We start from the raw sequence: 114367 nt of genomic DNA on the forward strand, positions 1-114367 counted from the left end.
AAAAAGAGTATGATATCCTGAACTCCAAGATCAGTGTTCAAGGAAGGAGTGATGAACTATCAACTACTAGTGATAGGTCAAGTAAGATAAAAACAGAGAATTGACAATTTACTTGGCAATATGGTTAAGGGACTGTATTTTCCAAAAATAGTCAGCAATATTTCAGGCTGTCACTCCCCAACAAGAGGCAGAGCCTCTTTACCCTCCCCCTTGAACCTGAGTATGCCTTTCTGACTACTTATATGAATAGAATACAATGAAAGTGATGTCACATGACTACCAAGACTAAGTCATAAAAGGCTTACATCTGTCTCTCTCTCTCAGAATACTCACACTTGCAACCCAGCCATGCTATAAGGAAGCCCAAACTAGCACAAATAAAGGGACCATTTGGAGAAGCCCACACTGAAACACTGTGGTTCCCAGCCAAAAACTAGCATCAACCATCAGACACGCATGTGAACAAATTTTCTGATGATTCAGCCCCCAGGCTTTGAGTCTTCTAGATAAGAACCCAGACATTGTGGAGCAGAGACAAGCTGTCCCTGCTATGTCCTGTCTGAACTCCTGATGCAAGAATCACTGAGCACAATAAATGGTTGTTTTACATCTCTGTTAATGAATGCAAGTCTGTGTGCCAGACACACAGTGAGGCCAAACAATACCCAAACGTCAGAGTTCGGAGCAGAGAAAGGTTTATTACGGGGCCATGCAAGGAGACTGGTGGCTCATCCTTAAAAACCCGGAACTCCCTGAAAAGTTTCAGCAAAGCCCTTTTATAGGAAAGGTGAGGGATGGGCATGGTTAGTTGTTGCAAACTTTTTCAAGTCAGGTCCTTTGTTCTTGAGGTCAGGCCATGGTCAGGTCACGATGTTCCCATAAACCTCCAACAAAACAAATGTTATTCTCTGTTCTGGCAAGAGAGGGCAAGGTCCCAAGGCTCAACTTTCACCCTCCAGGGTCCAGGCCCTGGCTAAGAGAAGGGGGTTATCCTGCCCCCCTGTGTGGGGGCGTGTATCCTGCCCAGGAGCAGGCCAGTTATCCTGTCCAGGAGCGTCCATCCTGCACCCAGTCTGGGCCCTCCCGCCAGTGCCCAGGCCTGGCTGAAAAGACAGATCTCAGCTGGCGGCGCCCTCAGAGCCAGGTCCCCAGACCCTGCCCAGCCATCGTCACCGAGGGAGCAAGGCGCCCAGGACCCAACCTGCCCTCAGGCTCCTCAGGCCATCCAAACCAGGTTCCTCGGACCGTGACCCATGGAGACTGCCACCACCATTAGGTCGAGGAGGTAGGGATAGAGCAGAGGTTCACTGCTGCTTCAAGGCCTGGGCCTGGCCAGTGGGTGGCCAGGGCGAGGGCTCTGGAGCTCAATGGGACACAGCCCTTAGCCTGTCCCTGGGCCCCCCAGCTCACCCACCAGCCTGAGGCCCGAGGGTCTGGGGAGAAGCCCACAGTCCGCCTGATACTGCACTCTCTGCCGCGAGGACCACTGCAAGACTGACCATTGCTGGAGCAGGACCTCTAACCGCCATGCTAATAGTCGTGCCCCAATGGCTGCACACCTGCCCCACTCCTATTACATAAGTTTTGGAGTAACTTGTCACACAATTTCATTAAAGTAAATAACAAAAATGGAGGTCATTGTTAACCTTCATAAAAGTAGTTTCAGGAGAATGGTGGAAGTGAAAGCCTGACTGAAGTAGACTCAAGAGAGAATAGAAGGTAAAAAGAATTGGACATATCCAGTATATAAAACATTTTCAAGAATTTTTTTCTCTAAAGGGAAGAAGTGAGGTACCAGCTGTAGTGAGATATGGGTTGGAGTTTTTTGCTTTCTTTTTTAAGTTAGGAGGAAATACAGTATCTTTATATGATACAGTAAGAGAAGCAAACATTGCTGATGCTGAAGAGAAAGGAGAGGAAAGAGAAGAATTAGATCTAATACACGAGTAGAGGGGTTGGCTTAAGATAGATATACATACAGTTCATCTATTTTAATGGGAAGGTAGGCAGAATATTAGGGGCACAGATACAGACAGGTAGGTGAATAAATGTGTTGGTAAGAGCTTGTGCAAGTTCTACTTGGATTGCTTCTCTTTTATTAATGAAATGGTAACTAAAGTCATCAGCTATAAATGAAGATGGGGAAAAAGCATTGGAGATTTAAGAACAAAAAAAATGTATAAAATAGATATATAAGAGAGTGGAAGAGGGTAAAACAGTAGGATTACTAGATAACATTAAACGCCCACTTGAGATTAGTAGTCATGAATTTAAAGTGAAAGTAGAACATAGTTGTGTGTTTTCCTCTATAGTGTAACAGCATAGGTGAAGACAGAGACAAAGTGAAAGAATGACAAAGTCTCTCAGGTATGACCAGAGGAGTGAGTAGCTAAGATAAGATGGAGAATATAACCACTGGAGAAAAGGAGGTCAAGAAAAAGAGAGGCCAGGTTATTTGAAAGATCATCTATATGGATATTAAAATCACCAAGAATCACAGTATTGCAGGAGAGGGACAGTATTACAACAGTATTGCAGGAGAGGAGCTAAAAATCAAGGAATGAAGGAGCTTGACATAATCCTGCTAGATAACTGCTGCAAGGAGAAATGATCGGTGGTACAGTCTGATGGCATAAGGTTCAATGTTGGGTAACTTTAAGGAGGTGGACAGAGCAATAAAAAACAATGAGGATGTCTATCCCACAACACCAAATGCAAACCAGAATAACCCACCCCCCCAAAATACTTCTTTCATATGAAACTTAAATTTTATATTGCTTAATATATGACTTATCAACAGAGAGCTTTTAAAAACGTAAATAGATATGTCATAGATTGGAGGACTCCATTTTGTAAAGATGTAAATTCCTCCCAAGTTGATCTATTCAATCTTATTTCAAAATTCTAAGAGTTTTTGTGTGTTTTTGTGGCACTTGACAAACTAATTCTAATTCATATGGACGTACAAATGACCAAGAACAGCCAAGACACTCATGAAGATTAAGATGGGAAGACTTGCCTTACCACGTGTTAAACTTATTTAAAAACTATACTAATTATGATAGTGTTCAATCAGCACATAGACAGGCAATTGAACAATGGAACACAATACAAAGCCTTTCTAGAGTCACACATTTACAAACCTATGATATACACTGCTTTTTTTTTTCAGGTATATTTTGGCCCAAACACACCTCCCTCATTCTTTTTAACAAATGCATAGTATTTGTGGGGAAAAATAAGCCTAAATATATGTCTCAATCTTTATACTACTCCTCCATCCCTCAAAAAATCCAAACCATAAAAAAGAACAGGGAGAAAACATTTTTTTGATCTTGGATTAGGAAAGGCCTTTCTAGACAAAACTAAGTAAAATCACTGTATAAAATTTTTAAAATTCCAAATGGACAAAAATATCATTAAAAAGTTAAAATTTAAAACCCCAAAACTTAAGAAATTTGTATATGCTTGGCACCCAAGACCTAATTTCCTTAATGAATAATGAATGCCCACAAATTAATAAGAAAAAACCAACAACCAATCATAAAAGAAAAAAAAGAAAACTAAAAAAGTGATCACTATAAAAGTCAGGCTATTAATTATTGGGTTGGCCAAAAAGTTCCTTTGGTTTTTAAGTAAAAAAAAAGACACATTTTTCACTTTTACCAAGAACTTTATTGAACAACATATTCACCCTTTTGTTCCACTACCTTCTGCCATTTTTCAGGCAACTTCATAATTCCATCTTCCCAAAACTTTTTACCTTTTTGAGCAAAGAACTGTTCTAGGTGCCTTTACAGTCTTCCAGGGAACTGAAATTTTCTCCATTAAGAGAATTTTGTAAAGACCGAAATAAATGGAAATTTGAAGGTGCAATGTCTGGTGAATATGGCAGATGAATCTGAACTTCCCAGCCAAGCTGTAACAGTTTTTGCCTGGTCATCAAAGAAACATACAGTCTTGTGTTATCCTGATGGAAGGTTATGCATTTTCTGTTGACTAATTCCGGACACTTTTTGTTGAGTGCTGCTTTCAGTTGGTCTAATTGGGAGCAGTACTTGCTGGAATTAATTGTTTGGTTTTCCGGAAGGAGCTCATCATAGAGGACTCCCTTCCAATCCCACCAAATACACATCAGCTTCTCTGGATGAAGACCAGCCTTTGGTGTGGTTGGTGGTGGTTCATTTAGCTTGCCCCACCATCTCTTCCGTTCCACATTTTGTACAGTATCCACTTTTCATCACCTGTCACAATTTGTTTTAAAAACAGAACGTTTTCATTATGTGTAAGTAGGGAATCACATGGGGAAATACGGTCAAGAAGGTTTTTTTCGTTTAACTTATGTGGAACCCAAACATTAAAGCAATTAACATAACCAAGCTGGTGCAAATTATTTTCAGCGCTTGATTTGGATATTTTGAGTATGTCATCTATCTCCTGCGTGGTATGATGTTGATTGTTCTCAATGTCTCAATTTGATTGCTATCAACTTCAACTGGTCTACCCGACTATGAAACATCGTCCAGCGAGAAATCTCCAGCATGAAACTTTACAAACCACTTTTGACATGTTCAATCAGTCACATCACCTTCTCCATAAACTGCACAAATCTTTTTCTGTGTTTCAGTTGCGTTTTTACCTTTCTTGAAATAATAAAGCATGATATGCAAAAATGTTGCTTTTTTTCTTCCATCTTCAATATTAAAATGGCTACACAAAAATTCACCAATTTTGTTAAGCTTTTTTTTAAATGCACGTAGATATGACAGCTGTCACAATACAATCTAACAAAATTGTTTCAAAAGACAACTAAGCACTATAGGGCCATCGTAGGGAAAAAAACCAAACAAATCTTTTGGCCAACCCAATACTTTTGGAGGGAGGGAGAAAGGAGATAAAAGGAGATGGGGAGCTCTGACTCGGATGGGTCAAGTGGAGAGACTTCCGAAGTGATTATCAAAATTTTATTTCTTAATCTGCATGGTGATAAAGGTGTTCGCCTTATAACAATTTATAAACTTTATATTTATTTTGTGTGGGGCTTTTCATATCTGTATGGTATTTGCAATAAAAAGGCAAACAATAAAAACAATCTAATAGAAATGAGTAAAGAACACAAATGCGGAATTAAAAAAATTATCTTTTGAATATAGAAAAATGCACTTATCCTTACTCATAAGTCATAAAAATGCAAATTAAACAAAAGTTATTTTTCATTCAGATTAGCAATAATGAAAAAATTAATAAAAAACAATATTGGCAAGAGTGTAGAACAAAAGGCATGCACTGTTTGTAGACCAATCCCTTTGTAGGATAATTAGCAATATCCATCAAAATTTTAAATGCATTTATCTTTTGACCCAGAAATTCTACTCCTAGGAATAATCCTACAGATAGATACATTTGCATAAGTCTACACAGGTATGCTTACTGCAACATTATCTATAAAAAAACTTTATGGGAGTGAACTCTTCAATCAGACTGTCTTGGATTAAATTCTGGCTTCAATACTTACAAGCTGTATGACCTTGGACAAGTCACTTAAACTATCTGTGCCTTGGTTTCCTTATCTGTAAAATGAAGATAATATTACTCTATAGGATTGTTATGACAATTAAATGAGTTAATATACGTAAAGCTCTTAGAACTGTGCCTAGCATATAAAAAACTATATCGGTATTGGCTATTAACATTAATATTAATGTTAATAGCCAATACTGAATGTCAACTAGTAGAAAGCTGGTTAAATAACTTACGCCATATCCAAAAATGTTTACACTAAACATCTTCCTTGCTACACACAAAAGATATAGTTAAGTTCACAAAGCCATAAACAGTCATTAACAATTTTTGACTTTTATGCTTAAAAATATTCTAACATTATATAAATATTTGTTTTAAATATACCTTAATTTAGAAATTAAGTGCAAATTGAACTTTCCCTACTTTGTAGAATACTAACCAATAAAATACATTATCAGCATGCAAAATGTGAAAGTCTGTGTGTGTGTATGTATGTGTATATAGATATTCAACAAGTTAGCTGAATGTGCAGCTCAATGTAGCATTAGAATACAAATAAATAAAATCGCTTAAGGGTTTAAATTTATCCTTTCCCCACAATTTGTATCCTTAAATCTACCTTTCTGTAAACACAACAAGTCAATCTTTTGAGATCCTCAGTTGGTACTACAATTTTGAATCATTTACTAAAGAACAATAGTGCTATATTTAGGGATACTATGGCATACAAACTTAAAAGATCTAATGCCAAGACCTAATACTAATTAAAGAACCTCATACTATCATTGGAAAAAGAGTAATACACATGAAATCAAGTAACAGAAAATACCCATGTAATTCTAAGCTGTATTCATTTATCCAACACATCATCTTAATGTGTGCTGTTTGTCAGACACTATGGCTCTAGCTGTGTAGGTGAAAAAGTCTCTGTCCTCATGGAGCATACATTTTCACTGAAAAGAGACAATATAAACAAATGGACAACTAAATACCTGATACGATTTCAGGTAGTTAGAAGTGCTATGATGTGGTAAATTATACAACAAAGACTGCAAGTGCTTTCAGAATTCACAATAGAAGAGATCAAAGAAATCTACCTGTAAGAACGAATGGCTTAGTACAGTGCTCAGTACACAGTACTAACTCCCTAGAATGATAATGATTAAGGCTAGATTTGCTGTGGAGATGCTCTCAAGGCATTAGAAACAAGATTGGAGGCAAGTATGAGCATGTAAAATTTGTGAGACACAAAAGAAACTGGTCTGATTAGAGCAGAAGACAAAGAAGAAACAAGACTTGCAAGGTAGGACGTGTCAAATAATGGGAACCTTTAAAATTTAGGTAAAAAAACTTTAAGAAGTATTTCCTATGGGCAGTTACTTCCCTGTATCTGGGATCCACCTCAAAGCAAAAGTAAAGAAGAGACTTATCTGGTTTGAAATAGGCAACCAGAAGGCTTTCAGTAGGCTTTTGGAAGCAGTGTTTTAAGGAGGGTATCTGACAAGTTACATTTATTGGATAAAACAGAAGAGATTAAGGTTGTAAATTTTACACATAGATCAACGAAACAGAATAAAGAGACTTGAAATAAGCCCACACATATATGGTCAAATAATTTATGACAAATGAGCCAAGAATATATGATGGGAAAAAGACAGTCTCCTCAATAAATGGTGTTGGGAAAACTGGACAGAATGAAACTGGATCACTGTCTTACACCATACACAAAAATTAACTCCAAATGGTTAAAAGACTTGAATGTAAGACTTAAAACCGCAAGACTTCTAGAAGAAAACATAAGTGGTAAGCTCCTTGACATTGGTCTTGGTAATGATTTTGGGGGTATGGCAAGAAAAGCAAAAATAAACAAGTAGGACTATATCAAACTATAAAGCCTCTGCACAGCAAAGGAAACTATTAAGAAAATGAAAAGGCAACCTATGAATGTGAGAAAATATTTGCAAATCATATATCTGATAGGAGGTTACTACCCAAAATGCATAAAGAACTCATACAACTCAATACCAAAAAGCAATCTTATTTAAAACTGAAAAGATCTAAACAGACATTGTTGCAAAGAAGACATACAGATGGCCAACAGTTATGTGAAAAGGTACTCAAAACCATCAAGTAAATGCAAATCAAAACCACAATGAAATATCACCTCACACCTGTTAGAACGGCAATTATCAAAGATAAGAAAAAACAAGTGTTGGCCAGGATGTGGAAAAAAAGAGGATCCCCTGTTCACTGCTGGTGAAAATGTAAATTGGTGTGGCCACTATGGGAAATTAATGAAGGTTCTTCAAAAAGGTAAAAATAGAACTACCATATGATCCAGCAGTTCCACTTCTGGGTGTTTATCCAAAGAAAACAAAAACACTAATTCAAAAAGAAACATGCAGTCCCATGTTCATTGCAGCATTATTTACAATAGCCAAGATATGGAAACAACCTAAGCGTCCATCAACTGATGAATAAAGAAAGTGTAATACAGACAGATAACAAATGGATAGGTAAATTTTATCCAGCCATAAAAAGGAATGAAATCTTGTCACTTGCAACAATATGGATGGACCTTGGGGGTGTTATGCTAGGTGAAATAAGTCAGACAGAGAAAGACGTACCACATGATCTCACTTATATGGGGGACCTAAAAAAAAAAAAAAAAGCCAAGCTCAGAGATACAGAGAACAGATTGGTGGTTGCCAAAGATGGCAGGGGTGGGGGCGAATGGGTGAAGAGGGTTGAAAGGTACGAACGTAAAATAAGTAAGTCATGGGAATATAATATACAGCATGGTGACTACAGTTAATAATACTGTATTGCATATTTACAAGTTGCTAAGAGAGGAGACATAAAAATTTCTCACCACAGGGGGAAAAAACAATTCTGTAACTATGTATAGTAATGGATGTTAACCAGACTAACTGTGGTGATCGTTTCGCAATATATACAAATATTGAATCATTATGCTGTACACCTAAAACTAATATAACATATGCCAATTATACCTCAATTTTTTTTTTTTTCTTTTATGGTACGCGGGCCTCTCACTGTTGTGGCCTCTTCCGTTGCGGAGCACAGGCTCCAGACGCGCAGGCTCAGCGGCCATGGCTCACGGGCCCAGCCGCTCCGCGGCATGTGGGATCTTCCCGGACCGGGGCACGAACCCGTGTCCCCTGCATTGGCAGGCGGACTCTCAACCACTGGGCCACCAGGGAAGCCCCTCAATTTTTTTTAATGGTAAATTTTGTGATTTTACCACAATAAAAAATTTTTTTTTTGTTTTTTTTAAAGAAGAGAGTTTAAGTCCAGAAAGCCATTAAGAGATGGAAACCTAGACCAGAATGAAGGCAGAAGGGTGAATGGTCCTGCCTGGGCCACTTAGGTTACCAGCCATGACTGGTTTTCTGCCCCATCCCTCCCCACCCCCTACGCCCCACGCCCCACAGTAACAAGCGCTCACTACCTTCTTCTGAGACTGTGTGAAAGAAACAAGAAGCTCAGGAAAAAAGACATGTTTGGAGCACCTGAAGGGAAGCCCGCAAATAAACCAATTCTTTCAATTCCCCACCCCTGTGTCTCTTTGTCCTAACAGGTGGGATTCTAGAGCCGGAAAAGAACGGGACTCAAGGCCTGGCTAGACGTTAGGTATTCAGTTCCTCGGAGGTAAGGGTCCCACCACTGGGGCTGCAGCTCCATATCCTGGGAGTTGCCAACCCCGGAGCAAGTTTCAACTGTTATGGCGCTCTCCCCGGCGCATCGCTTACCACCACGCAGAGACCCGGACTTCAGGTCCTCTCAGCCTACCGGAGACGCGGCTCTGCGACCGAGCACTCGCGCGCGCTGATTTCTGATTGGTTCTGCTCCCAGCCAATCCCGGAACTTGCTCTGCCGCTGACAAACAGGCCGCGCCGCTGCTTCGGGATTGGTAGCAGAGCTTGTGGGTGTCGCGCCTTTTCTGACGATTCGGACAACATGGCGGCCGAAGGTGGTAGCGAGTCACAGTTGAGAAGGAGAAGGCGCCGGGACACGGAGGAACCTGAAAAAAGGAAACTCGACGAGGGAGAGCTGGTAGTGGCTGTGGCCCAAGAGAACGAAGAAGAAAATGAAGAGCGCTGGGTTGGGCCCTTACCTGTAGAGGCAGCGCTGGTCAAGAAGAGGAAAGGTAGCTACAGAGATAGACACAGGGCAGGTTGGAATGCTGTGTCCCCCGAGTAGGAGAGTTCAAGCCAGACCCCAAAACGGAGGATTTGTGCCCTCGGAACAGAGGGTCGTCTTCTCACTTCTGGCCGTTCTTTACTCCCGAAATAGTTATTTGGTTTGAGTAAAGCGTCTTTTTGATAATATCTAACACAATTAATCTCTGATTTGTTACAATGGATGCTAAAGCTAATTTATGCCGGTACTTACGTGTTTGGCGCCTCTCATTTAATCCGTACAGCAGCCGTATGAGGTTGGAATTTTTAACCGCGTTTAGCAGATGTGGATAAGAATACTGGTTCTATTTAAGGTTTTCAGTTCAAGAGTGGTGTAGTGTGTTGGGCCGCCGGGGCAGGCGGTGCCTATTTAGAGTGGTAAAGAATAGGTAAAGATAATTTCAATCCTGACTCTTCCACTAATGAGTTTTCTGATATAGTTACATAAATTTCCTGGATCACAAATCTTTCATCTAAAAACCAAGGTCTGTGGTTTTCAAACCATACTCGTGAGAAACCATGGCCTGAAGCATTTTTCCACTAACGTGGATTAGTGACAAAATTTTATCAACTAAAAAGGGTGGTCCAAAAAAGGGCGGGGGGGCGGTGGTGAAAGGGACAGATTAAATTTACTTATTTCTTAAGTTTTTGAAATTTTTTCCTTAAACGTATAAGACAATTAAAATGTTGTCTTTCTGAAAGTTCAAATCTTTATTACTCTCCCTACTTAAAAATTTTAAGTGATTTCTCATTATTTTCAAAACAAAGTCCAAACTCCCTAACATAGCATACAAGGTCCTTCTTAATATGATTTCTCCTTACCTCCCTCAGCGCATTTCCATTACTTCCCTCTACCAAACCCTTGTAGTTCCTTCTTACTCTGTGATCCAGCCATACTAAAACACTTGAGAATTGGGCATGCCCTTTTTCTCCTGTGAATGCCTGTGTGGCTGTCATGGTGTCTCTACCTGGAATAATTTCGCTCACCCATTTCACTTAACCTACTATTGTTCAACCTTTAACACTCAGCTCAGCTATCACCTCCTCTGGGAAACCTGTGACTTCTTCCAGTCTGGGCTAGGTTTCTAAAGTACATTGATCATAAATCTGAGGTGTGTTTATCACACTGAATTTATAGGTAGCCTTCAAATTTTATGTATCCGAATTTTGAAGAAGCTATTTTTTTGAACATTGTACATTAACACCCTTAAAGTGCATTACCTTTTTTTTACTACTAAGTCTTTCTGTTAAATGTTTCTGTAGCAATTGTTTCCTCATTACACTTGCTACATTTTTAATTGTATATTTATTCATGTGATTGTCTGATTAATGTTTCTCTTCACTGTTAAGACTGTAAACATATAAGAGCAAAGAACATGCCTGTTTTGCTCCAGTGCTTGGTACAGTGCTTTGCATATAGCAGATACTCAATAAGTATTGAATGATTGAATATTATAATGTTTATGCTCGTAATTATTTTCTTGCACTAGATTTCATGTCCTTTTTTTGTGGAAATGAGTGGAGGGAATGGAAAAATCCAAAAATATCAAAGTGCTGATATTAGCATTAGGAGACAAAAAGCTTATGAACTCGATACAATTGAGACAATTAGATGTTCATTCTATTTAAGCCAGTCAGTAGTGTGTTCAGTTTGAAGAAAAAGTTGAAATTTAAAAACATGTATGAAATGTTAGAAAAATATCATTGAAGATTTTATCTAAAAGGACAGGGGTTTAAAACTTTCTAGAAATGGAACCATCCCCTTTAACATGTTCTTTGGACATGGGATTTTTGTACACATTTTCAGAAAGACACTATAAATGATATGGCATTACCTTTAATTAAACTGATGGTTTCTCAAGGACAGGAACTATGTGTTAATTCTTCTTTAGGTCCATGTCTCTTGGAACCTAGTTTGTTTTCAATAAATATCTGTTCAACAAGTGAACTAACAAACAGCAAAATGAATATGCATCAGATGGGATTAAATTTAGCTGCATATTACAGAAAACTTCAATATGACAGTAACGTTAAAAAGATAAAAGTCCTAAAGTAGACAATCTAGGATTGGTGTGGAGGCTCCAAGGGGACCTAGGTGCTTTCCAACTTCATGCCCAAACATCACTAGGGTATGGACCTCATCTTTGTCCTTAGTGTTTGTTAGAATTAACAGTGCTTATCTCCCAGTTCCCAGCTGTAGGACTGAATAAGGGAAGAAGGGCACAACTCTTCAAAGAGACTTCTTGACTGTTGCACAACACTTTCACTTTTATCTCATTGGCATTTGGTCACACCTAATTGCAGAGATGGTGAGAAAGATCTTGTGGCTGGATGTCAATACTCCCATATAAAAACAGGGGTTCTGTTACTAAAAATGAAGGGAAAAGTAATTTGTTGGACACAACTTTGAGTCTGCTATATAGTAGTTACGAAAAACCATGCTTAATTTAGGAACAGTCATGCTTAATTTAGGAACTTTTTATAGGCATGTTTGGCCATCATTGATTGTTTTGTTGGTTACAAGTATAATGGCATTTTTTACTAGTAAATTTTTCATAGCTCCTATAATGAAATATTTCCTCAGATTACCACTCTTAAAAATGTTTCGCCCTTGGGAAAGGTTTGAGAAGCACTCAACTGGATATTCTCTAGGATTTTCTCAGCTCCAGAAATCTAAGCATTTATCGTGTTTACCTGTTTCAAACCTAGTATCAGTGACTTCAAAGAGGATCATTGCCTTCAAGATAAACTGAGACATTCTAGATTGTCACTGGCCTCTTATTACTTATTTAAATGAGCACTAATGATTGGATCTACATGGTTAGAAATATGGTTGTGATATTTTCATGAAACTTTAAGATTTTTGGTTTTTAATGGAACCTTTATATTAAGCCAGAACCACTCAATTCTTAAGTTCTGGGAACAGTTAAACGTCTATATAGTACTTGAAAACCTGTTATGACCGACTAAATAATGGTGCTATTCAGTACTGTGAAATAAGTTACAACTGACATAACTGACACTGGATTTTTCTTTCATTATACGTGAATTGAGAGAAATTAAAATCTAGAAGAAAATACAAAATAGCATTCCAGTTGTTAAAAAATATTTTTCTTTCCTTGTTTTCCCTTAGTTCTAGAGTTTGAAAGAGTCTATCTTGATAATCTCCCCAGTGCATCCATGTATGAGCGCAGTTACATGCATAGAGATGTTATCACCCATGTGGTGTGCACCAAGTAAGTCTATCACATCTTAATTTTTTTCTAAGAAGTGTATCCTTTTTTAAAATGCTTCAGTTTTGAGATGGATTTGTAGAAGTAGCTTTAGGATATTAAGGATTTCTATTTCATTCCATAGGTTTTGTAATAGTTTATGTTAAATAAAGACCTACATGGTCTTTCCTATATCATACAAGGAATGCATTCTCTAAGACAAAATTCCCTAGTTTGTGTACATGTCTTTTGGAGATAAATGCCCAAAGGGGATGATCCAGGTAGAATCTGAGCTTCCATGAAGAAGAATCTATTAGTTAAGATGGGAGTAATTGGTAGCTGGCCTCTTCAGTACTAATGGGGAAAATGATGAGATCTAAGACATTCTGGAACTGTCACAGGACCTTCAAAATAGCTGAATAGGGATTTGTAGAAGGATAATAATAATAATAGTAATATTCTGCTCTTTGTTGAGTGCATATTATGTCCAGGTACAGTGCCAAGGCTTTTTCATAAATTGTTTCATTTATCTTAACAATCTTATAAGGTAGTATCATCTACATTTTACAGAAAAGGAAGCAGGTTTAGAGGCGTTAAATGGCAGATGAGGCTGGAGGAAAAAGGCAAGGACTAAACCCTAGAGGGTTTTCTATTTCTTATATGGAATTTGAACCTGATTGGGAGAGTAACACCATATATATGTGTGTATGTATGTATGTATATGTGTGTATGTATGTGTGTGTGTATATATATATATATATATATATATTTATTTATTTATTTATTTATTTTAAGATCACTCTGGCTGTGGTGAGATGAATGGATTCAAATAGAGCAAGAATGGATACAGAGAAAGCAGTTAGGAAGCCAATAGAGAAACCTAGATGAGATATGATGGTGGCTGGGATGATATTGGCAGTGAGCATGGAAAGAAGAAGATGAGTTGTTGCTCTTTGGATCAGTCTATTCTTGATCTCTTGGAGACAGTTAAAGATTTAAATTAAATATCTTTATATTTCATTTATGGGATAATTTTAACCAAATATTAACTCTTTTTTCCTAGTCCAAAGTTGTCAGTGTATAAAGCTGCATATAGGACTAGCATTCTATCACTCCAAGTTTCTTTGTTTAACCTAAGTAGCAGGATGTAATAGAAAGATTTTTGAAGATTTTATAGAAACCCAGATTTTGAAGTTAGGCAGACCCAATATTGAATGCTGCTCTCCAGCTATGGACCTGTGACAAATACATTTAACATTGTAAAACTATTTCCTAATTTTTAAAAAGGTGGTAAAAAATATTCACCCTAACAGAGTTGCTGTAAAGGTAGTTGTAACTAAGATAATGTATGTAGAGTACTTGACATACACTAGGTTTCAACAAATGGTTTCTATTTTTATATACCTGACAGAGGAGGCTATACTGTATAAGATTTTGATACTTAAACAACCAAAATACCTTGGATAGTATCTGAAACAAACTTACATTGAATTTTGCTGTATATGTAAGTAGTATGTTGGAATTTAATTATTTATCAACTTCTGAAAGATAGTACATTTTCCCTGTGAAAAGACTGCCTATAGGGTAATTTTAGCATTAAAGGACCCTAAGATCTAGTGATTCCTGGTGAGATTTTTCTTTTTCTTTTTTTTTTTTAATGTCAAGTTCTAGCTCAGTTCTGATCCTAGTTCTTGGATTTAAAATTAGTGCAGCAGAAGCTGTTATGATATCCAAAAAAGAGCATCAAATTTTGCAATGTTCTGTCTACCCTAGTATAGTGATATAGTGGTCTGCATAAAGGAAGGTTTTTTTTTTTAACCTGTTATTTAAGAGTTCAAGATTCTCAGTGAATGATTACTTTGGGAGTACTAAGTGATTCATAGATCTGTTTTAGAAATTAACTTCTACAATTTTATATATGCAGGACAGACTTTATTATTACTGCCAGTCATGATGGACATGTTAAATTCTGGAAAAAAGTAGAAGAGGGGATTGAATTTGTTAAACATTTTCGCAGTCACCTAGGTAAGAATTTCACTTTTTTTTTTTTTTTGGCTCTCTTTTAAACTGTACTGATTAAAGTTCCTTTTAAAATATTTTTTTCTTTCAATTATGTCCATTTCATTGGTGTTTACTAGAATGTTTTAATTTGATTTATTTAAATAGGAGTTATTGAGAGTATTGCAATTAGCTCTGAGGGAGCATTGTTCTGTTCCGTGGGTGATGATAAAGCAATGAAGGTGTTTGATGTAGTGAACTTTGACATGATCAATATGCTGAAGCTTGGGTGAGTCTGTTTTAAAGTATATATATTTTTTAACTTAGTGGAAGAATTCTTGAACTAAACTTCCCTGTTCCATAGGTATTTCTAAACAGAATATATTATCATTCCATTAAAAAATGTGACTTTTGATTTTACTTGGGAAAATTAAATATTATGAATCCTTGTTATGATGCTGTTTGGGGGCTCCTGCTGTGGTTTTTGTCATTAATTACAGCAGAAATGTCGCAACAGCGCCACAACAAGGATTCATTATATCCATTTGACACTACTTAATAAATTAATGAGTATCCATCGTGTCTAATTTACCTGTACGTAGAATTAACTTCCTTGTTATGCTTATTCCACTAATATGGCATTGTGTTTCTATAAGGCTTATGCACAATTTTGGAGTTGTTGGTTATTTTAACTTTGAAGTATATTGACATCCAAACTATGTGTTTAGACTGTACAGTAATGAGATTAAACAAAAGACCATACCCTGGGTAGCTTAAGCAACAGAAATTTATTTTCTCACAGTTTCGGATCCTGGAAAGTCCAAAATCAAGGTTCCAGCAGGATGTGGTTTTGATGAGGACTCTCTTCCAGGTTTCACACTTTGTCCTCATTAGGGACAGGGGAAAGAGTGGGGAATATTTCACTCTTCCACTTCTTAGAAGGCCACAGGCCTGTGGGATTAGGGCCCCACCTTTATGACCTCATTTAACCTTAATTACCTCTTTAAAACCCTTTCTCCAGATACAGTCACTTTGGAGATGTGGGCTTCACCATATGAATTGGAGGAGTAGGGGATTGGAATTACACAATTCAGTATGTAGCAGGAATTCTTTGGAATTTCCTTCAAAATCAGTTTATGAGACACTGAAGGAAATCAGTCTAATTATTTGTGGTCAGAACTTATTTTTTGACTACAAATAGAAATACCTATTGATCATGTGTCTTATTCCCCAGCTTTGTTTCCCTCAGACTTTAGCTATTTTAAAAAATCAAATCTGGGGCTTCCCTGGTGGTGCAGTGGTGGAGAGTCCGCCTGCCGATGCAGGGGACACGGGTTCGTGCCCCGGTCCGGGAAGATCCCACATGCCGCAGAGTGGCTGGGCCCGTGAGCCGTGGCCACTGGGCCTGTGCGTCTGGAGCCTGTGCTCTGCAACGGGAGAGGCCACAGCAGTGAGAGGCCTGCGTACCGCAAAAAAAAACAAAAAAAAAATCAAATCTATTCATAAATGTTGAACATTTGCCCCCTTTGAGGATATTGAAAGAGAACCAGGCATATCTTGTTTTATTGTGCTTCACAGATACTGTGGGATTTTGGGCAAATAGAAGTTTGTGGCAACCCTGCATGAACAAGTCTATACTCACCATTTTCCCAAAAGCATTTGCTCAGTTTGTGTCATTATTTCACATTTTGGAAATTCTCATATAATATTTCAACTTTTTCATTATTTTTGTATTTGTTACGGTGGTCAGTGATCTCTGATGTTACTATTACAAAACTTGCTGAAGGCTCAGATGACAATTAGCATTATTTTTAGCAATAAAATATTTTATTTTGAATTTTTATTTTTTTATACAGCAGGTTCTTATTAGTTATCCATTTTATACATATTAGTGTATCTATGTCAATCCCAATCTCCCAATTCATCACACCACCACCCTCTCCCCTCCCCCCCACCACTTTCCCCCCTTAGTGTCTATACGTTTGTTCTCTACATCTGTGTCTCAATTTCTGCCCTGCGAACTGGTTCATCTGTACCATTTTTCTAGGTTCCACATATATGCATTAATATACGATATTTGTTTTTCTCTTTCTGCCTTACTTCACTCTGTATGACAGTCTCTAGATCCATCCACATCTCTGCAAATGACCCAATTTCGTTCCTTTTTATGGCTGAATAATATTCCATTGTATATATATACGACATCTTCTTTATCCATTCATCTGTTGATGGACACTTAGGTTGCTTCCATGACCTAGCTATTGTAAATAGCACTGCAGTGAACATTGGAGTGCATGTGTCTTTTTGAATTATGGTTTTCTCTGGGTATATGCCCAGTAGTGGGATTGCTGGGTAATATGGTAATTCTATTTTTAGTTTTTTAAGGAACCTCCATACTGTTCTCCATAGTGGCTGTATCAATTTACATTCCCACCAACAGTGCAAGAGGGTTCCCTTTTCTCCACACCCTCTGCAGCATTTGTTGTTTGTAGATTTTCTGATGATGCCCATTCTAACTGGTGTGAGGTGATACCTCATTGTAGTTTTGATTTGCATTTTTCTAATAATTAGTGATGTTGAGCAGCTTTTCATGTACTTCTTGGCCATCTGTATGTCTTCTTTGGATTTTTGGATTGGGTTGTTTGCTTTTTTAATATTGAGCTGCATGAGCTGTTTATATATTTGGGGAATTAATCCTTTGTCCGTTGATTCATTTGCAAATATTTTACCCCATTCTTAGGGTTGCCTTTTCGTCTTGTTTGTAGTTTCCTTTGCTGTGCAAAAGCTTTTAAATTTCATTAGGTCCCATTTGTTTATTTTTGTTTTTATTTACATTTCTCTAGGAGGTGAGTCAAAAAAGGTCTTGCTGTGATTTATGTCAAAGAGTGTTCTTCCTGTGTTTTCCTCTAAGAGTTTTATAATGTCCAGTCTTACATTTAGGTCTCTAATCCATTTTGAGTTTATTTTTGTGTATGGTGCTAGGGAGTGTTCTAATTTCATTCCTTTAGATGTAGCTGTCCAGTTTTCCCAGCACTACTTATTGAAGACACTGTCTTTTCTCCATTGTATATCCTTGCCTACTTTGTCGTAGATTAGTTGACCATAGGTGCGTGGGTTTATCTCTGGGCTTTCTATCCTGTTCCATTGATCTATATTTCTGTTTTTGTGCCAGTACGATACTATCTTGATAACTGTAGCTTTGTAGTATAGTCTGAAGTCCGGGAGTCTGATTCCTCCAGCTCCGTTTTGTTCCCTCAAGACTGCTCTGGCTATTTGGGGTCTTTTGTGTCTCCATACACATTTTAAGATTTTTTTGTTCTAGCTCTGTAAAAAATGCCATTGGTAATTTGATAGGGATTGCATTGAATCTGTAGATTGCTTTGGGTAGTATAGTAATTTTCACAATATTGATTCTTGCAATCCAAGGACATGGTATATCTCTGCATCTGTTTATATCATCTTTAATTTCTTTCATCAGTGTCTTATAGTTTTCTGCATACAGGTCTTTTGTCTCCCTAGCTAGGTTTATTCCTAGGTATTTATTGTTTTTTTTGTACTGGTAAAATGGGAGTGTTTCCTTAACTTCTCCTTCAGATTTTTCATCATTGGTGTATAGGAATGCAAGAGATTTCTGTGCATTAATTTTGTATCCTGCAACTTTACCAAATTCATTGATTAGGTCTAGTAGTTTTCTGGTGGTATCTTTAGGATTCTCTGTGTATAGTATGTCATCTGCAAACAGTGACAGTTTTACTTCTTTATTCCAATTTTTATTCCTTTTATTTCTTTTTCTTCTCTGATTGCCATGGCTAGGACTTCCAAAACTCTGTTGAATAATAGTGGTGAGAGTGGACATCCTTGCCTTGTTCCTGATCTTAGAGGAAATGCTTTCAGTTTTTCACCATTGACAATGATGTTTGCTGTAGGTTTGTCATATATGGGCTTTATTATGCTGAGGTAGATTCCCTCTGTGCCCACTTTCTGGAGAGTTTTTATCATAAATGGGTGTTGAATTTTGTCCAAAGCTTTTTCTGCATCTATTGAGATGATCATATGGTTTTTATTCTTCAGTTTGTCAATATGGTGTATCACATGGATTGATCTGCGTATATTAAAGAATCCTTGCATCCCTGGGATAAATCCCACTTGATCATGGTGTATCATCCTTTTAATGTGTTGTTGGATTGTGTTTGCTAGTATTTTGTTGAGGATTTTTGCATCTGTATTCATCAGTGATATTGGTCTGTAATTTTCTTTTTTTGTAGTATCTTTGTCTGGTTTTGGTATTAGAGTGATGGTGGCCTCATAGAGTGAGTTTGGGAGCGTTCCTTCCTCAGCAATTTTTTGGAACAGTTTGAGAAGGATGGGTGTTAGCTCTTCTCTCAATGTTTGATAGAATTCACCTGTGAATCCATCTGGTCCTGGACTTTTATTTGTTGGAAGATTTTTAATCACAGTTTCAATTTCATTATTGTGATTGGTCTGTTGATATTTTCTATTTCTTCCTGTTTCAGTCTTGAAAGGTAATACCTTTCTAAGAATTTATCCGTTCCTTCCAGGTTGTCCATTTTATTGGCATAGAGTTGCTTGTAGTAGTCTCTTATGATGCTTTGTATTTCTGCGGTGTCTGTTGTAACTTCTCCTTTTTCTTTTCTAATTTTATTGATTTGAGTCCTCTCTCTCTTGATGAGTCTGGCTAATGGTTTATCAATTTTGTTTATCTTCTCAAAGAACCAGATTTTAGTTTTGTTGATCTTTGCTATTGTTTTGTTTCTATTTCATTTATTTCTGCTCTGATCTTCTACTAACTTTGGATTTTGTTCTTCTTTCTATAGTTCCTTTAGGTGAAAGGTTAGATTGTTTATTTGAGATTTTTCTTGTTCCTTGAGGTAGGCTTGTATTGCTATAAACTTCCCTCTTAGAACTGCTTTTGTTGCATCCCATAGATTTTGGATTGTCATGTTTTTGTTGTCATTTGTCTCTAGGTATTTTTTTGATTTCCTCTTTGATTTCTTCAGTGATCTCCTGGATGTTTCATAGCATATTGTTTACCCTCCACATTTTGTGTTTTTTATGTTTTTTCCCTGTAATTGATTTCTAATCTCATAGTGTTGTGGTCAGAAAAGATGCTTGATATGATTTCAGTTTTCTTAAATTTACTGAGGCTTGATTTGTGACCCAAGATGTGATCTATCCTGGAGAATGTTCCATGCGCAATTGAGAAGAACGTGTAATCTGCTGTCTTTGGATGGAATGTCCTGTAAATTAAATCTGTCTGCTCTATTGTGTCATTTAAAGCTTGTGTCTCCTTATTAATTTTCTGTTTGGATGATCTGTCCACTGGTGTAAGTGAGGTGTTAAAGTCCCCCACTATTATTGTGTTACTGTCAATTTCCTCTTTTATAGCTGCTAGCAGTTTTGCCTTATGTATTAAGGTGCTCCTATGTTGGGTGCATATATATTTATAATTGTCATATCTTCTTCTTGGATTGATCCCTTGATCATTATGTAGTGTCCTTCCTTGTCTCTTGTAACATTCATTACTTTTAAACTCTATTTTATCTGATATGAGTATTGCTACTTCAGCTTTCTTTTGATTTACATTTGCATGGAATATCTTTTTCCATCTCCTCACTTTCAGTCTGTATGTGTCCCTAGGTCTGAAGTGGGTCTCTTGTAGACAGCATATATATGGGTCTTGTTTTCGTATCCATTCAGCGAGCCTGTGTCTTTTGGTTGGAGCATTTAATCCATTCATGTTTAAGGTAATTATCAATATGTATGTTCCTATTCCCGTTTTCTTAATTGTTATGGGTTTGTTTTTGTAGGTTCTTTTCTTCTCTTGTGTTTCCCACTTAGAGAAGTTCCTTGAGCATTTGTTGTAGAGCTGGTTTGGTGGTGCTGAATTCTCTTAGCTTTTGATTTCTCCATTGAATCTGAATGAGATCCTTGCTGGGTAGAGTAATCTTGGTTGTAGGTTCTTCCCTTTCATCACTTTAAAATGTCATGCCACTCCCTTCTGGCTTGTAGAGTTTCTGCTGGGAAATCAGCTGTTAACGTTATGGGAACTCACTTGTATGTTATTGGTCATTTTTCCCTTGTTGTATTCAATAATTTTTCTTTGTCTTTAATTTTTGCCAATTTGATTACTATGTGTCTCGGCATGTTTCTCCTTGGGTTTATCCTGCCTGGCACTCTCTGCGCTTCCTGGACTTAGGTGGCTATTTCATTTCCCATGTTAGGGAAGTTTTCAACTATAATCTCTTCAAATATTTTCTCAGGTCCTTTCTCTCTCACTTCTCCTTCTGGGACCCCTATAATATAAATGTTACGTTTAATGTTGTCCCAGAGGTTTCTCAGGCTGTCTTCATTTCTTTTCATCTTTTTTCTTTATTCTGTTGCAGCAGTGAATTCCACCACTCTGTTCCAGGTCACTTATCCGTTCTTCTGCCTCAGTTATTCTGCTATTGATTCCTTCTAGTGTATTTTTCATTTCAGTTATTGTATTGTTCATCTCTGTTTGTTTGTTCTTTAATTCTTCTAGGTGTTTGTTCTTTAATTCTTCTAGGTCTTTGTTAAACATTTCTTGCACCTTCTTGATCTTTGCTTCCATTCTTTTTCCGAGGTCCTGGATCATCTTCACTATCATTATTCTGAATTCTTCTTCTGGAAGGTTGCCTATCTCCACTTCCTTTAGTTGTTTTTCTGCGATTTTATCTTGTTCCTTCATCTGGTACATAGCCTTCTGCCTTTTCATCTTGTCTATCTTTCTGTGAATGTGGTTTTTGTTTCACAGGCTGCAGGGTTGTAGTTCTTCTTGCTTCTGCTGTCTGCCCTCTGGTGGATGAGGCTATCTAAGAGGCTTGTACAAGTTTCCTGATGGGAGGGACTGGTGGTGGGCAGAGCTCAGCAAAACTTTAATCTGTTTTTTCTGCTGATGGGTGGGGCTGGGTTCCCTCCCTGTTGCTTGTTTGGCCTGAGGAGACCCAACACTGGAGCCTACCGGGGCTCTTTGGTGAGGCTAATGGCAGACTCTGGGAGGGCTTGTGCCAATGAGTACTTCCCAGAACTTCTGCGGCCTGTGTCCTTGTCCTCACGGTGAGACACAGCCATCTCCCGCCTCTGCAGGACACCCTCCAACACTAGTAGGTAGGTCTGGTTCAGTCTCCTATGGGGTCACTGCTCCTTCCCCTGGGTCCGCATGCGCACACTACTTTGTGTGTGCCCTTCAAGAGTGCAGTCTGTTTACCCCAGTCCTGTCGAAGTCCTGCAGTCAAATCCCACTAGCCTTCAAAGTCTGATTCTCCAGGAATTCCTCCTCCTGTTGCCGGATCCCCAGGTTGGGAAGCCTGACGTGGGGCTCAGAACCTTCACTCCAGTGGGTGGACTTCTGTGGTATAAGTGTTCTCCAGTTTGTGAGTCACCCATCCAGCATTTATGGGATTTGATTTTATTGTGATTGCGCCCCCTCCTACCATTTCATTGTGGCTTCTCCTTTGTCTTTGGATGTGGGGTATCTTTTTTGGTGAGTTCCAGTGTCTTCCTGTCGTTGATTTTTCAGCAGGTAGTTGTGATTCTGGTGCTCTCGCAAGAGGGAGTCAATAAAATATTTTTTAATTAAGGTACGTATATATATATATATATATATATATATATATATATATATTTATATTTTTAGACCTAGTGCGATTGCACACTTAATAGACTACAGGTAGTGTAAACATAAACTTTTATATGCCCTGGGAAACCAAAATATCCATGTGACTTGCTTTATTGCAGTTTTCACTTTATTGCAGTGGTCTGGAACCAAACCTGCAATATCTCCAAGGTATGCCTATATTTTTTAAGCTTTGATAGAAATTCTAAGAGTCCTTAAAAGGTTTTGAGCACTATCTCAATCATTGGAATAACTGTGTAACTTCTCAGACTGACTATTTTGAAGGAGACAACACACAATTGAATATATAAGTTTTGTATGTTGATGAAATATGTCCAGTTGTTTTACACTTTATCAGGTAGCATGTTCAAAGCTCATAGTTGTAAGATCAAGCTACTGATCACGAGAGTGTGATATCAGAATGTTTTTCTGTTGAGCATAGTCATAACTAAAATTTTTTTATCTTAAATATTTGAAGAATGGATTTATGAAGTATACTGTTACATGCTAACCTTTAAAAGTAAGTTATACATAGATGGAGAGGAGACACAGACAAAGATCCAAAAAACAATGCCCTGGAGTATTTTAAGGCCCACGTCTGTTCAGGTTTCCTTGTAAATAATCTGCTGTATGCAGTTCTCTTCTTGTGGTTTGATAAATCCTCAGAAGTTATTATCATTGCATTGATGAAGTCAGAAAGAGAAAAATCAGTAGCTATTCTTATTCTTCCCCATTCTGTGTCTCTGTTTGCTACTTCTGAGCAAAGAATCCAAAACAAGTAAATCACTGGCCAGGACATTGTTTGGTGATGAGAATGAGGAAGGATGCTTACTTCTTGTATTGACCTCTTTTCTTTCCCCTCAATTCTTTACTATTTTAGCTATTTTCCTGGACAGTGTGAGTGGATCTATTGCCCAGGGGATGCCATATCTTCAGTTGCTGCTTCTGAGAAGAGTACAGGAAAAATTTTCATTTATGACGGTCGAGGAGATAACCAGCCGCTACATATTTTTGACAAACTCCATACATCACCTCTTACTCAGATACGGCTAAACCCAGTTTACAAAGCAATAGTGTCTTCTGACAAATCTGGAATGATTGAATACTGGACCGGTCCTCTTCATGAATATAAATTCCCCAAAAATGTGAACTGGGAATATAAAACTGACACAGATTTATATGAATTTGCCAAGTGCAAGGCTTATCCAACCAGCATATGTTTTTCACCTGATGGGAAGAAAATAGCTACTATTGGTTCTGATAGAAAGGTTAGAATTTTCAGATTTTTAACTGGAAAACTCATGAGAGTCTTCGATGAATCACTAAGTGTAAGTGCCATATAAATTTAATCAGATTTTACTTTTGTGAAAATGTCTTTATTTTGTGCTATTTCTTAAAAGGTATTTTTTTCTGGATATGGACATTTAGATTGATGATCATTTTCTCTTAGCACATTAAAGATATTATTCAACTGTCTGCTGTCTTGCATTGTTGCTCTTCAAAACTGCCTTCCCTAGGTTTATGATTTGATAAATTCTGAGCCAGTTTTTCTTATACTTATGTGTCTTTTTTTTCAGTTTTGTTTTGTTTGCAAGTTCCTTCTTTTGAGATCCTCAAAACCCATGCTAGGCCCCCTTCTCTTCTCACTCTACACTCCTGTCTGTCTGTATGACTACTTCCAAATTTATTTTTCCAGCTTTCTATTATAAACAGACCTGGTCCTATCCTTTTATTTCATTTATTTATTTTTGCTGTCTTCATGAATGGCACAAATATCCATCTGCTTGCACAAGCCAGAATCTGAGTCATCTTTACCTGTTTTTCCTTACTGCTCTATTTAATTCATCATGAGTCCTGTTAATTTTACTTTCTGCATATACTTTACATACACTTCTTTTAGCACAGCTGTCACTACCCTAGCTCATGATCTTTTGCCTGGCCTATTGCCTGGCCTACTCCCTGCATCTATTCTGGCTTCCTCCTAATCTGTTATCCATGCTACACCCAAAGGGATGTTTTCAAAGCACATATCTGATCTTGTCATACTTTGAATCTCTTAGTGACTACCTGTTGTTCTTAGGATCAAGACCAAATCGTGGCCTGCCATATTGTGCCTTCAACCTACCTCTACTACCTCTTACTCTAGCCAGTCAAGCCTTCTTTCAGTTCTTGACTATGGCCTCCACCACAGGGCCTTTGCATATGCTGTCCCTCATGTATGGAGTGACCCCTCTCCCCATTCCTCCTATTACCTATTGAACTCATCCTTCAAATCTTGAAGAGTCATTTTCCCTGGTAATCTTCCACTGTGCTTAGAGTCTCAGACAACTTTTTTTTTTTATGTGGTTCTTGTATCACTGTTTATTTTCTTTTAGAATATTTGGTCTTATTATATGATTAATTTGTATCAGCCCCCAGTAAACTAAACTGTGTGTGATTTATGGTCCTGTATCTGTTTTGCTTATGATTGTATTTCCAGCATTAAGAACAATACTTGACACATAATTACTGCTAACAAGAATTTATTGGGACTTCCCTGGCGGTCCAGTGGTTAAGACACCGCACTTCCACTGCAGGCGGCGTGGGTTCGATCCCTGGTTGGGGAACTAAGATCCTGCATGCTGCGCAGTGTGGCCAATAAAACAGAAAAAAAAAAAAAGAATTTATTAGAGCATGTAGTTGTAGAATAAGCGTTTTTATCCATGCTAAGGTAATTGCTTTTTGTGGATATTTGAGTCTCATCACGTGTTTCCATCATGTGGTTCTCTAACTGCTAATGGTATGTTGAATCCTCTTGAAAGGCTGTGGGTTGAACCTTTGTAGTGCTAATGTTCACTGTATGACAGTGTCAATTCTACAATCTTGGTAGTCACCAGTTTACATTAGATTCCCTGAATTAAGTGCTTCAAAAATGTTATGACCCTTATTAGTGATACTCTTGTTTGGTGGCAAGTAGTAATAAGTTGGGTTGATCATCTGCCTGAAGGAATATGAATCCAGACAAAAGGGAAGATTTGTTTGCTAATCAAATCATCCTCATAACTCATTTTCTTATTGGAAGAATATAGCTTTCCATTATGCTTTTAGGAGAAGGAGAAACCTTTCCTTGCGATATTTTCTTCTTTGATGGTGGCTGGTGACTACATATTGGTTTCAACTTAAATATAATTTTAAAACTCTTTACAACTTACGGCTCTTCCCAGATTCCTTAAGAAAAGAAATACTTAAAATCTATTCTCTGGATATAAATCTCTTAACACATATACTCTGAGATGTTCAATCCACTATTTCTTCACTGTTGTCTTTAACATTTGTTGAAATTATAGGACTGAGGTAATATGAGAAGGTCAGTAGCAAAGTGTATGATAGAAGTTGAAATTCAGAATAAGAGAGTTTGGAAAAAAAAAAGGCAAATGCCAATTAAATTATGTACAATGCTAATGACTGATTAATGACTAGAATCTCATAGTCCCATGTTAAGGGAGGGAGCTTCTAACTAGTTAGAGCCCTGGTTTAATAGACAAATTTAATTAGATGGTATGAAGTTGTATCTTCTGGTATTTTATTAATCAGGAGCACTGCATATGGCCATGCAGTTGTGTATTACAGAGGTCCAATTATTAAAGCTAGAATACTATAAAAAAAAAGATACTGATGTGCTTAAAAGGTTGGATTAAATTTATTAAATACATATATATGGACAGATGGCCATGTACAGACTTTAAGTCTTGAAAATGAATCTTCTCTCTAGCAAAAATAATCAAGGGTCCCACACTACAAAAATGTAGTCTGGCATCTAGGCTATTTCTGGCAAATGAGTAAAGCAATATATCAGTCTCGGAGACTGGAGACAAGAAACCCTAATGACCAAGCTTTTTAGCTATTCTTTAAGAACTTGGCCTCATCTTGTTCCCTAACACATACCTCCTTTACATTTTTGGAGTTATGTATGTTGTTCTTTCCATATCAGAAAAACTGGATATTTCATTAATGCAAGCATGAAAAAAAGAAGTAGATGGGACATAAGCCTGACTTCTTTTCATCTGCAATAGAGAGCTACTTTTGATTTCTGCAGTTTGATGCCCTAAATATCTAGAAAACTGTAAAGATCACATCTTTGGGGAGGCTGGTAGTGTGATAGTACATAGTAATTGAGATGTGACCTCCATCTTGAAAGCTGTGTATTAAATATCTAAAGAAAAGTAAACCAAATGTCCAAAATAAAGGGCACTCATAAAAATATTCGTCTATCCTAAACCACATATTCCTAATGATAATTAACTGTAATGGTGCTCCAAAATAACTTGAAACATTTTCTGAACTATGAAATTGTTATAAATTAGTGAAATCATAAAAGAGTTCATTCATTCAACAAAAATGGAGTGCTTGTTATATGGCAGGCCCATGATCCTTGTACAAGGACCTCACAGTCCATAGCTGCACTGTCCAGTTTAATAGCCACTAACCACATATGGCTGTTGAACACTTGGTATGTGACTGGTCCAAATTGAGCTGGACTGAGTATAAAATACACACTGGACTTCAAAGACAATATAAGAAAAAAAGAATATATCTCAATTTTTAAATACTGCTTAATGTTTTAATATCTTTATTTTGCTTTTTTATATTTTTTGTTACTTAAATTTAAATCATCTGATAATATTTTAGATATATTGGGTTGAATAAAACATTAAGATTAATTTTATCTGTTTATTTTTACTTTGTTTAATGTAGCTACTAAAAAATTTTAAATTATATATGTGGTTTGCATTATATTTCTATTGGAAAGTGTTAGTCTGTGGCTTATAAAATGCAGCAGATATATTGTTTCTGCAGAGAAAGCAGTAGTTATGTTTACTCTTTTATTTTTTTCATTAGAAGAACCAGTTAGTATAAATACTATTTTTTATGATTGAACTTACTAACATCTTTTGATTTCCTGCTTCAAGTGTTTAGAATACTCCTTAAGAAGATACGTAAGTACATAAACTGTTAGTGGCTCTTAATGTATACTCTGCTTTTATTTAAATTCTCTTTCCCTTTATCATGTAACATTTTTTGTTAATAAATGGTTTGTTTCCTAGATGTTTACTGAACTGCAGCAGATGAGGCAACAGCTACCAGACATGGAATTTGGCCGACGCATGGCTGTAGAACGTGAATTGGAGAAGGTGGATGCAGTAAGATTAATTAATATAGTTTTTGATGAAACTGGACACTTTGTACTCTATGGAACAATGCTGGGCATTAAAGTTATAAATGTAGAAACAAACCGGTAAGCTTTAATATAATTTATGCTTTTTAAAAATGTACTTTTAAGGGACCATTTCCTCCTTTTGGGAAACAATGGGAGTTTTGTTTGTTCTAAGACAAGTGGAATGGTCCCAAATGTCTAAGCTTAACCAAATGTTTTGACTGGATTTTTCTGTGGTCTTTTGGTTGTTTATAATCTTATGTAAAAAGTTTCCACTCATGTTTGTAAAAGAAATGGAAGGAAGATATGCATAGTTTCAATTTTTTTTTTTAACAAGTTTCAGTCTGTCTTTTGCTTATTGATTTAAATTAGCCTGGTTCATGTTAAATGTTGCCAAATATTTTAACCACAGAATTCAGCATTACATCCTGCTAGACATAAAATCAGAAGTTAAAATGTATGAAACCACAAAAAGCCTTTTGTGCAAACAGCCCATTTGGTCTTAGAACAAAATTGCTATAATCAGATACTATCACAGAATGTAAATGAAAAGAACTTAAAGTATATTTAAAGGAAAAAAATCTTGTGCTATACATTCTCACATATAAACAAATTTATATTGTAGTTCTTGGCAATACAAAATCTTTGAAGACTTGCAGAAAGATTAAAATGATAGGGATAGGTTAAAACTGTATGACTGAATGATTGTTATTGTTTTAATCTGAAAATTATAGATAGCTACCAATTTAAAATAACTTTTTTGGGGGAGAAGGAGAGGTAGAAAAACACTTTAAAAACCTTTCACTAGTTATTTTGTACAAAGATAAAGAATATAGTTGATTCCTAGCTTTTATCTGTAAAGTTGTTATAACTGGAGTTAATCCTGATAATTTTGTTGAATAAAATATTGTTGTATTTTCCAGGTGTGTGCGGATCTTAGGCAAGCAAGAAAATATTAGAGTGATGCAATTGGCGTTGTTCCAGGGAATAGCCAAAAAACATCGTGCTGCAACTACTATAGAAATGAAAGCTTCTGAAAACCCTGTTCTTCAGAATATTCAAGCTGACCCAACAATAGTCTGTACATCTTTCAAAAAGAATAGATTTTATATGGTATGTGGAAGTACTAGGAGATAGACTTTAATGTTTCTTCCAGTTTAGTTGGAGTTTTATTTTTTTAGCTTGTGCTTTCAACTGAAGAAAATGTTGGCAATAATAGCAGACTTTCTAAACAACCAGAATACCATCTTATAACATTAATATTGCAGAATTTTTAACTAGGGTTTGATTTTAAGTATTTCTGTACTGTTTTACATCCTGTTTTGAACATTTTTCAACCTGGCTTCTACAACGATTTGTGCTAAGATGATAGTAAGTGGCTATGATAGTTTTTGCTGTGGAGTTTTTAAAATTCTTGTTTTAGTATTTTTCACCTTTTACTCTTGAACATAACTTGCACACCTCCTTCTCTACATACATATTTTTACCTTTTGATTCCATTGTAATGATGCTACCTTGGAATTGTACATTCCTGAGGGATTTTTTTTTTTCTGGAGAACTAAAAGTACTTTGCAGTGTTAACTAAGATTGGACTCAAAATCAAACTACTAAGCTATCTAGGAGTAGCACCGTTCTGATTGTTCAAACAGAAAAATCTGAAGTGTAGACACTTCTGTGCTTGCATTCTATTCTTCACAATCAGAGACTTTCTAAGACCCAAATGTGATTATTTCTCTGCCTGAAATCCTTTAATAACTCCCCAGCTATCTATATCAGCTGCCCTCCTAGTTTATCTTTCTTCATTTTTAGTTCATTTGCTATACTGACCATACTGAACTTGATCCCATTTACAAGATTTGAGTGTTCTTTTTACTGGTAGGTGTTTGCACAGGTTATTCCTTCTACCAGCCACACACCTCTCCCCAGTTCCTACTCATACTTCTGGTCTCAGCTTGGAAGCCTTCTCTTGACATTAAGTCTGGATTAGGTGTGCCTGCTTGTGTAATGTGTCACACTTTTTGGAATAATTTGCTGATTTTTGGTGGAGGGGGGGTGTCTCTGACACTATCCTCTCTTCCTCAAGATAATATAAAATCCATAATTACAGGGCACTATGTTTTCTTCACATATCAAACTCCACAGAGTTTGGTAAAGTATCTGGCCCATTATAGTATACTCATTCGTTCATCTGACACATTAGAAGCAGCTGTGATGCTATGAAGGATACCAGCATTTGGTAAATGTAGGAATAGCAGTTTATCTCCTCCAACCAAGCTTTTAGCCTAAAATGGGTATATTCTTTTAAGATGAGAATTTTGCTTATAACTTTCAAAGTCATTGTTAAAGATTTCTTAATATATGTTAAAGGAAAATAATTTTTCTTGTTTTTACCTGTAATTTAACTGTTTTGAAGGTAAAAATAAATCAAAAGATAATTCTTGATATACATTAAAAACACATATACTAATTTTCCATCCACTTTATTTAAAAACTTTAACAAATTTTCTTTCTTAATCTTTCCTCAGAGTTCATGCTTATGTTGATTAAACAATACATGTTCCTTGGAAACTTTGAAGAAATAGAAAAACAAAATGTTAAGTCACTCACTGTGTATTTATACTGCTAACATTTTAATGAATTTTTTATTAGATGTACATATTCTTAAGCAAACCTAAAATGGTAAACATATACACAAATTTCGTATCCCTTTTTTCAAATCCACTATCATGAAATAAAAGTAAAATTTTACAGAATTTGAACTTTAATAGTTCCACATGTTAACTAAATCAAGATAACTTTTTAAATTCACATAATTAAATAGTACAACAGACATGCCATTCCTTTGGTAACTGGAGAATAATATGTTAAGGCAGTAACATCCTAGCTTAGTTGTTCCTTTATTTGGAATTGATCCAAGTAGATCAAGGAATGACATTAGGCAAGACAGGGCCTGGGCACTAGCTTTACCTTCCTGGAACTTAGTTGACATCCAGTAGAACTTTCTTGGGGGAAAAGATTTCTGCTTATTGAGAGTCAAATAAAAGAAACAGGCCTTGAGAAGTCCAGAATTTCAACAACTGAAAGATTTTTCTCAATTCTCCGTAGACCCCGAGGATCCTGAGATTTCTACAACTTGACTCAAAATGTAATCCTTTCTTCCAAGCTTCAGAGTTTAGATAGATCAGATGGGCTCTGACCAAAAAAAAAAAAAAGATCACGATCCATTACTGATTCATCTTTGAATCCTCATCCTACCAGCACAAGGTCCTACTCATAGAAATAACAATCATTAATATGTATATAGTGCCTTCTATATGTTAGGCACTGTTTTCTAAGCACCTTACATCCCTTCATTTAATCTTCATATCAGGTGCCATTTTGAGGTAGTTTTTATTATTATCCCCATTTATGAATGAGGAAATGAAAGTAATCAATTTACTTCCCCAAAGTCACATAACTAGTTAAGTGGCAGAGCTGGAATTCAAACTCAGGCAATCTAAATAGAGAAAAGTAAGCAATAAATTGCAGGTTAGGTAGGACATACTAGAAGGCAGAAGCAGAGAGCTACCTCAAATAAAACTGCATCTTGTTAAATGGGTACCCATAAAAATTTCCACCAAAAAAATTAAATTCCATTTGAAATCATACATCTTTGTCATATTAATTTTCATATTAGACAAGTGTAGAAATAATTTAGCTGCCTTACACATCCTATGATAGGAAGTGATTCCTGAAATAAGCATTTATTCTGATGTGAATTCTTAGTTTCCTCAAATACTTCATTAGAAATGAAATTTTCTTGTTCGTAAATTTTAACCAGATGAAAAATTCAATTCATTTACTCACTTTTTATTTTCCTCCTTGAGTTTACTAAACGAGAACCAGAAGATACAAAAAGTGCAGATTCTGACCGAGATGTTTTTAATGAGAAACCTTCTAAAGAAGAAGTCATGGCAGCTACTCAAGCTGAGGGACCTAAACGAGTGTCAGATAGTGCCATTATCCACACGAGCATGGGAGACATTCACATCAAACTTTTTCCTGTTGAGTATGTACTGTTTTTGTTGTCGTAAATAAACACCAGTGTAAATGTGTATATTTGAAGAAACTATGCAACTTAAAATTCTTGCTATTTTGACTTAAGGAATTTAGAAGAATTGAAATGTTAGAGCATCTTTCCTGAGCTTTCTGATAACTGTTAAGCTAGGAAATGGGAAAATTTTATAAATATATACACATACTTCAATATACATACTTCACGGGTTTATTATTATAAGGACAGAATATCGTAGCTATGACAGTGCTGAATGTAACTGTAAAGTGATAAATATATATTACCACCATCAACTACACATTCCAACTATAGGTTTTGTGGGTCACTTGTTATAACTGGCTTTCCTCTCAAAGCACATCTTTAAGGGGAGGATAATTATTTTTCCTTCCTGATGTTTGAAAAGTTTGCAGAATTAACATACAATACTAAATACGATACAGTATGGCTGGCTACTCTTGATCCAAAAGATGACATCTTTTACAATTCCTTGACTTAAAAGTACATAGTTATTTTGGATATGAATGTTTTATGTCCAGTGTTTTACCATATCATGGCATTCAACAAAAAACTAGGCAGTTCTAGACTCCTGGACCATCTCATTTTAAGCATTCAGAACCCATGCATCCATTAAGCCTATTCCCTGATGTGCTTGGTACAGATTCTCCTGACTCCCTCTGCCATTCCCAGCTTTAGGAGCTATTACATGATAAAGTACTGTATTAAATTGTCTCATGAGATTAGTGAATATTATTTAGGAAGTGTATCTGAATGTGTGATTGTCATTTAAAGTTTATTAAATTTAGTAGCTGTCATATCAGTGAATTAGTCATTGGTCAGGAAATATCACCATACTATATCTTTTTTTTTTTTTTTTTTTTTTTTTTTTTTTTTTTTTTGGCGGTACACGGGCCTCTCACTGCTGTGGCCTCTCCCGTTGTGGAGCACAGCCTCCAGACACGCAGGCTCAGCAGCTATGGCTCACGGGCCCAGCCGCTCCGCGACATGTGGGATCCTCCCAGACCGGGGCACGAACCCGTGTCCCCTGCATCGGCAGGCGGACTCTCAACCACTGCACCACCAGGGAAGCCCTATATCATTTTTTTAATAAGAAAATTACCTTTTCCAGGAACTTAACCCACTATGTGCAGTGGGTTAAGGTGTTATGGTTGTTTTTTTTAAAACTCCTCAATGACTTTGGAATCTAAATACTGTCAAACTCAAATATAATAAGCAGGCATGATCTAAAGATAGTATATTAAACTGTAAGAATAGGCTACTGCTTATATGCCCTGTCAACTCTTGCTTGTCCTGAGATCAGAAGAAATTATGAAAAGAAGACTGTCCTTCTGAAACAGAAGATTCTGAAAACACCATTAGGAAGCTGAACTACAAAGACAACTGTCATAAGGTGCTCCAATTAATTTTCATGTTTTTAATATATGTCTTACTAGGTGCCCTAAGACAGTGGAAAACTTCTGTGTTCACAGCAGAAATGGTTATTATAATGGACATACATTTCATCGCATAATTAAGGTCAGTTATGCAAATTTTATGTGATTTAAGGAATAGTATGTTATTGCATAACAAGAGGTTTAAAACCTAAGGAATCTTGTTCTCTCACACTTAGCAGTTTATTAGGAATAGGAAAAATGGACTATGGAAGTCAAAAGAAGAATGGATGGTCATGAATCAGATCTAGAATCAAGGATAAGAATAATAGCATGGTTACCTTTTTAGAAACACTGCAGCAATTAAAGCAGTTAAAGCAAAGGGTCAGATAATGAATAAAGGATGTTGCTGAGATAAGACCAACAGCCAAGGTAACCAGTTCCTAGTGGCTAGATAAGGTCTGGATTTAGAAGATAAGATTAAATAATAGAAGAGCCATGTTGCCACTTTATCTGTGAAAACTACCATTAATACCTGACGAGCAGAATGAACTCAGCCCAGGATTTTGTTGAGCAGCATTCCATAAAATGGATGGAGCAGTGATGTAGTTCTTGATTACTGGCAGGTCAGAAATGTCAGGAGAGGTCTTCCCTGGTGGCGCAGTGGTTAAGAATCTGCCTGCCAATGCAGGGGACACGGGTTCAAGCCCTGCTCTGGGAAGATCTCACATGCTGCAGAGCAACTAAGCCTGTGCACCACAACTACTGAGCCTGCACTCTAGAGCCCACGAGCCACAGTTACTGAGTCCAAGTGCCACAACTACTGAAGCCCGCGTGCCTAGAGCCTGTGCTCCACAACAAGAGAAGCCACCCAGTGAGAAGCCCGCAAACCGCAACGAAGAGTAGCCCCCGCTCGCCGCAACTAGAGAAAAAGCCCAGGTGCAGCAACAAAGACCCAAGGCAGCCAAAAATAAAAATAAATAAATAAATTTAAAGAAAAAAATTTAAAAAGAAAGAAATGGCAGGAGAAACGCCAGAAGGAAAAATCAGATTTCAGGGTTCTGAAGGAATTAGTGAAGTGACTCACCAGAAAATCCAGTGTTTAGGGAAAGGGAAGAGAGAAGAATGGGGCAATTATGTTAAGACCTAACACATTATGTAAGATCCTAAAACTTATCTAAATTATTAATTGGCTTTAGATTACTGAGCAAGATAGTACCTATCTATAAATGGAAAGACCTTTACATTTTTGTTTCCATCATTGAAATAAGGTAGCAGTTAAGCAATGGAAATATATCATCCAAATTAAAGTATAACTAAGAGTTTAATAAAATTACTTTATAGAATGACTGTTAATAAAGTTAAGATTTTATTGACTACAAAGCACTCTTGACAAACATAAGACTCCAAAGCATACATTATATGTAACACGTGTAATGTGATTTTATCTCCTTTCTGTTAAGGGCTTCATGATTCAGACAGGAGATCCAACAGGTACTGGTATGGGAGGAGAAAGCATATGGGGAGGAGAATTTGAAGATGAATTTCATTCAACATTACGACATGACAGACCATATACACTCAGCATGGCCAACGCTGGCTCGAATACTAATGGATCCCAGTTTTTCATAACAGTAGTACCAACGGTAAGTAGAACAGCATTGTCTATAAGCCAAAGATTCATAGGTTTTGATCTAAGAGAGTGAATTTAGTAGAAAAGAGAGCTTTATTATTCTCTACATTATTTATATATGCCAGGATATAAAAATGAAAACAATTTAGAGAAGAAAATGTAAAATTACCTAACAAATCAGATTTTACTTTGTAAAACAGTACTTTTGTAATTCAGGACACTGCAGTTTAAGTCAACTCTGCCACTATTAATTGGACAATCCAAAACAAATTATTTTACCTCTGGACTTGTTTCCTCATCTTTAGAATGAGAGGATTAGAGTGTAAGAATTCCCAATTTTAAGATATTTTTTTCCACATTTTTATGTCTCTGAAATCAGAATGCAGCCCTTAATCAATGACATTGTAGATTTAATGAAATACAGTGTAAGAATATCTAGCTCTATTGCTATGCAGTTCCACAAAATTATAAAAATTACACATTTTATTTTTTAGACGTAGGCACCGAGCAGTAAAGGAAAAATACTTATAACTATTGTCTGCCAGGCACATAATCTCATGTAATATTCACAATACTTCTACTATCACTATACCCAGTTTTAAAAAAATGGATGAGGAAACAGACCTGATTAACTTGACAAACGTCAAGTAAGTAGCAGAGCCAGAGTTTGAGCTCCTATCTCTCTGATGCCAAAGCACATGCTGCCTAAACTATTCCAAACTGCCTCTTGTGCAGGGTAAGATTCGTGCAGAAAACTTTTAAAGCCTTAGCCATAATTCTTTAAGCCATGCAAAGAACTTAGCTTCAGCAAACATCTTCAAGTGCTGTTTGGTCTGAAAGATGCAGATATTTAATTAAACATTAGATTATGCTTTTATATTTTTTAATATAACATGGAAATTACTCTTAAAAGCTGCTAAGTGAAAGTATTTTTTAATTATATTTTTAAATGAAGCTGAAGTTTAAATTCTCTTTAATTTGCTCACCCAGAGGGTGTGATTTAAGAATTTGGAGTTCACCAAGATTTTCTATTTGTCCTCCAACATAGCCTTGGCTTGATAATAAGCACACAGTGTTTGGACGAGTGACTAAAGGAATGGAAGTTGTACAGAGGATCTCCAACGTCAAAGTCAATCCCAAAACAGATAAGCCCTATGAGGATGTCAGCATCATAAATATTACTGTCAAGTAAAGTAAGATTTGTCTCATTGTCTTTGTAAATAAAAATACACATATTAAACACAGGATTATTTTACATAAGGAAGCTCTTAAGATTTATTTTTATATTTTTCATTAAAGGCCATTTTTTAAAAACTCTGCCTTTGAGTTTTCTTGCAGTATTTCTCATCCTGAGGTGATAAACTGAAATGGACCAAAATTCAGGCAAATAGCACTCCTTATACATAATTTCTCATGAGACTTAAAACCATATTAAACAATGAGAATGGTATGCATTTGTTCCTTAGTTTTTTAAAAATATGCCAGATAGTCTGCCCTCAAATGTTTCTTTAGATCCAATAAGAAAGGGTCAGGATGTGACAGTGATATACCATTTCCTTTTACAAAAGGTTTGTGTTACATGCCAAATAGTTTTGTCCTTTGATCACTGTTAAGTAGTAAGTAGTGGTAAGTAAAACTTCAATAAATAAATAGGAAGTGCCTTTGGTCAAAAGTGTTTTCATTCCTTAATCATTAGGAAATATTCTTCAAATATAAAAATCAGAATAAATGAACACCTGAGTCCTTGGTTTTATATACTGATTCATTTACTATTTTCACATCGTTTTTCTAATGTAGCTAAACAGTTTTTGTCTTCAGTTTATGTAGTATATCTTTTCTTACCTTACTAAATATACCATCAAGAAAGTATATATTGAGTAAAAATGTTAATATCTAACAATGAAGAGATTAGTAGAAATTGGAGCAATAAAACAATATGAGTCCAAGTCTTATGAGTCCTATTCATTTATTCTTCATTTACCCTCATAAATTACTTCAGAATCACTGCTTCTACTTTCCAGACAGACTCTTAAGAACTTATAAGAGGAACATATTCAACAGACGTGTTTAGGGAATTCACATTCTTATGCTTTATATCTAAGCTTACATTTTTCCTTCTACTGATCAGCAGGATTATTTCCTTTACCTATTTTTGTACCATAAACTGTGATGGAAGAACATGCCAAACTGTGCTAACTTTAAATTAATATTGTGTCCTCCTTTTAAAAAGAACTAAATTAAGGACAGAAAATGCCTCTTCACTATGATATTTACCTTTTCTCCCTAATTTTAGGTGTTCAGACTTATACCTACCTGAATCAATTCATTCGTAAAAGCTTAATCCTAAATTTTTGGTAATACTGCCACCAAGTGGTGGTAGTGATGCCTCATTCTTCCCAAAATAAAATTATTTTGCTTTGAGTGAAAATCATATTTGATTAATGAATTTTTCCATTCCATGTCAAAAATTTAATATAATCAGTAGACCTAAAAACCTACACTGCCAGATGTCTTTTTTTAAAGCATGTTTTAAATTATTAGCAAGATACCATCTGATACTTATTAGTCCTTTTCATTCATTATTCTTTTAGGGAAAAGTACAGATATCTTCTTCCTTATTACCACTTTGCAAATTGAGAAGTATCTCAGTGTCACATAAGTGTTTTAGGGGCTTCTGTGGTGACGCAGTGTCACATAAGTGTTTGTTTTAGGAGCTTTCCTGGTTGAGAGTCCGCCTGTTGATGCAGGGGACACGGGTTCATGCCCCGGTCCGGGAAGATCCCACATGCCGCGGAGCGGCTGGGCCCGTGAACCATGGCCGCTGAGCCTGTGCGTCCGGAGGTTGTGCTCCGCAACGGGAGAAGCCACAACAGTGAGAGGCCCGCGTGCCAAAAAAAAAAAAAAAAAAAAAAAGTGTTTTAGGGCTTCCCTGGTGGCGCAGTGGTTGAGAGTCCGCCTGCCGATGCAGGGGACACGGGTTCGTGCCCCGGCCCGGGAGGATCCCACATGCCGCGGAGCGGCTGGGTCCGTGAGCCATGGCCGCTGAGCCTGCGTGCGTCCGGAGCCTGTGCTCCGCAACGGGAGAAGCCACAACAGTGAAAGGCCCTCGTACCGCAAAAAAAAACAAAAAAACAAAAAAAAAGTGTTTTAGCAACATTAGCTCATAGGATATAGCTAAGTTTTCCAAGCCCTCTTATAAAAAGTTATTTAAAATGCTATGTTCTTGTGTGAAACAAGGTTAAATTTAAAAAGCAATAATTTCACTTTGTTCAATGCAAAATTTTAGCTCTCCTTTAAAAACACTACAGTTATAATACTTACTTAAATTTGACAAATTGCAAATACAGAATGACAGAATGGTATTTCTAAATTTTTAATAAAGTATATCTCAAATTTGTCATACAAGTCAATCCCTATCCCATTTTGTTTTCTCTTAACCACAGCACAAATATAACTTTAATTGGTTACTAGCAATACTACTGTATAGATGGTTCAAGAAACAGAATTTTTAGAATAATAATAGGACTTCTTTAAAATGATTTTAACATTTTATTGCTGTCTATACTGATCATATGTGTAATGCAAATAATGGCTTCTAGTAATTATAAAGCATTCCAGAATTACAGACCAAGACTATACACTTGAAAAACCTGCTTTACATAAACCATACAATAATATTTAGGCTTGATACAGAAATTCAGTGCCAGGAGGCAAATCCAAATAGACTGTATTTAAAACCTCTCTGAAGTTTGACATTTCCCAGAGGGAACTAGCAAGCACAATCTTAACTAATAATTAGTGAAAGAATACAACCACAAATAGTAATAAGAGCCTGAGAAAAGTAATTCTTAAAAAAATAGTAACAAACAGTACTATCATGTATGTTATAATCAAGTCTAAACACAATTTTTAAATTGTGTTTTAGAAATATGCTAGGAATGTGAATTTAAAAGTTAAGCAAAACTGGTAAAATAAACTTAATTTACAAGGAAAATGCAAGTTTACATGTTAGTGTTAGACTTCTTTTTTCCAATTACCTAGTAGAGAAAACAGTTCAAGGGCTCACAGGCAAATGTAACACCTTTTTTATTTTTCACAGTTATTGCAATCAGTCAAATGTTAATTTAATTCAGAAGTATTAACTTATATGCACAAACTACACTTGTAACAGCATGACCTTTTACTTGAAAAACAAAGGATGTAATATTACTTATTTACACACTGCCCATAATACTGACAGACTTTTTTTTTAATGCTTTGTTTTCTAAAAGTTTTGTTGTTTTTAAACAAAAGTACATTTGAAGAGACTGAACCAAAACAGTGCCACCCAGGAGTCACATCTTACCATCAGACATCAATGTCCTCATAGCGTTTCAAATAATAAGATTTAGGATTTAACCTCATCCTAAAGTATAAAGAGCATTTAAAAAGAAAAACAAAAACCATAAAATTCAATCTAGGTATGTTTAAATATAAATCGTACTGCCATAATAAGGGAGTTTCCTTAAAAAATGAAAAACAGTAAAGAGCACAAACTTTTTAAACTTCTACTCAACACTGCATAATAAATGTGATGTAAACTTTTTGAACATTTCTTTTCCTTAGACATGTTGTTTCTCAAACAACTTTTCAAGGCCTTGTCATGAAAAGCCTTGATCACATTTATTGTTAACATAAATACACTTATTTGGGGAAAACATTTTAAAGTAATTGTAATAAGCATTTTCCACTGCATAAATAACTTCTCTGTGGTAGAGGTAGTTTTCTACTTATATCTCTACCTTTTATGTAAAACCAACCCTCGTTTTTGTGTGTAACTTACTACATTTTACCTATAGTCATTCTCACTGAAGATGCAATATTATTTTTAAAAGACACAATGCTAAGTACTTTAAATATACTGAAAAACAGAAGGACGAATTTAGAGCTCTGACCTGGGAAATAATACTTCCAGGTTCAGCCCTGCAAATGGGTCTTTCATAAGTGAAGATCAACTAGAATATAACTGACTTTCACAATTTTATTATTAATTGTTCTTCAGTGTAGCACTAATCGAACATCAGGCCTAGTTAGATTACATTTCATTCTGACTCACTGGGTTTTATACAAAAGGCTTTAGGAGAGCTTTAATAAAACACTATAAAATATTAATTTTCTATAGCTTATAGTTCTTAGCATTAAACGTGTTCTGTTATACTGAACGTTAAAGTAATCCTATTACTCAAAGATACAGTTTGAATTGTATTTCATTAAGTCACTGCCAGTTTTGCTACTAAATACTGCCAAAATCCAGTGAAAAGCCAAGTTGAAGAAGCCATGCTTCACTTGCTTCATACAGAGGTTCCATTAGGCATTCAGTTGGCTATCCTTTTTCCTTTGAAAGAATAAACTTTCACCTACTCTTTGTGACTACTTCTTTCCCAATATATGGGTCACATATAATCTGAAAAACTATTGTACGTTGAAAAAAAATGTATACCCAGTAAGTCCCTGTTTAATCCAATTTAATCTGCTCCATCAGATATTTAAATTTTACTACAGTTTTTTAAAAGTGATATTGTACTGAATTCCCAAACTAAAATTCCTTTTATGTATACATCGTAAATTAACTACCTTTGAGATGTATAATTTCTTACATCATATTACGTGCAAAATAACTCTTAACCACAAAACTTTAAACAACTGCTACATTTAAAATCAGGCAACATCCAATACTCCAGCAGCCACAAGTTGCCGTGAGAGCCAGTCCAACCCTTCATACAGTCCCATACCACTTCGAGCATCACAGCCCTGAATATACCAGCTTCGGCCACAGCACAATTTATGGAGACTAAGAAGTTCAGTGATTTCTTCTACTGACAGAGCTCCAGCAACGTCCTGAAAGATATATACACATCAGAATTTTAATCAGTCCATCAAAATTATCATATTTGTAATTATTGTTATTTATTTACAGTTCTGTTGGTACCATTCCAACAGAAGCCTATACTAAAGTTAAAACCTAAATTCAACTTTCAGTAATTATTTTGAGATTAATGAGAAAAAATTTGAGTTTTGGTTATAATATAGATAGTCTGTAAGAAGTCTTGCAATGAAATCAATAAAGGCTATGCCCCCTGAGTGAAAAAACTGCCGAGGTCATTATAAGGCATCAATTAAAAAAAAATTAATGTACATTGTAAGAAATGGCTTTTACATAGGGTTTATATAGTAAAGAGTTTATTAAACTCTCCACGGAATTCCCTGGTGGTCCAGTGGTTAGGACTCAGCACTCTCGCTCCCAGGGGCCCGGGTTCAATCCCTTAGTCAGGACACTAAGATCCTGGCGCAGGACACTAAGATGTGGCGCAGCCAAAAAATAAAAATAAAAACCTCTCCAAATACCTCTGAATACCCCTTCTTCCCAGAAGCAACTATCAGCAAAAAAAAAAAAAGCTCTCCAAATACCCCTTCTTCCCAGAAGCAATCATCAGTAACAATTTCTTTCATTATTTTTCAGAAAACTTCCACGCACACGCACGCAAATAAACAGGAACATACTCTCTTTTTTTTGTTTTTTACTTAACACATATCTTGAAAATAAAGATATCTTTCCATTATCAGGACAAGCAGATTTTCCATATTATTTTTAACATCTGTATTGCATTCCACTGTAGGTGCAACATAATTTTCTTAACCAGTCCTATACTGAATATTTAGATTGAAGATGTGTGCTTATGTGCTATTACATATGCATACACATTCATATAAACATGTATTTTTACATACATACATTTACAAAATTATCTCTAAGATAACCTTAGGATATCTCTTTGCAGAATACATTACTAGAGATAGAATTACAGGGTAAAAGGGTATATGCACCTAAAACCTTGACAAAGTACTGCCATATTGCCCTCCAAGAAAATGTCTCCTTTTAATAACCACACCAGCAGTGTATGCAGGTCTGAGGATTATCAAACATTTTCATCTTTAACAATATGATAAGTGGAAAATGGTATTTCACTCTGTCTTATTTGCATATCTTTAATCATAAATAAAGTGAAGTATATCAGCTCTTAATGGTTTGCTTTTTTTTTTATTAAAGGGAGATTCCCTGTCCATCCTACTCTTCCTTCTTATGACATCTAAGCCCCCCTATTGCACTAAAGAAAAGCATTCTCATCCTCCCAGAAGCTTAGTCCCAAAATCTAAGAACCTTCAGCTACTCCCCGTCCTTCATCCTCTCCATTCGGTCACCAAATTCTAACTATTCTATGTCCATAAAGTTTCTTCAGTCTGCTTCTACCCTTCCATTCCTTTAATTCAGGATCTTGTTAACTGTCACTTGAATTACTGCAGCAACTTACTGCATCTGCCTGTCTCTATTCCCTTGCCCCTGATTAATTCTACATCCTACCCCCAAAATTACAATCCTAAAACACTAATATGATCTTATCACCAACTTTTAATGGTTCTCCTTTACTCATAGAATATAACCTAAATTTCTCAGCCTGGCCCTGTCAGGCCTTTATCACACAACCTCCGCTGTTACTCTAGAATTTCTTCATCTTCTACCTACCCCTCACATACAGATCTCCTTGGTGCTCCCTAAAAATACTTTTTCCTGCCTGCAGTGTTCTTTCCTTCACAAATTAACTCAAAGTCTTATCCATAATTTCAACTCTTATAGTTTCAATTCAAATCCTACTTTTTACAAATCTTACAAAATACCACCTCTAGAACTACTCTCCAATTTTCCTTAACACTGTTAATATTACTGAAGTCACTTGGCAATTTTCTTTGTATTAAAAATATACACAACATGCTTACCTAAATACATAGGAGTTTCTAGTGAGCATCAACTACTTTATTTCCTTCTGTATATTCCAAGGTACCAAGTACAGCACCTTCCATATAGATTGTACTCAAAATACAGAGTAGAAATTTTATATCTACTGAATTATTTCCCTTGAAATCTTAACAGCTACTTATAATGTGGAATGCTAAAATAAATATTCTGAAATAAAAATGTGTTACCTGTTTGTTAGCAAAAATCAGTAGCAAAGCATCTCGGAGTTCTTTTTCTGTTAACAACTTTGCAAGTTCACTGTGTGCTTCACTAACTCTGTCTCTATGACTGCTATCAACAACAAATACAACAGCTACCAAAAAAAGAGAAAAATATTCATTTAGTCACTTGTTAAATTTCAGTAAATGGACTAAATATTTTAATGTTCTCCTTAATATATTATGGTTAGTCTACCATCATTATTTTCACAGAAAGGCTGCTTATTACAGGAACACCTAGCAATAATTAATGATATAATCTCAAACAGTTCGCCTAACTTTTCAGCTGTTGTTTCCCCATCTGTAACAGGATTTACAATGCTTGCCTACCAAACACAGGTTGTTGTGCACATGATTTAATATATTTCTCTTAATGAATGAAAATGTAGCTCTTATGATCTACCTACTGATGTTATTTCTTCGATTACTACTTGCTTTACCAAAAGATAGTGTTTTAAAAATAAATAAATCACCATCTTTATCTCTCCCAAGTATTCTCTCTAGGTGCCCGGCACAGCACTTTCCACAGATTGTACTCAAAATACACAGCAGAAACTTCATAAATATCTACTGAATTAATTCTCTTTTGAAATCTTTCCAGCTACCTTATGGTAGCTAAACATCCCAGACTTTCAACCATTCCTCATGTTCAAAATTCCATTTTGTCCCCTAAATCACTGTCTCATACTAAACTTAATATCAAGAATCCCAAAGTAAAAATTATCTAGTCTTTCTTCTAGGTGGAAAATAGGATGACATATGCAACAGGTAGCATGAACATAATAAGCTTTATGTTGGGGTACAAGAGGCAAAGTGTAGAATGGGGCCCAAGTGTGAATAAATGCTAAGTGGAATATATGTGATATAACACAGTTTGGTCAAAAGCAAACCACTGTAGTTTCTTCTGCAGATAATAACTAATTGTGAATAGAAATGAAGGAGTGGAGCTATTGAGAGATTATAATGGGATAACTGTTGAGTTGAATTTAATTGAATAGAGCAAGAGAACTATATACCACAAATTCAACCCTATAACACAATATTGCCAGTGATCATGCTCATGTGAACACTAATAATATACTTTAACTGTTAAGAGCAGCAAGAGGAAAGTACCCTTAATTACCTACATATATAAGATAAATTTGGTCTTTATGCTAAATTATGGTTTTTCATGAAATAAACCAGAGTACATAACCCAGTCTATCCACCTTAATTTTCTTAATAATGTGGAGCTTGCTACCAATATTTAAAGGTATAGTCATGTTTTTAATCAATGCTAAAATATCAGTTTTATTAGCTAAATCAATGAATTGAAAACTGAACTGGCATCCTAAAAATTTGAAAAATTAAGATGTAATTTTTACACTCTTACCTTGGGTATTGAGGTAATAATGTTTCCACAATGGTCTTAATTTATGTTTTCCACCTACATCCCAAATGGTGAACTTTAGATTTTTATATTCTACAGTTTCCACATTAAAACCTGTTTTTAAAAAAACTTACTTTAATACTGAACTTACATTTACACACCAAACACAGGCAACCCTGTTTATAACTGTGACTTACAAATTATCTGCATACAGCACTATCTACTGCTCTGCAACCAACTCCACTCGTGACAAACATGCGTGGGGAAATGTATACCTTTAACCAGGGTTAGCCCTCTAATCCACCAGAGTCCTTAAGACCTTTACACCCAAGTACCAGATCTGCATCACTACCCTAATCCTCAGCAGGGTTATCAATCCTTTTTTCCTTCCAACTGTCCCACCAATATTCTGTTCCTTCTTGCTATCCTCCCCATCCACATTTCAATCCCACAGCCACTGAATCTTGCATTTTTTCTCTGAAATGCTGGTGTCTTAGAGCCAATCTCCAAACCAGACTGACATAAAATAAGTCCCAAAGAACTCAGCTGTAAGCTAGGGTTTGTCTGTAAAATGTCCATTAAGGTAAAAGCAATACTTATACTTACCAATTGTTGGAATAGGCTGCATGAACTCATCCTGTTTTAATTTAAACAAAATAGTAGTTTTTCCAGCACCATCTAATCCTAACGTAACAACTCGAATTTCCATTTTGGGTCCAATGTGAACTCTATTGTCCTATAATTTTTTAAAAAATTAATCTTTTTATTTTGATATGGAGTTAGAAGTATTAGTACTTACACTTTTATTTATAAAATACCTTTGTTAATTATTGTGTCTCCTACTCATTCCTTAATCCATTAAAATCAAAGTTATAGTCCCCTATTAAAATACCCTTATTCTGATCTTTAGAAAGAGGAAATCAATCCTCATTGCTTTGCTAAATCTTAGCTTAGTAAAACTTACTACTTACTTTGTTTTTATATAAGTTAAAAGAAATACACATACCCACTTATTTTTCCCAGATTTTCTAACTCAACTGAATCTTCTTTAAATAAGATTTTTCATTCTGTGTTAAATATATTAATTAAAAATGAAAAGTGATACTCACTTCCCATAAATATCCACTGTTAACAATTTCACATATATCCCTCAAGATATCTTCCTGTGCAGACATTGGTTGACATACACAAAGCAGATATACTTAAAAAAAAAAAAAATACACACTGCAACTACTTTTTGCACTCAATAGTACATTATGGAATCCTTTCATTTCAAAACATATAGACCTACCTTTTCCTTTTAATTGCTTTATTATATTCCACGTACCACTATTTAACCAATCACCAACTGAGAGATATTAGGTCATCTCTGATTTTTTGATATTACAAATAATGCTGCAGTGAACATACTTGTATATATTGCTAGCTGCATGACCTCTCTGCCTGACTTCTCCCATCTGTAAAATGGGGATTAAAAATTGTACCAAACTTACATAGGATTTTTGCAAGGATTAGTTTTTTAAAAGACATGTAATCTGAACTAATGGAGTTAGAGGAGGAAAAAGAAAAAAGAATGAAGAAAAGTGAAAAGACCCTAAGAGACATATGGGAATGGGAGTCCCAGAAGGAGGATACAGAAATAAAGGGGCAAAGAGATCTTACTTGAAGATACAATGGCTGAAAACTTCCCAATCTGAGGAAAGAAATGGACATAAAAATTCTAGAAGCTCAGTTCCAACTCAGATAAGTCCAAAGAGACCCACACTGAGACACATTATAATCCAACTGTCAAAAGTCAAAAACAGGATAATCTTGAAAGCAGCAAGAGAAAAGTGACTCATCACATAAATTTGATTATTAACAAATTTCTCAGCAGAAACACTGCAGGCCAGAAAGAGTGGGATGATACATTCAAAGTGCTGAAAGAAAAAAACTGTCAACCAAGAATGCTATATATGGCAAAACTGTCCTTCGAAATGAAGGAAAAATCAAGACTTTCCCAGAAAAACAAAATCTGAGGGAGTCATTACCACTAGATCTGCTCTATAAGAAATGCTAAAGGAGTCCTTCAAGTTGAAATGAAAGGACGCTAGACAGCAACATGAAGCCATATGAAAATCTAAAATGATAACAATAACTACATGGAAAAATAGTAACCTGTATTATAATTTGGGTGCATAAATTTAATTCTTCACAGAATTGAAATAACAAACACATGAAAAAAAACTATAAGCCTGTGCTAATAGGTGTACAATAAAGATGTAATTTGTGACATCAATAACATAAAGTACAGGGGGATGGAGCTGTGAAAGAATAGGGTTTTCGTATGCAATTGAAGTTAAACTGCTGTCAGTTTAAAATAGAATGTTATAACTAAGATGTTTTATGTAATCGCAATGGTAACCACACACACACAAAAAATCCACAGAATATACACCAAAGGAAAAGAGAAGGGAATCAAATATGACACTATAAAAAAATCAATAAAACACAAAAGAAGGCAATGAAAGAGGAAAGGTGAAACAAAAAAAACTATCAAGTTATGCAGAAAACAATGAACAAAAATGACAACAGTATTTACCTATCAATAATTACTTTAAACAGACTTAACTCTCCACTCAAAAGACACAGCTTGACTAAATGCGTGAAAAACCAAGATCCGAAAATATGCTATCTACAAGAGACTCACTTTATAGCTAAGAAAATACATAGTCTGAAAGTGAAAGGATGGAAAAAGATGCAAATCTTTGAGATGCAAATCATACCCAAAAGAGAGCAGGGGTGGCTATCCTAATATCAGACAAAATAGATTTTAAGTCAGAAACTGTTATAAGAGACAAAGAAGTTCATTAGATAATGATAAAAGGGCAAATACAGAAAGAATATATAACAATTATAAATACTTGGATTATAAATAAATGAATTAAAGCCCTAAACATAAGAACCAAAGCTATAAAACTCCTAGAAGAAAACACAGAAGAAAGGCTCCATAACATTGGATTTGGCAATGATTTCCTGGATATGACATCAAAAGCACAATCAACAAGAGCAAAAATAAACAAATGGGACTAGATCAACCTTAAAAATTTTTGTGAATAAAAGGACACAATCAGTAGAGTGAAGAAGCAAACTACAGAATGGGAGAAGATACTTGCAAATCATGTATCTGATAATAGATTCATATCCAGAATATAAAAAGAACTCCTACAACTCAACAACAAAAAAATCAAATAACTCAATAGAAAAACAGGCAAAGGACTTGTACAAAATTCTCCAAAGAACTGGCCAAGAGGCATATGAAAATGATACTCAACATCACTATCATCAGAGAAATGCAAATCAAAACCACAATGAGATATCACCTTACACCAATTAAGATGGCTACTAGTGTAAGCCATCCTGTTTTACTATCAAAAAAAACCCCCCAGAACAAACAGAAAATAACAAGTGTTGGTGAAAATGTGGAGAAATTGGAACCCTCATGAACTTTTGGTGGGATTTACATAATATGATGCAACCACTATGGAAAACAGTATAGCATTTCCTCAGAAAATTAAAAATAGAACTACCATATGATCCAGTAGTCCCACTTCTGGGAATTTATCCAAAAGAATTGAAAGCAAAGCCTCAAAGAGATATCTGTACACCCATGTTCATAGCAGCACTATTCACAATAGCCAAGAGGTGAAGTAACCCAAATAACCATCGATAGATGAATGGATACAAAATGTGGTATATACAAACAATGGAATATTATTTAGACAAAATAGAAGGAAATTGTGTCACATGCTACAACATGGGTGAACTTTGGGGACATAATGCTAAGTGAAATAAGCCAGTCACAAAAAGACAAATACTATATGATTCCACTTGCATGATAAATTTAGAGTAGTCAAATACAAAGAAATAGAAAGTAGAGTGGTGGTTACCAGGAGCTAATGAGAAGGGGGGAATAGGGGAGTCATTGTTTATAAGGTATAGTTTCAGTTTTTCAAGATGAAAAATTTCTGGAAATGTTTCACACAATGTGAACATACTTAACAATACTGAACTAAACACTTAAAAAATGGTTAAGATGGTAAATTTTATATTATGTGTTTTTCACCATAATAAAAAAATGTACATCCTCACAATAAAGTACCTTGCAGCTGTAAAAGGGAACAGAAAATGTCGCTATATACTGCTATGGACTGACCTCCAGGATGTACACTTCAGTGAAAAGTACAAGCTGGAGAAGTAGGTACAGTATTCTACCTTTAAACATGGGGAGTGTGGGGCTTCCCTGGTGGCGCAGTGGTTGAGAGTCCGCCTGCCGATGCAGGGCACACGGGTTCATGCCCCGGTCCGGGAGGATCCCACATGCCACGGAGCAGCTAGGCCCGTGAGCCATGGCCGCTGAGCCTGCGCGTCTGGAGCCTGTGCTCCGCAATGGGAGAGGCCACAGCAGTGAGAGGCCCGCGAACCGCAAAAAAAAAAAAAAAAAAAAAAAAAAGTGGGGAGTGTGCATGCAAATATATTTCTCTATTTTTTTTTAAATGACGAATAAAACTAAGAAAAATTCTTAATTGTTTTCTATGGAGAAGGGAAGAAAAGGGTGGCAGGGTCAGGAATATAAGTTAGACTTCTCTGAATGAACCTTGCTTTGTAGATTTGATTCTGGACCGTGTGAATGTTTCACATAATTATAAAACGAGATTAAAAAAGTTTTAAAAGCCACTCCCTAGGACTTCCCTGGTGGGGCAGTGGTTAGGAATCCTCCTGCCAATGCAGGGGACACGGGTTAGAGCCCTGGTCCGGGAAGATCCCACATGCCGTGGAGCAACTAAGCCTGGGCGCCACAACCACTGAACCTGCGCTCTAGAGCCCGCGAGCCACAACTACTGAAGCCCACGCCCCTAGAGCCCGTGCTCCGAAACAAGAGAAGACACTGCAGTGAAAAGCCCGCGCACCACAACGAAGAGTAGTCCCCGCTTGCTGCAACTAGAAAAAGCCTGCACACAGTAACCAAGACCCAACGCAGCCAAACATAAATAAATTAAAAAAAAAAAAAAGCCACTCTAAAAATAGAGAGCAAAATGGAACACATGTACCTTTTTAAATTAGGGGGAATCCACTTGAAAAGAGACCAAAACATATTAACCAAATGCCAAATACACACCTTGCTGGATTTTGTCTCAAACCTAAAAAAAAATTTTTTAACAATCTGGGAAATCTAATAGATATTATTAGAGAGTATGATTTAGGAAATGATCCATTTCTAATTTTGTTGTGTTTTGAAAAAGAGAACAGAACCCGTGTTTTAGAAACATGTGAAAATATTACATAGATGAAATGATGTATTAGGATGAAATATGTTGGGATTTGTTTCAAAATAACCTGGGAGACTGTAGGTAGAAAGAGACTAGGGGAAAGGGTAGATGAAATAAAAAGTTTTTAATTGTTCAAGTAGGTGATAATACAGGGAGACTCATTATACCACCTTCTATTTTCCACTGATACAGTAATTTTTTTTTCCCTAATTCTGTGGTTCATTAATTTCTTAGTTGTCTCTTAGTTGATTATCATGGAATGTAAAACAATTACGATTTATTCAAAAACACACCTAAAAACAAAGTATAGAATATATTACCTTTGTAAAAGTGACAGGGATGCTGGCATCTAACTGAATGTGATCTGCAACCTCTGTAAACTGCTGCTGCTGCTTTTGCAATGTTTCCAGTAACCTTGTAATTTCTTGTTTTGCTAAGACAACTCTACAATCATCCTAGAAAAGAGAAGATGATATTTCTTATAAACTTTTTAAAGAAACAACGAAAACAGAGATATCACTAAAACTCAAGAAAAGCTCATTTAACATTACAGTATTGAAAGTTAACTTAGGTATAAATTTGACTAAGTTAACAATAATCAGGCATTAATAAATAATTTAAGAGCCCATCAATAGAAGAATAGATAAATAAAGTATGGTATATTCACAAATGCAACACAACCAAAATGCATGGTTGAATGAACTACAGGTTCATTCAGGTAAGAATGAACTACAATTACATGTGATGATATGAATTTCACAAACATACGGTAAGGGAAGAAATGACATGAAGAGTTTGTACTGCATGATTCCCACTTTTATTAATTACCAAAACAGGCCAAAACAAGGTATATATTAGAAATCAGGATAATGGTTTATCCTTAGGAGGAAAGGCGCGTAGTTACTAGAAGAGAGTCTGAGGGGCTTCTGGGGTTGGTAATGTTCTGTTACTTGATCTGGATGCTCGTTACACAGTAATGTCCAGTCTGAAAATTCAGCAAGCTGAACACTTATGCACATACTTCTGTATATATATATTGTTCTCCTATAAAAAGTTTTTTAAATAATTTAAGATATACATGTATTGGTTTAAAAAAAAAAGACTAAAGGTCAAACTGTGATGTCTCCCTCTCACTTTAGATTCCCAGGCCCTCTCCTCAAAGCTAAGCACTTTTCAGTTTCTCAAATATTATTCCAGAGATATTCTATACATATACCAATGTATTCTTCATAAGACAGAGATCTCCCAACAATATTTAAGCTCCATGAGAGAAGCAGTGTTGTCAGTTTTTGCTCACAGTTGCATATTCAAATTAGGTGATAGCAATTTGGTTGTTCCAATTGCCAGAACAAAAACTTTGAGTCATCCTTGCCTTCTCCTCCCTTATTCCCACATACAATTTGTCAACAAATCCTACTGGATATCCAAAATTTGGGTACCTCTAGCCCTCACGATCCAAGCTACTATCCTCTCTCACTTGGAATTCTACAACAGTCTTCTAACCATTGAGCTCCTTCCTTCCATCTTTGCCCTCCTTCAATCTGTTTTTTACACATCAGCCAGATCCTTTTAAGTAAGATCAAATCATTCTTGCGCTCAAAACCCCACAATGGTTTCCCCAATTCAATCAGTAAAAACTGAAGTCCTTCCAATGGCCCACAAGGCCCTCCTTACATATAATTCCCTATTATCTCTAATTTCAGCTATTACTCTCTCCATCGCTTACTCTATTCCAGCAACAGTGCCCTCTTTTGCTGTTCCTCAAATACACCAGGCATGTCACCCTAGGGTTTTTGCTCTAACCAGTTCCTCACCTGAAATCTTCTTCATTAAGGTGTGAGCTAGTTCCCTTCACCTTCTTCCCCTTTGAGTCTCTGTTCAAATCTCACCTTCTCTCAGTGATGCTTACCCTATTTAAAAATACAATCTGCTGTACCCTCATACTTTTTCTTTTTCCCTTAGCTCTTATCACTTTTTAACATACTATATAATTTACTTATTAGATATGGTTATGGCTTATTGTCTGCCTTCTCCTTGTTAGGATGCTAATTCCACAAGATTATGGCTTTTTGCTTGCTTTGTTTACTGACATATTCCATGTACCTAGAATATACATGGCACATAGTAGGCACACAACAAATATTTGCCTAATAAACAAATCCTAACCATTCAGTATTATGCCTTGAACTTAGATGATGCATCAATTTTTTCTGGAGGGGAGGGATGATTTTGTTCTCAAAATTGGTAATATATATGTGATGTTCCATCCATTCCTCTGTTCAGTTATCTCTGTGGCAGGGACTTTTAAGAATATTGATTGAGATTAGGGTTCTCTGTCTATAAATCAGAACAAAACTAATAGGTCCATATGAAGAATGAATCTAAGACCCCAATTTCATCTGCGTTAACACAGTGAGATAATACCATGTCATTAACAATTATCAGTCACTTTGACAAAATGCTTCAGAAACTCTAAAATACTTCTAAATACTTCAGTTACCTATGAGCTTTCTTTTTAATAAAATAAATATAAAAATACTTTGAAGTATTCACTTAAGTATGATTTAGGACATGATCCATTTCTAATTTTGCTGTGTAGCTTCAGCTGAACAAGTATTTATTAGGCTCTTTGTATCTCTAAATTCTTTGTATCTGGATAGATACATCCAGAAGGACAAATGTGCATATTGTATCATTAGGTTCAAATCAGGAGATAAAAACCACAATAGTCATATGAATAGAAAAAAGTTAATATGAAGAACTGTTAACTAGGTGTAGTTATTAAGTAGGCAACTGAAAGGGTAAAAAGAACTCTGAGGTATCATGGAGCAAACAACTGTAGGAAACAGCTACCACCCTCAGGGCTGGGAGAATAAAGGAGAGATGCTAGAATTATTAAAACTTAAAAACTTATAGGAGGGATCTCATGGAGCTGAAATTCAGATCTCTAAGGAAAGTGGTCTTGTAGTATGAGCAGTGTCATTCACAGGAACCCCAAGCAAATGGGAATGCACAGGAAACCACCTCCACCTTTCAGCTTCCTTCTACTGTACCCTATTGGCAGAGCCTAAAATCGCATGGAGGCAGCTGGCAGAGCTGGTATGTGGTTTGCAGAGTTCCAGTATCAGCATCACAAAGCAGAGGACAGAACAGGACTGGAGCTCAAAGACAACTTAATAAATGGCATAAACATCAATTATTACAATTCAATGTGATAAGAACTAAAGGACTCAAGACTGATGTGGTTACAGACTGGCCACATTCATTTAAGTCTAATCAGATATTTAAGAGAAAAAGCTCTACAACAGTAAAAAGTTTAGCTCTATGATGATTTGATATCAACACAATCATTAGCAATATAGCAAAAGATGAGAGTGACTGAAGCTTATCAGGAATTCCTATGGCAATAATTAGCCTTAAATTGCACATTCATGAAGGCAGATCCAAAACAGTAATGAGTAAGACTGGCATTTTTGTTAGAATAACCTTAAATCTATTTTAAAAGCACATTATCTGCAAACTGGGCAACAAATTGCTTATGATACGTCAACCATGAAAAAACACGGGTTTTCTGTGACATCAAAGTTAAGAACCAATAAATTAGAGCAGAGATAGGGAGTACATGCTAGAGAGGCACCCCACCTCCACCACCAAAAACAAAAACAAAAAGAGCAAGGAAGGGTAAGTAGCTTCAAAGAACAGCAAACATTTGAAGAAGGATTTCCAATATCAGAAAAGGGAGACATAAGCCCATCAAGCAGAAAGAATAGTATATGCTTGGCAAAGAAGGGTTAAAGGGCTTGGGATGACTGAAGAATGACAGGAAGTTAGAGACGTTCTAGAACCTATGGTTTTATGGTGGGGAAGACACATGAAAGAGAGGACATTGATGTGGTTGAGTGGAGCAATTTGAGGTTAGAGACCATGTCCTAAGCACAATGTTAATGCCCACAGTAACACAGAGTAATAATATAAAAATATTTATTAAATTAATAAAATAGACTAGTGTGTACCTCTGGTAATGATATACTTAAGCTTACAAATTCTCCTTCTTAAACTATGTCCTAATCATGTTTAAACCACATACCTGTTGCAAAGTCTTTTCACAATGGAGACAGGCTGTTGAAACCTGGGATAACAAAATAGTCATATCTTCTTGCTGCTGTCTGAGCCAAATCAGTTTTTCTCGAACATGAGCATCAACAACACTTAGAGCCATTTCTTCTTGACGACACAGAGTTTCATGTAGATCAGAAAAATAAGCTCGGACACATGACCGGGCATTCTCCGCAGTACCTGGTACCTAAGGCAATAAAAATAAGTTTTAAACAACTGTAACCTTAATGAAGGTTTTATATGTGAAATAATGAAAATTTAAATACAATCTATATCCTTAAAATCCCAAAATGTTTATCTCCACACTAAATTTTTCCCCTTAACCACAGCCTTTGGATATCCAACGGTTTAAATGACATTTCAAGCAACAAGGAATACCTAATCTCCAGTCTCTCACAACCCTGAACCTAGTTTCCTCCATCTCAATAAATGGCAACTCCATCTTCCAGGTTATTCAAGTTAAAAAAATTGGAGTCACCCTTAACACTTCTCTTTCCTATCTCACAACTAGTTTCTCAACAAATTCTGCTGACTTCAAAATATATCTAGAATCTGATCATGCCTCACCACCTTCACCTCTGCCAACCTGATTGAAGCCATTATCATCTTTCACCTGATTATTATAATAGCCTCCTAATTGGACTCAATAAATTTACCTCTGCTGCCTATAATGTATTCTCCACCCAGAAGCCAGACTGATCCTTTTTAAATGTTAAGTCAGAATGATAATTATTCTTTTGCTCAAAACTCTCCAGTGGCTTCCCACTCAGAGTAAATGCCAAAGTCCTTTATAGGGGATGTTCAACGACAGACTCCCTGGGAAAGAGACATCTGAGCTAAGACCTGAAAGAGGTAAGAGAGGGAACCATGTGAATATCTTCAAGGGCATTCCTGGAAGAAAGTAAAGCAAGTGCCTTTAAGGACCTTTCTGACCTCAACTCCTGCTATGCTCCCCATCAATCATTCTAATTTATCTAACTCAACCTCCTCAAAGTTTCTTAAGCACACGAGGCACACTCCAACTTCAGGGCCTCTGTACTTGCTCTTCTCTCTGCCTAGAATGCTCTTCCCCCAAATATTAGCATGGTTCCCTTTCTCATCTCCTTTAGGTCTCTGCTTAATGCCCCTTCTCAGGGAGCCTGTCCTCAAACACCCCATATAAAAGTGCATTCCCCCTTTCCCTTATTTTTCTCCAAAGTATCTAATAACATACTTCTGTATTTTACTTATGTACTGTCTCTCTCCCCACATTAGAATGTAAACTTTGCAAAAGCAGGTATTTTTGACTTCAACAGTGTCTAGCACTTTGGATGTGTTCAATAAATATTTGCTGAGGGAATAAATAAAATATTTCCACTGTAGCACAAAAATGTCCAATAGAATTTTATGTGATGATAGACATATTCTATATCTGTGCTGACTAATATGGTAGCCACCAGCTACATGCATGTAAAATGTACTTGAAATGTAGCTAGTAAGACTGAGGAAGTAAATTCTGTATTTTCTTGAACTGTTAAATAATTTAAACTTAAATAGCCCCATGAGGCTAATGGCTACTATATTTGACAGAGAGCAGTTCTAGCATTACTCCCCAATGACTTAGCTTAACTTTGTTTCTTTACAAAAGAAAAACACTACATTGTGTCTGTCCCTGTACTTTATATTCCCATCTGAAAATATCCCTTTCTCCTCTATAATTCAATTTTAAAATGCAATTACCACTACCACCTAAGTTCCTTCCTTCTCTCCACAGCCAAACTTCTTAAAAGTTAGACACACTTCCTAACACCCACTGACTCGTCATTTTACCGAAGGGTATCTCCTTTTATCTCACAGAAATAACAAATTCAACATCCAAATTAAACTTATCACCTTGGTCCCATTATCCCCTCCCAAATTCTTCTTCCTTCCCCATTAGAGCACAATATCACCATCCACCAGGTTGGGCAAGGTAGAAATCTAGGCATTATGCCTGACCCTGCAAAGTACCTATCCAATCAATATTATCAATGAATCACTAATATTATCAGTAAATCACTATTCTACTTCTTTAAAATCTCAAATCCATGTACTCCTCTCCACTCTCACTACTCCAGTATTATGGGCCATAAACATTTCTCAAGTAGATAATTTCAGCAACCTCACAATAGGTCTCCTTGCTTCCAATCTTGTTGCTCTTCCAATTCATTTTTTATATTAAAGAGCAACCTTTCTTAATGCAAACCTGATTATGTTATTCCTATGCCAATTCTTCAACAGCTCATCACTGCCTGTAAGATAAAGTCCAAACTCTTTAACATGTCTAACAAGATGCTGCAGGATTTGGCCCTTAACTCTCCAACATCTTTTCTTGCCACGCCCCACCCCAATACTCAAAGCTTCAACCATAGTGAACTTAGTTAAATTTCTACAATATGTCCAATTCTCACTTCCATGTATTTTAACATATGCTTCCCTCTCTGGAACAACTCACTCCCCACCCCACTCTTCTCCCTGACTAAATTCCTTCAAATCTCAGTTTAAACATCACATCTTCTAGAAAGCCTTCTACGAGTTACCCAAATTATTGCTGTTTTTATGCACACTGCCAGGGCATCCTGTACTTCCCCCACAAAGTAACAGTTACCACAGTTGAAACTGGCTCTCTTCCATGATGGATTATAAATTTCCATAAAGACAAAGACTTTTTAAAAAACTTATTTCCAGTGACCAGTGCAGTACTGGCACAATATAATTGCTCAATAAATCCTACAAGGTGAAAAAGTGACAAGGAAAAGGGTGAGGAAGAAAAAAACCCATACATGTTCTGTGTGGGCCATTCCAATTCCATCTTCCACTATTTGTTCTCCTCCTTCAATGTGCTGAACGATTCCAACTAATTTTCTGGAATAATCTGAGATTTCCTCAGTGAAGGTCCGTATGCAATGAGCCATATCTAAAATTGATGCTCGGATCTGGTTAGCTTCTGGTTCCAATACTGAATGCTATAAAATGCAACATAATTATAGAAAAGAACTCACAGTATTGACTAACGATATAAAATGCTACTTAAATGGCTCCTATTAATAAAAAACCATCAGCCGCAAGAGGCTTTTATAACACATTTACAAAAAACACAGCATAAAAAATACTAATTTGCCTTCGCCCCAAAACTATTTACCTTTCAAAGAAATAATTTAAAATTAGGAAGTCAATTTATTGCTAAACAAAAATCCAAGAAACCCTCTCTAAAATTTTACCACAAGCATTAGTTCATCAACAGACATAATTATTATCAAAATAATCCAGTGCATTACAAAAACAGGCACACATAGAAAAGAACTTTTGTTTCATGCTGGAAAGCCATTTTTCAATGAAGAAAGAATCATGAGGACTCTGAAATTTTTGTTATAATATTCAGAAAATAAATCTCTCATTTCTTTTCATGCTACCAAGCTCAACTCATTCATCATTTAGCTCTTCTTTGATCTCTACTCTTAGCATAAAAAACCAAGTCAGTGGTTGGGCTGATGAACTAGGTAGAGTCATCCAGTTTAACTATATTCATACCTTGTGACCTTGGTGTTTTCCATATTCTTTGCAGACACAGCACATGAGTGGGCTAGTTTGACAGCCATCTTCCAAGCAAACAAACTCAATGGCATGCACCTGATGCTGAGAGCACATGGTTTTCTCATGAGGTTTATCAGCTAGAGGCACTCTCCTGTGCTTTGCTAATGTCTTTGTTGAATGGGTAACTTGGGAACACTCTGAGCACAAGTGAGTTGCACATACAGTGCAATATACAGATGCAACGTGAGCTTCATCTTCATCACAACGAATGATGCTCTGATGAACAAAAAAGTAACGTATTAAAACTGAACTCCTTTACCAAACAGAAAATGACTCACAGACATAGAAAACAAACTTATGGTTACCAAAGGGGATAGATAGCAAAGGAGGGGGAGGAGAAATAAATTAGGAGTTTGGGATTAACAAATACACACTACTATATATAAAACAGGTAAACAACAAGGACCTACTGTACAGCACAGGGAACTGTACTCAATATCTTGTAATACCTATAAAGGAAAAGAATCTGAAAAAGAATATATGTATCATGTATATGAATATATGCATCATGGTTCAGGTGTACAGCAACCGAATCATGTTGCTGTACACTGGAAACTAACATAGCACTGTAAATTAACTATACTTCAATTTAAAAAATTTTTAAAAACTCAACCCCAGTCATCATAACATGCCAAATTTTGAGAGATTGGTTCAAGATGGTGGAGTAGAAGGACATGCGCTCACTCCCTCCTGTGAGAGCACCGGAATCACAACTAACTGCTGAACAGTCATCGACAGGAAGACACTGGAACTCACCAGAGAACATACCCCACACCCAAAGACAAAGGAGAAACTGCAGTGAGACAGTAGGAGGGTGCAATCACAATAAAATCAAATCCCATAACCGCTAGGTGAGAAAATCACAAACTGGAAAACACTTATACCACAGAAGTCCACCCAATGGAGTGAAGGTTCTCAGCCCCACGTCAGGCTTCCCAGCCTGGGGGGCTGGAAATAGGAAAAGTAATCCCCAGAGAACTGGACTTTGAAGGACAGCAGGATTTGACTGCAAGACTTAGACAGGACTGGGGGAAACAGAGGCTCCACTCTTGGAGGGCACACACAAAGTAGTCTGTGCACCAGGATCCAGGGGGAAGGAGCAGTGACCCCACAGGAGACTGAACCAGACCTACCTGCTAGTGTTGGAGGGTCTCCTGCAGAGTCGGGGGCAGCTAAGGCTCACCTTCAGGACAAGGACACTGGCAGCAGAAGTTCTGGGAAGTACTCACTGGCACAAGCCCTCCCAGAATCCGTCATTAGCCCCACCAAAGAGCCTGCAGGCTCCAGTGCTGGGTCGCCTCAGGCCAAACAACCAACAGGGAGGGAACACAGACCCACCCAGCAGCAGACAAGCAGATTAAAGTTTTACTGAGCTCTGCCCACCAGAGCAACACCGAGCTCTACCCACCACCAGTACCTCCCATCAGGAAGCTTGCACAAGCCTCTTAGATAGCCTCATCTACCAGAGGGCAGACAGCAGAAGCAAGAAGAACTATAATCCTGCAGCCTGTGGAACAAAAACCACATTCACAGAAAGACAGACAAGATGAAAAGGCAGAGGGCTATGTAGCAGATGAAGGAACAAGATAAAACCCCAGAAAAACAACTAAATGAAGGGGAGATAGGCAACCTTCCAGAAAAAGAATTCAGAATAATGATAGTGAAGAAGATCCAGGACCTCAGAAAAAAAAAATGGAGGCAAAGATCGAGAAGATGCAAGAAATGTTTAACAAAGACCTAGAAGAATTAAAGAACAAACAAACAGAGATGAACAATACAATAACTGAAATGAAAAATACACTAGAAGGAATCAACAGCAGAATAACTGAGGCAGAAGAACAGTTAAGTAACCTGGAAGAGAAAATGGTGGAAATCACTGCTGCAGAACAGAATAAAGAAAAAAGAATGAAAAGAAATGAAGACAGCCTAAGAGACCGCTGGAACAACATTAAATGCACCAACATTCACATTATAGGGGTTCCATAAGGAGAACAGAGAGAGAAAGGACCTGAGAAAATATTTGAAGAGATTATAGTTGAAAACTTCCCTAACATGGGAAAGGAAATAGCCACCCAAGTCCAGGAAGTGCAAGGAGTCCCAGGCAGGATAAACCGAAGGAAAAACACACCCAGACACATAGTAATCAAATTGACCAAAATTAAAGACAAAGAAAAATTATTAAAAGCAACAAGGGAAAAACAAAAAATAACATATAAGGGAACTCCCCGTAAGGTTAACCACTGATTTATCAGCAGAAACGCAGCAAACCAGAAGGGAGTGGTACAATACACTTAAAGTGATGAAAGGAAGGAAGCTGCAACCAAGAATACTCTACCCAGTAAGGATCTCATTCAGATTTGATGGAGAAATCAAAAGCTTTACAGACAAGCAAAAGCTAAGAGGATTCAGCACCACCAAACCAGCTCTACAACAAATGCCAAAGGAACTTCTCTAAGCGGGAAACACAAGAGAAGAAAAGGACCTAAAAAAACAAACCCAAAACAATTAAGAAAATGGTCATAGGAACATACATATCGATAATTACCTTAAAAGTGAGTGGATTAAATGCTCTAACCAAAAGACACAGGCTTGCTGAATGGATACAAAAACAAGACCCATATATATGCTGTCTACAAGAGACCCACTTCAGACTTAGGGACACATACAGACAGAAAGTGAGGCGATGGAAAAAATAGTCCATGCAAATGGAAATAAAAAGAAAGCTGGAGTAGCAATACTCATATCAGATAAAATAGACTTTAAAATAAAGGATGTTACAAGAGACAAGGAAGGACACTACATAATGATCAAGGGATCAATCTAAAAGGAAGATATAACAATTATAAACATACACGCACCCAACATAGGAGCACCTCAATACATAAGGCAAATGCTAACAGCTATAAAAGGGGAAATCAACAGTAACACAATAATAGTGGGGGACTTTAACACCTCACTTACACCAATGGACAGAAATTCCAGACAGAAAATTAATAAGGAAACACATGCTTTAAATGACACAATAAACCAGATAGATTTAATTGATATTTATAGGACATTCCATCTGAAAGCAGCAGATTACACTTTCCTCTCAAGTGCACATGGAACATTCTCCAGGATAGATCACATCTTGGGTCACAAATCAAGCCCTGGTAAATATAAGAAACTTGAAATCATATCAAGCATCTTTTCTGACCACAATGCTATGAGATTAGAAATCAATTACAGGAAAAAAATGTGAAAAACACAAACAAGTGGAGGGTAAACAATATGCAACAAAATAACCAAGAGATCACTGAAGAAATCAAAGAGGAAATCAAAAAATACCTAGAGACACCACTGTAAAGCAATTATACTCCAATAAAGATGTTAAAAAATAAATACCTAGAAACAAATGACAAAGAAAACACCCAAAACCTATGGAATGCAGCAAAAGAGTTCTAAGAGGGAAGTTTATCGCAATACAATCCTACCTCAAGAAACAAGAAACATCTCAAATAAACAACCTAAACTTACACCTAAAGCAATTAGATAAAGAAGAACAAAAAAAACCCAAAGTCAGCAGAAGGAAAGAATCATAAACATCTGAGCAGAAATAAATGAAATAGAAACAAAGAAAACAATAGCAAAGATCAATAAAACTAAAAACTGGTTCTTTGAGAAATAAACATAATTGATAAACCTTTACCTGGACTCATCAAGAAAAAGAGGGAGAGGACTCAAATCAATAAAATAAGAAATGAAAAAGGAGAAGTTACAACGGACACCGCAGAAACCCAAAGCATCATAAGAGACTACTACAAGCAACTCTATGCCAATAAAATGGACAACCTGGAAGAAATGGACAAATTCTTAGAAAGGTATAACCTTACAAGACTGAACCAGGAAGAAATAGAAAATATGAACAGACCAATCACAAGTAATGAAATTGAAACTGTGATTAAAAATCTTCCGACAAACAAAGTCCAGGTCCAGATGGATTCACAGGTGAATTCTATCAAACATTTAGAGAAGAGCTAACACCCATCCTTCTCAAACTCTCCCAAAAAATTGCTGAGGAAGGAACACTCCCAAACTCATTCTATGAGGCCACCACCACCCAGATACCAAAACCAGACAAAGATACTACAAAAAAAGAAAATTACAGACTAATATCACTGATGAATACAGATGCAAAAATCCTCAACAAAATACTAGCAAACTGACTCCAACAATACATTAAAATGATCATACACCATGACCAAGTTAGATTTATCCCAGGGATGCAAGGATTCTTCAATATTCACAAAGCAATCATGTGATACACCATGCTTATTTTTGGTTTTATTTCCATTACTCTAGGAGGTGGGTCAAAAAGATCAGCAGACTTAAACTTAAAAGCTTTTGCACAGCAAAAGAAACTATAAACAAGACAAAAAGACAACCCTCAGAATGGGAGGAAATATTTGCAAACAAATCAATGGACAAAGGATCAATTTCCAAAATATATAAACAGCTCACGCAGCTCAATATCAAAAAAACACACAACCCAATCAAAAAATGAGCAGAAGGCCTAAACAGTCATTTCTCCAAAGAAGACATACAGATGGCCAAGAGGCACATGAAAATCTGCTCAACATCACTAATCATTAGAGAAATGCAAATCAAAACTACAATGAGGTATCACCTCACACTGGTTAGAATGGGCATCATCAGAAAATCTAGAAACAACAAATGCTGCAGAGGATGTGGAGAAAAGGGAACCCTCTTGCACTGCTGGTGGGAATGTAAATCGATACAGCCACTATGGAGTACAGTATGGAGTTTCCTTAAAAACACTAAAAATAGAATTACCATATGACCCAGCAATCCCAAGCCTGGGCATATACCCAGAGAAAACCATAATTCAAAAACACACACGCGGGCTTCCCTGGTGGCATGGTGGTTGAGAATCTGCCTGCCAGAGCAGCGGACACAGGTTCAAGCCCTGGTCTGGGAGGATCCCACATGCCGTGTAACAACTAAGCCCATGCGCTACAGCTGCTGAGCCTGTGCTCTAAAGCCTGCGAACCACAAGCACTGAAGCCCACGCGCCTGGAGCCCATGCTCCACAACGAGAGGCCACCGCAATGAGAAGCCCACTCGCTGCAACTAGAGAAGGCCCGCTCTCAGCAGCGAAGACCCAACACAGCCAAATAAATAAATAATAAATTTTTAAAAAATAGCAATTCCTATTTAATAATAATTTTTAAAACACACATGCACCCCAATGTTCATTGCAACACTATTTACAATAGCCAGGTCACGGAAGCAACCTAAATGCCCATTGACAGAAGAATGGTTAAAGAAGACGTGGTACATATATACAATACAAGATTATTCAGCCATAAAAAGGAATGAAATTGGGTCATTTGTAGAGACGTGGATGGACCTAGAGACTGTCATACAGAGTGAAATAAGTCAGAAAGAGAAAAACAAATATTGTATACTAACGCATATACGTGGAATCTAGAAAAACGGTACAGATGAACGGGTTTGCAGGGCAGAAATTGAGATAAAGATGTAGAGAACAAACGTACGGACACCAAGGGGGGAAAGCAGGGGGTGGGGGGTGTGATGAACTGGGAGATTGGGATTGACATATATACACTAATATGTATAACGTAGTTAACTAATAAGAACCTGCTGTATAGCACAAGGAACTCCACTTCGCTGTACAGTAGAAACACAACATTGTAAAACAATTATACCCCAATTAAAAGAAAAAAAAAAGAAAATACAAGGAAAGACAAAAAAAAATTATTTAGAGAAGTAACTGAGACCTAGGATGAAGGTAGTTTACTCTAGAAAGGGATTCATATTTATTTTTTCATGATTTTATGGTATTATCAATAGTGGACCACCTTAATATGAGTGCAAAAATGGGTATTACTTGGACAATCCAAAGATTCAAACTCTGAATCTAATTCTATGCAATAGCATGTCTGTTTCAACTGGTGTCCTGGCTTATTGTGAATGTCTTCTGCTGGATATATCATCTAGGTGTGGGTTTGGTATTTGACTTATGCCTCCTCACCACTGAAGGCCATTAAAAAACCCAGACATTTTCCTGAATAGGCTAATTCCCTCAGGGCAAAAGCACATTCTTTGCTCCTGTATCTCAGTGAATTTCCATTTTCCCTTCAGATTTGGCCTGATTTTTTGTTCCTAACTTATCAGGTCTTTAATGCTTTTAAAATAATTTTTAGTGAATTCATTCCACTTTATTTATTTTCAGCAGATGAGATAGTGTCTATAACCAAGCCTACCATTACTGAGATAGTCTCTTGGAACTTTTCACGATAATGAAATCATCTACTTGTTTGTGTCATCAACTAGGTATAAGCTGCATGAAGGCAAGAACATTGTCTTACTGTTTTCTGCATTTACAGCACTGAGCACAGGACCTGCCTCCCAATAGGTAATTTTAGTATTAATAAAAGTAGCTCCTTGTGTACTTTTAGGATCCTATTTCAATCCTTTACCCTCACCTCAGTGTCAGACTTCTAAAACATCTGAGTAAGCATCACAGGATGTCTCTCTTCTTCTACTGTCTCCTTTACCTCCTTCCCATTCATCTTTATTTCCTTCCTAGAATAGACTTTCCCAGGTCTACGGACTGAACTGTGTTCTTCCAAAATTCATATATTGAAGCCCCAGCCCCCAGTGTTACTGCATTTGGAGATATGGTCTTTAGGAGGTAATTAGGGTTAAATAAGGTCATAAGGATGTGGTCTTAATCTAGTAGGTGGCATCATAAGAAGAGGAAGAGACAGATCTCCCTCCCTCTCTCCCTGTGCACATGTCCTAAGGAAAGGCCAGGTGAGCACACAGTGAGGTAGCCGTGGCCTACAAGCCAAAAGAAGAGGTCTCAGAATGCCAACACCTTGATCTTGGACTTACCAGCCTCCAGAACTGTGACAAGATAAATAAATTTCTGTTGTTCAACCAAAAAAAATAAATAAATAACATGCCAAATTTTGAAATATAAAAGCCCATAATCTGTTTTTTAACTGACCAGACTTTATACATAAAAATATACTGGTAATTAAGTACAAAGGTCATTTGCTACTCATTTCTATAGGTAAGTGAGAAGGTATTTCCAAAATTGATTATCAATATATGCTATGAATTTGAGGTCAAAAATAAAACCATTGTTATAGATTCACAGTCAGTGCAAAGATATCTTCTGCAAAATCCCCTCACTTTACACGCAAGAAACTGACAATAGAGGATAGAAGTCTTTTTTTTTTTAAGACTGAAAAAACTGATAGTAAATACATCCTCACTGCTTTAAATATTACTTGTCAGCATGATGTATAGAAGAGAAGCACAAATGTTATTTAGATAACCAAGTGAAGCTTTTAAAAACACAGATGCCTAGACCCCAACCTGAGAAACACTTATTTCTCAATAGGTAGAGATGAAGTGGAAGCTGTGTATTTTTTCTAAAACTCCACAGGTGAGTCCACTGCACTATCCTGGTTGAAAATCACTGATTTAAGAAACAACAACAACAAAAACCCTATGTTATATGTAACCTTTTAAATATTTATAATTTTTATGAATTAGTAAAAAGCATTATGAGTTGTAAATTTTACATGTCAGATATTCAAGAATCTTTGAAAACTTTTCTGCATATAAAAGGCCATAATTAGAAAGGGAAAGATTTAGTATAAATTTTTGCAGAAATAAAAATTAGAAAATATATCAATGATGTCATTCAATATCACACTAAATAAAAAAGTGAACCCAAAGTTAAACAGTTTTGTTTGCAATTATGAGAAATATATACGTGTAAAATTAAAAGTCGTGTCTTCTGTTTTCCAGACCTGATAAATAATTTACAGGACCAACATCAGATAATACTCAATGGCTTTCAAAATAAAGATAAAAGATAAATCATGGGAAAAAAACTGCAAATTTTAGAAAACAGTGCTTCAGTTTGAAATCCATTTCACTAATTCGCTTTATATAAGGAAATAATAATCTAATAAAAGAGAAGTAAAAAGCAATCTGACATGTTTTCCTTCATACTAAACATGTGGTTTTAAAGTTGATCATCAAAACTATTAACTGCTTATTTACTACAACTATTCCTATAATCAGAACAGTCTATGAGCTATGCAGACAATTTTATTTGTTAAAAATATATTTTAGGGGCTTTCCCTGGTGGCGCAGTGGTTGAGAGTCCCCCTGCTGATGCAGGGGACGTGGGTTCATGCCCCGGTCCGGGAAGATCCCACATGCCGCGGAGCGGCTGGGCCTGTGAGCCATGGCCGCTGAGCCTGCGCATCCTGAGCCTGTGCTCCGCAGCGGGAGAGGCCACAACAGTGAGAGGCCCACGCACAGAAAAAAAAAAAAAAAATGTACTTTAATTTGTGTTAATGGTCTTCTAATATTTACTGGATACTTACCCGTCTGGATAAAGAGAGTACATCTATGCACAATTTAACTTTTCATGAAGATATTTAATAGTAATTCCCTCAGGAGCTACTGCTATCTTTAAGGCATTCTGCCTCTACACTAAAAGGCGCCTTTCATGGAGTTCCTCTTTCTCTCTCTGTGCTTTACTGTTGAATGATTCACTTTTGCATCCTCTGCTTTAATGTAGCTTACACATCCTTCTTATTCATCCATAATCTTCTTACTTTTTCACTTTACCCTTAGATAGAATTAATGATGATAAGGAAACAAGTTTATACACTAAACATACTTTGGGTACAGCATTTTCAGAGAATTCAAATTTCAGTTTTACTTTTGTTTGGTTGGGGATTTTGTTGCCTTCAGAACTATAATGTAATGAAAAGTTGTGTTTCTGGAATCCTACCTGCTGGGGTAAGTAAGGTAATATTGTGCATCTAATAGCAAATATTTTAAACTAAAAGAAAAATTTCATGCTCATAACAAAAATTTCAACAAGTTCAATCAGTACCTCTCCAGATATCCCAATGGCTTCTTCTGCAGCTCCATACTGACCAATATGTCCATTCTGTAGTCGTTCCAAAAGCTCCAATAAAGCAAAATTTTTTTTCAATCCCCAGACACCTGAATCTCCTAGAATATAAAAATAAAAACTAAATCTAACAAAATGGAATATTATTTATTTTACCTCAAATCTCAATGGTAATTTCTATGTCTCATAGTTCAATCATTAATAATGTCTAAATTTTAAAAATTCAAAATTTCTCCATTTTCTGTTAATGCTATATCAGTTGTCTTAATATTCTCTTTAAAATACAGAACTCCTTAGCATTCTAAGTAGAAACATATTTTAAAGTTCTATTATTTTTCTATAATTTAACTTTATAAATCCTATTTTGTCACCGACTTTGACTACATATAATAAAACAAGTGCTTTAAATATTTTTAACAGCAACCTACAGTAAGAAATATATTTCACATTGCAACCCAGGATAACACACACACACACACACACACACACACACACACACACACACACGAAACAAAAGATTAACACACCAATATTCACCCTCACAGTTTGCGACACACTCTGATGGTTTTTGTTCTATTTCTTTTTTAAAAATCCTATTCACAACCAATTAAATTGATTTTATGACCACAAATAAGCTATGACTCATGTTTGAAAACCACTGTATGAAAGATACACTTAACCAAAAATAAGTCCGTCTCTAAGTAAACTGAAACTAGAACAGCTAAAGATAATATTTTCCCCACCCCTCATCTAACCTAGAACCTACTAGCAGTCAGTGAACATATAAACTCTTTCTCACACAAATACACAGAGCTTCACACTAAGGCATGACAGCAGTCCCTTTTAGGTAGATAAGAATCTAGGCACATTTGAATAAGGACCAATGCTTCTTTTCCCCAGAACTGACCATAAAAGGCCAGATGAGCATTCATATGTACACGCATGTGTGCCTACACAATATGGGCATGTGCATACACACATGCATATGTGCAAACACACACACAAACTCTTCCTAAGCCTATAAATAAGAGCCAGATCCTTCAGCAATTAGAAGGAATATCTGTTATGATGAGCTTCTATACAACAAATACCATCTGACACAAAGCTGCCACCTAATACATATTCACTGAAAAAGCAAATAAATAAAAGGATGATGGGGTCATTGGCTACATGGCTCCCCTTCCTCTTGGCCCCTCTTTTCTAAGGGAGGAAGGGAGGGAAGAAAAAAAGGAAGATGAAGGGAAGGGAAGAAAAGGGAAGGGCCTCAGCCTTGCCACCCCACAGGGCTTCCTCAACTGCTTTAATTTTTCACACATATTCTACCTCAAGCTGAGTTCTATCCACTTTATTTATAAAAGATTAAGAAGTATACTGAGTCCTTTATTTAAAAGTATTACCTTGACGATATCCAAATACTGTCATTATATAGTAAACACATACACGTAAACTCTATCTATCTACTATCTAGTATCTATCTACTGCCTAGTATATCACTAAATACTCCTGTAACTGTCAAAATAACTCTAAAATCTCAGTGGCTTAAAGCAACAAAGATTTGCTTTTTGCTCACGCAGCATCTCAAGGGTTGGTGAAGACAAGAGAGTCTCTGTTCCCTACTGTCCACGATCAGGGGGCACAGGCCACTGAGGTTCCAACCCCCTGGACCACCTCACTACAGCAGGGAGAGGGATTTACTGCAAACCATCATAAATCCATTCTTAACAGCTTCTACCTGGAAGTTAACACTTCACTTCTACTCATAATTTCACTGGTTAAAGGGAAATCACACAGCTCTTCCTACCTAATCATAAGAGGGCAGGGAAGGGTAATTTTACCATGAGAACAGAAGAGAAGAACCATAAGTAATGCTGACCAGTATTAATAACCACGACAAACAACTACTGATACTATTCTTTTTTTTTTGGCAAAATAATACCTTTATTACCTATGATTGGCAGATATTTTATAAATAAAATATATTTATTCTCTCCATGTTTGAAAAGAATTTCAAAACAACAAAATGATTTTATACACCATACAATTCAGGGTAGGGTTGGGCTCAGGGGACTACTTCATTCTTCACAGGGTGAGCAATGAGCTCTGAGTCCTGGTCCCAGTCTTGAAACCAAAAAGGTGGTTTCAAGGGCCTGGTGTGAGGGGAGGGTGAGGGCCTCTCCCAATCCAGCATTTCCCTGTGCTCACTGTGGGTTTCCACTCAATAGACCAGGGGCTGCCTTACAGCAGCGGCAGCTGTAAATTTGATGGAAGAACATTCTTCTAGTAGCTTCCAGATTCTAAAGACAGGGCCCAGCAGGACCTTCGATGGGCCCCAGCAGATCCAAGGATGCGAGGAGCTATAAGCGCCTGATTAATGAGATGGCCCAGCTAATGGTCCCAGCTCCTGGAAAGTACGGTCAGGTTGTTTTACAAGGACAGTCCTTCACTTGAACAGATGTACCCGTGGAATCACACTGGCATTGGGCAGATAGATTCCATTTTGTTCAGGCCAGAACCCCAAGTCCCAAACCCAGTGTTCAACAGACACAAAGTGGACACCAATCTTGAAGCTGAAGAACACATGGTTGACCTCAAAGCGGACACTGTTTCTACCCTGCCGGATGGAAACAGGCATAGGAGAGAAATTATGCAGCATGGTCTGGTTGGCATCTAGAAGTTGGACAGTTAGCTCATATACACAGGCCGTGCCTTGTTGGTCTGTCCACCCAGCAGAGACACAAATCTCAATCTTTCCACTATACAGGAGCTCTGGCCACAGACCCTCCTCCTCCAGGTCCAACATTTCCTTCTTGTGACACCACCTTGTAGGCAGACAGGAAGGAGTCCTGGGAAGTGGCCCCAGGCCTGACCTCCAAGTTTTCCTCCTCTCCCCAGCCGTCTCCACTGCTCTGCGTCATCCAGTCCCGGAAGTCTTCTAGGCCCTTGGGGTTCTGGAGGAGGTTGCGTCCTATCGGTCTTCGCTCGCAGAAGCAGCCCAGGATGCAGGGCCTGAGGTCGTCGGCGGAGGGCAGGTAGGTGTGGAGGACAGGTGACAGGGCGGCACGGTCTTGGGCCAGGATGCTCAGCCTCAGGTCTTGGCAGTCCACCAGGTCACACTAGCACTGGCACACCCGGCGGCAATGCCCGAGCAGCACGTGTGGGGGCACGTGGCTCAGCACCATCTCGAGCAGCTCCATGGGCAGTTGGCCCAGACCCAGCACCTCCTCGGGTTCGGGGTCTGGAGCGGGGACCCTGGCGGGCAGGCCCCTGGAGGCTGAGGTGCACGTGCGTGGTCTCCTCGCCAGGCCCGGCTGCCACTGTGGGCATCTCAGCCACTGCTCCTCCCTGGTGGGCCATCACCTTGCCTCACGTGCTCCCTTCTCCACCTCCGCCCTTTTTATTCCCCCGCCCCTCCCTTCCTAATACCCAGCCCCAGACCCCTGCCTGCACCCACCCCCGCCCCAGCCCCATCCTCTCTCTGACTCTGATACTATTCTTGAACTAGAGAAGAATTCTAATTCTGATTCCCTCATATTAACAATAGTTTGGGGGATTAGGGCGGGAGACTGGGAGTTTGGCATTAGCAGATGCAAACTATTATATATAGAATGGATAAACAAGGTGCTACTATACAGCACAGGGAACTATATTCAATATCCTGTAATAAACCATAATGGAAAAAAACCCCAGTAATTTGCTTCTTTAGAAGCAAAATATGATTTTTTTTCTTTATACTTTTTAATAGATTTTTCAAATTTTCTGCAATGTATATATATATTATTTCTATAATACATTTAAAAAGAGATTAAAGAACAATGACAGCAAACTATATCAAGGGTCATTAACACATATTCCATAGGCTGGAATCACGGCAAAAATCTAAGCTACAAGCTATAGTAATTACCTATAATAATTACAACCTATATCTGAGGCAGAGTTGTTGGTTTGCTTGTAGGTTTTTCTAATGTTGATATGATAGCAATCATGTTTGATTTCAACCTAGGATTCGACTAACCATTACCTGTCATAAATTCCTAGCTTATCACAGTGAGGATGATAACACAGTGAGGATGTTGTGGTATTTATGTAGAGAAGATAGTACTCTTCAAAATGGTGGAAGGGTCCGTCCTCTGTTTGCAAAATATTACTACTTCTATATAGTTTTATATAAAGAAGATGGTATGATATATATAAATTACAGAATAAAAGGCCAAATAAAAGAATGTCAAAATAGACATCTCCCCCCTCCACTTTATTATTTCTTGGCTAACAGTAAGTTAATGCTAACACTTTCCTATATTAGTTTTCCGGCAAATGGGCATACTAATTACTTAAATCAAGGACTACCAAAACCTTAAGAAACCCATTCTTTCCTTACAAGAAAATATTTTACAACCGTGCTTCTTAGCATTTTAAAGCTTTTCAGTCTAAAAATCTGGGTACTCTTGCTTCCTTTTTTTGGTGGTTACATTATTTTAAATGTGTTCCACTTGACATATAGTATGAATACATTAAAACAGTCTTAAAACAATTAGTGCTACTGACCTGAAAAAAATGGACAACCATAAACTATTACTTTTGGAGAAATTCGATCATTAAAAAGAATAAACATAGAATTCATGGTTGTAAAATAACTGTTCAAATGTTAATAAATGTTATTTCCAAATCTGGTATCCCACAGTAATTAATTCATTTTGAAAAATATAAAGTGAAGTTTTAAAAGTATGTAGGGGGACTTCCCTGGTGGTGCAGTGGTTAAGAATCCGCCCGCCAATGCAGGGAACGTGGGTTTGTTCCCTGGTCCAGGAAGATCCCACATGCCATGGAGCAACTAAGCCCATGCGCTACAACTACTGAGCCTATGCTTCAGAGCCCACGAGACAGAACTACCGAGCCTGCGTGCCCCAACTGCTGAAGCCCACGCACTTAGAGCCTGTGCTCCACAACGAGAAGCCCATGCACAAGGAAGAGTAGCCCCCTGCTCACCTCAACTAGAGAAAGTCCACACACAGCAACGAAGACCCAACGTAGCCAAAAATAAATAAATAAATTTATTAAAGAAATAAATAAAAGTACGCAGGAAACTGAAAAAAGTCCACCAGACCTTTAAATTCATTTTAACAGAAAACAAGGAGTAGTTAGTAGTTATCACTAGCTGCAAACACTTCTGCCTCAGATATCAGTAAATAACAACATGCTGAAACTCAAATTACTTACCTGTATTTTCATTATTGGCCTATTCATGTCTAAGATAAACGCTGTTTTGCAGGCAAATGAAAAAGGTTAGTATGTTTTTCTCAGGTGTCTTAAAACTACTGATCTATAAGTACTGAATATAAAAATTTCAGAAGATGAAATAAAATTAGTACCTAAGAGTGGGCTAGTTTATAGCTTCAAGACTACTGGCTTTAATAGAAACTGAAACCTCCTTGGAATTTTATAATTTTTCTTTTTTTTTTTGGCTGCACCACAGCATGCTCCCCAACTAGGGATCAAACCCGTGGCCCCTGCAGTAGAAGCCCAGAGTCCTAACCACTGGACCACCAGGGAATTCCCAGAATTTTATGATTTTTAAAATCAAGGAGAAAAAAATTGTTTTCTATGATATTTGTATTATGTAAACAATTTTATATATTTTTTTTCCTACCTAGGTCTGTTACTTGTCGATCAAAAGGGCAACGGATTGCTCTTCCGTGAAGAGGCAGCCGAGTGAGACAGTCATGACAGACTGTGTGGCCACAAAGCAGAAGGCGAGGAACTTTGTCTCCTTGCAAAGAAAAGACATCTTCACAAACTCCACACTCCAGCACCTAATATTTGGAAAGGACACATGTGCTCTTTAAATGACTTTAAAAGCATAAATATTTTAGGTTAAAAAGAAAAACCTGATCTAATTTAATGAATCAATCTTGTTAAATTACTTTATTCCTCCATGAAAAAAACTGTCTAGGTATAAAATCTTAAATCACCTTTTATTCTTTCATCTGACAGATCTTACCACAATTATATCATAGTGAAATCTCCTTGAAAGGGTAAGTGTTAGGGATCAAGATAACGTTGTAAACTAACATCTTTAGCTTTTGAAAATTATGACATGATTTATTACATCAGAATCCGTAACCATATATAACTCTACCAAAGTTGGGTTCTTAAACAATTTCTCTGCAATTACCTAACCCTCAAAAAACCATCATTAATTTGGACAAAAATAATCTGAAATATGTGCTAGGATGACAACTTACCTTGTAAATGATAAAGAACTTGTTAAGAAAAGACTGTAAGTAATTTTCAAGTGTCTTATACTATTCATTTACATCATACAATGTAAAGAATGCAATTAGACTTAAATTTCAATTCCTTGTTCTCGATTAATAAATATGCCCCTGGGTTAGAAAATAGAAAATATTTTGTTTATCTAGTTCCAATTACAAGTACATGACTTGCTCAAGGCCACGTAGTCAGTCAAAAGAAAGGTGACAAATCAACTATACTTCAACTAAAAAAAAAGAAAGGTGACAAGAATCGGCATATTCTGATTCCCCGGCCCATCAGTTTGTTTTATAATTAGTCAACAAACTATATTTATATCAATGAAGGTACTTTTATTTCTTAATATATCTGAAGTGTTTCACAATTTAATTAATTTTTTAAAAATACCCAAACTGGGGCTTCCCTGGTGGCACAGTGGTTGAGAGTCCGCCTGCCAATGCAGGGGACACGGTTCGTGCCCCGGTCCGGGAAGATCCCACATGCCGCGGACCGGCTGGGCCCGTGAGCCATGGCCGCTGAGCCTGCGCGTCCGGAGCCTGTGCTCCGCAACGGGAGAGGCCACAGCAGTGAGAGGCCCACGTACCGCAAAAAAATAAAAAATTAATTAATTAATTAAAAATAAAAATACCCACACTGAACTGTTTGATTGTACCCCAAACTCGGTGCCCACCATCCACGACCTACTACAATCTGGCCCCTGTCCTATTGCTTCTCTTCCCTTCCAAACTCTATTCTCAAACTATATCGAACAATTTGTAGTTCACAGCACATAACAAACTGCTTTTGCCTCTTTCTTTATGCTAATGCTAAAGAAACAGCTAAATAGACATTTTCCTAGTGGATTCTTTTTTTACATTAATAAACCAACAAATTCATAAATGAACACACTATCCTTTGGGCCCCCATGTACCATGGATAAGTGTCAATCTTAACACCCAAAACACTTTAATACTTTTATTGGCGTTCCAGCCTGTCTTTCCCTGTTAGACGAAAAAGCCATCAGGAACAGGGTATTCCAAATATCAAGCTCCTATGTGCTTATATTAATGAAGTCCAACAAAATAAAATTTTTAAAACAGTCAACCACCATCCCCCAACAAATACATAATACAAGGTAAAAAAACAGAAAACCCAGAGTGGAAGTCAGACTTAATGCATTAAAATTTTAATCTTAACTCCACAATTAAACTGGAGTCAGTGCTTGAAATGTAAACACCTTTCACTGTAAATAAACTGATAATTCATAACTGGCTCACATCTCAGTACGGTTCAAAAGAAGCTGAAGTGTAACACATAGTTCACAGAACAGGAAAAGAAAACAGCTTGTTAATTATATGAAAAGGTGTCCAATCTCACCCAAAACATTTTGAAGTCAGTTGAAGCTATCCCTATATACTTTTTTTCAGATTAGATTTTTAAAAGTTGATAACACTTTGTGCTAGTGGAAGTGTGGGAGAATAAATTGCTGGTTGCTGTGAAACGTTTATTGACTGATATAGCCTCTATGGAAGGCAATTTGGCAATACCTATCAAAAGTTTGAAGAGCTTAGTAATTCTACCTCCAGGAGTTTATCCTACAAATATCACACGTGTGAAAAGATCTATATGCTATTCCTTAGAGCACCTTTTGCATTAGCAAAAGATTAGAAACAAAGTAAATATATATGGAAAATAAATTATGGCACATTCATATACTACAAAACTGTGCAATCTGATGAGGAAAAGTTAGGAAATTTTTTATGTACAAACACAGAATGATTTCATATCAGCAAAGCAAAGTGAAAAATGACATAGAATATTTAACTTTTGCATAAAGGAGAGGAAATAAAGAGAGCATATATTTTCATATATATTGTTTTACAAGCATACTATCTTTCTGGCAAGATACACAGGAAACATTACATTGGAATTGTAGTTCTCTTTGAGGAAGGGAAACAGCTGGGGAACAGCTACACATAAATCATATATATATATATATATATATACACACACATACACACACACACAATACACACACTTCAAATTATCCTGTATTTTTTAAAAAGGCAGGAAAAAAGTTTCACTTAAATTATCCTCACTTTAAAAAAAAAGAACAAAAGAAAAAAAATCCTCACTTAAGTAACAAATTCAACTAAATACAGAAAAGATATTCACAACAGAATTAGATATTATAAATGCAACATTTTAAATAAATGTCCTCACTATAGTGACACATATTAAACTTATATGACAATAAACTCCAAAGAACCAAATTAAAATTTTACTTTTTTCATTCATCTCTAACCCCATCATTACACAAGATAAGAGAACTTACTCATGTTGAGACCATAGGTTTTATCCAAAGAGCACTAGTAAAATCCCACTGATTAGTAAACCAAACATAATTCCAAAAACAGTTATTAGACTATTTTGCATCAACTCAGCAAATAAGAGTAAGAAAATTTTTCTTCAGTATTTATGAATAGGAATTGTGGCTAACAGCATAAGAAATTAAGTCCTAGATAGGAAAAAAGCTCTTTATTTTACAAACTTCACAATATGCCAAAGAGGGCTTCAAATTTATTACGTGTAAATCAAATTTTAATACACCAGGCCATATTTTCAAAGGACTAAGAAAGCTCACTAGTCTTTTGTGAATGTATAGACCAATTTTGGTCTTTTTTTCCTAATGATAAAAACCCTGTCATCATCTACTTGTTCATTAAGCAAGAAGCCATTTTACATATATATATGTATATATAACCATTATATACTTCAACTTTTACCTTCCAACGAACACGTCTTGCTTTCATCTGTGAGATTTTTTTAAATTTATGCCACTGTATTTCCTACAAATGACAGCATGAGAATCTTGCCAAAAAGGACTATCCTACTGCACAGCTCAGTCACAGTTTACACATAAAAATGAAGATTAACAAAATAAGCCTCTAATTTATCAAACTCTGTGCTATAATAAACTGGAGTTACATCAGGCTTTGGTATATTTTTCAGATTTTAAGGCAAACAGGGTAACAAAAGTAGACACAGCAATAATATCCATTCCAATTACTTCTTAATTGAAGTTAATTCACAAAATAACCTTCAGGTATTCTCTACATAGAAAAAGCACAATTCAATAAGTAAAATCTCAACCATACAACAAGCTGAATAATAAGAGGGCTCCTCTGCATCTCAGATATGCTATGTACCTTCAGAATAACTTCATTAATATATAAAGGTCAGATAAATCAACCACCACCAATACTAATTGATAATACACTTGTAAGCAGAAATGTATCATTTGTTGTCACATAAAACCAACATTAGGTGAAAAACCATAGGTGTCTATTACTCAAGATCTTAAAAGAACTTAAGATATCTGGTCCAGTGGTTCTGAATCCTAGATGCACATTAAAATCACTCTGGGACTGCAAAAAAATACTAATGTCAACTCGCTCAGAAATGTGGGATTAAGTAGTTTCTTTTTCTTTTTTAAGTCCTCAGTGATTCTAATATGTAGCCAGGAATAAGAATTGCCAATATCTCAGATTACAGATGATCCTGAAGGTTATTCTACAAACCTTTAAGATCAGTTCTCCCTTTCAGATCTATCTACCTATGGAAAAGTGAATTCTACATACTTCATCTGAATTTTTAGTAAACCCACTTTACAGCATTTACACATGTTAGAATTTCAAATTTCAAGCACAGGGTAATTCATATCCCCCAGCGTTAATGGGGCTGTTGGAGACTTCTCAAAAGTGTTGACAGACCGTACTCCCAAAAGAGGAGGCGGGTCAACCAATAACAGAGGTCTGATTACAGAAGTAGTGCGATAGTGAAAAGCATACTTTACGGCCAGTCAACTCTGGTTCTGCTACACAGTGTTAACTGAAACCTGAGTCTCCTCACCTGTAAAACTGTAATCAACACTTACCTCCTCAACAGATATTAACGAGCTAAAATACCTAACTTTGTACCTGGCGATAATAACGGCTCAATTTCCTAAAAATAAGCTAATTAATGCCTGTTGGGCTTAACTAAAAACAGAGGGCCTGGGGAAAGACCAGCCCAGGTCACTCTCCGAGGCCCATGAGCTCCTTTTCACAAAGGTCCCCGTTGGCGACGCCAAGCAGAGGACTAGCGTGACCCGAAGACCAGGTAACCTCAGGCCTGCTGGGATAAAGGTCCGGAGGTGAGGGATAGGCTTGTAAAGCCGAGACGGGCCAGAGGCCGCGCATCCCGCCCAAAAAATGCCAGGGCCGCGGTGCTGCCGCCAGATCTCCGGGATAAACAGAAGGGAGGCCGATGGTGGAGAACAGAGTACGCAAGGTCCCTCACCTTCACCACGGCCGTCCCCCGGCTGCCCTGACGACCACTGTCTAGTCCCGCTCCAGGCTTGTTTACAACCAGGGTAGCCATCCTAGGAGGAGCAGCGCCGCAGAAGCAGCGCTCAAGGCCTTCACCTGATGGGCGGGGTAGAGCCACCTACCCAGAAGCCTCGGCGCTCGACGCTGGGGCACAGGCGCAGTACTACGCGGGGAGCTGCTGGGACGGTCTCTTCGAGCATCCTCCCGCCAGCCGCTAGGTGTTTGGGTTCGCAGGCCTGTGCGTGGGCACTTTGTTATTTTTTTAATTGTTATTATTGAGGAGTCTGAAATAGATGGAAGGAGTAAAATTAAGAGAAAAAAGAAGGGATAAAACAAAAGTAAAGTTTTGGGGTGAAATTCCCGCTCCAGGAACGACCTTTTCTCCCCAGCTGCAAAACGGACGGGGGCGAGAGGGGACTACATGTCCCTGCATGCCCTGCGGCTTTTGAACTACAAGTCCCAGCTTGCCACATCTCTATCATTTACTGCAATGTAGATATTTGGGAGGCCATGAATTGTCACCGAGGAGTGGTTTTTTGAAGTCGCGGTGTGTGATTGTGACTGGAAAATAGAGAAGTATTTTATGTATAGGTCTCTAAGAGGCAAGAGATGGCTTTGGTAAAAAAGCCGTTGGGTTCCTAAAGGACTTGGTAAGAAGAGAATTTAAGGCACCCCCGGCAGAGAGAAACTTGGGAGTGTGTTTGACGCCCTGTCTTCCCGAACGTGCGCTTTTCTGTCTTCTTCCGAGCTGATTGACCCTTTTCAGCCCCCGTAGGCAGTGGGTCCAAAGTACCGGTCAAAATGGAAGTGAATCCCCCCAAACAGGAGCACCTGCTGGCCCTGAAAGGTAAACTTTTGCGAACCCGACTCCCTTTAATCTGTTTTCTCCCTTTCTCTCACTAGTTCTCGAAGCCTTTGACACATAGACCTGGCCTCTGGGATATAGGCCTCGTCCTTCTTAAACACTGTCAATGCTCGCTCTCCTGCTTGGTTCCTTGGCGCCGAGCGAAAGGAAACTATTTCTCCTCTTTGCTTTTCAGGTTTGAGAGCCCCCGTTAGAATGGAATAGATACCTGGTAAATTACTTACTCTGTTACATGCTGCTCTGATTTTAGCCGCAGATGCTGATGTCCCCACCCTACGCGGGGAGAGCCTTGTGAACCGAGATGATTAACAGCGGGTATATAAAGTGGTTTTTCCTTCTGTCTCTTGTCTCTTCATGTGGCAATGACAAAGTTACCAGGCTTCAGCTTCATCTGTGAAATTAGTCTAGTATTGTGCCAAGGATTTAGAAGTACATAGTACTACAACATGTAATTTAGGTATGTTAAAACTCACTGTTTACGTCAAAGTATTGTGTATAGGGGGAAATTCATGTCGGTTTGCATACACAGCAAACAGTTTTGAGTAAGTTTGATGATTTAATTGGATCATTATTTAGTGGAAATGAGCAGGGCATTCTTTTTCTGGAATTCCTGTTGTTTTGTGAAACCTTTTATTTGAAACGCTTTCAGCTTTATTTCATCGGTTTTCTACTACCGCAAATGCACTTATTTCTTGGATGCCCTACTCAGTGGTTACCAATATCTTCTTGGACTGAGCTGAAAAGATGCTCGATAGACATGTGAACTCAAGTGAATAGCACTTAACCTTCCTTGTGGGATCCATTTTGAGGGACCCTTATCCCCTTAGTTATGTTGTAAGCATCAAACCTTCCCGAAGCTCACCAGTTTCATTTGAAGCATAAAATCATATGCTGATAGTTGGGGTTATCAGAACTGTCTCTGACTGTAGAACTAAGAAACTAAAATATTAACTAATGTAATAGCAATAGGACCTGTGAGCTTAGCCTGGACTGAAATGGCTTATTCCTGAAGAAAGAAGAGAAATTGTCATGTTCTTTATCTCAGACTCATATGTAGTATGTGAAATATATATTACTTAACTCTCAGAAGTTAAACTTTTTCAAGATCGCACAGCTAGTAAGTGATTGAGGTAATATTTCAACACAAGGCCTTCATCTTTCCAAGACTCCATGTTGCCTCCTAATGAAGGAAAGAGCATTTTCAGATATCATTCCATTAGTAGTTTGATGGAAATTTAGAGCAGTTCTGTTAGCTGCTAGGTATCATTTTATACAAATTGGAAGCTATTAAATACAGTTAAATTCCAGTGATGTGCAGGCTAACTGCCGTAGTCCTTTTAGGCTGCTACAGTAGTCTTTCCCAGGTATCTTCTATTTTCCAAAACAGAAGATTCCTGGAGAAGAGTATTTTAGCAACCTAAAAGGACAAGTGCTTTGAAATTCAGTGTTAGTTTCAGCTTTCTTAAAGCTCTTTGGCCCCATTCTTCCCCACTGTTCAAGCTATCCAAGAGTTTTCACAAGTTTTAATTTTACCTATGTTGGATGCCAAATATATCAATTTGTCTTGTCATATAAGTTTACTTTCATATGTATGTAAAGTATTAAGGAGCTCTCACAACATCAGTGTCCCTGGAATACAACACTGAGTGAGTTCAGACAACAATGAAAGAATTCTCAGTGGCATGTCTTAAAATGTGAAAATGTAAGGAAAAGGGAAGAAAAAATAAAAACATTATTAATTCTTGAAAGAATATGCTATCTATATTTAGATCCATATTAAAATTATGGATGTTAAGGAACACAGTCATTTATGAATTTGAGTTGCCAAATCTGTCAGTCAGTGGACATTAACAGTAAGGAAAAGAATTATTATGAGATTGGTTACTTCTTTTGACTTTCAGAGTCAGTAGTTAAATGAGTATTGTGACATCATGCCAAGGAGACCCCACTCACAGTCATCCGGCAATGGGAGAACCCCCGTCAAGTAGTTCTCTAATGATTTTTGGAAGAAGGGATTTGACCTCTTGTTTTTTTCTCTGGTAGCTAGGATTTGAAAGAACCTGCATTATGGCTCAGGCAACTTTGGGCCCGATTAGGAAACCTAACTTACAGATCCTGGTAGGCTCCATTCTTGAGCCTGTGTACTGTATGCTGGAACTTCTTATTGATGACTTAATTTGGGGCAACTTGAAGACGTCTGTGTTCTAAGAGGAAAAAAAGTAAGGCTCTAGTCTTCTTGTTCATCCTCCAAATTGGAATTCAGAAGCCATGCTACTAAGGTTTTGACACTGCTTAAGTGCCTCATTTATACAAATGAGACTTTGTCAGGAAACCAGTTTCTAGCATGGTTAAAATGCAAAGTTAAACCATTTTCATGTTTTCAGTATTTACTACTGAGAATGAAATAAAATCATTAAGTATTCTGTCTATATATTTGTTTGGCAGAATTCATGTAATTTTAAAGTATAAAATGATCCATTTTCTTCAAAAAGATTAAAAATTACAATGATTTTCATTGTCCTCAATTCACGTCTTAAATTTTTTAGTATTATTACATTTTTGTTCATTATCTTCATATGAATCTTGTATTTTAAAAATCACTAATTTACTTTTTGTTTCTACTATAGTCTTAAGATTATTATTATCTAACATATTAATATCAGTACTTCCAAATCCATTATATCTCTTCAGTTAAACATGTTGACTACTAGCAGTTTTAGGCTGAAAGGATATGATAGGGCATCTAATCCAGATCCCTTATTTTGGTAAGAGAAAGGATTTCCAGTTTTGTGGATTACAGTCACATTTACCAATAGCACTTTGGTAAAATATCATATTGGAATTGGTTTGTTTTTTTCTTTTTTCTCTGCCTATCTGTATACAGGCTATCCCTACCATATCTTATTCTTTGCAATACTTCCACTTTAGGTCCTGTTTCCCTCTGATTTGGAAAGAGAGAGAGTCTTGTAATTATAAATTGCATTCTAGCTCTGAGGAGCTCAGCTAAGAAATAGTCTCTTCATTAAGAGTAACTGGATTACTGCAGAATGACTACAGAAGTAATATTACATTATCGACCATATGAGAGTGAAACCACACAACTGCCAAAAATTGCAGAGAAAGCAATTCAAGACTTTCCTACACGTCCACTATCAAGATTTATTCCTTGGTTTCCTCATGATGGGTCCAGACTTCCACTCAAACCTAAAAGATTACCACCTGTGATTTCTGAAGAGGCAACTGAAGATGTAAGACAGTACTTAACCATTTCAGAACATGATATTAAATTGCAGAGTTATGATTGCACAGTAGATCTACTGGAGTTTCAACCTAATTTGAAAAAAAAGAAGCACTTAATCCGATCACATACACTGAATGAACAGACTAATTCTGGAAGTCTGGATAAACAATCAGAAAAAAGAAAACGGCACAAGAAGAGGTGTTGGAGTGTTTCACTTCCCAGCAGTAATTGTACTGAAAACATTTTTCCTTTGTCTGAAAAATTGCAAGATAGTTTAAAGGCACTAAATTTGCACTCATTTTATAGAGCAAGATGGACAATAGAGCACACTATTTGTAACAACCAAACTCTGGAAGACATTTGGGAAAAACTCAATCGAATTATCAGGTGCAATGAACTTCCATCTTGTAATGCTACAATTCAGAGACATTTAGGCCAGATATGGGTGTTCTGTGATGTTATGTACTGTGAATATGTGGGAAGTCTTCTTAAAGGAAGATTAGCTCTTACTGGGAAGATTAACTTATTTGTGCATAAATATGGTCTTATTTTTAGTATGTAATGAATACCACTAATTGTCAAAAAGAAAAATATTCTGAATGAACTGAGTAGGAACTGAAACAAATGAATAAATGTTTAATTGTGTGGTAATATATGTACAGTTTGTATCCCAGAAATAAATATCAGGTGAATTCCTAGGCTTGTCACTTAAGTCAGGAACTTTCTGCGTTCTACTTTGAGCAGCCTTCTTTTAAATGAATTGTGATAAATTATTATTTTTACTGAATTTAAAGGTAAAATGTTCTATTCCTTTTGTTCTCTTACTTACCCAGTGGTTGAATTAGATATTCCTATGAATTACAGTGACTAGTTTGGATTTTGGTAAATCCCCAAAATCTAATTTGACAGTATTTTTTCTTTACTCACCTAAAGTGTAATGATTTTTTTAAAAATAAAACTAAAACCAGTTCTGTTGGGAATGGTATTCAAGTGCCATGAATGTGGTATTCAAGTTGAGAGACCAGCCCAGATTCTGCTGATATTTCCAAAGATATGTAATAGACAATAGTTGATGTGTTGTTCTGAAACAAAAGTATAAAATGTATAATTTGTCTAAGACCCTAATATATCTTTAAGGCAATAAGCTCTTTTGAAGTAAAGTATCAAGTATGAGTAAGAGATCAAGTTATTCTTTATTTAATACAGATAATTCAATCTTAATGACTGTTATTGCTGATTACTAATGCTCTGGTTCTTGGAGTCATGGGTTTCCCATAGCAAAATGTTGTAAATTGGGTTTACACATCATTTTATAAAAATATTCAAAGTGATTATATAATAAAAGTTTTATTAAAAAGTATATTTATTTAACAAATTTGAATGCATACCATGAGCTAGGTACTAAAGTAGGGAAGGAGACAAACATGGATCCTGCCCTCACAGAGCTAACATAGAGTCACTATTCTTAAGTAGTTAAACTACATCCCTGATAAAAAACCTGTAAGACTGTACTCATTAGGAAGGCAGAAACACATTTGCCTTGTGGCACAGTGCCTGGCGTGGTAGAGGCTCAATACTACATGGTAAATGTGCCCTTTGGGGAGTTTCTCATAGCCTGAGCTGGCTGACGTTCCTTAATACATAAGGAGTCTACCAATTTTTTTTTTTTTTTTTTTTGAGTACGCGGGCCTCTCACTGTTGTGGCCTCTTCTGTTGCAGAGCACAGGCTCTGGACGCGCAGGCTCAGTGGCCATGGCTCAGGGGCCCAGCTGCTCCGTGGCATGTGGGATCTTACCAGACCAGGGCACGAACCCATGTCCCTGCATCGGCAGGCGACTCTCAACCGCTGCACCACCAGGGAAGCCCGAGTCTACCAATTTTTAACTAAAGAGGTTATCTTTTCTAATTAGGTTTCACACTATCCAAACACTGTTTTGTTTTTAACTTTTAATACCTTTCTTATTGTCTCAAATGAGACTGCTCTGTAGAAAATAATCATCATGTGCATGAATGCTTCCAAAAGTCTTTAAATGAAAAATCACCAGGTGTAGAGGGAGTTTCCAAGGTAACTTCATCAGTAATTACTTCTTCTTTCATTCATTAGTCATCTTACTTTTCAATCAAGAGTGCTGGAGAAAAGTCAACAAGTTATTCATTATTACTAGCGAGCTTTGCAAATAAGAGTTGGCTAATGTTATTAGGCAATCATAAATGGTGGATTTGTTTTTTTTGTTGTTCAGGTCTTATTTAGCATTAGGTTGCTAATCAAGGGTTAAAAGTTAGGTAATCATAAGACAGGGTCACTTACATAGACCACAGCATTTCTTTTATGATACATTTTTATTATTTTGAAATGATTATACACAGAACTGAAAATATTCTTATGATTATTTTCTTATGGGCTTCTTATGAGCAGTTTTTTAATTCAAGAATCACACATTAAAAAGAGCTTCTTTGTCTTCATATGTGGCAGATTTAAATTTCTCTAATTTACTCTGTATAAATTGCTTTCTACCCCTCTGAGAAACAATGAAAAGGTGAATCAGAACTGGGAAAATGAAGATTGAGTTTTACTGCAACTAGTGCCGTGATCTTAAAGGAAGAAGCGATTCATTTCTCATCTACCTAGACAATGCTTAGGCAGTAATTAAGGGCTAAGAATTTAGAATCCACTGCCATGTCTTTGAAGCCTTCTTAGAGTATTGAGAACCTTAGGACTGATGATTCTAGCGCTAGTTAATAGTAGAGCTCACCAGTATTTCTGGGTTCCACTGTTAAGTCACAGACATGAATAAATTGGGGAAACAAAGACATATGCAGGAAGGTGAATCTGAGGGCATTTGGTAAAATGCAGAAGCATTTACTCTAGGAAAGTGGCAACAGTGCCATAATTTTATTTTTCCCTGACGAGCTATCCACTTTCAAATAAATGTTAACTCAAATTCTAAGAAAAAAGATGTGAAGGGCATCACATGAATTTAACTAAATTATTTGCCAACTTAGCAAATAATTTAAAGACCATTTTTTGAAAATTTCTAAGATGAGCTCCTGCATAATGGTTCACTTTGATTTAATCTGCTCAAAATGCCCCAGATTATTCCAAGGTTCACAAACTTGAATGCCTTCAGGAACTAGAAAAGTAAGACTATAGAATGTGGTAAGGACTCTGAAAGTGAAGAAGATTTGACATAATTGTTTTTAATGTTGTGACCAAGCAAAATGTATATGTAAGTTGAACTGGCCTAATTCATTAGTTTATAACCTCAAGCCTATCTTTTTTTTAATTTACTGAAGACTTTCAAAACTTTTTTTTATAAGATTTTAGATGAAACCTGAATTTCATAAGTAAATCAAATGTATGTATTTTGTGAGTTCCACTGAGAGTGTTTCTACACATGGCACTAACTGTGTATTGTGTGTAGTGAATATTTGTCACTCGACTAAAAATCACATATTCTTTTTTGCCTCCTTAATTTTTGACCAAGAACCTGCTTTAACTTCAAGACTGGATACATAATTACCATTTAATAACCAGTGCTTTATTGTAGTTTCTCTGCCAGTTTTTTTTAAAACGCAGTTTTTTTGTTGATATTTGCTCTTTTCTAACATTGTGTTTAATTTTTGAGTTTCATTAATTCATTATAAGACAGGAAATACTAAGGTTTAAATCTATACTTGTTATGGACATACTTTGGATCATCCTTCAAGGAAAGAGATAGTTTTTTGTTTGTTTTTAACATCTTTATTGGAGTATAATTGCTTTACAATGGTGTGTTAGTTTCTGCTTTATAACAAAATGAATCAGCTATACCTATACGTATATCCCCATATCTCCTCCCTCTTGCGTCTCCATATTTTTTTTTTAGATTCCCTATATATGTGTTAGCATACAGTATTTGTCTTTCTCTTTCTGACTTACTTCACTCTGTATGACAGACTCTAGGTCCATCCACCTCACTGCAAATAACTCAATTTCATTTCTTTTTATGGCTGAGTACTATTCCATTGTATATATGTGCCACATCTTCTTTAAAGGAATGAGATAGTTTTATGTTACAAATTTGGCTTTCTCAGTTTGTGTTTAAAAATCTGCAGTATGACAAATTGTGCTTTATAGTAATTTTCTTTGCCTCCACAGGATGATAGTATTTCTTACCAACTGCTATCCCCTCTTGCTGATTTTTTACCCTTTTTTGAAAATAGGAAGAAAACTGGTACTTTAAATACCAGCTTGGGATGTTTTTATTTTTAATGGAGGGTTGTTCTTTACCCACCCTCTACTGTCTCATCCCCTAGAAAACCATAGCATCAGTAAAAGCTAAGCTTTAAAGGGCTTTTGTACATAATGGAAGTTTGAGCATATAATAAGCAAATAAGCTGGCTACACATCTAGGTGAATTAAGAACACTTTTTTTTTTGATCACTTCAAATTTATGTTTATTTTAACTTGTTTACTTTTTACTATTAACTGAGTATAACTTTTTAAAAAAAATTTTATTAGGGTATAAAATTTTTATTGGGGTATATAGTTGATTTACAGTGTTGTGAAGAACACTTTTTAAAAAGTGTTTCAGGGGCTTCCCTGGTGGCGCAGTGGTTGAGAGTCTGCCTGCCGATGCAGGGGACACGGGTTTGTGCCCCGGTCCGGGAAGATCACACATGCCGGGGAGCGGGCTGGGCCCGTGAGCCATGGCCGCTGAGCCTGCGCGTCCGGAGCCTGTGCTCCGCACCGGAAGAGGCCACACAGTGAGAGGCCCGCGTACCGCAAAAAAAAAAAAAAAAAAAAGTGTTTCAGGATTCCTTTGAGAGTGTATTTCCTCTTTATTAAGATTTGGTCTCACTTGAAATGGAAAAAAAAAAAGAGAGAGAGAAATACAGCACCAATTGGTGTTAAAATTGAGCTTAGAGTCTTGAAAGATTGTGAAAAAAACTGTTTCCTGTGTGTCATTTTCAGAACACCTTTTTATCCCCTGCAGATTGTACTTAATTTTAATGTTTTCCTGGTTAAAAGTAAGAGTGAAAGAGGTTTGAAACACTTCCCCATTCAGTCCCCCACCCACATCATTGATGTGTAGCTGGTTAATGTTCTGTTTGAAATAGTCGGACTTGGAATGCCCATGGGATGTTTCTAATAAAGCATGACATTCCAGGTTTATGACCCTGGGCTTATAATTAAGAATAGGGAAAATTATTTTTGAGCAAAGTGAAGTCTGCGGCCATCTATTTAATATAACATTGTTTAATGGCCTCAGTTCTTGAAACTTTACATCTTCAAAAATACCACTTACTTGAAGAGTTTGGTGAGGCGTTAATACTATGTGCCAGAACCTGTGTCAAGCACCGAGCCCACAAAACTTAACATGATACATACGAGCCTAAACTTAAAGGAGTTTGGATAGGAGTGCTATAAACTTATAAGTGAATAAACATAATTCATGATAAATACAAGGTGCTATGAGAGAAACAGGGTGACCTGTACTTCTTTTCTGAGAAAGATGACATATACGCTAAGACCAAAATGAGAAAGGCACTAAATTTTTTGTTTGTTTGTTTTGGTTTTTTTTTTTGCGGTACGCGAGCCTCTCAGTGTTGTGGCCTCTCCCGTTGCGCAGCACAGGCTCCGGACGCGCAGGCTCAGAGGCCATGGCTCACGGGCCCAGCCGCTCCGCAGCATGTGGGATCTTCCCGGACCGGGGCACGAACCGTGTTCCCTGCATCGGCAGGCGGACTCTCAACCACTGCGCCACCAGGGAAGCCCAGGCACTAAATTTGATATGAATGATATAGCTAGTTAATTAGTAGTTAGGTGGTACAGTTTTACATACATTAACGAATACCACATATTGTGCACTGACCATTTAGATCAATAGTCTTTAAAGATTTGAGTTTTGAGTTGAATGAACATCTTAATAGACTATAAAGAAACAGTCTTCTGGGATTCATTTTCTGAAATGTTTTATGAGTTTGTATGATTTTTACTTCTATATTTTTGTCTTTATTTTGATGTGGTCAAATGTCAATTTTTTTTAACATCTTTATTGGAGTATAATTGCTTTACAATGGTGTGTTAGTTTCTGTTTTATAACAAAGTGAATCAGTTATACATATACATATATTCCCATATCTCTTCCCTCTTCCATCTCCCTCCCTCCCACCCTCCCTATCCCACCCCTCTAGGTGGTCACAAAGCACCGAGCTGATTTGTCTTTATTTTGATGTGGTCAAATGTCAATCTTAACAAAAAATTGAAAAAGATTTTTTAATTAGAATGTCCTATCCCCGCTAGACTAGGTTTAATTTTCACTTTTTCTAGTTTTCTCTTGCTTAATTTTTGTCCATCTATTTGATACATATGCAGCTTGATATTTGAAATGAATTTGTAAACTAAATTTCATTTTTCCCAGATAGTGAACCAGTTGTCCTAGCACCTTATAATGTTGATTTGTTTTTGCCGCATCCTAATAAATTTTTTAAATTATCTAACATGTCAGTATGGTCTTGTATTAATAAGCCAATTAGTTGATTATGGACTTAAATGTTTTACTACATGTTATGTCCAGTTTTTTATCATTGTTTCCTATTAATTTCATAGCTTATTTTTATTTATTTGTTTTTCTAGATAAACTTTAGATACATTCTGTCATGTTCCAAGAACAAATGCTAGTTTTGGTTGGAATTCTATAAACCTACACATTAACTGACACTTTCATAATTTTTACACAGAATTAATATTACTTAAAGGGCCACTTACTGAACTTCAGTGGCCTGTGATTATAACCAAGGAATAAAGTTAACAAAAATCCTTTTGGCATAAAATTATTGTTTCATATTCAGAATGGCGCATCTAAATTCTTGTCCCTATCAGACTAACATTGGTTAATATTTTGTTGATATTGTTTACAGTGAAGTCATTCAAGATTTTTTTAAAGCCTTATTCTTGTAATATACCGTAAGCTTTGAAATTATTTTATTTTCTACTTTTTGTATAATGAGCTATATTTCATTTGCATTTAATTTTTATAATTCATTAGGTTGTAAATAAAAGCAAAATTGTTCTTTCTTTTTGTCATATATAAAATTCTTTTTGTTATATCCTAACATTTTTATTAGTAGATCATTGCTGTGTAATAATCTTAGGAAATACTTAATATTATATTGTTTAGGAAGTATTTAGATTATATTTTATACTAGTATAAAATTGATGAATACCATACATTCAACTTGCGAATACTGGCATAAAATAATATTAATATTTTCTTTCTTTCTTTCTTTCTTTCTTTCTTTCTTTCTTTTTTTTTCTACTTTCCCATTTCACAGTGATGCGGTTGACTAAGCCTACTTTATTCACCAATATTCCAGTAACATGTGAAGAGAAAGACTTGCCTGGTATGACACATGCTTTATCCTACTTGCACCTAGGGAAAAGTTGAAACCTGGATTACCTTACCTTGTAATAAGCCTAACCTTGCCAATCTTATGCTAACTCTTTGCTGCATTATTTGTTGCCTGTTTTTGTACGTGTGAATGGTGGCCATCTGAGTAATAGGTCTCAGTCATAATCTATACATCAAAATACTACTGATATCCCATGGCAACTAGAGACTTTTAGTTTTAGTAAAAATGCATTGCTTATAATGACACTATTAAAATTTCATTTATCCTCAGATGTTCCATCAATATATGTTAGCATTCCCTTTATTTAAAAATCATTGGGGCTTTCTATATATCTCATGACCTACATTTTCCTTTGTTCCTTAAGTGTTCATTTTCTGTAGAAACAGAATTTTTTTGGCATGCATTTGTTGTAGTGAAGATTAGAAATTAGATATTTTTAAATTTAATTTTTGTTATGAGATTATTTTTTTAAATATCTCTCCCAGCTGTTTCGTCACATAAATAAAAGTTATTTACAAGGTAGGTGTTAGAATTTGATGTTTTTCTCTTTCTACAGGAGACCTCTTTAACCAGCTCATGAGAGATGATCCTTCAACTGTAAATGGTGCAGAGATTTTAATGTTGGGAGAAATGTTGACTTTACCACAGAATTTTGGGTAAGAATGATATGTTCACATTAGAAACACAACAATACTCTGAAGCCATTACAAATCATGTTTTCAAAAAGTAACTATGGGATGGGAAAATGCTCATGATACATGTATGTGGCTGGAAACAAAAAAAAAGTTTTACCAAAATCATACTATGTGATTCTGGTTTTTTTTTTAATTAAAAAAATAAGATGCATACCAAAATACTAATTCCTAGGGTGGTAGAATTTTAACTTTCTTCTTTAGATCTTATTATATTTTTTAATGCCTACATATTCCTTTTATTTTAACTGATTTAATCTCAGTGTCTTTCAGAAGCAGCTCTTTTATTCACCATCACAGCCCTTTACCAACTTAAGTTATTGGACTTGTCAGCTCATTAGGAATTCTAAATATTTTATTCCTTCTCTTGCTCTTAGCTATTCTCTTACTCTAGATTATTACTGAGGTAGAAGTCCCTGGTTCCATTCTGTTTGCAACTGAGACAATTTGAGACCAAAAGGAATTTTTCAGGTTTTTTCAAAAGGTTTACAGAATGTGGTCATTGACTAGTGTCTTGAAAGCTTAGAAATATATTCAAGTAAAAAACGTATTCATATTAAAATATTTTTATAAATATATCTACATATATTTATATGTTTATATGCATTATATATATAACATATACTTATAAAGTAATGCCACTAGTCATTATTTTTATTAGAATGACTTAGAAAAAGAAAAAGAAAATAAATTGGTAAAAAATACTCTGAGATCAATAACTTGGTCTCTTCTAGGTTCGGGGCATAAGTTATTTCAAAAACTGCCTTTCTCTAGCCTCTAGCCTCAGTATCAAATCTTCAGACTCTTAACATGGATCTGATCTCAATGACATTTTTAGGAGGGCTGGCAGTTTTGGCAGTAGTTGAGGGTCAAGATATGTAGCATGTTTTATAGATTAAATCTGTATTTTTAATTGCACTAGGTAATGAGTGAGCAGCCTAGTGTAAACAAAGAAATATTGAAATAGTATTTCACCTGATCTCTATCCTTTAGTAATTTCTCCATTTGACGTTCTCAGTGGTGCACAAATAGAAGATTTATGATAAAAGTTGAATGGATTTCTGCCTAAAAATTTATTTTATTTCACAGGAATATATTTTTGGGAGAGACCTTTTCCAGTTATATCAGCGTTCATAATGATAGCAATCAAGTTGTAAAAGATATATTGGTTAAAGTAAGTGGCATTCTTATTTGGGAGAATTTTTTTAACTTTTTAATTTCTCTTCTTATGTTTTGAAACTTCATTAAAATGCCTGCTTGATACTGGACTTTTTAATTGTCATTAATAACAAGTATTAATTGAACACCTAAGTTCTAAGATATGCTGTGCACAGAATCATTTTTCCTTATCCTCAAAATTTGTGATAGCTTGGATGAGAAAATGTACCAAAGGTAAATAACACTTTAAATTTTTGTTAATAATTTGTGATTAACATAATAAAATTTGAAAGAGGAGGAAAGATCACTGGGGATTGCATCATTCATGAAGGCTTATTGACAGGAGAGGGAGCACAAGAGGATCTCAAAAGAATGGCAGGATTTAGAAGAAAAGACAAAGAGGGACATGGTAATCGGAAGCAGAGACATAGGAATACGTAATGTGTTCTTGTAGCAGTGAGCAGAATTCACTTAGTAAGAGTAGGTAAGGTTGTAGAGATATGTAGTAGCCATACAGTGGAGCATCTTAAAAGCAAGACTAAGGCTAAGGTTATTTTAAGACAGTGTGCAGTCAGTGGAGACTTTTGAGCAGAGGTATTCAGGCTATGTTGGAAGACTGTCATGAAAGCATTGTATGGGATGGTTTGTAGGAAATGGGCCAATTAGAATATTCTTGCAGTTTTGAGAAATCAAGAGAGAGAATATGCTAGCTCAGTTAAACAACTGGAAATTTATTCCCGAAAAGAAAGGGCATAAAAAAAAGGAAAAATTCATCGTATGTTGTTGAGAAGTGGTCAAAGCTGTCTTCCAGTGGTGAATTTAGGTCACTAGAGCATCGCCTATGGAAGGGAAAGGGAAGTCCAGTTTGAATGAGATTGAAAAATGATTAGCAAGTACGAGAATTGAAAAGGGTCTCAGAGAGAAAATATTCCAAGTTCCGTATATGACCCAACTTCCAGAAACTGGATGCAAATTTTTGCATACATGTACATGTGTTTGTCACTCTATGGTTAGGGTTTCTGCCTTTCATTAGATCAGGAGTCGGCAAACTACAGCGTGCAGGCCAAATTTGATCCATTGCCTGTTTTTGCAAGACAGTATGAAGCTATGCTAAGAATGAGCGAAGAAAGGTTTTACATTTTTAAATGATTGAAAAGAAACAAAAGCTTATTTTGTGATGTGAAAATTATATAAAATTCAAATTTCAGTCCGTAAGTAAAATTTTATTGACATATAGTCACACTCATCCGTTTGTGTAGTATCTGTGGCAGATTTCAAGCTACAACATCAGAATTGTGTAGTTGCAACAAACTGTATGACCTGCAAAGTCTAAAATATTTGCTATCTGACCTTTTAAAGAAAAAGTCTGCTGACCTCTGCATTTGATTATGAAAAGGACTGACTTTCAGAACTTCGAGAATGTATACTTTTTTCCTGTCATACAGTTCGCATTCAGTAAATGTTGAATTTATTTTTGTAAGATGAATAAATCAGCAAATGTGTGTAATTTAAGTCAATGTTAAAAAGAACAAATATTACCATAGTGTATTTCTTATAAAATATGTGATTATATTTCTGTGGGCTCTGCTCAGTTTTAATTTCTAAAAAGGCAGTGGTGTTTGGCATAATAACAGAGATAGCTAATGTTTATTGAGCAGTACAGTGCCCACCAAGAGTCTTCTTACTCTTAACTAAGAACTAGCATTTTGTTTATCATTTTACAAACTCCAATTACATACAAATTGGCTCTTCTTTGCCTGCTTTTCTTTAGTTTTCCATAGTAAATTTTCATTCAAATCTATATTTCCTTGGATGCTTTATAATTATCTCCATATGTTTTTTTGAGGGTATTTAATTCACTTTGAATATTGTGTTGCAGTTTTCTTCTGTTTCACTATTGGTTTTGGGTGGCAGTTTGGATCAGTGAATTGTTTAAATTATCATTGTGTGGTCTTTTTTAATAGTATTTTTGTATGGATTAAGACTCTTGCTAGCTTTGCATTCTGTGAAATGCAGTTTGGGGTGCTTTGATATTCTTAGTTCAAGAATACTCTATTAGAGCCTTGCAAGCAAAGTGTTGTTTCTTTATCGGGTGGCTTTTGGGAGGGTGGTGGAAGAAGAAAGGGTTGAGTGTTCCTCAGTTTTTCTCTTTCTTTTGAGTGACAGCATCCTCAATTTTCTCCTCCTGCTTCATTTTCTCTTCACTGACAGTGTCCAGAAGGTTCTTCTCCTTTTTAACTCTCTTCTTCCCCTGAATTGTTATCTTGCCAGAATTGCCTCTTCACCATTAAACATACTGTTATATCTCCTGTAGGCTGTGCTCTCATCTTCCAGTAATGCACTTTCTCAGTATTTTGACACTTAGGATAGACTTTGTCTTCCTGGCAGTACTTTTCATCATTCTTAGGCCTGTCTCTACCTTCCTTTTCTCTCTTAAGCTCAATTTTTCATGAACTTCTCTTGTTCTTTGCAAAGGCTTATGACGAGAGCATGAGAAATAGCTTGCAGAAATTTGAAGTTTAGACATTTGCTGCTCTCTAGCTGTACTAACACTGAGTTTATATAGTTTTTAAATTTTATTTATTTATTTGAGGATGACTCAGGAGATTCAGTTACTCTACTGCCATTACTTCAGCTACTCAGAATTCTGCTCTCAAAAATTTAATTTTTTATAGCTCTTGGAATTTTGGAATGTGGAAAAGAGATTATGAATCTGTACTCTTTTAATTCCTTTACTGACATCTTAGTGTTGTTTTTGAGAATAAAAATGCTATATAATCTGTCATGTTTAACTGGAAACCACTAGGGGGTTTTTTGTTTGTTTTTTAACTGAAAAATAGTTTTCAGCAGTAAGTCTGAAAACCTTAGCATGCTACCAAAAAATGAAGTGTTCTATAAACAAAAGACAGCGTAGTGTACTATAAATAAAAAAATAGTAGGGACTTCCCTGGTGGTGCAGTGGTTGGGAGTCCACCTGCCAATTCAGGGGACACAGGTTCGAGCTCTGGTCTGGGAAGATCCCACATGCTGGGGAGCAACGAAGTCCGCGAGCCACAACTACTGAGCCCGTGTGCCACAACTACTGAAGCCCACGCGCCTAGATCCCGTGCTCCGCAACAAGAGAAGCCACCGCAATGAGTAGCCCGTGCACCACAACGAAGAGTAGCCCCCGCTCGCCGCAACTAGAGAAAGCCCACGCACAACAAAGACCCAACGCAGCCAAAAATAAATAAGTAAATAAATTTATTTTAAAAAAAATAACTTCAGGGCTTCCCTGGTGGCGCAGTGGTTGAGAGTCCGCCTGCCGATGCAGGGGACACGGGTTCGTGCCCCGGTCTGGGAAGATCCCACATGCCGCGGAGCGGCTAGGCCCGTGAGCCATGGCTGCTGAGCCTGCGCGTCCGGAGCCTGTGCTCCGCAACGGGAGAGGCCACAACAGTGAGAGGCCCGCGTACCGCAAAAAAAATAATAAAATAAATAAATAACTTTAATGATCTGTACCATTGGTGGTTTATTTTTATTTTATTTATTTATTTTTGGCTGCATCAGGTCTTAGTTGCAGCTTGCAGCCTTCTCTCTAGTTACGTTGCATGGGCTCCAGAGTGCACAGGCTCTGTAGTTGTGGCACGCAGGCTCAGTAACCCCGCAGCATGTGGGATCTTAATTCCCCGACCAGGGATCAAACTGGCATCCCCTGCACTACAAGATGGATTCTTAACCACGATACCACCAGGGAAGTCCCTGTACTATTGGTTCTTAAACTTTAGAAGGTATTAAAATCATCTGGAGGACTTTTTAAAACACTGATTGCTGAGCCTCACTTCCAGTGTTTCTGATTTAATCAATCTGAAATGGTGCCCAAGAATTTACCTTTTTCTTTGGCCACACCACGGGGCTTGTGGGAGCTTAGTTCCCCAACCGGGGATCAAACCCACGCCCCTGACAGTGGAAGCGCAAAGTCCTAACCACTGGACCACCAGGGAATTCCCAGAATTTACATTTCTAACATGTTCTCAGGTGATGCTGATTCTGTTAGTCTGGGAACCATACTTTGAGAACCAATGGTGAGTAATAGGCATTTGCTCATTCATTCAACGAGTATATATTCCAGGCACAATTCTAGATACTGGGGTTATAGCAAGAAACAAAAGAGACAAGGCCTCTATTCGTTTGAAGTTTAGTCTAGATGTTTTTAAATGCTTTTTTCTTATTTTTTAACATGAATTCCTTAATTATACCGAACTCTTTCCTGATCTTGAGCTTTTACACACTTAAGGTGTTTTGCTTTTTTTAACTTACTTAAAATGATTCTCCATTTCCCCTTTCCTCTCTCCCTTTTTAAATCCTGCTCATCCAAAAACCAATTTGTAGCGTGAAGCCAACCCTGTAATTTAAATTGTATTCCCTTACCTCAAGCCAGCCCTCCATTCCTCCTTTACTCTATATTATTTTCCCCAAACATTTAAATTCCCTAGGGGCAGGGATTTTGGTCTGTTGTTCACTGGTGTATCTCCAGCTCCTGGGAAAGCCCTCATAGGTAATTAGGAAATGAATGTTAAGTGCAGCAGTGTTTATAAGATGAAAAAGGAGAAAAGTAAAAGTGTTCAGCCATATATAATACATGCTGTAGTTATGATTAATGTTTAAAAAATGATACTTAGGAAAACACATTGGACAGAAAGCCCATGGATTTGACTGTTTCTTTTCCCCCTCTTCTCTAATTTCTGAAATGTTTGTTAAAGAATTTTGAATTTCAGCTTCATTACTTATTAGTTGTATAACCTAAGGGGAGTTGTTCCTTCTATGTGCCTTGGTTTGTCTGTAAATTAGGGACAGTATAATGACCTACTTCAGCATTGTGGGCATTAAATGAGTAATGTGCTTAGAACAGGGCCTTGCACATAGTAGGTGCCCAATAAATGTGAGCTACTACTGTTTAATATCTGAATATAATAAAAAAAAAGACAGCACTAATAAATATTCCACTTGGAAGTGCTGCATTAAGAATGTTAGGTTAGAATTAACTGCAGAAAACCTGTTAACTGATTTAAAAAAAAAACAAAAAGCTTCTAAAAAATCTGCACTCTTATGGACAAAACCTCCCCTAATCCCCATGACTTAATGTGATCTTTGCTTTCTCTGAATTTGTCTTGACATTTGCCTTGAAGTTTTATCATAACTTCATTCAGTATGCAACAAACATTTATTAATTGCCTACTGTGTGCCAGGCACCATGTTATAGTGGTGAACAAGAGAAGGCAAGCGGTTCCTGCCTCAACAGACCTTACATCTTTGGTAGGGGAGACAGAAGGAAACAGGTAAACAAAATCATAAATAAGGTAATTATAGATCATAATAAATGTTACAAAGAAAGTTAAAATTGAATGTGATAGAAAGTAGCTGAGCTTAAAGGAGGATGCCATTTAAGAGAATTAGAGAAAATGATCAGTGTTCAAAAGGAATAAGGGAGGGAATATGTTAGAAAGTAACTTGGTAGGGGCAAGAGAGAAAATGGTCCTTTCTTAGTTGATGACTTTAATGCTGATCTCTAGTTCTACAAATCAGCTGGTCTCTGACATCTAATACTGTTTTGAATGATTATTTACCTTTTACCTTTTAGTGTTATATACTAACACATGTACACATCTATATATGTTTTTGTAATATCCATCTGTATATGTATAAATTTCAAAACCGTATGTTCATACTGATGCCCCAAATTCCAGTCCAGCACCAAAGGTTTCATTGCAGGCTTCTCTCTTTCCTTATCTGTACCTTTTTTTCTCCAAAGGTAAGAAACTTGTCTCTTGTTATCCATAATATATATATATTTTGTTTTGTCCTAGTATACATGTAGAAGTTTCAGAACTGCTAATCCATACCCCTGCAAAACAGCAAATGGGCTAGCTAGAGTAAAACATTTGTGTGCCGCTCTTTTCATTTTTAGCTTTTGTTTGCCAAACTTAAGTTAGTTCCTTTTTTCTGTTTCCTCCTCCCAGTATGGTTGTGTTCATTTGTAATACAATTAGGTTCATGTGGTACTGTTTGTATTACATTTTGGATTCCCCCTACTTTATAGCTGATTTTATCAGTATTTATTTTTAGGGGTGTGTGTGTGTGTGTGTGTGTGAACCATTACCCTGTTCCTGAGCATCAGAGCTATACAAAAAGATGTACACAGAGACATGTTGCTCCCTCTTCATCCCTACTTTCTTGTTCTTGTTCCCCTATTCTTTCCACCCATACTTATCCACACCCTGTAGGTAACCAGTCTCACTTGGATTTTATTCTCTCTTTCAAGGCTGATCTTCAGACAAGTTCTCAGCGTTTAAATCTCTCAGCCTCCAATGCTGCAGTGGCTGAACTTAAACCCGATTGTTGTATAGATGATGTCATACACCATGAAGTAAAGGAGATTGGAACACACATGTAAGAATTAATTTTACTAGATCTCAGAGGCTTTTACTTATATATGCCTTTATTTGAAATTTTTGCTTTATTTCCACTTATTCCACTTGTTACTAAGCCTAAGAACCTACTTCAGAAGGAATTTTATGTACCATGTTTACATGCTTGCCAGAAACAAACTTTAAACAAAATGTTTATTTTTGAAAGGAAAAAATATCTTAATTTATCTTCACTTATCTCTAGTTTCATTTTTGCATCTACAATCTTATTTAAAAATAAAAATCCATGCAAACCTTTAAAACCCAGGTAGCACTCTAAAAGTACATTTATTCTTTTGAAATGCTAACTGATGTTAATAACATTTATTTTTAAATTCACAATTTTTCAGTTCTGTATTTAACTGTATAAATATACTCTACCCTGAGAGTTCAAAAACAGAGAACCAAAGTAAAGGTATGAGGAAAAAAAAACTCGAATTCTGTATTCCTGGCCTGTGTATGTATTTGAATGTGAATGCTGTATTTTTCTTTGTCTGAGAGGCAAATATGAAAATTTCAGCCATCTAAAGTAATTTTAGACTTCTCTATCTGCCTTACCACTCCCATATCCAGTTGATTCACAAAGTCCTGTTAGTTCTTGTTAACTATCTCTCAGTAGCCTCTCTTCATCTCCACTTAACGTCACCATTTTTGCTTCTCTTCTTTGTCTTAAAGAATTATGTAATATTATCTATTATTTAATTAATTTTGGTGACAAGCTCTGTTGTAGGCACTTTTTAATATATATTCTGTGGTTGGTATGAGGTTTGAGTCAGATTTTCTGGAGTTCAGATTTTACCTTGATTATTTGTTTAATTATGTGATCTCAGATAAGTCACTTAACACTTCAGTGATCTCCTACTACCCTTAGGAAATTCTAACTGTATAGGTTTTGCAGAGCTCTCCACAACTAATCCTTACCAACTACGTACTCTAGTTCTCACCTTTCATCATGCTTCCCTCCCTCCCTCTCTACTCTGCAGTTCTTTTACCTCTGAACTGCTCTGTGACTTGAAATGTATCCTTCCCTTACAAAGGAATGCCTGTGTCATTTTGTTTAGTTTTCTTCTACTTTGTCATATCTCAGATTCATCATGACTTTCTCAAAGAGACTTTTTGACCTCCTAGACTAGATAAAATCCCCCTTCTTGTCTATTTTATAGCATCCACAACTTGTCATTTTTTTCTATGTCTTTTATGCTTGACATTACTTACTGAGTGCCTGCCGTTCCCATTAAAGTATGAGTTCCACAAAGTCACCTGCATCCCTGGGATTTAGCGAGAATAATGGTCAATATTTGTTGAAATTGTTTTTATTGAAATGATATTAAATGTGTAAAATCCCCATTTTACAGAAAATGAGACTCTTAGAGAATTTAATAGCTAGCACATAATGGCATAGAACTCAAATCTAAATCTAACTTCATAACCTGTGCCTTGCTACACTGCTTCCAACTGTGAGCACTTGGAGAGCAGGTATTGAGTTTTGATGAACTCTAAATACCTAGCACCTAGTTTAGTACTAGGTACAAATATAAAGTAGAAATTAAATTACCTGTAATGTCACCACCTAGTATAGCCACTATTATAATACTGGTATATTTCAATCCTTTATGTGCATATATATATAAAACAGATGTGTATAAGTAACTTAAATAATATTTTATAGAATTTTGATCATGTTATGCATGGTTTTATCTTTGTTAATACACCAGGAACCCAGTTTAGTCAGTATTCTTTGAAAACATTCTTTTATTTTTTTTTTATTTGTGGTACGCGGGCCTCTCACTGTTGTGGCCTCTCCCGTTGCGGAGCAACAGGCTCTGGACGCGCAGGCTCAGCGACCATGGCTCATGGGCCCAGCTGCTCTGCAGCATGTGGGATCTTCCCGGACCGGGGCACGAACCCGCGTCCCCTGCATCAGCAGGCAGACTCTTAACCGCTGCGCCACCAGGGAAGCCCCTGAAGGATTCTTTTCTAAATTTCTCATAACCACCAACAGTATAAAGAGTCAGTTTCTCTAAACTCTCACCAACCCTGATATTTCTTGGAAAGAATTTTTGCCAAATCCTAAGATAAGGAAAAATCTTATTTCATTATTTTAATTTGTTTCTTTGACTACTTGTGAGGCTGAACATTTCCACATTTTTGTTAGTCGATTATGGTACTACAATTTATGTGTATATCCTTTTCTTCTATTTTGAATGAGATATTGTTTTGCTTATAAAAATTTCTCTTCATATTGTTAGAAGCATTTTTTCCCAGTTTGTTGTCCTTCTTAAAATTTTGTTTTAGTGTTTTTGATTTATCCAATTTCTAAATTTGTGAAAGTCTTTTCCTTTCCATTGCATTTATATTAAAAAGTCTTTCTTCATCCTGGACTTTTTTTTAAATTTGTATTTTCTTCTAGTTTATATGAACTTAACTTTTTACATTCAACTATTTAGTTATCCTGTGATTTATTTTGGCTTATGCTTTACTTTCTGAAGAAAAAAGTTTCTGACTTCCTGCCTTAAAAATGGTATATCTTATTTTACTAATCAGCTTTCTTGTTCATGGAATTATATCCATATCTACTGGAACTATTTTTTTCCTGCTCTAGGCTCATTTGGCTACACTTTCGTGTCATAGTATAAATATTTTCCAAATTTGTTGGTAGAATTGAAGGTTAGTAGATTAACTATTAAAAAACAAAATTGATAGTGATTCAAAATCATTAAAACATCTTTCTGTTTCAGCTTGGTGTGTGCAGTGAGTTATACAACTCAGGGTGGAGAAAAAATGTATTTTAGAAAATTCTTCAAATTTCAGGTATTGAATACGACAGTGGTAAATAGTGTTTAGATGCCCTTTTTTCCCCTAGGAGATTACTACTATTTATCTGCAGTAAAAACAAGCTCCAAATAAAGCAAATAGCTTAATATTTTTTGATTTGTCTTATTACTAGCAATCTAAAGTTGGCCTAAAGTAAGTTAAATAAAAGCAGAGAAATTATCATTGTGGTTACTAGCAATCTAAAGTTGGACTAAAGTAAGTTAAATAAAAGAGAAATTATCATTGGAAATGTAATGTTTTATCCAGAAAACAATTTGTTGTATTTTCATGCCTTGACAAAACACAAAAGAATCTAGAAGATGGATAAAATGAGTGTAAAGTCCAGACAAAATAAGTGTAAATAATATCAGATTTCTAAAGAAATATTTAAATGAGAGATTATTGCCTTGGGCTAAGTGGACCAAGCTTCCTTCAGAGACTTCATGAGTCACTGAAATTGTAGTTAGAATTTTTTATTTATACACAATTTTCGAAGTCCATAATCAAAAATAGTTAAAAACCACTGTTTTAACACATGTATGTGTGTAGATAGGGAAATGAGATGACCATATACAGTTATGTAGATCTAGATATGACACTATATATATTTTTCATTCCTCTGTTTGTAAGTGGAAGAAAAAGTACCAGCAATAGGAAGAAAAATTTTTATTTTTCTATTGCTTTTGTTATCACTCATCTGTTTAAGATTTTGCATGTCTTTTAAAAGAAAATAAAAGGTTTGATTGCTTATTTTGATAAACATGCTTTGTGAAATATATATAGAGAAATACACAAAAATATATGTGTTCAGTTTAACAAACTATTATGAAGTACAAGTCCATATAACTTACGTAACTATTACCCAGTCAAGAACTTACGGTGGCTTTTTTAAAAATGCATTTGGGATTGTTTTTGTTTTTACAAGAGTACTGCATACCCATTAGAAAAGTCTATTACAATTAAAATTGGAAAATGCCTTTGACAAATTTAAGCTCTATGGTTTAAAACAGATAAACAAAATAAATGGTCAAATGATAATAATCTCCTTTGACTGATATGCTTTATTCAACTAGGTTCTCAAACCATTGGATGTGAAAACCAAATTTTACAATGCAGAGGTAAGTGTTGAGCACTTAATGGGATTTCAGGTTCAACATTAAGATCTTATTTGACTAAAATTCTCATGTATTACATTTCTTTTCATATCAGAGTAAATTGCTGATATGACTGTGAATTACTTGTGAAAAATGAGCATAAAGTTCAATTGAAAGTGAATAATTTCACTGCAGATCTCTTTTAGTCTGCTGTTTTCAACTGACATGAAATCAATATGCCTTGATTTTTATTCTCATTAATTTTGTGAGGCTTTCACCGTCTTTCATTAAATGATTGCCCTGTGCTTCCATTTAATAGTTGTTGTTACCGTCTAAAAACATTAGCAATCTGTTAAATATTTTATAAATGTGGTTGTGATATTACAAAAATTGAAGTGGTAGATCCAACCCTGCAAAGAAGATTTAATATTCACCTAGAAAAATATTAAGTAGAGCTCAGTACATTAAATTCTTTGTCCTGAGAAGTCAGTGTGCCAGCCAGAGTTAGGTTGCTAAGTTTAGTGAATGGTTTGAAATGCTCCTTGGGAGAAACAAATTTGGCAAAACTATAGAAAGAAGTAACTTTTAGAATAGAAGATTATCTTCTTTTCTAACAAAAGAGATAAAATAGAATTTTCCATAAGGAAAAGGTTTTATGGCTTGGATTTCTTTTACAGTTCTATTTTATCCTGGTATCTAGAGGTCCAGAAAAAACAGATTTCCTAATGGGCCTTTTACTCCCCCAAAATCATGTGTTTCATATCACAGTGATAAACTCAAAGATATTCAAATGCAGTATTTTGAATGAAAATTTTGTCTATTACTCCAAAACCAGGTGATCAGAAATTTGTAGTCACATGTCAAATTTGATACATATTTTTACCATCAGCATCTGAATTTTTATTCACTATAAAGTTTGTACTACAGCTGGGCATGCTAAGACATCTAAGATAAGGAACCTAACCTTAAAGTAAAAACCTATTAGGAGAAACGAAAAAAGTGCATAAAATAACAAAAGTAACTAGTATAGTATATAGTGAGATTAAAGAGCATGGCGCAAAAAGATGTGCTACAGGAACTCAGGGGATGAGATTTTGGAGTAGTCTAAAGAAGCTTCATGGAAAAGGAAGAGAACTGCATCAGTGTCTAGAAGGAATAGGTGTTAGAAACGTCTAAGTGTCAGAGCAGTGAAGGCATTCCAAGCCGAGTTGGAAATACAAGTGGAACATACAGTATGTAGTGAAGAGTATACGTATTTGATGCAAGGATACGGTCTCATCAAGGAGATAACTAGATGTTTAAAGGCACATATAGGAAGGCACATATTAAACTATTTCAGGTTTTCTTTGTTGAAGTATGGTGGTACATTAAGATACTTGTCAAGTAGTTTTATCACACCAATATTCAGAGTGAGTTGCAAGTTGTTTTTTAAATTGCTAGTTATTCCATAAATAACATAAAAGTAATATACTCCCCCAAAAGAAAGGAAAAAACCCAAAGTCCACCACACTAAAAAGTAATTGGTTCTTCATTAACCCATGTTCTCTTTCAGTCTTTACTCATTTATATATAATATTCTGTTTTTATAATCATAGTAACAATTTTGTTTGCTTTTTCAGTTAACATTAAGTATAGACATAATTTTTAGTCTAAACTTTGCCAACAAACTTCAGCTAAAAAATTTTAGTAAAATTCTGAACTTTTGAAAATAGACATTTTTTTAAAAATGAGGAGTGAACAAATAGCATTTAGGATCTCTCTAAGATATTTGGTATTACCTATTAGGCAAACAGATACTGTTCTGCCTGTAACATGAAGCAGATTCTATGGACTCCATCTAGGAAATTCAGGTAAATTGTAGGAGTTAGTTAACCACACTGATATCAGTAGTTTATTTTTATTACACTATGCCATAGTCCTTACACAACAACTGTTATTAGCCCCACATTTGTCTCAAACATGTTTTTTATGCTGCTTCTAAAAATTCTAATACTGTGTGAATCACCTAAAGGAAAACAAGTTTTGTAAGAAACTTTGTTGTAGTCTTCTAATATAAGAAAGCCTTGTAAAAAAAAAAAAAATTGGTGACATTAGAAGCTAGGTGTCAAACCTTTGGTCACAGCTCCATGCCAGGTACTGAAGAGAAATAAATATAAACTGAACATCTTCCCAGTCCTCACGGTACTTAGATCTAGTGAAGGAGACTGACATGACATAAATACAGTGTAAGCATCCCCGCCCACCCCGATCATAAGTGTACTTATTCTCTGGGAACATAGGTGAAAAAGATTTCCAGCTATGTGTTTGATGAAAGAGCTGACATTTGAGATGGCCCTTGGTAAATAAGTAGCTTTAGCAATATATATGTGAAAAAAAGACAAACTGTGAAATCTGTTAACTCTCAGTTGTCTGAAGTGGTCTAGCCCAGCATTCCCTGAAGTGTGATCAGTGGAACTGTAATCACCCAAGATCCTCCTTGAAAAAATGATTCCATTATTAGATAAATTTAAGAAAAGCTATACAGCGTATATCTATTCTGAATGTGACAGATAGTATATACCCAACCTAAGTAATCTATGAAGAAGTTACAAAGTGAGTAAAGAATTTATAGAACTAGAAAGGCATGGAATATACCTCTCTCCCCCAAGATATGCCCTTGAATATTTGCTCCTGTTTAAGTATTCACCTATAGTGTTCTTCTCTGTTCATTTAACCTTAGCAGTTTCACCTTTTTAGAAGAATGATTTGTCATATTTCTTTGTATTACTTTCTGTTTACTTCCTTGTTTTACTAATGCTGTCTTGTTTAGTAAATTAAAAAAAATGCAGAAATGCATTTTATTTTAAAGTTATTCTTTTTCTTTAACATTTAATCTGATTTTTCTAATTTTTCTTTTTTATTTTTCCATTAGAGTGACCTCAGTTCTGTGGTAATTTGATTTTTTATTATAAATTTATATGCTTTTCTTACTTACCACTTTTTGACTCTGCCTAATTAATCTCTCTTTACAAAACATAGTGGAAAAACAAAGTTAGTTGTGGATATACTTAGTGACTTCAAAAATATGTATATAATTTGTACGTTTTATATTGATCATCTTATGCTATGGGGAAAAATACATCAAAGATTAAATTGGCATATTGAAACAATTATATTCTTATTTTTAGTGTGTTTCCTGTAGCTATTTTTAAAAAGAGCCATGTTAACCTTGTTTAAAATAGCCTCGAGATTTTCAACCTCTTAATATAAAATATCCTACTATACTTCAATTCTTTGAGTAAACTGTGTAGTTGAAATTCATCTTCAAATGAGCAGTGGTTTTAGTTTTAAGTCTGGGTCAGGTAAAGATGGCCCTTTGACAACAGTAAACAGAAGAAAATTAAATTTTCCCACGTTGACTAAAATCATATTTTCAAATTTCTATTTAATATAAGCAGCATTTGCTTATAACACAATATATACATGATAAAAACATCAACTGCCTTAGCACTGAATTCTTATCTTAATTTTTTAAATGTCAAGTTATTTCATGCTAACTGTTCAAACTAGCTTAATTTTCCATTATGCAGCTTGTTTTTCTTTCATTTTATCTAAGCTCTTCTAAACTTATACAGAAATTGCATTTTTAAATTTGAAATGTGGGTCTATGGTTTTTTTTTGAAAGCAATGGATCGATGGGATATTTTTTTTTTGAGAAAAAGTAACAGAATAATGCCTTTGAATGTGTACTACTTTTAAACTGATAAATCGTATTTCTATTTTCATTAGAGCACATGTGCCAAGGACTAAAGAATCTGTTTTGTTTTAGATAATAATACATTAAATTATAACTTCATCATTATATTTTTGCAAATGATTTCTACTTTCCTGGATTTAGTGTTAAAAAAGCTCATAAGTGCCAAAAATTTTTGGTCATAGTTTACTTTATTTCTGTATATATATTACTATGAAACTTCTGAATAAAATAATTCTAGAATATCCTTAGTATACCATTTTATGTATAGGTTTTTATCAAAAATGAGCCAAGTTTTCTGTTATCCTCCAATATATACCCCCCAAAATAACCAAATAGCATAAAAAGAAGAATGTTTAATGTAAATAATTAGGGAATTTAAAATATTATGTAAAAGTACATATGTAAGTTACCCATTGACTGAAATACTGCTGTATAGCACCAGTTTTCACTAACTCACTAAGACCACAAAATACCTTTTGTTTGATTTAAAAACTTAAAGATTTCAAGTATAATTTACATATATTTTTGCTCTAAATATACATTTTCAATGAACCAAGAAATCACTAATGACTACTTAAAAAATGCTTTAATTAAAAAGTTAAATTCTTATAAGATTATAAAATAGATTATTTGCTGTACTATCTAAATTGAAGTAACATGAAAATTGAAATTAATAAATTATGCTGGAATATTATAACAAAGACCTAATTATCTTAACACATCTCTGAAATGATAGGTGCACAGGTAAATTCATTATACTAAATTGCATTTTCACATTTTAATGACTTACTAGAAAATTTATATATATATTTATATATGTAAATGAAATTCCAGTTAAGCGTTTTTGGATATCAATACAAAAGATATTATAGTTATCCCCCATCCATTGTTTGACAACTTACCAGTTGACTAACACTTGACTTTGCCCCTGTGAATTATGTTAGGAGGACAATTTCTTTTCTTGCATTAATTATGATAACTTTGATTTGCAGGCATGAACTAATCACATTTGTGGTTAATGTTTTTTCTTCATATAAATCAGATATTGTTGTGGTGGTAGAGTACTTTAAACACCAGCATACTTTGGTGGATTTTTCTTTCATATTTTCAGACTGATGAAGTATTTCTTGAAGCCCAGATTCAGAACATTACAACCTCACCCATGTTTATGGAGAAAGTTTCATTGGAGCCATCTATAATGTACAATGTAGCAGAATTAAATTCAGTCAACCAAGCTGGAGAATGGTAAATATGGATTATGAAGTGTTTGCTTTTATTTTGAAAGATATGAACTTTTCTAACATTGTTACTCTTGGGTGGTTTAAAATTTTTTTTAAGGGATAGACATTATTTTATTAGAGAAGTTTTAAATTCACAGAAAAATTGACCAGAAAGCACAGCATTCCCACATGCCCTCCTCCCCACTTACAGGATCCCCTGTTATTTACATCTTGTTTAATGTGGCACTTTTTTTTTTTTTTTTCCTTTTTTTGCGGTACACGGGCCTCTCACTGTTGTGGCCTCTCCCGTTGCGGAGCACAGGCTCCAGACGCGCAGGCTCAGCGGCCATGGCTCACGGGCCCAGACGCTCCGCGGCATGTGGGATCTTCCCAGACCTGGGCACGAACCTGCGTCCCCTGCATCGGCAGGCGGACTCTCAACCACTGCGAAAGTTTGTTTTTGTTTGGTTTTTGTTTTTTGGGTTTTTTTTTTTGCGGTACACGGGCCTCTCACTGTTGTGGCCTCTCCCGTTGCGGAGCACAGGCTCCGGACGCGCAGGCTCAGCTGCCATGGCTCACAGGCCCAGACGCTCCGCGGCATGTGGGATCTTCCCGGACCGGCACAAACCCGCGTCCCCTGCATCAGCAGGTGGACTCTCAACCCCTGCGCCCAGGGAAGCCCCCCAATGTGGCACATTTTTTACAATCGATGAACTAATACTGATACTTATTATCAACTGAAGTCCATAGTTTACATTAGGGTTCACTCTTTGTGTTGTGCATTCTGTGGGTTTTGACAAATGTGGTGACACGTAGCCATCCTGACTGTAGGATATAAAAGTTTCACTGCCCTAAAAATCTATGGTCCACCTGTTCAGCCCTCCCTTCACATGAAAATAAGATCCTGGCCATTTGTACTTGAAGCACTTATTCTTTTAAATTTTTATAACAATTCAGTGAGATAAATATGGAACATTTCATCCTTATCCTGCAAATGATAAAACTGAGGCATTGTAAGAAATGATGGAGAAGTTAGAAGGGGTAAGAGTAAGCAGTGAGTTTTAAGGAGTATTCTCTTAACATCAAAAGGAGTGAGGATAGGAATAGATGATTTAATTTTTCATGAAAATGAAATACACATCTTTATAGGTAACTTAGAAAAAGAAGAATAAATAAATGTAGGGTTGATATTAATATGGATAAGAAGGTAATAGCTGGAGAAAGTACCTGATTTTAATAATCAAGAATGAAAAATTTACTTTTACTTATTATGGGTCTTACAGTAAAATTCATAGCCTCTCATACTCCCACAGAGGAAAACAATAATTTTCCACTCTTTTCCTGATCTTTAATTAATTTTGAAAAATCATTAGTTTAGAATGGTATGTTTCTTTTTATTCTAAACTATTTGCTTTCATAATTTTAGAGAAGAGACAGGATACTTAAGTTTCTGATTTCTATTGCTTTTTTTCAGTTAGTCGATGTATATCCAATGCTTCAGGTAATATATTGCATTATATTATAAAGAATCTCAAGATTTTCCATATCAACTGAAAAAAATAAAGAAAAATAAGTCCTCTCAGTACAAGTCCTTTTCATTGTGTTGAAACCACCGACCTGTTGTATTCTGGATCTTTAGATGGTAAATCATTCAGTTCCTGTCCAAAGGAACAATCACAGATATGGTTTTTCTTCTAAAAGGTTCTAGAGAATTTTTTCCATCTCTGTCTCCACCCTACAGTGTAACTACATTTGGGTCAAGAGCATATCTGCAGCCAATGGATACACGCCAGTACTTGTACTGCCTAAAACCCAAGAAGGAGTTTGCAGAAAAAGCAGGCATCATTAAGGGAGTAACGGTAATTGGAAAGTTGGATATAGTATGGAAAACAAATCTAGGTGAAAGGGGAAGATTACAGACCAGCCAACTTCAAAGAATGGTGAGTCTAGAAAAAACACTGATGGGGGTTTTTGTGTGTGGTGTGCAGATAGTTAGAACAACTTAAATTTTCCCAGGTCTGTCACTAAAAATCAGAGCACTATAAAAGACATTGATATTACTGGAGAATAAAAGACTAATAATTTCACCAATATCTAGGTAGAAAATTGGTATTGATATGAATGGGAAATTTTCAAATGTTAATTTATGCATTATACATGGTTTTTTACTTTACCAAATTAAAATAACTGCATATCAATTGTTTCCTCCTGTGGTAATTTGTCCTCACCGTTATCTGACTTCCACTATATTAAAGTTTTCTTTTCTTGCAATGTCTTGGAACTCTTGGACTTATACTACATTTATCTATTCAGTTCATACCTTTTTTAAAGATAATTAAAATGTGGGTCATCTGAAACTCAGGTGAGTCCCACTCAAATTATCTTGTAAACATAGGTTGGATATTTTACCTAATTTCTACTCCGAGAGTATGGATAAGCTACCAGCCTTCTGTTTCTTGTGCTAGTGAGAATAGACTACAGAATCATCTGTTTATACTGAATATCACCTACTGTGATATATTCTAAAATTTACTTTTCTTTTACTGTTTGAGGTAAAAATTGAAAAAAAAAGAGAGAGAGATTATCACTGGGCCTATTTTTAAATATAGCCATTAGCTATCATCGTGCCATGGCATGTTGATTCTGTTGTCTGTCCCTGCCAGTGTGTCTTGTGAACAGACATTTTCTTCTTGGATCATTTCAGTGACCTTCCTTTTCCTGTTTTACCTATGAAGAGTTACGTATGTATAAGCTACAGTATCTTTGGAAAGTATCCCTTTAAGATCAGACCCCCTGAAATTCCTTTACTATTTACCTGTGAGATTCATTTTAACTCTACTAAACATGGAGTAATTATAACAAAAACAGTCGGGGTCTGTAGTGCTATGCTGTAGGCAGTAGCAGCAAAAGAAGTTAGAATGACTGTGGTACCCTCACTAAAATGGAAAGGTTTTGTAATAGATGTATGTTAACTGTATTGCTTTTTCTCTTAGGCTCCAGGTTATGGAGATGTTAGGTTGTCTTTGGAGGCAATCCCAGATACTGTAAACCTAGAAGAACCTTTTCATATTACTTGTAAAATAACAAACTGCAGGTAATGCCAGTATTTGTGGATGGATGTCCTTTCTTCCTTACCTGAGAGAATTTTAAAATCTTTTAAATATGCTACCTCCTTGTAAGTTTCCTCTTGCCGTATAGTCTTCTCTGACGTTGACATTGAATACTGTAAAGTTCTTCATCTGGTAGCTGTATATTACATATTTTAGAGGTCCTCCTGTATTAGGCATTTTTTGTATTTTGTTTCCGTACCTATGAGGTAGGTATTAATTATTCACATTCTTTGCAAGAGAAAGCCAATTCAGAGGATGTGGCTTATTCACTCTCAGAGAGCTAGAAAAGATGGGATCAGAATCTGAAACCAGGTGTATTTGACTTCAAAGTCCATGTTCTTTTCCTCATTTACACACTTCAGATTACTAAAACATGAACTAGCAGTTTCTTATGGAATAATACATTATAGATTTACTGTAATAAGATAGATTTTTCTGAGCCATACTTATACCTGACCTGTATCTTAAGTATTAAGAAAGTTAGAAGTGGTTATGAATTTAATATAGGGGATAACCATAGATTGGAAAACAGGGCTTTGATAATAGAGTATAATCTAGCTATTGCGAAGCAAAGAGCACGGGGCTTTGAAGCCAGAAAAACCTAGGATTAAATCCCAGTCCTATCACTTTTCTACTACTTGTATTACTACTTGGTATGTATTATTAATTGGGGCATTTTGATAATATTGCAATGATGAATCCCTATCCTTAGTCCAAATGTATAATCCTTTTTAATTCTATATCCCTTACAACTTTATATTAGGGAGATAAGAAGTATTCATCCTTCAGAATTACAAAAATACCTACTTCCCCTGTGAAGCTTCCTAGACCCTCCCGTGCACAATCATCCTTTTCTCTGTCATAGCAAATTGTAATATAGTTTTTTAGTGGTATTAATATATTGCTATAATCATTAGTCTCTTCCTCACTGAATTGTGAATAATTCAAGAAAAGGGATCATGTCTTACCCAGCATTATAAATGCAGTGCCTGCCACATCATAGGAGCTCAGTAGACAACACACACAGGATAAAGACCCTGTGCATATAGGGTGTGCTTTTGGATTTTTGGTTTGTTTTGCATTTTTGAGTTATAACAAATCAGTTATTGACCAAATGACAAAGTGCTGTAATAAAGAAGTTTATTTGGGTATTCACTTTACCTTTTGGCAATTCAAGTAAGTTTTCTAAAAAGCACTTGTTTCTTAGATATTCAGTTTCCTCATCTATAAAAATGGGATTTCGACTTCCCCCAACACACAAAGACACATACACACAACATACACTTACCGGAGTTTTGTGAAACGTAACGAGAAAATTCATGCATTGCACCTAAACTGGTCTGTGGCACACAGTGAACATTTCAGATTTGGCGGGGGCGGGAGATGGAGACATATAAAAGCTAAATATCATTAAATCAACATGTCTAAATATCAAGTTTGAGTTTAAAATTAAATATTTAAAATGTGGAGCCAACTCCAAGGAGAAAAAAATAACTTTAAAGAGTTGAAAGCAAGTCATGAATGGTGGTAGAGTAGCAGACCGTTTTCATTATGAGCCTTTTGGTTTTGGTTTTGGTTTTAAAAACAATGTGCATACTTTCATTAAAAGTTTTTTTTTTAGCTTAAGTTTAAGTTGAACTGGTGGTATCAATTATAAGCAGAGGTCGTCTTTTCGTGTTAATTGAACATCTGAATAGTTTTACTTACAAATCTTGCCATTTTCTATGTTATCTGCATGGTAAAGGAACATAGATTAAATAGAAAAAGCACTGGACCAGACTCAGTTTATCTTTTTCTTTCCTGTAGAGTGCCCTACAGAAATAGGAAGGATGCATAGCAACAAGATTAGACACAGATGTCTGGACGTCTTCCAGAGAAATGGCAAAACTGTTAACAGATCAGCACCAGGGAGCCAGTGTTCAATAACAGAACCAGAAAGCCTACACCCAGACAGGCAGATTAGTCTCAGTGTCACTGTAAATCCCAGAAGACACCATCTCCTTTCATTTTCCTGATTCTACCTTAAGTGACATAAAAATATGATAGCTTTTCATTTGTTCCTGGTTTTCTGTTGGACACCCAGAAAAGAAATTCACCCACAATAGTGGAAGAAATATTGCAGTACCTCTTTGTGAAAGGAACAAGATTTATTCCTGTTTTTCTGATTCCTCCAGCAGTGAAAGGACGATGGATCTCGTTTTGGAAATGTGCAATACCAGTTCTATCCACTGGTGTGGCATTTCAGGAAGACAGCTTGGAAAGCTCCATCCAAGTTCCTCTCTCTGCCTTGCCCTCACTCTACTGTCTTCAGTACAGGGACTGCAAGTATGCTCTCTTTTCAATAATTTCGGTATTTGGGGGCTATTAATCCATAGTCATTTATTATATCCATTCTTTCTCTGGTCATTACCAATGAATGAAAACTTAGGTCTATATGTTTCTCTCAATAGAGTGTCTCCGGCTTAAGACTAACAGACACGTTCTTAAAGAGAACATATGAATATGATGACATCGCACAAGTCTGCGTGGTATCTTCGGCCATTAAAGTGGAAAGCTGAAGAAAATTTCCAATGTTATGCTTGTCATTGAGTTTCCCAGAACTTTCTGTGTTTTTGTCACTTTTGTAAAATGATCAAGTCAACAGTAAAAATAAGTATATATTATTTAAATTTCTTCCTGTAAAACAGTTAAAATATTTGTTTTGAAAAGAACCATTTACTGATTTTATCTTGTGAGTTACAGTCTAGATGAACATTTGTATACTTTCCACACATATGCTATTTTGTTTCATTTTAAATGACCATTGGACTTTGTTCTCCAAAAGCTCTGTATTTGAGGCCATTTGTCCCTAGCAGGTATCTTGAATAATGGTCAGTGAACTTTTCATGTAAAGGGCCAGATACTACGTATTTTAGATCTTGCAGTCCATGTGGTTTCTATTGAAAATGCTCAACTCTGCTGTTATAGTGCAAAAGCAGCCAGTAGGCAAAAATTGCACAGCAGCGTTTACAAAAACAGACAGCTGGCCAGATTTGGTCTGCGGGCCATAGTTTGCTGATCTCAATCTAGAAGATACAGTTGTTTCTTAAAGTTTTAGAATTCTTACAATATTTTACTTAGAAGTATTTCAGTTAACCCCAGTTTTTTCCATCAGTCAATAAAAATGTTTAAAATAACCGGGGTGGTCCTCCTGTAATCTTGTATTTGCTAACACAATATGAGTTTTTCTAGTTGTTTTCAAAATTATCGTATTGGTATCTGTGTTTGTGTGTACATACAAACACACACATCTAAGTTTCAGTTACTAACAGATCAGAATTGGTTTTATTTCTTAAATTGTTGATTACTCTGTTAACTAAGAAGTCTGATAATTTTCTAATTCTAAGCCAAAAAAGTCCTGTTTTTTTTTTCCCCATTGAAAAATAAGCCATTTTCATAAGGATTAAAGGATTTCCAGCTTCTGATATTTGCTTTTGAACTCTACATCATGTATTAATATTACAAAACTTTCTATCTCTGCATGTAATCACACTAATTTACTTATGCCATATACAAAACAATGAGAAAGTTAAGACTATAAACAACTTTACAACATGAATGTAATAAAAGTTTCAATATTTTGAAAACAAAAGCTAATACTGTTAAATAAAACTTATTTTGCTAAGTTGAAATTCAAGGATGTATATATAATTGCTTACATGTAAAGAGTGCATAAAGTCAAATACAAAAGTTGTTTTTTCTTAAATGCATTAATTATTTATTGCCATGACAAACTGTTCGGTCCAAAATGAAAGCTATATTCAGAATGAGATTTGCCCTTAAATTGGAGAGGTAATCAATGAAATGTCTGTGCAAAATAAAGTGCAAGCAGTATAAAATTGAAGTCTGTGTTTCCTCCAAAATGAGAACAATTGATTAAATGATGAAATAAGACTTTATAGCCACTGCACTGGGTACTGCGATAACTTTTCAAGCATCTTCTCATGACTGAACCTTCTGTTTCATTCTGTTTCAAATTTTAAAAGTAACATACAGTGGTCACTTGGAATCTGCTATATAATTTGACTTATAATTACAAAGACTCCTTTTATAAGCAATACCTAGACACATAATGTTCCTTCTTTAAGTAAAGGTTAGAAAATGTCATCTTAGAAAGGATCTGTTTAAACCATGTTATAAAAATTAGCTAAACAATTTGGTACATTAAGTGGAAATGTCATTTGTGTAAAAAGGACATTGTAAATTTTACATAGCATCATAACAGCTACAGCTACTATAATTAAAAGTGGTTAATGGAAGTCAGTTATTCCTAAGTAGAATGTATATAAAGATTTACTTTAATGCTCTCTTGTTTCAGACAAGCAAAATAACTTTTGGAGCACTGTTTAGCATTTTAAGAGTAGCTAACACGATACAGCTACACAAAACCTTCTTGCAATAGCGTGCAATGCAGTAATTCCAAAGTGATGAAAGTACTTAAAAAGCAAAAATGGCTTGAATAGAATGGAAATCCAGGTAAGTGGACAGATTATCTAGGTTTAATTTGTTATGGATGGTATATTAGAAGAGAAACAAACTAGAAGGATGAAATGGAATACACCAATTCGCATTACTTCATGTAAAAAGAATGGCTACCTTAACTACAGATATTAGTAAATCAAAACATTTGTTTTAAACTGTTTTTTCTTATAATGTCTTCAATTTTGGTATCAAAGTAATGGTGAAATAAAATGAGTTGGGAAGTGTTTCCTCTTCTGTTTTCTGGAAGAGATTGTGTAGAATTGGTATTAAGTGTTTGGTAGAATTCACCATTGAAACTGGGCCTGTATCTTTCTTTTCTGGAGGATATCTTTATTTCTTCAGTGAGCTTTGGTAGTTTGCATCTTACAAGGAATTTGTCTGTTTCATCTAAGTTGTTAAATACATGGATGTAAAGTTGGTCATAGTATTTTCTAATAATCTTTTTAATGTCTACAGGGTCAGCAGTGATATCCCCTCTTTCACTTCTGATACTGTTGATTCATATTTTCTCTATTTTCCTAGTCAGTTAGAGGCTTACCAATTTTACTTATTTGAAAGCATTTTTAATATGCTCAAGATAGTTATGCTAGGAACCTTTTCTTACTCAACACTGGATAAGAGTGTTTTTGGGGGTTTTTTTGGCTGTGCCGCACAGCTTGTGGGATCTTAATACCCTGACCAGGGATTTGAACCTGGGCCCTCAGCAGTGAAAGCACTGAGCCTTAACCACTGGACCGCCAGGGAATTCCCAAGAGTGACTAACTTTTAATTAAGGATCAACTTTGCTTTTTTTTTTCACAGTCATCACTTTCCTATGATTAGTTAGTACTTTATTCTGTGTAACATTTGAACACCAGGATCTGAATTTAACTTCATGAAAATTTAAGTTGATTTAGATGCAATATAGGAGACTTAATTCAGAAGGCTTAGCTTAGATTTAAGTCCCGCTCTGCTCTGACCAGAACTGTAGGTTCATGTAGCTCTTCCTTGTAGCCTGAACCCAGGCAGTTCGGTGTCTGCTGGCCTAAAAGAGAGAAATCTTTAATCTAGTGTTGCATTAAATTAAGAGTCCTTTGGACCTACATCAGAACCACTTGGTGTGCTATTTGAAATGGTGATTCCCAGACCTCATTACAGGACCTACTAAATAAAAATTGAAAAGTGTGCCC

At 36.1% G+C, this 114367-nt stretch overlaps 4 protein-coding genes and 1 pseudogene across 8 annotated transcripts; 3 read left to right on the forward strand and 2 right to left on the reverse strand.

The window, feature by feature from the left end:
- The first annotated feature begins 9480 nt into the window (after positions 1 to 9480).
- Positions 9481 to 36273, forward strand: PPWD1 (peptidylprolyl isomerase domain and WD repeat containing 1). The gene is made up of 11 exons (XM_082652169.1): positions 9481 to 9694; positions 12859 to 12961; positions 14862 to 14962; positions 15104 to 15224; positions 23473 to 23920; positions 27677 to 27867; positions 28710 to 28899; positions 31653 to 31834; positions 33292 to 33373; positions 34692 to 34874; positions 35910 to 36273. The coding sequence occupies exons 1-11, from the start codon at positions 9505 to 9507 to the stop codon at positions 36051 to 36053; spliced, it is 1935 nt and encodes a 644-aa protein (XP_082508295.1). The 5' UTR covers positions 9481 to 9504; the 3' UTR covers positions 36054 to 36273.
- A 2005-nt stretch (positions 36274 to 38278) lies between these two features.
- Positions 38279 to 76998, reverse strand: TRIM23 (tripartite motif containing 23). The gene is made up of 11 exons (XM_082651242.1): positions 76878 to 76998; positions 71935 to 72097; positions 66270 to 66391; positions 57254 to 57532; positions 56506 to 56688; positions 53676 to 53891; positions 49909 to 50043; positions 44886 to 45015; positions 44283 to 44393; positions 42881 to 43005; positions 38279 to 40738 (listed from the first exon to the last, which is right to left on the reverse strand). The coding sequence occupies exons 1-11, from the start codon at positions 76956 to 76958 to the stop codon at positions 40559 to 40561; spliced, it is 1725 nt and encodes a 574-aa protein (XP_082507368.1). The 5' UTR covers positions 76959 to 76998; the 3' UTR covers positions 38279 to 40558.
- On the reverse strand, positions 68731 to 71531 carry LOC309820922 (F-box only protein 27-like; annotated as a pseudogene). The gene is made up of 2 exons: positions 71505 to 71531; positions 68731 to 69604 (listed from the first exon to the last, which is right to left on the reverse strand). The product of its transcript is annotated as an F-box only protein 27-like (transcript).
- A 412-nt stretch (positions 76999 to 77410) lies between the features above and the next one.
- Positions 77411 to 113952, forward strand: TRAPPC13 (trafficking protein particle complex subunit 13). Of its 4 annotated transcripts, none has more exons than XM_082650759.1 (13): positions 77411 to 77753; positions 88330 to 88398; positions 88964 to 89063; positions 90189 to 90273; positions 96559 to 96686; positions 99442 to 99514; positions 100591 to 100635; positions 103523 to 103540; positions 105459 to 105592; positions 107309 to 107507; positions 108561 to 108661; positions 110852 to 111002; positions 111128 to 113951. In XM_082650759.1, exons 1-13 carry the CDS (start codon positions 77708 to 77710, stop codon positions 111233 to 111235), a joined length of 1257 nt encoding a protein of 418 aa, XP_082506885.1. In that variant the 5' UTR covers positions 77411 to 77707; the 3' UTR covers positions 111236 to 113951. The 4 variants fall into 4 exon arrangements, with proteins under 4 accessions (XP_082506885.1, XP_082506886.1, XP_082506887.1 ...); XM_082650760.1 differs by having other exon boundaries at positions 110855 to 111002; XM_082650761.1 differs by lacking the exon at positions 103523 to 103540 and having other exon boundaries at positions 111128 to 113952.
- On the forward strand, positions 77691 to 82284 carry SHLD3 (shieldin complex subunit 3). Its single transcript, XM_082650763.1, has 2 exons — positions 77691 to 77753; positions 80700 to 82284. The coding sequence occupies exon 2, from the start codon at positions 80819 to 80821 to the stop codon at positions 81572 to 81574; it is 756 nt and encodes a 251-aa protein (XP_082506889.1). The 5' UTR covers positions 77691 to 77753; positions 80700 to 80818; the 3' UTR covers positions 81575 to 82284.
- Positions 113953 to 114367: the final 415 nt, after the last annotated feature.

The sequence above is a fragment of the Grampus griseus genome, assembly GCF_964374135.1.
Source record: "Grampus griseus genome assembly, chromosome: 3".
NCBI lineage: Eukaryota > Metazoa > Chordata > Mammalia > Artiodactyla > Delphinidae > Grampus > Grampus griseus.

Bases quoted from the DNA above. Each gene is read 5' to 3' on its own strand.
- PPWD1 (XM_082652169.1), top strand. From the start codon at position 9,505: ATGGCGGCCGAAGGTGGTAGCGAGTCACAGTTGAGAAGGAGAAGGCGC. The intron at 12,962-14,861 runs GTAAGTCTATCA...TTATATATGCAG, and splicing joins ACCCATGTGGTGTGCACCAA to GACAGACTTTATTATTACTG. The intron at 31,835-33,291 runs GTATGTACTGTT...ATGTCTTACTAG, and splicing joins ATCAAACTTTTTCCTGTTGA to GTGCCCTAAGACAGTGGAAA.
- TRIM23 (XM_082651242.1), bottom strand. From the start codon at position 76,958: ATGGCTACCCTGGTTGTAAACAAGCCTGGAGCGGGACTAGACAGTGGT. The intron at 45,016-49,908 runs GTAATATATTCT...AAAAAATTATAG, and splicing joins TCCCTGTCACTTTTACAAAG to GACAATAGAGTTCACATTGG. The intron at 43,006-44,282 runs GTAAGAGTGTAA...TTTTTTTGGTAG, and splicing joins TTATTACCTCAATACCCAAG to CTGTTGTATTTGTTGTTGAT.
- TRAPPC13 (XM_082650759.1), top strand. From the start codon at position 77,708: ATGGAAGTGAATCCCCCCAAACAGGAGCACCTGCTGGCCCTGAAAG. The intron at 77,754-88,329 runs GTAAACTTTTGC...CCCATTTCACAG, and splicing joins GCACCTGCTGGCCCTGAAAG to TGATGCGGTTGACTAAGCCT. The intron at 88,399-88,963 runs GTATGACACATG...CTCTTTCTACAG, and splicing joins TGAAGAGAAAGACTTGCCTG to GAGACCTCTTTAACCAGCTC.
- SHLD3 (XM_082650763.1), top strand. From the start codon at position 80,819: ATGACTACAGAAGTAATATTACATTATCGACCATATGAGAGTGAAACC.